Genomic DNA, 101807 nt, shown 5'->3' on the forward strand with positions numbered 1-101807 from the left:
TCAATGCCAGTATCTCAACCCCCAAGTTTGCCTTCCCTGTGCAGTTTGCAATACCGTTTTTTAAACAATTTTGCATAAAACCAGTAGATGGGTGCATTTTCTGTTGCTCTTTAGTTATATCTTTTTTTTTAATACCACTTAAATACACCACCGCCATCAGGGTCCAGGCCGGGTGCCACTCACAGCAGCAGGGCCGCGGGGGACCCTATGACTCGACACGTCTCAGCCGTGCCATTATAAGCCACCACGTCCGTCTTCCCCCTCGTCCCTCCCGCTGGGCTGCGGCTGAAGGCGAGCGAGCCGCCGCAGCGGGGGACAGCACCACCGCGGAGGCCATTTTGCAGCCGCTAAGGGGGGAAAGAGAAAGGCAGGCAGAGCGGGCGGCGGGCGCGGCCGGCAGGACCCGGCCTCCCGCGGCAGGTAAGCGCGGCACCACCTGGCGGGGGCGCGGGCTGCCCGCCGGGGCCGTGCGCTCGCCCCCCTGGCGGCAGCCGGTGCCGCGGGCCGCCGAGAGCCGGCGAAGCCGCCCGGCAGGCCCCGGTGCTCGCCGGGGAGCCGCAGCCCCTCGCCCCGCGGCGGGCCGGGAGGGCAGGGCTCGGTGTGGCGCGGCCGGCAGGGGGCGCTGTCCCGCCGGGCGCGCCGCGCGGGGCAGGGGATGCCGCAAAGGGTTAAGGAGCGGGCGGCGGAGCCTGGCTGCCGCTGCCGGGAGAGCGGGGAGAAGCGAGCGGTGCAGGGCATAGCAAATAACGCCGGGCGGGCAGCCGGGGCCGCGCAGCGCTCCCGCCTCTCACCCGCGGGGACGGCGCGGGACGCGGCGGCTGGGGCGCAGCGGCGGGACGACAATGCAGCAGGCGGAGAAAGCAGGAGGGGCAGCGCACGGCAACATGGAGGGAGGCGCGGAGCGGGCCAGCCCCTGATGCGGCTCTTTCTCCTCCTCCTCCGGGCAGCGGCTCCGGCGGCGATTCCCTCCCTGGCGGCGGCTGGCGGCGGCGGGTGGAAATGAGCAGGTCGGCGGCGCTTCTCCTCTGCCTGCTGGGCTGCAACGTGTGGAAGGCGGTGACCAAAACCTTAGGGGCGCCCGAGGCAGCTCAAGGTCGGTGCGGGAAGGGCGGCGGGACTGGCCCGCTTTGTGCGGCGGCCCCCGGGGCGGCGGGGAGCGGCATTGTGCGGGCGGCGGCAAACTTGGGGGGGGCTGCACCGGGGGTTTGGCGGGGGGCGAACGGCGATGCGAGATGTATCCGGCTCCCACCGGCCGCCGGCTGCGGGGCGCACCGGGGGCGCCGCCCGCTGCAGAGCCCCCCGGGCCCGGGGCGGTGGAGGCAGCCCCGGGCGGAGGCGGGTGCCGGCCCCGCGGCTGGAGAGCTTTTGTTAACGGAAGGGGCAGGGGCTGCTGCTGGCCTCATTGTGCTGCCCCCTCCCTCCCTCAGCGCCGCCGGAGCTGTTGCATTGCGTCCCTCTACCCCGGCTCCCTCCCTCCCACTGCAGGGCCCGACGCGGCGGTGAGAGGCGGGCTGAGGGGCACCGGCGGCTGCAGGCCCTGTCCCCGGCCGTGCGGGGACACCGGGCTGTGGGTTCGCCCCCCGGGCTGGTGGCGCGGCTCGGCCCGCCGCCCCGGGACGTTTCCGGGCCTCGGCCGGGCCTTTTGTTCGGCGCGGTGGGCTGCCCGTCGGGCGGGCGGGGGCCTGTCAAGGCGCCGGGCGGCCGCTGACCCCCTCGGTAGCCGGGGAGGGACGCTTCTCGGCTGGGCAGGGCCGGCCTCCGCCCGAGCCCAGGCGGGAGCAGAAGCCGCGGCGGAGCAGTGCCCGAGCCCCCCGGGAGCCCGCGGCGGTGGGGCTGCGCCTGGTCCTCCTCCTGGACCTATCGGGCGGGGATTCTGCCCTGCTCCTCATAGGTGCCGTGGTGTGGCGTCCCCTCGGCGGCGAGGTGCACCTGCCCTGCAGCCCTCTCCCCGTGTGGAAACTCGGCGGGGGGAGATGCTCCCTGTGCCTTCGGCCTTCCGTTTGGGGCAGGAGGGCACACCTCCTCCCGCCCCGCTCCGACAGGCATCCCGTGGCAGCATCACTCCTGCCGGGACCACGGCTATGCTGGGAAGCAGAAAACTTGAGTACCTAAGGGTATGAAACACACTAGGAGGAAATGCGCTCCCCCCCCTCCATGATCAGTGTTAGCCTGGTGGCATGTGTTGTCAAGTGGCGAAATGTGTCATCTAGGATGACGGATCGTATGCTGGCTTAGCCTTCGTGGTGATGGGTTGGCATCATTCCTCCTGCTATGGTGGGGTAGAAATACACCATGCAAAGGGTATGCTTATGTCCTGTTTCCTCTAAGCTTTGCTGTCTCACATGTTGGTAAGAATCAGTAAGCGATGCTTGCCACAAGAAGGAAAACATAAGAAATAACCTTTTTGAACTCCTTCTTTCATGGTTGTGTTTGCGGAATAGTAAAGTAAGGTTTGTGGTATAGTAAGATCTAGTTGGGCCTATGAATACTCACACAGAGTATTCGAAAGGTATTGGTATCTTGTTGCAAAACTTACCATGGTAGGCAGTCTGACATCAAATGTTATGTCGGATTCTGCCTTTTTTTAAGGACAAAACAGTAGCAGTTCTGGAATGAGAACTACTGAACTGTAACTCGAACGCCAGTAGACTGGAGACCTTACTGAGTGTATTGATAAAGGTGTCAGAAAAACAGAACTGTGTTTATCCCTTGAAGTTAGCACTTCAGATACCAGTGTAATAGTTAAACCTATTTTCTGTATCATATGGAAAATCTCTTCCATATACGTGATCAAAGTGGTCAGGTATTGGGCGAATTAGTGCCTTTCAACTGCCCTGTCGATCTCATCTTATATCGTCGAGTTCAGTTCATGGTATGTGGAAAGACTTTATCTCTTGCTACTACGTCCACATCAAGCCTGATAGCTGATTATTTGAGTAATAGCAGCTATATCTATGAATAGAGAACATTTCTGTCTGAATAGAATGGTCTAATTTTATCTTGAGTGTAGGAACATAGGAGTTTTCATAGATAGCATCACTTTCCAAAGTCTAATTATGAGTCAAATCTTTACTTTTTGACATACACATTGGAAAGTGGATGTGTAGAGCTAATCTTGAAGCGTATTCTGCTCGCTAGTTACCAGCTACTTACCTCGAGTCTTTAGAAAGTTTATGGCATGCCAGCTTGTAGCCTTGAATAAGTTCCTTCTCACCAGGTGTGAACATCATTTTCGGGGAAGAGTTTTAGTACTGGGCACATTTCTTATTTGGATACTGAGCACAGTAAATGCTAAATAGCTGTGAAACCTAAACCAGCTGTTTTTTCCCTCCTGCCCTTTTAGCACCCTGGTGATAGTTGCAGCTACAGGTGAAGGGCCATTGCCAAAGTTCAGGGATGTTTGCAGATGACTGACTTTCCCCTTGCGGCTGGGAAGACACTAGTGAAAAACGAAGGGATTGGAGTAAAGGTGGAAGGTGAGAAAACCAGAGAATGCCATCATGGAGTAATTGGTTCAGCTGCAGTATTCATTGCTGGACAAGTTAGAAGAGACTGAGTCAGAGAGCCCTCCTCAAAGCGGGACAGATCAGGCTGAGTTAAGACGTTCCATGGCTGTGTTAATAGACCAAGTAAATAGGTCTTGCGTTGGGAGCTTATTTGAAGGTGGGATTTGTAGTCGGTGTCCTGGTTAAGGAAGGGATAAGGAGCGGCACTTCGCATCAAGCGTTTCTCTCTTTCGCTGCTCTCAGCCGTATGTTCAGACAGTCCCAGCCTCAAGCTCTGCTCCGCCAGGCTGATTACGTAATTCCTGAATATGGAAAACACTGGTAATTAAGCTCTGCAGTTAGCACCCTATTTAGAAAATTGGATGACTTTGGCATGCTGTTACCTTATTTGACTCATTATGCAGATCTGTTGTGGCCTCTGAAGGTCGCAGAGGTATCTTCGAAGTTTCACTAAGTTACTGTCTTTAATATGGTAAAATCCACACAGGCGAGTTGTTCATTTTTGTCACTGTTGATGCTTGGTGCCCCAGCAGTGGGGTGGTTAAAAGTCCATGAAGGTACACTTTAGGATTGGTACAGCTTTACCTCTTTAACTTCTCAAACACATAAAACCTGACAAGTGTTTCAAGTGAGGACTAAATTACAGGTTTGAGAGGTCGGGTTTTCTTTTTTTTTGGTGGGGTTTGTTTGTTTGGTTTTTAATTGTTTTATCAGGTATTCCAGAACTTAAATTGGTTTCAATACAGAAATGAATGTGTAGAAATTTTAATTAAAACAAAAAGGCAAACCAACCCTTAAGCTGCATTCCTAGGCTGGTGACTTGTCTTGATGGGTACAGTCAAAAGACAATTGAGTTTTCTTCATATGAATGGATCTCTTTTAAACTTAGGGAGCTTTGGCAAATAGTAATGTAAGGGTTATGTGAAGAGGTAACACTAACCCAGGGAGAATGTAAGCAAAATGGCTGTCATGTGAGAAAGGGTTAAATTTGTTACCTGTAAACTTTGCTTCACAGTAGATGAGGACACCTCATTTGTAGATACTAGAGAATCTCTTTTAGGAAAAATCCTAGGATATTGTGGTATAGTTCAGAAGTCCAGTATGACTTTGGTATTGGTTTTAAATCATGTCTTGGTTGGTCTGCATATCTCAGTAGTTGTTCAAAGAAGTTAGGAATAATAAAATATAATTTGAGCAATAAGTAGCAGCCACTTCAAGGACTATACTACTAGTAGGTGAATATGCTCAGGGTATCCCAGCTTCGTAATCCCAGAATGAGATCAGGCAGGTACTTTTTTTTCCTAGTACAATGGTGGATAAAAGTTCAGCTGTTGCTGCTTAGTCAGAATCTGCAGTATCTTCTCCCTCTGTGCACATGGAGGACAGGAGGGTTGATGCTCGAGTGCTGCTGTTTGAATTGCCTGCCTGCCTGCAAACAGCCATTATATTACTTGGCATTGTAAAAGCTCATTTCACAACCATTTCAGCTGGATGTTTTGTGAAGGCTTCTTTCTGGACAGCACAGTAACAGCTGTGAGGAGATCCACAAGTTCTTGTGTTGAGTGGGGTTTTTGTTTTTTTCCCTAAGCCAGTTATCCTGAGTTGCAGTTTTAGCCATGATGATACAGTTTAGATGATGCAGAAATAACGTCTTTCTCTCTTTCATCTTGTGCTGCCATACTGTCTCATCTCAGTCAGCTGCAAAGTACTAATGGCCTCCAAATGCAAACTTTTATTTCATTGAGACCACAAATGGACTTAAAAGAGGAGAAGCTAGAGTGCTTTAAAACAGCACAAAAGATGATGTTTTATTTTAGTGTAGGAGCAAATTGATTTACTTAGTACTAGATACTATTGTAAAATCTCCATGAGGGTGGGGTATTCATTGGTTTTATTGGTTATAAGATGCAGGTAAGCATGAGATTTTTTTTTTTAATTATTTCTTTTTCATATTTACCTTGGACTAGTAATGCTTGCAAATGCCTAGTGACTGATTTCTCTCAGTCAGAGGAGTGAGTTAGCCTGGGTGAGCTGAGGGTTTTTAACTGAAGTCTTCTACTAAACATTTACGTTTGCTCTTTTGGCTTGTAATACTTCCCAGTAAATAATTCACCTTACCTTAAATAATGTGTGTATACACTTGTTAAATGACAGCAGATTCACATGCTGGCTTTCCCTGTGGTCATTTGTCTGCTTGTGTCTTAAGATGGTGTTAATTGCCATGTGTTACCTAACAGAAAGGTTAAAACAACCTTCTCGCTCTTCCCTCACTTTTGTCTGTTTTTTTTAAACCTCACATTGACACTTCTTACAGCATGAGGCTGGAACCTGGTTCATTAAAGTTTTAGGGACGGCTGCTTTCTGGGCCAGCTTCTGGCCAAGTGAATGGTTTCAAATAGCAGTCCCCTCCCTACAGGAGAGGTTTCTGGTAGCAACAAAGTGCAGTTTTACCATATGCTTATTAATTTAACAGAAGCACCTGGGTATATGTAGTTGTGTGCTGGGGAGGAAGAAGGATTGTGCTTTTAGATTTGTTGGAAAACTTAAGAAATCTCCAGTGTTTTTTGTGCATGGAGGAGCCGAGATGTCACTCTGCCTCCTGCGTGTACAAACTTCACCTTAGTTTTTCACTCTTGTCTTCTGTGGGCAGTGGCTAGCCACAGTCTTGGTGCATGAGGAAAACTGAGGGGAAAGTGCATGGCAAGGAAGCGCAGTGCATAGGTCGTGCCACTGTAGGTATGCTCAGAACCTGGCATCTTGGTGGTTCATCTTTAATGCCATTTCTTAACAACCCTGCTTGAAGTTTGGCTGTTGGATAGCAGTCTGGTTGGGAATGATCCTTCTTTTCCACATATCTCAGATTAGTACGTTTGATCAATACAATTGTGTTGTGTACCTTGAGCTGATAATTAGGAATAGAGTTATTTTTGCAGTCAGCCAAAGGTAAACTAAATAATCTCTCCAGAATACTTGAAACAAATCAAAGTGTGCACTTTCAGTATTTCTGTTACCTTATACACCGATTACCTTATGCAAGCTGCTTTTTTTTGTAGCGTTGATTTCCCTTTCCTCCAGTACATATAATTTCTGCTCTTACGTATGAAGAAAGGCAACTTCAGAGAGAACTGCAGTGTTGGTATTCTGCTGCTCCCACAGGTCTCAGTGGTTTTACCATTTACCTGTCAGGGAGCACAAATAAGGGAGGCAAGAAGCCTGTGTAAAGGGTTGTATTTACTAGAACAAATGAGTTTAATAATACTAAACATAATACACGTTAATAACATACACTATAATATTTTGGTTTGGGAAATACTAAAGAGAGCTGAGTGCTGCTTTTTTCTTTTCTTTTTCTTTTTTTTTTTTCCCTTCCTTCATAAATTCCAGAAACATTTTCCTGTAAGCTGGTTTACATTATGTTTTCAGTTAACGTAGTATCTGGTTTGTTGTGCATGGGTAATAAGTACTACACACATGCCTTTTACAAACACCGTCTTTAGTTTTTTGGGAAACTGGAAAGATACCTGTATAGTTGTTAAAACAGAGATGTAAGAATATGAACATACTGTAATTTCTTGTTGCTTTTAGTGTGTTGAATCTTTCACTTTAAAATATTAAGACAATCGTATTTGTTATAATGGTGAGTCTGTGGCCTTGAAAGCAGTATTTAAATATATTTCACATTAGAGCTACATTTTTACTTCATGTAAAATACTGGTGTTCTGGTTCATATACACTTTGGTAGCTTGAAGAGCAATGGATCTTGAGACAATCTGAAGGAAAAATTAATTTCCACACAGTATGGTCTGCAAATTTGTCTCCCTCACTAGCTACTTGGGAGATAGGGTGTATCTGTCAAACAGAACTGCTGTCAATATAAAGTACGTTTTGAGTAGAAGCAGTCTCTGCCGGCAGGGCACTGAAGTCCCTGGAAATCCAACACTAAAGCTATCTTTTAATTGTTCCGGCTCTTAGCTGTTGCAGTTCTGTGAGCTGTCACTGCCTGTGCCGTGCTGTGGAGGAATACTAGGGAATGAAATCCTGTCTTTATGGATTATCTGTACACCCCACGCACCAGGAGGTGAAGCCTCCCTGTCACTCTGAGTAGGAATCTACCATGAGAACTCCTCTATACTGCTGTAGTGGTGATTTTTCAGGTGGGGAGGCAAAAGCACATAGCAGGAGAGGGGACATCATGTCAGCCTGGCTGGACTAGTGATGACTTCCATAGAGGCCACCCTCAGCCTCTCTGCCCTGTGGGAACCAGGCTTCTTTGAGGACACACAGCTGCAACTGCAGTTAGCAGGGAGGAAATAGGAAATGGAGCGTGGGGGAAAGCCCAGGGGAAGGAAATAGCAGCATCCTTTTCGCTTGGGGACAACAAAGGAGCTGAATCCAGTAAGGTGCAAAATACTTTCAGTTTTCTTAAGTTCTGGCTGCAGGAGTGCTGAGAACCTACTGTGCAGTAGGTGTAATACAGTAGCAGTGTTTAACAGTAAAGGTGAGCTTACCTTGACAGTCAGTAAATGTTGAGAGGAGGTAGAGTAAGAGTCCTGCTTTGTTAAAGAAAACAAAAAGGCCTTTCTTCTTTGTGCAGTAATTAACAGAGGTGATAGCAGTGTTGGGAGCTCCCTCTTGTTTTATCTCACCTTTGTGAATGTGGTTGTCATTACTGGGAAAAAGGTCTCTTTCATCCTTTATAAGCAAGGGCATATACTAATGAAGCAACAAGTATTTCTCAAATGGTGATGTGAGACTTGCTTGGTAATAAAGCAAGAAGAAATTAAGGTAAACACTGTATTTGGACTGCTGCTGGGAGGAAATTAATGTATCAGCAGTTTTGTCCAGCCCTTCTACTCTCTAGCATACAGTGGACAGTTGTGTGAAGTGAAAGGTTAAGATCCAAGCTTCTCTCAGTGTGTACTTGGTATCTGAATGTAAGACTTGTCGTGTGAGGGGTATGCACTTGTCATCCAGGGTGGGAAGCGTGCCACCTAACTTGGATGTCTGCAGTCTTTGAGTGTCTATTACGTCTTAGCTAGTCATCCACAGCCCTGTTACAGACATGAAGATCTGATCTTTTCAGTTAATGGAGCCAAGTGTCCTTCCTGTCACCTGGAGTAAGCACGTTTGTTCAGGTGGATTGCGCTGTGTGGACCTTCATTGAGTAGCATGGCAGCCTAGACAAAGCTGTTTGTACTCCCATTTAGTCAGATGAATTCTCCCTCAGATACTTTAACTGGAAGTTTCATCAGCTTGGTGTTGCCCTCTGGCTCAGCCTCAGAGCTGCTGAATATGTAACATGTAATAAGCTGTGTGAAGGAACACACACACACTCTTGGATTACCTGGCTGGGTTATCTTGCATTTCTCAGGACTCAAACGAGTTTGAATTATTGTCTATTTACATTTCTAAACCATTTGTCTTTGTAACATTATGCTCATGAGCCAGCGTGTTTCACTCCCAAGAGTAAATAAACAAAAAGAAGAGTTTAGAAACAAGTCAGGAGGCTTGCAGAACTGTTTGGGCTTGTCTGTAGGTTTTTTTGCCTGCATGTTTTTTTTGCCATGTTTTTAATTAGCCTTGTATTCCCAAGAGTTGATTTATTCTGGATTAAGCTTCATTGTTACTCTCACCTTTGTCTGTTTTCTCTTACTGGCATTCATGTAAGCAGTGTGGTAAACCAGATCAAGGAAGTTACTCAGCTGAAAACTGTATGCATCAGTTTAGTCTTTGCCTGAATCACTTCCCCCTTTGAGTTCATTGGGAATTACACAAATGCTGTTGCTGGTGTGGAGGAAAGGGCTGAGAGGAGGTGACAGAGGAAAACAAGGACTTCAAGGCAGTAGTGCCAGTTGATGCAGGATTAAATTGTTTGTAGAACTGTAACATAAGATGTAGGACACAGCATGTAGTAAGTTGACTTTTAGAAGTTACTGCTCAAAGGAGATAGCTGTTGTCTGAAAATATGATACCACCCCATTGCTCAAAAAAAGGCATAAAGAATTTATTGAAAACCAGTTTGCCTACAGTAGATGAGAAGTCTGCATTAGAGCAGTGAATACTGGCAGACCCTGACATAGGTGCTGGCAGATGATTTAAGACTCTTTCAGCTCTGACTGTCTGTCTCCATCAGGACTGGGTTTTGTCCCTGCCTCAGGTACTCCAGTTTGTACCCTCCATCGTAGTTTAAACAAGAGCTTAATCCGCAGTGTCTGCTCAAGTGAAGTGTGAGATGTAGTGTTCATCAGTGTTTCTCCCAGTTGCAGGGTAACGGGTAGGTTAGTACTCAAGTCATCTTTTCTCTGCTCTCTGGGTGTCCCAAATAGCTTGAGAGGAAAAGATGCACTTCAGCCTATTTAAATGCCAAAGAAATGTGGAGGGCAGCACTGGGCACTTAACATAGCATTCTGGTAAAGTAACTTTTGTCAGACATGAATGCCCAGTTTGGCATAATTAGCGCATGATGCCTGATAGCGTCTGGTCACTCCTCCCTGACCTGTCTGTCAGCCAGAGCAGTTCCCACCTTCCTCCAGATAATTGCCTTGCTTTCCTTAGTTACTGCACTTCTGCATTGATGTCTGCTAGATTAGGGTGTCTGCTGAGAGATAACAAGTTTTCACTCCTTATCCTACGCTTCCTCCTTCTGTCCCTGTGTTGGCCCTCTCCTGTCTTGAAAGGCTTGGAGTGGTGTTGCTGCAGACAGGCAGGGAAGTCTGCTAGGAAGTGTTCATGGCCGTTTCATATTTCTGTTGGGCAAGCATTGCTAGGGCAATAAATGGTTCAGGAGCTCTGGAGACAGGGCTGATGGTCTGCAGGGGGTAAGGCAGGAGCACAGCACCGGGCAGCAGGGCGATAAGCTTGTCCAGGTGCCGCATTGTGTTTGCAGAATGTGTGGCATCGGCTCAAGATGGGAGCAGTAGTCGCTCCCTTTGCTTCCCTCTGAACTGTGCTCCTGGCAAGTTCTGAAACCTGCTGAGCAGCATGCTGACCTGGGCAAATATTACAGTAGTTTAAAAGGCTACTTGTGGTAATAATGTTGAAAGACACAGTGAAGCACAGCAATATACTTGCTCTTTTAGCTTTACTGCTAGCACCCAGAGTATTCTTGCAACTCGGCTTATTTCAGCATGTGGTGCTGTAGTCGAGGTCCTGGCAAATAACTTAAGTTTGAACTGGTCTCTAGGTTCATGATGTATGATTTACAGGAGCCAGAAACACAGATGTTTGAAATGGGAGCTGTATTTTCGTTGTTTTGCAGAGTGCCTGTGTGTGGGGACTGTGGGGACTTTTTTCCCTACTAGTAAAACTTTAATATGAAGACATTTGTTGTCTTCAGCAGTTAAAATTCCGTTTGTTCTTACAGGATAGTTATTCTTTCGTATGCTGCTAGTTAAAACTTCTTAGAGGGAGCTATGGCATTAAACTTACTCAATGTAAATATTGTTGTTAGCAGTCTACCTGAAAATTAAAAATATGCTTGCTTCCAGCAGCCTGAAGCAGTAGGTGCAAGAGCTTCTAATGGGATGAATTTCAAGTTTACTTACTGCTGCAAGCTATTGAGTTATAACTGCAGCAGGCTTTGGAATATTAAACTAGTAAAAATAATTCAGAAATCAGTTGTTGAAGAAAGACACCATGATGTATTAAATTCTTAATGAAAACTAATAGTTTCCCAGACATTAGATTAGATAAGGACTTCCTTCTTTAGATCAGATATGAGCAGCTATCTGCTCGGGGAAGCTTTACCTCAGCAAAAACTACTTGGCACTCTTCAGCTATGTTCAAAATCTTGCTGGAGATCTTGTTTTAATTAGTAATTTTACCTGTGAGTATGCAGTTAATCTTTCAGTAACATTCTCGCTCGCTCTCTGTTTTTAAAGCGTGCTTTACTGTTGCTGCCGAAAGAACTGAGTGAGCCCTCTCAGCAGATGTTCTCGTTAGAAAGGGGGTTGAAGCAGTGTCATATCACAAGCTAACTTTCTGCATGGAAAAATCCTTGGGTTTTAAGGGGTGAGGGGTTAGGTAGCAGAGAGTAGAGCAGTGTTTGTGGTGATGTCCTAGAAAGGTAATGGTTATTCCCACGTGCAAGTTAATGCAAGCTTTTAAGTGAGTACTCCATACTTTCATAAATTTGTGGTGAAGAAGAATCCAAAAAGATGTATATCAAACTCTCTTATAAATAAGTGATAGCCCTGTAGATTCCTCCAGAGCAGTAGAGAATTCTTGTTTACAAGGATGATTGGACACAAACAAAGATGGTTTTTAATATCCAGTGCATTCAAGTATTAAGGCTTGCGTCAGTTAGCCACTAAGAATTGATCAAATATCATCCTCCCTTACCCCTAGCCTAATTGCATGGTGGAGAATACTGAAGCTCAAATTTTTATGGCGAAACTCTCAGGTGTTATTTTATCTGCATGCCTGTGCCTTACAAAACAGTGGTGATTCTAGCATTTCCTAGAAGGTGTATATTGAATTGGAGGAAGAGCAGATGCATAGCAGTGTTTCCTGACCATGACACTGACATGCGGCAGAAATTTCGTTGCCTCACTGTTACTTTATGCCATTCTGTCTGCTGCTATACAGATTAACAGTAAGTAAGGATATGCTCTAAATAGTCCATCATGAAAGAGCTTTGGTACATCTGGGGGCTGGCTGTAAACAAATAGTATCTGACAGTATTGGGTTGCAGGGCTGATCAATGCTTACTTTCTGGTGTGTCTTTGTGGAGGTAGCAAAGCGCAGCCTTCATTAGTCCAAATCTTGTTAGAATTCAGAAGAGCTCTTAACAACCCAAAGGAGGTGATGCATGCATTTGCCAAGAGGAATGGCACTTTCTTTTGCTGAGTTGCATCTCTAAGTTATTCTTTATAGCATCTTGAGTATATACTAAAAGTTAACAGTAATAAAAGGATGTATCTTCCTTGAAAAGAAACACTTATTGCTTGCTCCCTAGTCACAGGATGATGAAGATATTTATGTTGTGCACAATATAAGGTCGAGAGTAAAGAGAGAGAGAGCAGTGACCAAGATGGCACACTGTCTAGGTCGGGGCTGGGAAGTAAACCAAGGCCACACAAGAAATGCTAGTTTTACTTTAATGATTAGGGGGATTTTAACAAATTTGCTGATACTCGGTCATGGTAGCTTCTTTGTGGACCCTTGTGAAATAATTTCTGGATTTAGTCACCCTTTTCTTGCCATCCCGTGCTCTTCTTTGTCACACTTGCGTGAGCGGGAAGGGTGAAGCCAGAAAGCTGCCTGGCAGTGGGCAGCGCGGTGGTATGTCAGCAGTCTGGCTGGCTTTTGGCCTCCTGGGAAGGCAGACGGCCCAGCCCCCTCCTGCTACACTGATGTTCAAATTTGAGGATTTTTTTTTTTTTTAATGAGTAGATACGCAGCCAATACATATATGGCAAGCTTGCTTTCTATCCCCCAAATGGCAAGCTTGGTTTCTGAAAGCATATATAATGTATAAAAATGTGTATGTAATGAAAGTAAGGGGGGGGGGGAGAGGAAGATAAGCATGAAGATGGTAGAATGGCATGTTAAAATTCCTACATAGGAAATGAAGTTTGAATGGGTTCCAGCTACAAGTACTAAGAAGCTTCTTCCTTTTCCTCTTCTCTTTCCCTCCCCTTCCCTTCCCTATGGAGTTGAGCTTAATTTTTAACTTCATTTCAGTCTGCCAGAAGACAGCCTACATTTTTGAAAGTAGTCATGTAAACAAATCTGTGTTTCAAACATACTCACAAGCTTGATGTTGCGAGTAACATCAGAATCTCATTTCATGTTCTTAAGCATCAGGAGGATGAAACGCTTCAAATACAAAGTGCTGTTAAAAAGAGTCGGTCCTTGTCTGTAGTTACAATGCAGAAAATACCATAAGAAGCAATTATCTTAATTCAAAGAGTAAGGCAACACAGATAAATGTTGACCAGAGAAGTTTGCTGATAACTAATTGAGCTTGTAAATGATGTTCTCTGTGCTCCTAGTGTAATATTTCCTTTAGCTTTTTCAAATTTCAAACCCAGACCCATGATTTTGAGGTAGCCACATATTGCATTCACAGGACTTCTTTGCCTGAGGGGGGGAATAAAAATATTGCATGTTTTATACCATGGTAAACAGAATCGGGGAGAAGAAAATAATGTAATGGTAAGTCCATCAATCCCTTTCCTTGTCATGAATTATTCAGCCACTAGTATGATCGGTTTCGTTAGGTTTTAGGGTTGCTTTTTTTAAGCCTTGTAAAGGTATTATGTAACTAGGTATTATATTGATGCTAGGTATTATTGTCACACCTTAATTTATCTCAGTTTGGCTTAATTACCAGGTTTCCAAGACAGTATGATTAGCTTTCTTGAATGACTCTGAAAAACTATGAATTCAGTGTTTACTGGAATCCTCCTGTCTTCTCTCTACTTCTACTAGAAAACTGGGATGGATACAATTGTGGGTTGGAGACCTTAGCATTCGTGCACACACGTGCAGAAGTGCACACATGCTTGTCTTGTAAGACCATATGGTATGAATCAAAGCTTACCTCAGTAGTAAAACTGTAATGCATTTTCCACCATTTTCAGTTATGTGTTCACGGCATGGTATTCTGTACTTTGAACAACTTAAAGTGACTGTCCTTTGTAAATGGTCATTATTTTATGAAATTAATGTGTTATCCAGGATACTTGGCTTCAATTTTGTCCTTGGATTGCTGTGGTTATTGAAATAACACCAGAAGTTGCATCTTCTTTTCTTCTCACTTTGTCCAAAGCAGCTTTGGCTTGCAGACATATACAGATGTGTTTGTTCATTCTTGTTCGTGGCAATAGATTTGAAATAGATCCTTGCTAGCACATAGAAGGCATGTGAATTAATTGAGTGTATGAGTATGTGTACTTCCTTGTTCAAGATTTTTAAGCAATCTGTTGAAACCTTTAATTAAGCATCACAGGCTTCTCGTCTTTTTCTTTTTTGCCTGTAGTTTTCATGGTATTTGCATACTATTACCAGGAGTTCTTACAAATTTCCAGTTTTCTCAGAAAAAGTTGATTTTTCAATATTTCTCTGCTTTAAGGGGGTTTGTGTTGCCCACATACAGGGGCTTGATGTAGTGATATGTGATGTTTGTATGATGGAATAGCCTTTCTCCATAGGTGCTGAAAAGAGAAGCTTTGGGGGAAAAGGGCATTGATTTGTAGAACTATAAACGCACGCATTTGTTTTTCTTACTCAATTGTGTAAAAGCTTGTGTCCTAGGTATTCAAGGTCAAGGTTGTGGGTTTGCCAGTGTGATGCCTCACTATAAAAAGGGCAGAAAGGAAGGACCATGGAAACTACAGGTCTGTCAGCCTGACCTCAGTGCTGGGAAAGGTCATGGAGCAGATGATCCTAAGTGAGATCACAAGCACGTGTGGGAAAACAGGGGCATCAGGCCCAGCCAGCATGGGGTCACGAGGGGCAGGTCCTGCTTGACCAGCCTCATCTCCATCTACAATAAGGTGACCCGCCTGGTTGATGGGGGAAAGGCTGTGGACACTGTCTATATGGACTTAAGTAAAGCCTTTGACACCATCTCTCACAGGGTTCTGGAGAAATTGGCTGCTTATGGCCTGGTTAGGTGGATTTTTTGCTGGGTTGGAAGCTGGCTGGCTGGCCGAGCCCAAAGAGTGGTGGTAAATGGTATCACATCTGGTTGGTAACCAGTCAGTAGTGGTGTCCTTCAGGGCTTGGTGTTTAAGGGCCAGTGTTGTTTGATATCTTCACTGATGATCTGGATGAGGGGAACAAGTGCACCCCCAGTAAATTTGTGGATGACACCAAGTTGGCTGGGAATGTTGATCTGCTAAAGGATAGGAAGGCTCTGCAGAGGGATCTGGACAGGCTGGATCCATGGGCTGTGGCCAGTGGTATGAAGTTCAATAAGGCAAATTGCCGGGTCCTGCATGTGGGCCGCAACAACCCCATGGAATGCTACAGGCTTGGTGAAGAGTGGCTGGAAAGCTGCTCGGCAGAAAAGGGCCTGGGGGTGCTGATTGACAGCCACTGAACATGAGCAGCTTGTGGCCAAGAGCATCCTGGCCTGTATCAGCAATAGTGTAGCCAGCAGGGCTTTCTACAGCTACCTGAAAAGAGGTTGTAGTGAGGTGGGGGTCAGTCTCTTCTCCCAAGTAACAAGCAGTAGGACGAGAGGTAACGGCCTCAAGCTGTGCCAGGGGACGTTTAGATTGGATATTAAGAAAGATTTCTTCACCAAGAGGGTGATCAGCCATTGGAACAGGCTGCCCAGGGCAGTGGTGGAGTCACCGTCCCTCGAAGTGTTCAAAAACCATTTAGATGAGGCCCTCAGTGATACGGCTTAGTGGTGGACTTGGCAGTGCTGAGGTAATGGTTGGACTTGATGATCTTAAAGATGTTTTCCAACCTAGTTGATTCTATGATTTTAGTCTCTTCAAAGACAGTCTCATTGCTGTGCAGCACTTGTCCTTCAGGTCTTGTAATACTGACTTTTAGATCTTTACATAAACCTATGTCACTCAGGAATTTTTTTACTCTTATTCTAGTAGCTCAAGACAATTCATCCTTTAGTCTGTGATAGCGCCTTTGATACTATTAAAAATTATCCTTTCTAATAAACACAAATATGCATAACATTAAGATTGAGAGCTTTTTATCTGTTAAGTAGGGTTCCAGAGGTAGTTAAGTTACCCTAAAAACTGACTGGATGTTGAATCAGATGTATTTACCCGGAACTGGTAAATTCTGTGTATTTCAATTTCTTTTTCCCAACTCAGTGGTGCTTTGTGCTGGAGCTGGTGTGATTCTGTATTGATCCTTGATGACCAAAGATAAAAAAATATACTTCCAAGATGATACTACCCTGTTATAAGTAGACTCGTCTCTTTGGTAGTGATAGTAGGTCCTTGGTTTCTAACTGTTCCTGTACTCTCAGTGATCTGTTTGGAACTCATATGCTGTCATTTTTCAAGGTTACGACCACCTTGACTTTCAGAGGAGGTGAAAATGTCTCCTCCTCAGCATGCTCCTGTGCTTTCCTTAGAGCAAGGAGCACACTCAGGCCAAAGTATTGAGGAGATGAATAGTTCATCAGGGAGTTGTGCTAAAGACTTAGGTGTTTCATGATTCTTGTTTCTGGAGGCTGTCCATTCTTGCGGCAGTTCTGAAGACATTTTGTGCTTTGTCAGATTCACTTGAACTTCTGACCAGTATTTCCAACTGTGTATTATAAAGGTCGTATTACCCGGTGTTTTACTCATGAGTTATTTGTCCCCAATCACTTGGCAATGTTTCAACCTGTCCTTCCAGGTGCTTGAAATACTGCTGCATTTTGGCTTCTGAAATACTGTTGTCCATGTGTCTTGTTCTCCCAAATTCTTAATCCCAGTTAGAAGTGATTGAGGAGGCTTTGGTTGCTCAGTGGTTCCTGCAGAGAGATGCTGTATGTGTAGGTGGAATAAGGCATTTCAATGGCCTTTACTACCACACTGGGATGTTCATAGATGGGGCTGTTGCTACAACAGTGTGTTTCTGTGGTTTTTTTCCTACTTGAGGGACACTTGGTTAGCTTGACAGCCATGGCAGTAGTATCTCATGGCTACTAAGTGCAGTGTTGGGCAGTCATTTGTGTTCTTTTTGACATGTTGCATCCAGACTCAGAAGAACCTGTCATGTTGGCTTTCTGCCCACTGAGAATCCTAAATTGCAGCTTCTTCAGTGTGGGCTGGCGTGGTGGAAGTTAGAGCAGTGAGCACGTTGTGCTCCTGTTCTTCACAATCATTCCAGCCCCACTGCAGCTGCTCTTTGAGTAACTGCATCCAGATCGCATGGATCTGTGCAATGATTAATGTAAAATGATTATTATGAACATTTTGTGAACTCATTGTGGGAAAAGAAAAAATAAAATCATCTTATTGGCTTCTGTTCAGAAGAATGGTGGCTGCTGTGCAGTTGTTTTTGCCTTGCTGTGTGAGCTTGGAACAAATGTCTCATTGTTTGTCTCTCGGTACTTGCTGGAGGCAGATGCTGGGCTTGCACTGCCTACCACCGCTGTAACTGCTTGCTTGGCTATTAGATATCTGTAAATAGCAGTAGTGCATGAGAGCCCCAACTTGTGGCTGAGGTTCTGCTGCGCTGTAATCTGTCAAGTTGTGCATTGTTTTTTTCCTTTTTCCATTGCCAGGGAGCTAAATAGCAGAAGTTCTGCTTTGTGACAACTTCTAATTCTGTAAGCTGTGCACTGGGGGAAAGCAAATCGGGTAGAAATGGAAGAAAAAAGTTCATATGAAAATGCAAGTAATTGGAAGAGGTAAACAAACTAGAAGAGGATACATGAAAGGTACCCACCAGTGTCTTACTGGCCTTGGCTGCTTGTTCTAAACTGGTAAGGGAAGAATGTGTCCACCCTCATTTGCCAAAGGCAGAGTCATGCAGTACTGTTTCAGAGCTACTGTCCTACAATACTGAGTAGCAGCCGGAGGGTAGTTTACTGTTCATTAGTTCCTGCTGACAGCTTAGAGTTGATGGAATTGGATACTTGTAGAGGAATTGGATGTAGTGCAAGGTTATGAAATGATGGGATAACAGTTATCTATCTTCAAATGTTAGCTTCTCTATCCACATTGCATTTCTCTCCTTTAAGGGGGTTTGTATTGCCCAGATATAGGGGCTTGATGAAGTGATACGTGATGTTCGTATGATGGAATAGCCTTTCTGCATCGGTGCTGAAAAGAGGAGCTTTTGGGGAAAAAGGGCATTGATTTGTAGAATTATAAACACAAACATGTATTTTTCTTATTCAGTTGTGCAAAAGCTTCTGTCCTAGGTATTCTCTTCAAAGACAGTCTCTGATTTCCGTGTGGCACTTGCCCTTTGCGTCTTGCAGGGCTGATCTTATCTCTGATCCGAGTTCACTGTGGCTGGATTTTAGTGCTGTATGTTAGTCTTTACTTTCTGAGCACCTTTAACAAGAAACTGATGTGTTGTGTTCTTGACTACTGCCTCAGACTGCTCCTCATTAATAACTCAAGGCTTTATGCTCTTATTTGTCCCTTTCACTGTAGAGTGCTATTTGACTCTGTTCTTGTCCCTCCTCTCTGCCTATCTTCTCCTTCTAAGAAATCACTGCTCTCTTCAGCCTTACCCGTCAGTTCTGTATAGGTCATGTCTGATTCTACATACTCTTTTAATTTTGATTTCTTTGTGTGTCTGGTCTCAGTCAGCTCCTGGCTACAGCATAATTTATTACAAGTGACAGATTTGGCGGAGGAGGAGGTCCATTGCTGTGTCGTATCTCTGACTATTGTACTGATGGCGGATGATAGTGCTGTGACATTCCTCTGCTTGGGTGTTTTAAAAAAGTTCCAGGGTGGAGGAACTGACATGCTCTGCAAATTATAAAACCCAAAGAAGTTTAAAGTAACAGCTGCCAAACAGCTTTAACTCTTTACTTACCATCTTGGTTTCTGTTATGAGTGAGGAATAAAGTTGGGTTTTTTTTTATCGAGGGAAAAAAAATTGGACTGCATTGTCAACTGATGAGAATCAGATGCTAACTTTTTATTGTGTGGTTCTTTAAAGAGTTAAAACATGATAGCAAGGGTGTTAATCTAGCAAATGTCTTCTGTTCATGTTTTAAACCCAGCATGAACAGACATGGATGTTTTTAATAAAAAGACAGATATTTAATTCCAAGAAATATACAGGTCTTATGCCAGAATAAATGCAACTTGTGATTTCTGGTTAATTTTTTATTATTATTATTTTAGAATTATTTCCTCGGGGGCCATTTGTAGTCTTTGGAGCACTTCGGTAATAGTCTCAATATTTTGTATATTACATAAACTGCAGATTTCCTTGTCAGTAATCTGTGTTTATTTGAATTTCTGAAAGCTGTTATAGGCACCAGCAATAGCCTGTACTTGATTTTTGGATTACTGATTTTTCTGTTTTTAACTTCCACACACATACATTTTTTTAGTCTAATATGTCTACCTTGTCTTCTTTGCCTTCAGCCTGGAGCAGGATGGTTGTTAACTGCAGAACATAAAAAGCAAATACTTGCTAGCTGAAAGTAAAGGGAGGCTGTCTCATTTCTCTTTTTTGGTGTGCAAAATGATTGCGTGTTTTCAGAGTGAGTAGCTTGGTCTGCAAGGTTGCAGTTAGTGCTTATATGCAGAACAGAAGTGGGAACTAGGTGAAATTCCTTAGTGTTAGATGTCATACCAAATGGCCCTTCTGCCATCCGATCTGCACATGTATTACTGCAGAAATTACAGGTGGTGTGCAAGATGCAACCACAATGCTCTTTGTAGATGGGGAGCAGAAATGAAGTGCAGCAATATGTTAACTCTTGTGTTTGACCTAAATATGTTTGGAACACAGTTTTGAATATGGATAGTGAGCCTGATGAAAGTGTAGGAGTATGGGACTGGAGCAGACTGGATTGTCATCTCTGTAGCAGGCGCCATGTGAGCTCTTCTTGAATCTGACTGACCTCATCTTAAACCTGAGTTCTGCTGGATTCCACCATTTGTGAATCAGAGAATGCTTCAAAGCATTTCACTGTTATTAGTAATATTGTGTTATCCAGTGCAAACTTTTCAATACTTTTTATCTGCAACAGCAACTGAAATAGTTAAGTCATAGCTTATGAGTGACTCAACAGCTTGATGCATCTGGTTGGGTTCAGTGAGAGTCATAGTTGTGCAAAATACCCTCATGTTTGGTGTAAGGTGAAAAAAAAAAAAAAGGAAAAGAATAAATTATAAACTAAAGATTGGGCACATGGGGTCACTGCCAACAGAGATGCTAGCCACAAGTGTTCAGAAAAGCAAGCAAGCAATTCCTGGCCAGTTGGTATTCAGGAGAACTTAAGTAACTGAAGTGGTAAAGTAATCTGAACCATGTAATCCCTCATGCTGTCCTTCCTCAGACTTAATCCAAATGAATGTACCTTGCACGTGGTCCCGTTTCTTAGAATGATAGTATTTTAGACTATCTTGTGAAACAGAAAACCAGCAGATGAGCTTGCAGGCATAAAGATTTTCTCCATGTCTCAGCCAAAGTTTGCTTTTCAACTTGTACATACCTCAGTACAATTGCACTGACTTGAATTTGGTTAATATTGAGACAAATTGAATGGGGGGAGGCAGGAAAGGATGGTTAGCATCCATCAAACTGTGGAAAGGAAGGCATTGAGATAGTAGGGGGCTAGGATTACAAAATCACAGAAGTTTTAAGGTTGGGAGGCACCTCTGGAGGTCATGTGGTCCAGCCCCTGCTCAAACAGGGCCACCGAGAGGCAGTGGCCCAAGTTGTGTCCAGTTGGCTTTTAAGTATCTCCACGGATGGAAACTCCACAACCTCCCTGGGCAACCTGTCCCAGTGCTCTCTCACCCTCACAGTGGAAAAAGATGTTCAGAGGGAACCTCCTGTGTTTCAGTTTCATTGCTTCTGGTCCTGTCACTGGCCACCACTGAGATGAGCCTAGTTCTGTAGTCTTTACACTAAAGTAGGAAGTGAGGAAAAACTGTGACTATATGGTATTGGCATAACTATGCCACATTCAAAGTTCTTTTTCCAAGTTGAATTTGGCTGGAAGGTGCTGCTACTGATAAGACCAGAAAGGGTGGAAAGACACTTGTGTCTGAAAAATTATTAAAATTTTACTAATTATTCATTCAGTAGAAGATATGTCTTGGAAATCAAGCTTTACATGCTTCCTCAATATTATTATATCCATACAGAGCCAAGAAGTTGCCAGTATGCCAGGTTATTTTGAGTGAAGTTGTATTGCGTTCATAGCATTTGTTGTTAAAACATGAACAGTAAAGATAAAAGGTGGACTGCTAGGAAATTCAGATGTTTAACAGTTGTCTGTGATCTAAAATATCTGAAGGAAAATATTTTCACACTACATCTGTCTATCCAGAGCTCTGGCTATGTAGAATTTAATATACAGTGAGTTGTAGTAGTACCCTGCTTGTATGGTTGGAGTTTTCTTTAGCCATAGGTGTTGGCATCTATATCTTATTTGATAAGCAATTTTATATCATACTCCTTACACTGCTTCCTCCTTGCAGTTAAGATAGAATCATATCTTTCCCGATCTAGCAGAATCACCTTGGGATGTTGCAGCAGGTAAAGTTTGCTATTTTAAAGGTTGGCTAACTGCAATTGATTTTCACCAGAAGCCTGTTGGCAATACTGGTGGATGGAGTCACTGCCTGCTTACAAAAGCTGATATAGGTGAGGTGTGCTCAGGTAATGCTCTGCAATCCTTCAGCTATCAGAGCAATAATATAGAGATGAGAGATGGTGCTAGGCTGCTTGGGTATGAGCATTCTCATCTGCTACTGATATTTGTGAATACACTGTTTCCTACGCCCTCGGTATCTGTGATGAGTAGCTGTTACAATAGCATTTGATCCCATTCAAAAAGCAATCTTTTGGCTAAGCAGAAGTGAATGCTATTTACCTATCCAGAAAAGGTTGCTGTTGCTCGCCTGAGCTCACAGCTTTGCAAAGCCATGTGGGATTTTGTTTATTCTCTTGTGTTAGTTTGTGCCACCTGGCACAGCTCCAATACATTCAATTTTTTCTCCTTTCCCAGAAAGGAGGAAACAGGCGCTTCAGGCCCTGAATAATCATATAAACATCAGTGTGTGATGATTGGAGATAATAAATGAATTCATTTCTTGTTTCTGTAATGTTCATTGCTATGTAGCTTTTGAACTGCAGATGAACTTGCTCAATCACACTTTTTTTTTCTCATGGTATAATTAACTTAGTTTTCCTCTAGTAGAGATTGCTCACAGAAATCATTTTATGCAATAGATTCCATCAGCATTTCAGAGTATATCGCCGTGTTCTCTTTTGACTTTCAGCTTTGTACTTTCAGTGACCTAACGGTGCATCCCTGAACTTGCAAAACTCTTAGCTGTCTATCCCCCATTTAAAAAACAGGGGGACACAGGGTGGAGAGGAGAAAAAAGATTTCTTAAGATTTCTTGGTGAGGCTGGTTGTCTCAAGGCCACGCTGTGCCATCCCCAGGTTAATCCATATGATCTGCTGCTTTTCTTTGAGAATTTTGGAGAGCATTTTGGATAATAGCATGTGTTTGAGCTTGTGAGGGTAGTAAGAATTACTGTCACTGCCTCTGCTCAAGAGTAGGTGTAGCTGGAAATTCACCATCTCGGGTGCTGAGCACGGAGCTGGGGACTTCTGCAGTCGGTGTCCTGTCTGCTGGAGTTTCTCTGAGGATTATGCCCTGCCTTTGTGGTTCTTGAGATTGGACCATCTTTTAAAAGCATTTTTATTCTTTTTGTAATCGGTTATAAATCCCTAAGACTTGTATTCATGGAAGCATCACAGTTCAACCTATTTACATCATTTACTATTGTAATGCTGTACTTTCAGTTGTTACAAAAAGGAAGCTAATTCTCAAGTAAACTTTTCTAAACCTTTATCCCGAGATCTTTGTATTCTTTTGCTTCCCTTACTGTCCTTTGTGTTCTGTGGTCTTAGTTATACAGTTCTGCTTTTCTTAGGGAGTTGAAGTGCTCTTTTCAAAGTTGGTTATGAGAAAAGTATTGTGCTTGCTTTGTGCTCTTGTTCAGTCAATGGCAGTCACCAAGCGAACCTCATATTAAATGACATAAATATATTCAGTCATATCACAGAATGGTTTGGGCTGGAAGGGACCTTAAAGATTATCTGGTTCCAAGACCCCTGCCATGGGCAGGGTCACCTTCCAGTAGACCAGGACATATCCAGCCTGACCTTGAACACTTCCAGGGAATGGGACACCTACCACCTCTCTGGGCAACCTGTTCCGCTGTCTCACCACCCTCATAATGAAGAATTTCTTTCTTATGTCTAATCTAAATCTCCCCTCTTTCAGTTTAAAGCCATTCCCCCGTGTCCTTGTAAAAAGTCCCTCTCCAGATTTCTTGTAGGGCCCCCTTTAAGTACTGAAGGCTGCTTTAAGGTCTCCCTGGAGCCTTCTCTTCTCCAGGCTGAAAAACCCCAGCGCTCTCATCCTATCTTCATAGGAGAGGTGCGCCTGCCCTCTGGTCATCTTTGTGGCCCTCCTCTGGACTCCCTATCCTCCACTTAGCATATACGTCAGTGGTCTTGAAGTAAATGGTTTCATGGTGCATGCAGTAATCCAATAACATGAGAAAGCATTTATCAGCTTTTTAGCAAAGTTTGAATCTTTAATTTTTACTTCTAGTCCTATATTTAACTTTTAACTTGATAACAGCTTCAACGTGTCTTGAGATTGCATTTGTATTTTGACTTTGAGAACTGATGCCTTGGGTTTTGGGGTTTGGGATTTTTCTTTGGTAGGGTTTTTTCAGGGGAAGGAGTTGGGTTTGAGGGTGCTTTGTGTGTGTGTATGTGTGTGTGTTTGGGGTTTTTTTTGGGTTTTTATTTTGGTTGGTTGGTTCTGGGTGCTTTAGGTTTTTGGTGGGGTTTTTTTATTTGGGTTTTGGGTTTGGGTTCTTTTTTGGTTGTTTTTGTTTGTTTTTGTAGGGAAATTGTCATTTTTATACTGCTTTTGCTCTTTTATTTCTAAGAGTTGAAAAATGGCTGTATGAACATTCATGTCTGTTTTCTTTTCTACAAAGCTGAAATTTTTATAGACTCTTGTAAAAGCTGTTTTGGATCTTTCTCTCTTAACATGTTAACATTGCACATAAGCTTCTGTTAATATTGAATGGGATAATAGTGCTGTTCCTCTTAAGCTTATGGAGCCCAAACTTTTCTGTACCTGAAGTAACAAAGCTGTTAGTGTTTAGTATGGATTTTGTTTTCCATCTGGCATCACAAAAGTATTCCTATGTGACCAAACACACTAGCCTACGAATAGGTACTGAATATTTTTACTAACTTTTTTGTATTCACACTTCTAGTGATAACATTTTTAAAGGTTTAATTTTATAACATTCTTTACAACATGAGGGAACTGTATTACAGTAAGGATTTGTGGCTTTGGGGACCAATAACAAGAATTTTTAAGTTGGAGGCTATCAGTTGTTAGTTACAGAAGAAGAAACAGATACAAGAGTATTGGTCAATCAGAGGGTGTTTTATGAGCCACTGAAGTGATTTTGCTATGGAAAAAACAGATGTGACTGCAAAATGTGTTGGGAGAGTTCTTCTCAGCAGCAAGAGTGATATTAATGCTGTTGTAAAGACATTGGCAGCACCTTCTCTGAAATTCTGGATTCCGATCTGTTTCTTACTTGGAAAAAATTAGTTCAGACCTTCGAAAATACCTTTCAAATTGGGAAAGCAAAAAAGGATGCATCTCAGTGGAGAACAAAAGGAAAAAAGGGACTTAAGAAAATAAAGAGTGAAATGTGATTGCTATCTGCAGATACGGAAAGGACCTGTTTAAGGGAAGAGTAACACTTGGCAGTTTGGCTGTGAGGAATGAGAGAAATGGGGTTCTGGCACAGCAGCCAGCTGCATAGGGGTGAAAGATGTGTAATTACCATTTTTTAAATGGAACTTGAAAAGCTTGTGCTTTTTTTTTTAATCACATATAGTTCTTGTGGACAGAGGCCTGGAAATGGCTACCCACATGATCCCTTTATGTCCTTTCTTCTAATTTAAAACATTCCTACTAAGAACAACTGAAAAGAATAGAAACACGGGAAGATGCAGTAGTGCAATGAAGATCCAGCTAAAATATTTTTCCTTTGTTTTTTGTTTTTGTTTTTTCAGTGGAATACCAAAAAAACATCATTTTTCTAAAAATGACCTGAGGTGACCCAGTATTTAAATAAAAAACTAAAGCCAACACAAGATGTTGAAAAAGTTACTCTGTAACTTCTTGGGATTTATACCTCCTTTTGTACATGTATTAAAGTTTATTAGGGATTGCATGTTAGTATTCTTGATAATTCCTGTACAGATTACTTTAAGTGTAAGTAATTTTCGTCCCTTCTTACTACAAGAAAACTTGTAGCTTTATTCAGTGCACACGGGAAGTCATTAATGTGCAGATAAGGGACTGAAAGAAAAGATACTGTAATTGCATTTCAGTGCCGATTTGAATGACTGAATATGGAAGAATTCACTTTCTTGTTTATGGTGGGTTTGGTGGTTGTTAATCACTAATGCAAATGACTGGATAGCAAGAGGAATATGAAAAACAATACAAACTTAAATGCAGCTCCTAATTTTGGGTAAAGGGAAATGGCTGTAGATGTCTATTCTGTGATAACACAAAGGTGTGACTACTGTGGATGTTGCCCTAATGAGTTGATGGAATGAAATTTACATAGTAGTGGCTGTGTTCTTCAGCAAACCTGCTTGCAGAACCTCAGTCTATGGGTTTCTTTGTGTGCTCACTTGTAGTGTAAAAGACTTGGGTGATAAAGTGGCAAAGGTTGAAGCTTTAAAAGACTATCCAAGTCTTTCAACTATTCTCAACGCTTGGATAAGAACGGAGAGCTACTCTAAGTTTAGAGAGCTAATTGATGCAGTGTTTGGTTTAATGTTATGACCAGCAACCGAGATCATTCAGTATTTTAGAAACATTGGATTCTTCTGATGTAAGACTACTTTAGACTGTGGAATACCCTTCTTTTTGGAGTGTCCTACACACAGCTAAGTCTGTCCAGGTTTACTGCAAGTAACTATTTAACTATTTTAAATAATGTTTTATGGTTTAACTATTTTTCAGTCAAAGAATATTCTGTTCTACATTTGGTTTGACTAAATTTAGTTATTGGTTGAAAACCGATCCCAAGCGAAATCGCAATAAAAGCACATATCAGGAACAAGTCCTTTTTCTGCTATGTGACCTTGCTTTTTTGCCTTGCTTACTGCTCCAGCGTGATACATACAATCCACTATGGCTTGCCTGCAAATTGATCTTTTCCTGGATGGTTCTCTCAAGGAGTTTCCTAGATTTGTCTTTTTTTGGGAGGGTGGGGGTGAGCTCTTCTCTCTTTTTCCGTTGCTTCAGAACTTTGTTAGGTCTTAAAAATGCCGTCCCATGGCCGCTGTGTTTATCTACAAGAAAGGTAGATTCTTTAACCTAGATCAGTGAACTGAGCAGTTCTTTGCCTGGGAAAGTTTTTCTCTTTAATCCTAGTAAAATGAATGTGGGAATTATTTCCTGATTATCCAAATAACTCCCTCATGGGGAGTTTCTTGATAACCGTGAAGCATCTTAAAGGATATATGTTGCGAACAACACTTATCATCTCCCAGAATGAAAAACTAAGTAAGAAAAATTGATATACTGATATTGCTGCATATGTGAAAGTCAGGGTACAACTCCACTGTCCTTGACCCCGGTCACTCATCTGTCTTCTCTACCACCTTTCAGCTGTACTGGTACCATCACTACCCACTACACTGGTGACCTGGGTTAAAAACAAATCCTGCACTTCTAAGTTTTTTACCTAGGGTTTGTTAACCAGCCCATGTTTGTGGGAAAGTGGAGAGAACTAAAGGCCTACAAGACTGAGTGCTGCTGTACCCTGGTAAATCCCTTCTGGAACAACATCTGAAGAAGGTCTCTTCTTTTACTAACTGGAATTTTGGTTCCCCCCCCCATCAGGTCTTTTAAAATTTCCTTTATTGACTAGAAGTACTTGGCAGACAGAGCCCCATCTGTCATGATACCATTATCTGTTTTGTTTCTAAGTTTGCTCTCACTTGTAGTGCTTGTGAGATTACTTTGGCATTGTTCTTAATTGTTCCTTGGACTGCTCACAGAGTTATAACCTTGAACAGTGAATTAACTCTTGGGAAACTGCGCATAATTTATTACGTGATTTTTTTATGTAAGACAATACACTTTCCCCTATTCTCTACTTTCTTATTTTCGTATATGTAAGTTGTGCAACTTTCTTTTTTTTTAATTAGGCTGACTCTGTCACTTTCTTGCCAATCTGCAGTATTGAGCCAATGACAAAGGCAAATACCATGTTAGAGACAATAGTGGTCTGATCTGCTGTGGCAGGTCTTTTTTCCATTCTTTAATGAATGGTTTGTTTGGTTGGTTGGTTTTAATACATCTGTTAGTGTAAAGTCTGATTTACCTAAATCCAAACCAGAGAGAAATATTGCAAATTACTTTGTAATAATTGTGTATTTTGAGGCTGAGTGTAGATGTAAGTTGTGTCTAAAAGCATAAATGAGTGAATGACTTTTGGGAGTGTCAATGTAATGGTTTAATCAGGTGAATTGATTTAATTATTTCAGTAATCACACTAGTAAATTGCAGAACCCAGCAGAAGATAACACAGTTTATAGGTCATTGGTTCAAGTTTAGCCCATCTACATAATACAGGAGTCCCTGATCTGTAAAGTAGTAGTTGCTGCTACCATTAAAAAACCCCACCCAAACTGCCCGAAGGCACATTTCAGTGATTCAGCCTCATTTCCCAGCTTTGATACTTGGTTTTTGCCAAAGCAGTGACTGAGTTCTGTCACAGAGGATCTGTCAGGTGGACTGTACCTGCCCTCTGGCTCTGGATAACCCTAAATTTGAATGGCTAAAACCCATCTCATACACAGGAACAGAAATCAATAGGTTAGTCAATTCTCTGCCTTGCTTTTCAGTTAAAGGACACTCTGCCCTGTGTTGTAGCAGGGGAATAATTGGCAAATGTTTGTTTTGTTGAGGACAATACAGTCCTGTTTTTCAAAATGTTCATTCAATAGTGGAGTTGGTTTACTTTTGATATTTTGCATAATCTTTGTTAATATCTTGACAAGTACGGAACGACTGGCTGCGTAAGAGGATATCTGCTTTGAAGTGGATAGTTAAGGAACTAAATAATTCATGCTCCACTGCAGATGTTGCTTTTGCTGTCAAGATATAACTTACCATGCTTGACAATGACATACATAGAACTTGACTCTGTATGCTTCTAGAACTGCCTGGGGCATAGCTTCGTTATTGGATAGCTTTGTTATCTTGAGAAAACATCCTTTTCAAACGTCTCGTGGCTCAAGAGGATACAGCATTCCTCTGGTTCAGTGGCTGCAACTGGGATGTCCAGTTGTCTCCTTATACCAGCCATGTGTTCATTTTGTGCTCTTTCTAACCTGCTGAAGTTATATGCACTGGCAAGATGATTAGGACTTGTGGAATATGGAAAAGTTGATGTTTAAAGTCACTAAAACAACTGTCATGACTCATGACAGGGACATGAATCTACAGAGTAGACATGTGAGGACTACTGACACCTTCTTATCTGTGTAGCTCAGCAAAGGTGTAGCCCATTGGATGCTTTCAGGCTCTTATCTGTCTGTTAACCAGTTACTGAAGTGAATTGTAATGACTGTTGATCTGCCTGTCTTTCCAAATGCTCAGCTCTTTTGTAGCTCTGGTGGATATGCTGTAGATACTGCAGTGGGACAGCCCCATCTTGTCTCTTGGTGGTATGTATGTGCCTGAAGTGCAGAAATCAAACTTTCTTTGTAGAATCAACACCAGGGGATGCAGCAAATTGAGTAAAACCTGCTCTTTGCAGCTCTCTGCTGCCTTTTAATGTAAATTTTATTGCTAAGTAGAAAAAAATACAGCTTATAATTGGACAAAAGAGCAGGGAAATAGATCTATCTGAAAAAAAATGAATTATCTTTAGACTAAGTCAGAATCTCATCTTGAACCTTATGAAGGTTGTCATGCATCAGTATTCATAGCAGGTTTCCTCTCCTTCTTTCACCCCCTACACACACTCTTAGTCACTCTTTTTAGTAACAAGTCAGGGCTTGGAAAAAGTAGTAAGTGGCATTTGTGAATCCAAGATGTAGAGCTGTCCTCATAGCGTTACTGTAAAGTTGGAGAATTACCTCATAGGATCATGAGGCTATTAAAAGGATAAATGTCTTTACTTAACATACCCATGAATATTTTCATTCTTAATGGAGTTTTTCCTTCTATCCAGACAGTATAGACATATTCAGACAGCATTGATAAAGTTACAGAGCAAGGCAGGTGGCTGAATGGACAGACCTGTAGATCCTCTAGGTCTTTCTAACCGAAGTTCCCTTAGAGAAAAGGACTGCCTTAATGGTTCATTTCCTTGACATTCATCCTTTCTGTGGTGTGTGTTGCCTGATCTGAAGTCCCAAATGAGATGGCATCTGTGTGCTGTTGCAGAAGGAACTAGGAATAGTTCTGATACAGCTGAATATGGGGTTCTGTCCATTACAAGTTAACTTGCTTAAAATGCCAATTTTGTTCGTACTTACCTGTCCTCAATATCTTGGAGGAAAAAATGTGACCAGTTTAAAATGGAAAAATAATAAAATTACACCTCAAAATCCTATATACTTTGCTTCCATGTGATGATTGCATCAATGCTGTTTTCCAGTGGTGCATGCCAAGAGGAGGTTTGTGTCGTTAGGAGAAGTAAACTGCACATTCTTTCCTTTTGTCCCTTTCCCCAACCCAACACGCGCAGGCAGATGAGGGTTGAGAGCTGCAGTGTTCTTGTATGTTGTATACCCAGGAAAAAACATCCCTTCAGACAAATGCTTATGCAGATCACTGAAGACGTTTTCTGAAGATTTAAATTTGCGCTTTCTCCTCTCATGTTTTTCCCTTCTTCCAATGGTAGGTTGTCTGAAGTCACGTGTACTATGTGGCTTATAAATGCAGGCTAATGTGGTTGTAAGCCTTTTCTACATTCAACAAAAAAGTCTAATTGAAGGCATCCATCCAATCACTTTCCTAAGTATTTACCAAAATGATGGAAGTTTTGGTAATCTACAGCCTTGGAAAAAAAATCTTTAAAAAGCCCATAAAAAACAAGGCAGTGATCTAAGTCAAATTAAGTCGACTAAATGTGAAAGACTATATGCAGTATTTAAAAGAAAATACAATTAAGCAGGGCAGGTTTCATTTATATTACTCTTGGCAGGTAAGTGGTGTTGCCTTTGCATCACCAAATTGCCTTTTCGCTTGCTTGTGCCACGTTGACTTGTGAGCAACCATATTAACTTCACTTGAAAGTGAACATTTCATTGCTCTCTAAGCCTTGTTTGTGCAAAATATGCTTTTAATGAACACGCGCATTTAGCTGTAACAGATTGAAAACAGAAGGACTCTCACAGTAGAAAATTTGTATTTTGAAAGCTTGCCCACTACTATCCTTTGTTTCTGACACTGTGGTAAACTAATGCACTGTTACAGCTCTGGCTTTGGCTTGTGGTTGGGCTTTTGGGGGGGGGGCGGGGAATGGCTGTAATTAAGGTGATATATCCATTATATTCACATACAGGAACTGTTAAGTGGGGTACTTTTATCTTCAACTAACATTTAATGTGTATGTTAACTCAAATGTCAAATGAAATTGAGGTGCAAACGCAGTCATTATTGAAAAGGTCTTGAGGAGGCATCAGACATGAAAGCACTCCAAGGAGAAATGGAATCCAATTGATTTTAAAAAGTGGCTTGATGCAGATAATGTTCTCTGTTAAGCATGGAGGAAAAACAGATTGCCTTTTAAACCAGTTTCCAGGCTGCTTTAGTGTTATGTCTTTTCCATACTGCTCTTTCACTGTATTTTTTCAAAGGACATATTTCAGCAAGATCACTCTTTCAAGATGGTTTAGAATAAGATAATTTATTGCAGCAAAATTTGACTGAGTGTTTCTTGCTCCATAAAACTGTACAGTATCCACTTTGCTTTCTCTTTTAAATACAGTGGACAGCAGGTAAAAAACATATGGTTGCAAGATATGGGACATCATATCAATACTATTCTTTTGTAGGTGTAACTGAAAGGAGAGGGGAGCATATCAAATGCAGGAGTCCTAATTTTGTAGGCAGGCTTGCTTGTTATTAGTGTGTTTGTGGGTTGACTTAATGAAGATACTAGGAAAGTTGGAATTGGACCATCTAAAAACTAGGCTATCACTTGATTTCATTGCCGCAGTGTATTCTCTTAATTAGGAGATGATTTTCCTAGAAAAATATGCAGTTTTAATGCACTGCTTTCCTGATACCTCATAGTGGTATCGGTATTGATAACAGGCTGATTAACTACATTTGTAATGACTTTGTAGTGGTCAGAAAGCTAAGGGAGATAATACCACTGAGGGTTAAAGATTGCTTTGTAAAATTGCTCTAAACTGGCAAATAATGGTTTGCTCTCTTTGACATCTGTTAAATAAATGAATACAGCTGAATTTAAGTCAACTAGAGGGAATGCTGCTCTGTTAATCAGTCTCCTTTTCCCTGTTGCTTACCAAGTACTTCTTGGAGAGACAGTTTGACTACAAGCTTTTTCCCCAATTGCCATGAGATTTTTCTGCATAAATCTTCATGTAGATACATGGAATCTTTTTCCATATCAATTTCAAGTTTGTATGGGCATTTAACTTGCTTGCAAATTGAAGTACCAAAACAAGTATACTGTATTCTTTGCATTGTCACTAGAGAAATGCTGGCCTTCCCTGGAGGTGTTGGATTTGAATGTTTCTGGCAGCCTAAAGCATATGATATAAAACTCCTTCATTATGTCTCCAGTCCAGGATTTTTACACTTTTAGAGCTTTATTGCATCACTTTTGATCTGCAAGGAAAAGAAGTCCGAATAAGATAAAAGACCTGAAAGGCAAGTCAAATGCCAGGGAGTAGCAGTCCTGCATTGAACAGTCATGTTGCTTGCTTCTGGTGATGAAACCTCCAGAGCCCTGAGGAGCTGTAGTCATGGGGAACCACCTCAGTAGACCTGTACACTGGAAGACCATTGTGGTACAACTGTCCTGCTCACAGCACTGTCTGTCAACCAGCGGTACGTGGTATCTGACAAGGTGGATCTTCTCAGAGTTCTGCTTCTGGCTCTGTTTTTGTATGATTTCACATTGAGGCCATTTTTTGTCAATGGGCATGCTGTCAGTGGATGGTGTGATTCAAGCAGCCGCGCCACATTGCTGGATCCATACTGAGGTGTGACATATTTCAATTCCGAAACATACTGTGTTCATATGATACAGAATAAGTATTCCGATACTGAGAACCTTCCAGTCTTCAAACTGTCAGGTACAGTAAGTTTTTGCTTGCCACTTACAGTTAAGTGACCACCAGCTTGAATGGTGCTGAACTGAAATTTTTTACAATTGTAATATGATTAAGGCCTTTCTGGTGGGTTTCTTGGCTCTGTATTAATGCCATATAATGAAGTGTTCTAGTCCTGAAACAAAGCCCACATGAGGTGGAAACTGGTTTCTTGATTTAGCTGCAGGAAAATTCGTCCTCACTCTTCTTTATGCATCTGAGCCAATACTTCTATTGAAGATGTAATGCATAATGAGTATAATGCATAAAACCCATAAAGTTTTTTTAGGAAAATAATCTCCTAATTGAAATTAAGGATATATTCCAGTGACATTAAGTGATATTCTAATTTTCAGGTGTTTCAATTCTACCTTGTCTTGGCTGAAGGAAATGATAAACTTTCCATTTAATTGTTTCCTTTTTAATAAATGACGCTTTAAACATTTCTTTCTTTCTCCTGCACGAAAACACAATATTAAGATAGGTGATATGGCAGTATCACTGATAGCTGTGAACTACATGAGGGTGTATACTGATAGGTTGAATTCCTGTGGTGGCCAAGGTTTACTCTGCCTTTGGCATAGAGTGTGACAAAAGCACTTGGTGCACAGCAGTGGGCTGCTGTGGTGAACCGTTGCATTCTCCTCCCTGTAACCACAGATGCAACAGCAACCTTCTGGAGGGAAACTGCTACTTTTAAAACGCCACCCACAGACTGAAATTTCCATGCTGCAGAATCTCAGCAACCTATTATCTGTTTCACTAGCTGTCAAGGTATTGACTGTGAAAGTTTATAATGCAAAATTAAAAACTCTGTATCCTTGTCAAAAAGCTCCAAATCTATTACAAGGGGAAAGAAACCAAAGCACAGTAAGATGTCTCAGTGATGTGCATGACCTACCCCAGTAGCAGCCGCCTTTGTTTTCCATTGAGGTGCTGTGTAAGTTTATAGGTCTTCCAGTCAGCCTGAGGCCCTGCTGAGAAAGCAGGGATCTCCTCAAAGGAGAAGAAAAGTCAGGAGTATTTTTCTTGACTCATATGGCTTTGGCTTCAGGGTGGCTGTTTCCTTTTGCCTGGTTCTGCAGTGTAACCTGGGGCTTCATGTGCTGCTGAGGCTGATCCACTAAGAAGATCTGCATGAAGAAATGTTTGTTTCTGTTTATGATAAACCCAGAATAACTCTTACTACTTTCTTGACATCTTTGTCCAATTAAATTTAAAAAGTGTCAGCAACTCATCCTTGCCTGCGAACCAGACAATAACCACTGGTCGAAATGAACCCCGTCTATAGCATTACTGTGTAGAACTCACCTTAGATTTTTTTCATGTTGGCTAGTGGGGGGCAGGGGTGTTTGTTTTAAGGCTGAGTAAGAAGACCCTGAAACTGTGCCTTTGGTTGTTTGAGTGGGGTGAGCCCACTTTGGGACTTGAGTGGGGTGAGCCCACAAGGTAGTAGAAGAGTGAGTTGTTCCTGGTTCCCCGTCTGCTGCTGGGTCTCTTGGTTTCAGTAATGAGAGGAAATCCGTTTTCAGCACTCCCACATGATGGTTCCTGTGTTGCTGTGGCAGCAAAGCAGGGTGAGAGTCGGCTGCCGAAACAGGCACATGAGGGGTTCTGCAGTGAAAAATGAAGGCAGTGATTAGTGCGTCACCAGATTCCTGCTTGTTCTCGCAAAGTGGCTGTCATCCTCAGCCCACTCACCCCACTGCGAGCCCTCTGGAGCTAGCTATGAATAAGAGGCATTGTGAGCATTCTTGCCGGGGAGGCAATCTCCCCTTCAGCACAATGAAGAAATACTTCAATGTGGTCACCACGCAGTTCACAAAACTTCAAGCCCTTATCAATTGCTTTTATTAAAAATTAAGGAGGGAAGGTTAATAAAAACATCTGTTTCCCTGCAGTCACCTGGTTTTCTGTTGGTCCTGTGGGTCATACTGTGGCATCTCTGTCACACTTCCCTGGAGGAACAATGTGGGAAAGCGCATATTGGCTAGACATGTCAGGCTCCTTGGCGTGAGGGGTGTCTAGAACTGAGAAACTTCTCCCATGTCTGTCTGTGGTCTGTTCCCTCTAGCCGCGGGAGGGCTTGTCATCCTTTCTTCCATGTAGAACTTCCAGTCACCTTCCTACCTGACTGGGCAGAACCCAGGCTGGGGACTGGAAGGGTCTGGTCACTTGGTGAAATTCACAGCTGGCTTTCCTACATTAAAACTACTGTTAAAGCGGTATTCTTGGAATTAAGCTTCATACACAACAGATTATTTAGATCTTTTTTAATTATTTTATAAACATCAAGTTCTTTGAAGAAGGGACTCTTTTTTTTTTTTTTTTTTTTTTTTTTTTTTGCTAGATGTGAACTGTAAATATGAATGTAGATTTTTTTCAGACCAGATGTAAGAATAACTTTAAACACCCTATTTTCTGTTGGGAGTTTTTAAGCTCTTTTAAGTCTCCCTTTTAAACTATGAATTTATTGTGTGCATTCTATTTAAAAGCACAGGTTGATTAAATCTTCAGACTGTAGTGCATAAGGCTTGAATTACATCTTGGTTTGTAATAAACTGTCCTAACTAACAGTGCTTTTGAATCTCTCAAAAATCCCATTATAGCAAAAGCCAAACCAGTGCAGATGCAGCCTAGGAGTCTGTAAAACGTATATATCGTAGGCAATGTTACTCATACTTCTAATACCATCGGCCTTGGTGGTGGTGTCCGTGTGCTTGCCACCTTAAAAGCTTGTTTTTTGAGTGCTCAGTTATGGTGATCTGGCAACTGGACGTGAGTAGAGTGTAGAACCAAAGAACTGCCTGGTAAACACTATATTCTGTATGGCCTCTGGCACTTCATAGTAAAATTGGATTAGTGTTAAGAACTAATTATTTTCTTTGTGTACTAACCTTTGAATAACTGAGAACTAGTTTGCTAGATAAATCCAGGCAGAGCATTCTAAAATAGGAGCCTAAACTTACACTCTGTATTGCTTGCCTTTTTCGCAGAGGTATGCTGGTGACATAGGAGCATGAATCCCTACAGCCTCTGGAATCCTGCAGGTCTATACAGACTACTCAGAAAGCTCCATTTTCTAGACTTACTAAAGCTTGCAGTTTCTGAGGTAGCTTAACCTGCAAGTGAGAGAGTCCTATGGTTGTGCTTTGCAGCACCAGTGAGCATTTCATGTAAAACTTCAGTGGAAAATTCCTGTGTAAAAGCTAGCAAATATTTTACTGGCAATGAGGAACATAATTAAACTACTTTAAAAAAAAAAAATCATTCTCTGTAATCATTTAACATCAAAAAAACCTACCAAGATTTTTGGAGTTAAGGCAGGATAGCAAAGCAGCTATAGACACACCATTTGCATTTAAGCATGCTGGTTTTACTAGTTTTCACTTCAGGTATTGCTTCATATCTGATTGCTGATGTGTTTCAAAAATGTATAGACGTCCTCCACCACCACTCATCGCTGCAAGTGACAAAATCTATTCTATTTGACCTCCTCCCCCCATAAAGCAACATTCATATCATCTTCTAGCACTTAGCTGCTTAACCTCTGGTTTACTCAGGTGTTTGTGAGAGCCATGCTAGCATTAGGTGCCTTTCTCATTGCAACTTGCTCTGATTTTACCTTGCAAAGTGCAAGTGTCCCAGATGCTGAGTGGGTCACACAAGCCAAGTCAAAGCTTCAGGGGGAGAGGGTTCCACCATGTGCCTTGCGGTTCTGGCCAGGGTGGGACACAGATGGATCGCAACTATTCCAAATTTCGTCTTGTGGAAAGCAAGCTGCAGAAGCTGGAGAGGATGGCATATTCCTAGATCTCCTCTCTGCACGGGGCTGGCACTGGGATCTGTTGAAGCAGTGCGTACAGAGCCAAAAGCCAAGAAATTTCCTTACATTCTATAATAGAACACTGCGCATGCTGTTCAGTGTACCTTCCCCTCACCACCGATACCCTGTCGCTGGTTTTGATGCTTGCATGATGTGAAGTCAGTGCTTGTATGAGTCACTCTGTGCCTCTGGGGAGAAAGAGGGAGAGAGGGAGAAGGAGGGGATGTAATTTTCCTGCAGTCCCTGAGCAGCACCAGAGCGCAATGTGTGGGTAGAGAAGTGTTTGTATCTCTCAGAGCCTGTCTTGACTGCTGCAAAGGGAAAAGGCAAGCCTTGCATTACTTTTTTTCTCCCCTCTCCACCTGGCTTCTTTACCAGCTAGCTGACAGCCCTGAGATGGTGTGGTGAGGGTAGTAGTGTCTGTGGGAGGCAAGAGGCCAAAGTGACCCAGTGGGCAGGAGTGTATGCCAGCTGCAGAGCGGAACTGCCCTGTTCTGCTGCCTGACTCCACCACAGCACGGCTGCCTACAGCCCTTGGCCCGCAGCACCTTGGGCTGCAGCAGTGATGTAGTCTTGTGCAAATCAAAGGGAGCAGCCTGAAATACTCAACTTCCTATTTTATGTCCCAACACTCCCACATCCAGGGGGACATGATACTTTGCATATACAAACCTCACATGCGTAGGAGGATCTTAAACTTGAACAGCCAGCTGCTGTCATAAATAAAACGTAGCAAATGATCCCAAAGAGAAAGGGGAAATGGGAGTCAAAAGGCCAAGGTGTTCTGGCCCAAAGCAGATGTTGGCAGTATCTGGGGTGGACGTGCTGGGAGAGGAGTGAATCTTGCATGATGTCAGTGAAGTGTGTGGGTCCAGCGATGGGGGATGGGGTAGCCCCCCCAGCAGAGCACTAAGGAAGCCCAGCTGCTCTTTGCTGTCTGTGGGAACGTAGCTCGTGCTGCCTCTGCTGCCTGTACACCTCCGTCCTGAAGAGCTTGGTGGGTGAGGACAGCGGAGAGGGGGATCTATCAGCGAGCAGGGCCCGTGGCACAGTTTAAGTATTAGTCCCTCACCACTGCACAAAGGAAAAATTTTTGCTGCATCTTGTGTCTCCCAATACTTTTGGATCCATTTTAAGGCCAGTACAAGCAAATTTCAGGAGTCAGCCTAGAGCTGATGGGAATTACTGGAATCTGATAAGGACTCATAAAGGAAGGAGAGCCCAACATTCAGGAGGGAAAACTGTTGGTATATTTAAAGACTCCAGCAAGACAGAGTGACAGCATCTGCAAACCTATGACTTACTTTGCCATAAGCATCTCTCCTTGTTCCCATTTCCCTGTTGCAGTGGATGGAGATTGTCCACCTCTTCCCATGTCTTCCTGTCAGCTTTGTTCCTACCCAAGCTGACAGACATGGCAGGTAGTGGGGTGGGCTCCCAGCTGTGTTAGCTGTCTCTGCCTGTGGTGCACATGCCTTTACTGCTTACCCCAAAGGCCTTTCCCTTCACAAAGCTACATTCACTCACCTGTTTTTATCTAATAGGAAGTGAAAGTCCCACTGAACATGAAGCCTTGTGTAGATTCTTCGCAAGCTTACAAATTACTAGAATAAATCTATTCATAGGCTTTAACTCATGAAAAAGCTAGATGCTGCTCTATCTTCATTACATTTTCACCTTCTGCTATTGCACTATTGTTCTTTCTCTGAGTTCAGAGCTCCTTTTCATACATAGAGTCTCTAAGTATCAGTTTCTTAAGAATTCCAAACCAAGAAGCCATCTTCATAGATTTCCTTCATTATTCAGCAGTAGTTTTTAGCCTTTTTGCTTTTATGGATCCTATTAAAAAATATGGAAACATCTAGTAACAGCAAAAATGCCAGTACAACACTGTCAAGGCTCATGGCTTGCTTTTTTGAGGCTTACTGTTTTTCAGGTGTCATTTGTGAATCTTTTTCTCCAATCTGTACAAGGGCCTTGTACAGAACTAGAAAAACACTGCCATGAAAAACAAAATAGACCAGTAGGTGATAGCTTCCCTTGAAAGGAGCAGGTCAAGTACCCATCTGCTGGCTGTTACAATTAAGTGATATGCAAGAGTAATTAGGGCTGCCCACACAAAATGAGAGGGAGATGCACTTTTGTTGGGAGTCTGCCAGACTCTGTGTTTTCTCACCCTAGATGTAGGAGCTCCAGGACTCTGGTGTACCAAGGGGCCTTCTTGCTGCTCTGACCTTCGTGATCATACCACGAAGACATTCAAAATACTGTGCAACGTGATTTTGTTGGCTTTTAACTTTGGATTTAATTTGGTAACTTCACAACTGAGCTGCTTCACTTGCTGAAATCAATGTGCCTGCTGTCACTGCAGTAAGGAAACTAAAACCGATGTGTATTTTCAAGGGGACTCTTAGGGAGCAAAGTAGCAAGTGTTGCAATGAAGCTGTTGAAAAATGAGCAGTCTTAATTTAAAAAGCAATTTAAAACTTTGATGCACTTCGTAGGATGAACTTCTGAAACCCATTTTTCTCTGCAGGTTGGTACAAAGTCACGTGAAACTTGGGACAAGTTGTCTCAAGCTTTTGCAGAGAGAGCCTAAAGTAAAATACATGTGGTGGGGTTTTGTTTTTTCTTTTAACTGTGGTGAGTCTGCTCTTTAAACGTGTTTGGTATAATTTGCTATCACTACTTAAATAAAATGAAGCTTAAACAAGACATATTGCTGTAGTGTAAATGCATTTATTTCAGGTTTTTATGCTTAATAACTTGATTGAGTTTATCTCTAGCAGAGCTTTTTCCTTTTCCTTTTTAAAAAACATGTATTAGTAAGTGATGGAGTCTTGGAGTGGGAGGACAGCAGGGCAAAGGTACCTGAATATGAAGCCAAGTGTTTGACAAACATCTCTGAAAATTCATAGCTGAAGTACAAAACACATATCTTGTCAAAGTTATTTCAGCAGAAGCTGATCAGGCCAAAGAGGTGGTTTTAAGCCAAACGCGACTTCAGCACGAGAGTGGAAAATAAGCCAGACCATGGTTCCTGGGTGAGGCCATCAGCCTTGAGCACCTTCTTACATTGATTGTGCCAGGAACCTGGGCCAGGAAAGGTGCTCTGCCTGCCAGAGAGGCTTGGAGTCCAGCTGCCTTTCACAGGCCCTTTCCCTATGCCCTCTGACGTGTCCTGGGCAGCAGAAACAAGAGAACTGTCAAGGCCAAAGCCACATCTTCAGAGTCCAGGCGTTGTTACAGCTGATTTCAGGCAGTCCCCAGGGCACTTTGCCAGGAAATCCCTCTAATTTGCAAAAAAGGATAGGCATGGTGCAAAACTAGCTTATGGCCCGCAAAGCCATCTGCTCTTACCACTCTCTGTGTTGACAGAAAGTTTAGCACTGCATCCCTAAGTGAATCATGAAATCTCACCCGTTATGCTTCACAGGTACCTATTTGATTTTCAGAAAGTCCTTTCTACCAGGGGAATTGGAACACTGGTTCTAGAAAATATGTTTGCTGAGATTCTTAGCTGAAAAGAGATTTTAAGAAATTCCACCTACCTCACTGCAGTTTGTTCAATGAATTTCAAAAGCAGCATCCAAAGTAGACAGCAATGTTTTATATGTAAGCATACCCATTTAAAAGGATACAAAATGTATTTTGCTTGGCTTTGGTACTGCAGGCAACATAAGAATCACCAATTTTTGAATAAGTATGTATACACTGTGAGTGTCTGTACTTAGCCGGGTGATTACCTTGCATTTTATGTGCTATTTATGCTACCAAGGATTTTGTGTTCCATGTGAATATAACCACAAAATAATTTCAGACTAAGTTGAATATGCATTTAATGGCTAGAAAGATGAAGTTAAAATACTGAAGGTTGTTTCATTCACATTAACTACTAATGGTTGTTACTTGTCACGCTTCTTCTTTATTTAACTACCCACTGAGATGGGAGTATCTGATGGAATGGCCCAAAGCCGAAGTTAAAATCATTCTTGCTCACACTGAACATCTTGGCATTGGTGTAACAGCCATTTTTGGGAGAAACTTGAAGTCTGCAGATATGCTATTTTATGTTGCCATTAAGGCAGTTTCATTTATGCTGCATTCACATGTATATGGGTAGAGGATGTTAATGTTGTAACTGTAGAATCAGAGCTGTCACTCTTTTGCTGCACTGCATTAGCTGATACTGTACTAGAGCAGTGGACCCAAAGTCCTTTTCTCTTTGTAAACATCTAAGGCAACTCAGCTGATTGTCAGAATCTTTGGGGTAGACAGCCAGTTCCTACTGGGTGAGTGCTGCTGGATTTCTTAACCTTTTTATGTTGTAAGCTCTTTAAAACTGTGCATATTGTGCTCTGCCAGCTGATGGCTGGAAGCCTCTGTCATGCTGGTACGTTAGCACAAGGCTGCTTGAGAATGCGGGCTGGCTTTGAGCAATAATAGGAATCTGCTGTCCTTTTACTCTTCCCTTAAGTAATTCTGTAACCTCAAGAGAACAAGTGGCCACTTGGGTTATTAGACCAGTTGTTGAAATAAATACATCAGCTTTCTTGTAAAACTGCTTGCTGTGGGATGTGCATGTACGTACATACACATCCATTGGGTTATGTGTTTAGGTTTTTTCCCAGGGCTTAATGTGAAGAGGGGAAAAAAGTGAAGAGCAATTTTGATTTAGAACATACGCTCAGCAAAGCAGGAAGTCTGCCTTATTTTTCTATTGTGGAGTGTTAGTTTCCCAAATCCCAGCACATGTAGAAATTACCTGAACTTTAAAATTAGGTGTATAGCACTTCAGAGAAGTGGGTGTCAAAATAACATGTAGCATGAAATGTTACTGAATATATTGGGAAAAACTGGTATTTATAGATTTCCTAAAGCTGTTAAATTTCAGAAGGAAAGATGAGGATTCTGTATCTTTATTTTACATATTTACGGGGTGGTTAGCACTCCTGTAGTACTCACTGGAATTGTATTTATGACTAAATATGGTAGAACAGGTTTTAAATTTATTCAGCTGGCTCCTTTAAAATACTGGCTAACTGTTGTATACTGTTATTTTTCTTAGCAGTTCCTTTCTAAGTGTGAGAACAGAATTAATTGCAAACAAACAAAAGATGATATATCCCTGCATGAAATACATACTTTCTTAACGTCAAGAAAGTACCCATAAACTTCTTTTTAGAATGGGTTTCAGGGCAGTGATATGGGCTGATAGTGCTGAGGAAACTTTGTAAGTAAATGCTGTAATTCTTAGTGGGATTAGCTGTACCTTGTATTTTCAGTTTTAGCACACATACATGTGTGCATGTAGGCATAACATCCATGAACCCTTCATCTGCTAACCTTATGTTCATCTTGGATAGATAGTAGAGCGTACTTTACCCTTTCGGAAGTCGATTATTCATTTTGTATATGTACGTCTTCATTTACTTCCCAGCAAATTCCCCCAGCACATCTTGTTAATGCAGCTTCTGTATATAAGTTTAGCATCTGTATGATTTGGTTGTTTAGAAATTCCTTCCTCCTGTTTCCCCTTCAAACATTGCTTGTATGCAGTAGTTTGCTTTCCAAACATACAGCTATTTGTTTAAACCAGTATAATACTTTAAAATGCTTGCTTAATGCATAGACTAAATGGCCTACAAAATATTCATGTTGCTGTCTGTGCCAAGGAAGCAGAGTACGCCACTGGAATGTTTTCAGTTCTACGTATCTGCTTGTTAATGGGAAAGTGGACGTATTTGTCAAACTAAGAATGCCAGCAGCCCGTCATGATAGTGTTACTTTTAAACAGATGTGTGTTTCGCAGCACAAGCATAGAAACAGAAGAGGTAAAATGGCAGAACTTGAGGGATTTTGTGCTGTGTGAGAGGGCTTGAGCAGAGTGATGTTTACAGCTGTAAATATCTCAAATGGGTTTATGGTAGAGTGTAAGCGATAACCCCTTTCTGTTTTCAAATGGATAAACTAGTAAATGATAGGGGTGTTTGTCAGAATCCTGTACTCTGGCTGGACTCGTTTAGATAGGCCACATGTGGAGGGTATAATGCTTAATATCAAATGTACTTATTTGAAGATATTTAATGTTACATGGGATTTTTGTTTTAGCACAGTGATACAAAATATACTGTAATCACGATACCAGTGTAATTTGCACTTAGCAAATAGGAAATACAGCAATGGCAATAACAGTTCAGTCACAATCACCAATGTGTGATACCTGTTGCTGGTCTCTGTAGTATGTTCATCATCACAATGCTGGACATCACCAGACATCAAGAAGAAATATGTGGGTTGAAACCAGCTCAAGCTCTTTGCTGTCTTCAGATTTACTTATATCTGTTGTTAGTTCTTCAGTTTTTATACCCTATGCCGGGCTGAGCCATGTAGACACCCCATCCCCATGCTGGTCTGGGAGACATTATCACTCTTAATGAGCTTGAGAGAAAGATTTGATCCACTCAGCTGTGGTGTAGTCAGTTGATCCAGAAGCTGTCAGAGGAACTAGCTGTTCATGTAAAACCGAGGCCAACCTCGAGTCCCATTAGTATTGAGATAAAGTCAGCTCTGTTTGCAGCAGCTGTGGTCAGTCACACCCTGCATTATTCCCAGAGCTTCAGGGCATGTCACCCTTGCCGGTCTCCTTTCAGCCTTTTTCCATTGTTTATTGGCCAGTCAGAGCATTTTACATTGAGATTTATCTCTAAAGAGAACAGATAATTTACCGGTTTGTTTGATCAGCCATTTCTGCTGTGGTTCATTGGTTTTCAGTGTTTTGATTTGTGAACCTCAAGAGTCCTTTAGCAGAGTGCCATCCCCTTCCGGCCCTGCTTAGGCAGGCAGTTTCACAGCCTAAACGAACATGCTTCACCAAGTCAAATTTCACATATGCCCAAAGCCTGGACCAGGGACCTGTACGTTGAAAACCTTTGTCTCCTAGCTACAGTGGTAGTCGTGGGACTGTAACAAGCACCAATGCGAATCAGAGCTGCCAGTAGACCAAGAAATACAAAGGTACGCTCTAGTGCTCTTCCAATGATGGAAAGCAATATAAGCTGGACGAGCAGTGTATCAAAACTCTGGTCATTGTTGCTTTGTGGTTTTTATATAAAATGAGTCTGCAAGAAAGATGCATGTTGCAAGTGTAACTGTACTTTCTTATCATGATTGTGAATTTGTGACAGAGCCAATAGCTTTGATTTACATAATTGACTTCCAGTGTAGGGGAATAGAAAGTAATATTTTAAAATTCACAATTTTAGTCTTATTAGAAATTTTTCTAATGAAATCCTTACAGCCCTAAAGTTAATCCTCTTACAGGAATTAAGATCACTATGCTGTTACAATAATTTAAGCTCAAGCAAGTTTTGGTTGCTGAGTCAGTTGTTATGCTCTGCATATATGTGCAGTCGTCACAGCTGAAATACAGAGACAGTACAGCAGCCTGGTTCAAAAATATTAATGGAAAAATTGACTTGGATGAGAAGACTTCTGTGTTACTGATATTAGACGAAGGACTAAACAGAGGGTAATGACAAATGGCCCTGTGTCAAGCTGGGGATGCTTCACAGGATGGAGGGAACTGTAGTGGGTCCTATTTTGTTTATTCATTTTCAAGAAGAAGGCTTAGATTACAGATTAATTTTTTTTATTAGTTATTTCAAATAAGGAAATGTAAACATTGTTTTGAGCAGAAAAATCTCAGAAACTTGAAAATACAGTAAATATTTTTGGAGGATAAGAAAATTTCAACATAGATAAGTTGGGGGGCTATTAATCGTAGGGCTGCAGTGAGGAGAAAACAGAAGCCACAGCAGCTGGCATGTTAATGAAAGCATGCTTTTTAGGGTCAGGAGGAACCAACAGTAACCTTCCTCTACCCAGACAGAAATATCACCTGTGGCTGCAGAGATTTTTGGGTGTTTAGGAGCAGCTATAAACCCTGTATAGTGCCTGTGTGAAAGTCCTTGCTACTCCAAATCAAACTCTTCCCTTTGTCATTGTCACAAGCATCCTATCCTTAAGGAGCCAGGTACCGTTTTGCAGTGGTAGGGGTACCACAGCCAGGAAGTTATTTGGGATTTGGGTTTAATGCAAAATAAAGGTCTACTGCAACTATACGTGTCAAATACTGACCTAAAGCTTGTCTTAAGCTGGGAGTGGCACAGGCAGCCTTCCAGAGTGACCATAGGGGTGCAGTTACTTGAAGAGGACTCTCGGGATGTGCTTCAGTGGTACAGCTGAGCAGACCTAATTGCCCGTGGACTGGCAGGGGTGGAACCATTCCTGCCTTTTCCTCTGCTAGTGTTGTGCTTGGCCAGAAGATTTCATGCCTCTCTGCCCCCATGCCTACCAGTTCTGCTGATGTTGTCACTTGGGGCTGCGTTGCTTCAGCAGCTCAACCTGATAACCTGGCAGCAAGTTTTTTGTTTTGTTAGGCTGGTGCTGTGCTGGGTTGGTAAATGGAACCGACATGGTGAGAGGTCCAAGGAGCAGCAGAGCAGCACAAGAGACAGAGCAGAAGTCCGCAGCCAGGCTATGGAGGCAAGAGGGGAAGGGATGCTCCTGGTTTTGGCCCGGAGTAGCTGAGCAGCAGTGCTGAGCTCATCATCACCTTGCAGAACTCCGCTCAGGCTGGCTGCTGGGAAGAATGAGGTTATTCCCATGCATAGCTTCACCTAGGCTTAATTTTCCTGTCTGCCAGTTGGGGATAACCTCTTCAAGGAGTGAAGTGAATATAAATTGGCTGTTTAGTTATTTGAAAAAAAAAAAAAAGAGGTCATGCAAGTGCCTGGATAAAATTTTAACGCAAGAATTTGCCCCTGTATTAGCTTTCGCCAGCAGAGTACTGAGATGAAAGTGGAAGTCTGCCCCGCAGACTGCTACGGGAATGTAGAAGAGTCACTTGAGTTGGGTTTGTTTGAATTGTTACAGTGGTTTGTTTATAAAATAAAAGACAAACAACTCGAGTAAAAATACACTCTTCCAAAGCGACATCTAGCTTTGCTTTCACAACAGGTTTTGGAAATAAGTAGAGATTAAACCTAACACTAAAGCTGATTGGAAATAAGCAAAAAGAATTGCTTGTCTCCTCCCTGCCCAATTGCACATACACTGGTTCACTTAGACATAGAATACAACTGCTTTAAATTGGTTTCATCAGATGCATACTGTTAATAATACAGTTAGGAAAAAATTGTTCCAAGAAAATGTAACGCATCCATCCATGGCTAAGCAAATCCAGGCTTTCCCTTTCTGCCCTCCCCCAGGCCAGACTGGTGATGCAGTAGGTATAAAGTTGGCTTAAAATCCCTGTGAGTGGTGCAGCAGCTGAGCTCATGTGGTGTTATCCTCAGAGCTGATGTTGCAAAATCAGCAGTGGTCTTGTTTGAGTCAGTGGAGAACTCTAATGCTCAGCAACTGAAAAATATCAGTGCATTAACTTTTCATTCCATATTGATCTCCAAACAGAGTTTCAAAGGACTCTATTAGGGAAAAAAAGAGAGTTTTAAGCAGGGATTACGTTTTCCTATCTTGCAAAGAATGCATTATGTGTGTGGCAAGCTAAAGCTTTGAAAGTCAACTTCCATCTGTGCTCCATGACAGTATTTTGTAGAATTCCATGTCTAAAAGACAAGGTTTGGAAATGAAATTAGTTTGCCTCATGCACAGTGCCTGTAGAGATCAAAGGCAGACCTGTTAATGCAACTATTGCTATTCATGAGTTTCATAGCCGTGTGAGTTTCAAGTTAATTATAAATGCTTGTTTAATCACATAACAATAGGGTATCAGAGTCTCATCTGGGCATTGTGCATATAGCTCTCACTTTTTTTAATTAAAGCAAATTCCTACCTCCCTCTCCCCCCCCCCCCCCCCCCGAAATTAATTTTGGTGGTAATGCTTTAGGCTCTCACAGGTCAGCATATGCGAATCCTCTTTTAAATGTTGGACAGTTGTGTGATGGACATCTTTATTTTATTATCCTTTCTCTACCTCTCCCTCCCTTTTGAGTACATGGTTGTTTAGTGGCCTGGTTGTCACTGGACATGGCATATATTGCTCTAGTTTTTATACTAGAGTTCCTTTTGTGACATTTTATTAAAATCTGTGTGCATTATCACTAGCAGATAACATATTTTGAGATAAACTAATGTATTTATCGTTTTAGTTTCTAAATGCTTTGTTTAATAGATTTTAAACCTGAAGAGGCAAGTAGGGCACCTGCCTGACCTTCATATCACAGACCACTGTGCTTTAATATTGCGGATTGAGTCTGATTATTTTAGTTAAGATAAACCATTTCTGTCCCCTGGAAATGAAATTCGTGCACACTAGAGGAACCAGCCACAGTGCCAGCAATGCCTGAGGCACTTGCAGTGGCAAGGAATGTTAGATGAGAAATGCAGATAAATCAACCTGTGCTTCAGAGGAGGGAAAAAAAGCTTCATGTGCCACTGAAGAGCATCACAGATGGGCTTCTCTGCACCAGCTCAGAGACTGGACTGTGCAGCTCCTGTTGCATGAGGTCTTACTGTTTCTGAGGAGAAGCAAGGGAGAGGAATAAAAGGAAAAACTCAGAAATCAGAGTCAGTTGTGCATTTGGGGAAAAATGTTCTTTCTTGACTTCTGAGGTGTGAGAGTTAATTATAGTCATCACACTACAAGTGCTCAGAGTGTGCAGACAGAGTGTGTCAGGACAGTACTGACAGTCTTCCTCGTGACCTGTAAAGCAGAAAAGTGCTTAGCAAATTCAGATTGCAGTGCTAAAAAATCAGAAGCACTGCAGACAACCATTTGGGCTGGCTTCATAAATGTTCTGGAATCAAACATTAATTCTCTTAACTCCAGAATTAAACATTAATTGTAAGCCTTAATTAAAAACTTAGAATTAAAATTAAAGCTATTAAAAAAAAATAATATCTTCCCACTATCTGTCATCGCAAATGAATCTGCTATCTAGCAAGCTGTTCTCTTGTTGCTAAGAAATGACGCCTGAATTTGCTTAAGTTCAGCATATAGTTTTTGGGTCACACTGTACCTCTGTCAGCAAGACTAAAGCTGACTTGGTTTTGGCAGTTTCCCTGTTTCACACAGTCATCCAGCCTTTTCTTACAATAGCTGAAGAGGTCAGGTTCTTCAGATGGGCAGTCCAAAGGCTGCTTCCCTGTACCCTGGATTTTTGTGTGGCTCTTCTCTGAACCCCTCCGCTTTCCAGATCTTTCAAGTGTGGGCCTGAGAACCAAGCCCTGTTGTGTGGTCCTTACTAGAGTTCTGCCCAGTGCTGTGGACAGAAGTAAGGATCTTTCTGCTTGATGCCAGGGACTGCAGCAGCCCTGGTATAATCTCGAGAATCACTGGACAGGCAGTGAGTAGAAGCAGGACTCCCGCATCACACCCTCTATGTGGCCAGGTTCCCTGGAAATCAGTGCCAGATACTCACCCAGTTGAAAGCTTGATGTTCTGTGGTGGAGGGGAAGGCTGCGTAGCACCACTGGTTTTCCTGTAGTGTGGACCAGAGCCTGTTCTGAGCAAGTGATGTCATTGTCTTTGCTGTGAGTCTTCTACAAGCACGCCTAGTTTGCTATTTGAGGTGGTACTAGTGAACTTGCTTTTCAGGTGTCCACATGAGTGAAGATCAGACTCTGTGCTTCTGGAAGGGTTTTATGTACATGTTTCCTTTTTCTTCATACAAAACTTACTCTGCTACTATTTCGAAGCGTGGCTGTCATTAGAGCCTTCTTGATGCAGTACATTATAAAGATACAATGATATGTAGATGCTTGAGTTGGCATCCGTGGCTAGGGGATGGGAAGTGCTCCTTTTTCTAGGAAAATGTTTTCCTTTAGATAAATGAAAATCCTATTGTTTGGCTGAGCAGCGGCCTTGCACTTGGGCAAAAGGTCAAGAGGCAGAAAGGCTTATCCATTTGGCACATAGGATTCAAAACCAGGCAAGTTGCCAGTAAGCTCAGTCAGAGCAGAGGATGCAATTTTAAATAAAGTTCATAATGGTATTTTTTAAATGAGGAGGAAGTTTTCTTTCTGTACTCAAAACCTAGGTAATTTAAATATCTTTGGTAATATCCTGACATTGTCCATGGATAGGGGACCCCCAGAGGAAAAGATAAGTGATAGAAGCTGCCTGTGTCAGCCCATTCCCAAAAGAGATCATCTGTCCAGCAGACGTCAGTGGGAGTCTGCCTGACAGAGGGGTGTGTGCACACCAAATTGCAGGATTGGCATCTAAAGAAGATTGTAATCTTTGACTTCCAATCTGTGTCATAACTTTTCTCTGTTTATTTCAGTATTTGAGATCTGACAGTTGTGCCATCACTCAGATCGCTCAGGAGTTTTCTTTCTGTGTAACATCACATAGAATGTTACAGAATTTTACATAGAATGGGGTTTCTGTGTGTGCTTTTGGTTATTTTTAAAAACCAAAACCAGTGCTTTTCACTTTTCAGGAGTTTGGTTATAGACAACAGCACTGATTATACCAGTTCTGAAGGAAGCCATTGCCAAACTGGGAGTTCACAGGAATATAAAGAGCAATTTTGAGTCTGAGGGGTTGCGACTGCAGAAATAGTTGTCTTAAGGTTACTTGCATTTCAGAGGAGGCAGTATGGTTCATAAAGCAGATGGCACTGGAAGGATTGCTCAGAGAAAGTTTAGATTTAGCAAAATCTCAAAAGTCAGATTAAGAAGACAGATGGGACTCTGGATTGGAATGCTAACATGTTAGGGCTTTTTTTGTCTTTTTCTATTTCACTTTCCCAAATTATAACCTTGGAGATGCTGGGGTTTTTTATATAGCTGACAATAAATTTAGTACTAGAAAACTGGGAGGGAGTTACACTTCAGCATCTGTTTTCGCTGTAACTAGTAGTTTTTGTTTGCACTCATTTGAACAACAAGCAAGATGCAATTGCTGAAAGAAGACAAAGGAGTATAACTATGAGAAAAGAAATTTAGGCTGGACTTGCATGAGCATATACAGACAGCAACCTTGTCCTCTCTGTGGAATGTAACCCTGTATTTACTGTTTTCCGACTAACCTTCTTCTCCCACTTTGCTTTGGGATTCTTGAAGTGGAGTTGCAGGGTTTCCCAGATGGCTTGCACTATTTAACTGTTTGTGTGGCCCGTTCCTGGCAGTGCTTTCAGACAGGGACACAGAGTCTTTTTGCCTATCCAGACAGGGTATCTTTGCTTGTAGTTTATCTCCTGGAAATGAACAGCTATCATTAAGTAGCTCTTGCTTCGGACAAGAAAAATTCCTGTAGGAATATGACAGGGCATGCGCTAGTGGTGCAAGCAAATTACTCTGGCTCTACCTGGGCCCTGCAAGCCAACAGGGAACCATGTGCCAGGTAGCCCAGGTCTGAAAGGATCACATTCACACCACACTGCTCAGGAGCCAGGTCTGTTACACAGGGCTACCAGCTCAGGCATAGCCTGGCCTGTCTGGGGGTGAGAGACATCACACTTGCCCTGGTTGAATTCATCAGCGTGGGGCCTGTCACCTCAACCATCTCTGCTTTGCCCAGCAGTGAGGAAACATCAGCACTGTGCACCCTTATGTCCCCTTCCTTCCTTCCTTCCTCCAGAACCTCACTAGCAGCACAGAGCAAAGCCCTTTCAGAACTTCGTAATTGAATATTCCTGCTGTAGTCAATAATAGAAAGCACAACAGTATCACACATCTGTGGAGGAATGAAGCATGCTTCATGTTAGCAGTTCATGTTTTCAGAGTTCATCTTCTGCAGTGCTTTCAGTTTCCTGCCTCCATCATGTTCCCCACTTACTGCAGATGTCCTTCCTTCTCAGAGTCCATGTGTCTTTAATTCTGTGTGAGCTGCTTGCTGTGGTAGGCTGTAAAACTCAAGAATAATGTATCTGCTTTATCCCCACTGTTTTACTGAAAGTACAGGCTAAAATGTTTGCCAAATATTTTAAAGACTCTATTCCTTAGCTAATAATGAGTCTTCTAGGCAGCTTTTTCTAATTAAATACTTCTTTTATTATACCTAATGCTTCGGTCTAAGACCTCCCTATTAATTTGAGGTCAGAGTGATCTTGGATCACTTGCTCTCTTTCTTCTGCTCTCTTCTTTCCTTTCTTCAGTCCTCCTGTTAAGAAGTCCCTGAATATCTCCTAACAATTCTCAAACTTACTGTATATCTTTAAGTTTTCATAGTAGTCTTTGTGGCTTGTTCTCGTCACACTCACTGTTTCAACAATTTCTCTGCAGTTTAAAGCTTGTAACCATTCTGTTGCTGTGGAAGTAACTGTGATAATGCAGGTTTGCTGTTCATGACTTCACTGCTGCATTAGATAAGAAGAAAAAGGAGCTGTTGCGTGGGAGAAAGCCCTGAATTAGGCAAGTTGTATACATTTCACACGTATGTCAGGGAAGATAATACATGAAAAGGAATTGGGGTTGTTCAGGCTGCTAGGATTTTCTCTATCTTCTGAGTCATAAAAAAACCCCCAACGAGTCTAAATATTAAACAGGAGGAGGAAAAAAACTAAAAAGCCCAGTGTCTGATCTAGGGACTGTGGATTAGAACAGCAGTTCCAGTCTGTTGCCTTTCAGGACATCAGTTTTCCATCTTGGGTGATGGCCTTTGTCACTTCTGTTTGGAAACAGGATTTTGGAAACCCTTATCCTTCTTCATCAGAAAGAGAGAAGGATGTAGACAGAGACACTTATATAGCTATAGAGTGAAGGATAAAGGAATCTCCTACTGGAGATACCGATGGCTAGCTCTCTTGTTTGGGAAGAAAGCTCTGGATTTGTGTACACAGGAACGTTTTTGTTTATCAGCCTTTGTCTCTTGATCAGTTTTAGTAGTAGTCTCTATTCTAGAATTTTGAATGTCTATAAGGAATTAAATAGATTTGATACTTCTGTTGTTTTCTTATCCTCTTCCTTGATTAGTATTTAATATTTCAAAGCTCCTTAGTGCCGCCTTATATGTGGTTGTTTAGAAAAGAGTAAACTTTCATGTTGTTGAAATTACTAACCACAATGTTCAGCTTGTCCTGTTCCCTTGCTTTTTCTTTAATGTATGATCCATTATTCTTAACCGCATCTGTTCTTCAGCATTCTTTGCTAGGCAATTCAAAGTGGGAAACATTAACAGCACAGCTATCTGGCTTTGGATCTAAGTGTATTATTCCTACACATTTTGAAAATATCTTATATTGCTTTTGCCCTCATGTTTGTAAATACATGTACAGTTTGTAAATACATAAATACATAGGCATTCCTCCTTTGATTAATGTGGCTGCCTTTCATATGCACAAGACTTCACAAGTTGCTTGGTGGTCAAGGCAAGATTTCTAAGGAGATGTTCCGAATGTGCACACCAGAGCGTGTGGACGCTGTTTTTCAGTATACGTTGTTTTCTTTGACTACTAAATGCAAAACTGGGAACAAATCCAGAATCTTTAATAGCTAGAACGTATTTCATGCTGATCCCTTCTAAATGGGCATCCTCCATTGCCAAGTTCTAAAGTGAGGGCTGCAATGATGATGGATTTCTCTAATGGGGTTTTTGTTCGGGGCTGCCTGATATTTATATTTTCTGTACTGTAGAATTAAGACAGAAGGTCTCTGCTTATAAAGGGCCCAATATCTTTCTGGTTGAAATGCCCTTAGGACAGATGTGCTGATATTTTTGTATTAGATCCTGATATCCTTTTAAATTTTTATATTGTTACAGTATGTTTCTCAGCATACTGAGTTGTGTCATATCACTATTGAAATTCACAACAGAGATTTTGTTAAGTTCTTTGTGGTTCTTGGTGTTATGTCTTGCTGGCTCAGGGCTTACACTGGAATAAGTTCTTAAAATCCTAATGCACAGTAGTAATAGAACTGTACCACCAACACTATTCTGTAGAAATCAATACATTGTTTTAAAATCTGTATGAAAAGGAGGTCATGCTCTCTTTTCTGGGCAGCACGTGAAGAAATGAGTTGCACGTGGAGTGTGAGCATCTTGCTTGTTAGTGGCTGAATTCCCCTGACACAAAAAGAGAGTTTGCAAAATATCGTCTGTTATCTTGGGGAATGGAGTAAGCTGAGGTGGGGGACTTCATGCAAGAACAACAGGATTTCCAAAAATGGGAATGAGAGAAAGGGCAGAGTGGGAGAGAAAAGAGGGAGGAAAGGAGGGAGGTACTCATGGAGGAGAACGAGGCAATTGTGAATGAAAAAATCCAAGGAGTGGCTTGGTGGAGGTATTGGACCGTTGCTGGGTCTTTTCAACACAGCATTGCATTTAAGTCATAGTTATTGAAGAAAGGCAACAGCTGCTTCTTTAGAGCATGAGGCAGAGGAACTATTGGAGGAGCAGAAAAATAATCATAGATATAGAGGAATGCCTTCCAGAGGGACTGTCTTGCACAAGCCACTCCACTTTATGTAACAAAAGTCTGGTGACACAGTGCATGGTTTAGTCATAGGAGTGCCCTGGAGTAGACAAATATTGTACATCTGGAAACATTTAAACAAGTAATTAGTTTCTGGAAAAATCGCAAATTACTCAAGAAAAATGTAGTCCATTGTGTTAGCTTCTGACTGCGTGTCTACGAGATGTGATTCTCCAGACTGCTTTAACCTTATCACTACTTTGCTTCTCATAGCCACCAGTTGTATGTGGGGACAGGTAATATGGTAGCATCAGGGCTGACAAGCAGGTATCACCAGGGCCTGTGACATGTTTGCCCCTTCGGAAAAAGGGCCACTGAACTGGGAGGTGGGGGGGGGAAGTGTACCTCTCTTCCTCACTGCTAGCATCCTACCTGTCCTGTGTTTTGAGGACAAGGACCTGATCCTGTGAGATTTCACTGTCTTGGTTAGACATTGCCAGGAAAGTCCTATGCTAGCTGGGGCAACCTGTCCTGCTGGTGTTCAAAATCTCTGACTGTAAGACAGCCCGCGTCATTGCCCTCTTTCTTCCCAGGCTTCCATCAGAGCATATGTCTTCTGTTCCTTCACTGCACAAAGAGAATGTTCTGGGGAAGGGGTGAGGGAGCACAGCAGACTTCCAGCCTTTCCCTCTCCCCACTGCTGGTGGAGAAGGCTCGCTGAGCAGAAGCACAGGAAGGCAGGGACCTGACAGAGTTGCGATGCTGTATTATTGCGATGCTGTATGATGTTTGATAGTGTGCATAATTAGAATTATGATGCTACTGTGAGATTGACATATTGCCCATTGAGGGGGATATTGCCTGCCCCTGGTGATGTGCTGCCTGGCTGCATGTGGGTCATAAGCGGAATATAGAAGCTTTTGGGACGATAATTGCTGTGGTTGTTTGTCATTACAGAAGTAACGCTGAAGGTCCATGTAAGCGATGCCAGCACACATCAGCCAGTAACTGAAGCCTTCATTGAGATTTTTACCAACCAGATCTCCATTGCATCTGGAACCTCAGGAGCAGATGGCACTGCCTTCCTCAAGTTTCAGTATAAGCTGGGCAATCAGCTGATAGTGACTGCTAGTAAACATGCGTATGTGCCAAATTCTGCACCATGGAAACCTGTAAGATTGCCTGGTAAGAGATCTTTATTTTTGTTCTGAGGTAAGATTTTGCATCTAAAGGAAGCTACACAGTTTTGTATGATGTGTTTTAATGCTTGCAATCCTGGGTGGGAGGAAGAACATCTGTGTTGTTCAAAAAGACTAAGGTTTCTTCCTCAGTTAAAGTGGGGCATCAGGACTGTGCAGAGACTAGGTCTCCTCCTGGCTGTCCTCGATACAGTGCTACATCAATTTTCAAACAACTGTTGGTGTTCTTAGAGCTCCACAGCAAATGCAAATATATTCCAGATCTTTTTCTTTATGGGAACTCTGTTTCCAAGTGCTTTTTTTTCAGCAGCTGTGATGTACTCATTCATTTCTCTCCCAAGGTGTAGCAACAACTGTTGCACCGTAGGCTGTAGTGTACAAAAGAAGTCCTGGCCTTTCAATTCTTGGCCGTGCCCATAGGACAGTTTTAATCTGCAGTTATCCAGATGTAAGGATTTTTTCTAACTTAATTAGTGTGATTTGTTTCTTCCACAGGCAAAAACTATAACAGTAATACTTGCATGTTAGTTTTTATCAGAATGCCGCAATTTTATGGGAAGCGGGAGACTTTGCATTAGTTGTACAGAATGGGAATCTGAGTCATGAAGACTTATTTATGTACTGCTAAATTGAACAGATTGGGGGGGGCTTTCGGACCTTGAGACATAACATGTAGGTGAAGGTCACATTCCCAGTTTTCATCTGCCTTTCCTCTAATCCTCAGCCACTATTAGAGTCCAGGTAGTTTGGGAATGGTCCCAGGCTTGTATTATATCCAAATCACACCTAAATATCACCTCAGATTTGATAATTAGCTCAGGCCAAAGCCATGCCAGGTTTTAAGTGTGCTAATATTTAAATAATATTAATGATCACAGGACAGTGTTCAATCCCATGCCTTGGCTCCATTTTATTTATTAATATCAAAGTAGCCAGAGGGACTGTGTGACTTGCCGCAAGGTGAAGCAGCAAATGTATTTTCAGATGGGGAAAGGAACTTGAATCTCTTCAAACCAAGAATTATGCTCTAGGCATTTCAGTATGCTGTTTACTTATCTGCATTTGCGTGCTTCAGATAAGATAGACTGACTTCTTCCACATTTCCTCTACTATATTCTGCCATGTTTTCCAGCTACTTAATGGAGCTATAACGAAAACTAAGCCAGGCTCTTAGGCGCATAGTGAAAGAATAAGAAGTAACTGAAATGTATTGCAGCAAGGAGAGCTTCAAATAAATAAAAGGGAACAATTCTTTACAGCAGCTGTAGTCAAAGATTGGAAAAGGTTGCCCAGAAAGGTTGTGAAAGCTCCATATTTAAAGATATTCAAAGCTCAACTGGACACCCCCCTGCTTGGTTGAAGTGGGTGACCTCCAGAGGTTCCTTCCAATCGTAATTGTTCTGTGACTCTGTTTAGAAAGTTCTTTGATGGTTTTTGTGTTTAAATAAGATGAAGTGCGGCTTCCTCAACGTACTTCATGTACTACATTAAGATACAATCATGTATGATTAAAGCATGCAACAGCCTTTTCTTGCCTGAACCTTTTCTTGCTTTGTGTCTCCTATCTTTCTGACTTGCACCCTAGATCTTTTGAATGCAACCTACTCCTCCATGGCCTGGAGTTTGTTTGGTTAGGTTTTTTGCTTGTTGCTTTTTCTCAAATACTGATTTTGAGGGAAGAGAATCAAACGTGGCATTGTTGTTTTTGGTGAGTCATTGAAGTTTAAAGAGCAGTAATTGTATACAGTTTCCACAAAACCTTTCTTTCCACGGCTGAAATGTGAGCTTACCTCAGAAAATAGATTCCTTTCACCTCTGATAATCCCCCATTGAAACGGGTAGATAGTTTGCCATTGATTTAATTGGGAGTAGAATCCTTTCTTTTGCTTTCTTTACCTTGAACTTAATCCTTTCCTTGATTAAAGAAACAACAAGTTACAACTTGATACACCCCATGTAGATTTAATAGAGTTGTTCTTTGAATTAGTCCTTCAAAGGGACATGACAAAAATGTTCAGGCCCAAGATACTTAGGCTGTTAATTTTCGTATTGACTAAGATGCCTAGTCTTTAAAAAACTTTCCAAGAACTGTTTGTATTTAAATGCCCTGTTATTTAAATGCCTCTTATACTTGTAACCAGCACAGTATAGAAATCTTGAAAACCATGGTATTTTTTGTTGTTATTTTTAGTCTGGGTTGGATGATGGGAAACAGGTAGTCACAATTCTTCCATCACAGTCAATATGCATTAGGTATAATCTTACAGTGCAGCCACTGTGCAGCCACTGAACTCATGATATTATTGTGATAGCTTTAAGGAGTAAGCATTGAGGGTTTTCTGTTCTCTTAATTCAGCAGAAATGAACTTTTCTTCTATTAACCAAAATAATTACTAGCTCTTTACCACTTAAGCTGGAGAATTATTTATTTACATAATGATAAATGGTAGGGAGGAGAAGATTAAAATCTTTTTTTCCATTGAAATATTTATCAGTAGAGCCATGACTCCACTTATTAACAGATCATTAATTTAACATCACTTGAGTTGTTGAAGTGTTCACGATGGAAGATGTGCTCATCTATCTGCTCCTAGCTGCACATAGATTTTCTTCTGTAAATAATTTGGAAGAAAAAAATTTGTGACTGGTAGTCCCTATTTATGAGGATGTTTTTGGAGCAGTGTGTGCAGTGAACAATGGGAAGTTGCTAAGGCAGTACAGTTCATACAAGCTGGTAGGGTCATGGTTGTGTTTAACCCCAGCCAGCAACTAAGTACCATGCAGCTGCTCGCTCACCTCCACCACCTGCTGACTGATACCAAGCCTGTCCGTGAGCAGTGATCCACTCCTGCTGGCCAACTCCCCCCCAGTTTCTATACTGGGCATGACGTGCTGTGGTATGGAATACCCCTTTGGCCAGTTTGGGTCAGGTGTCCTGTCTCTGCTCCCTCCAGCTTCTTGTGCCCCTCCTCAGTGGCAGAGCACGAGAGACTGAAAAGTCCTTGATCAGGGTAAGCACTACTTAGCAACGACTAAAACATGGGTGTATTATCAGCATTGTTGTCAGACTAAAGCTGAAACACAGCACTGCACCAGCTACTAGGAAAAACTCTATCCCAGCTGAAACAAGGACAGTCGGTCAAAGCAAGGCATGGTATTCACTGTGGTGAAATGTAGTCCTAGGAACAGAGATGCTTACGGTGTTCCTGAGAGAGGAGAGCTCATCTGGGAAGCAGTACCTCTGCAGATGACATGTGAGTCATGGTAGATGAGTGATTGAAAATAACCTCCCAATTCAGCACTGCAATAAAGCAGAATAATCTGATCCTTAGCTGTAAAATAAGGTAGATACTGAGAAAGCAGAGTACAGTGTTTCAGAACTTGTCCTTGGTGCGACCACTAAGGAAGAGGTGTGTCCAGTTCTGGATCTAGGCTTCAAGAATAGTGTTTAAATCTCTAGGGTTATATCAGGAGTGATTAAAAGATTGGAAGATATGGCTTCAGGGAAAGACTTGGAAGTGGTTAATTTGTTTTGTTCACCAGAGAGAAAGCTCATGGAGTAACTTGATCGTAATCAGCCAGTACCCACATAGAGAATAGGAAAAGGATAAGAGAGAATTCCTCTGTCTAGCAGGCTTGTATAAAAAGAAGATCAAATGGCTGTAAGTCTAACCTCAATAAATTTTTATGGGTAAAAAGGCACATAGTTCAACTGTGCTCATAATTATTTACTAGAGCCTTAATGTTGTGGTGTGTTCTTCACCACTGGACACCTTAAAAGAAAATTTGATCACTTTTCTACATGTTTTCTAGTTTAAGCTCAGCTATTGGAGCCGAAGCAGTAATTAATTCAGGGAAGGCTGTAGTTACACAGGAGTGAGACTAGATCATCACAGTCATCCTTCTGGCCTTAAAAACTATGACTTTCTGCCTTTGTCATGCTGGGAAAAGATTGTGCAGAAAAGCCTAAGGGAACTTTAGAGGTTGCATATGCATTCTAGTCTGGCATATATGGAAGAAGATGTTGGCATGTTTTATTGTATTGAGCTCCCCAGGGTGTCTGAATTATATTAGCTTTCTTCATACAAATTAAGTTATTGGAGTAAAGACAGACAAATTCTGTAATTGTGTGGTCTTAGTGCTACTTACGCTAGGCTTTCTTATTTATGTTGCCTGATGTGTAGATCTGTTTCACATCTAGAGCATTGGAAAGAAAATTCTCAGCTGTACTTGCAATAACATGATTTTTTGATTTCATTTTTTCAATGTTCAAATACGTTAAGACCATCTTCTAGATGGTGGTTCTTATCAGTGTGTTTCTCCAAGTTTCTTCTCCTTTCCTCTGTATTTCTCTCAAATACTAAAATTTCTAATCTTTAAAAAGAGAATATATTTCTTAAAACAGTCTCCATATTCATAGCTAACACCTATACAGTCGCTTGTATTAAATAATAAGTATTGGTTTAGAGGAAATTTATGAAGCTCCAGAAAATCAGAAGAGCTTGCAGTGTTCTGTTAATCAGTTCTGGAAATGTCTTCCTCAGCTTGTGGTCTCTTCAGAATGGGATGAGTGCTTTCCAGGTGCACATGTGGGATGCTGCCCAGTTATGAAAAATTACTAGTCTCTATTAATCTCCTTCTCTTCTTCTATCTTTGAAAGCCACGCATGGACTGCAGGCAGGTTTACTTCTTACTGTTTTCATGGGTGCAGGAGTCAGATGTGCTTGGTGGCTAATTCCATATGTACTTCTGGTCTTCTGGGTCTGAAGAACCTAGCATGAAATTATACCATGATCTTCACTCTCCAAAGATGTGTGTGCATATAGACACAGGCCCCTGTAAGGAATGTCAGTACCCAGTGGCAAAGGAGATCCTTGCAGGCAAATACCATTTATCTGTCCCCTTTTGCACCACTGGTAGAATGACAGTAATTCTGCTATATATAACACTGCTGTTGTGTAGGTGGTGACTCAGTAGGGATGTGCTGTATTTTAAAGCAAATTATTCAGACTTATTCATCGTACTTTGCCTTTTTGTATGACTTTTTATGTAATCTCAAAGTATTTAAAAGTTAAGTTTCATTAAAATCTTCCTGAGGTAAGAAGTATAGCTGTTTCGAAGCAAAATAATGCAGTCAGACTGAATTACTGTTCCAGTCCTCTTTATGTAATGACAAGTGTTTCTCTGGGGCTGTGAATTATGACCCGAAGCCCTGCTTTACCCTGCACTCTTCTGTGCTTTCAGCTACCATGCATGAATTGCAGGAGTCAAAGTGTAGAACATATTTAGGTCAATAATAATTACCCTGGCAGTTTAATTATTTGGTTTAGAAAATGCATGTATACAATATGATTTTAATAGTTTGGGTGGCCTGGTTTTGCAAAAATATAGAAGAAAGTAAGTGGTGGGTGGTGGTGGTGGTGTTGGGTTATAAGAACTCAGATATATCCCACTGAAACAACTTCTCTCCCACAGTGTTCTCCTCACTGAGTCTCGGCCTTCTTCCTGAACGCTCAGCTACTCTCATGGTCTATGACGATGTAGTCCAGATAGTCTCAGGATTTCAAGGTATGATGGGTTTTGGAAGTCGGAATTGAAATTTGAGGGACTCTAAACAAAAAGCCTGACAGTTTCAGAAAACTGAAACTGTCTGAACTCTATCCCGTGTGTGAGACTGGCATTTCATGGGGAATTCTTCTGAGGTCCCCAAGGAATCTCCTCTGTGGGATGGTTTTACCAAATTGATTAATAGCTAAATTCATTCCTAACTGGTGTGACTGGGGAATTTGAGTTACTTGCTAATAACAAGTTTGGACTTCAGTGTGCCATCTGAGAGCTAGAGATTAAATTTCTTTTGCTATCTCTTCGATGTTTTTTTCATCTAGCCTCATTTAGCTACCCTTGCAGAAAATGTTTTCTGATGTTCTTATTGTCTAAGAATTTTATCTGGTTTTGTTTATTGCTTCCTTCTATGAAGGCCTTAGAAATTTAGGGCATAGAAAAATTTCTCGTATCAGCCTTGTCGTATATAAACTTACTTTCTTAAGTACCTCCTGTGGACCTCTTATCAGACTGTCTGCAAACCCATATGCTACAGAATGAAACCCACTGTATTAGAAGAGTAAAGTTTGAATCACCTTTTCATAAGGCCAAACGTAGAAGTTGAAGCGACAGTAGCATCAGTAGGATGAACACTGTGTTTTTTGAATTGCACAGTAAAGAATAAAATGTTCATCTGACCTAGGGATCAGACCTAACTTAGCCCATTTGATGTGATAACTGAGTTAAGTCTGTTAACATAAGAACAGAAATTTTTAAGATACCTTTAATGGGCCAAAACAAGGGACATCCTTCCTGTGAGCACTCTTATTGTGCATAAACTTTGTCTTATTCGCATGTATTACGATTAGCATCACTCCACCAGGTAGTTAATAAACATAGGAATACTAATAATATTCTAAGAGAACCTTGTTTTATCTGAGAGAATATAATACAATTATGCCTTCCTGACATCTTTTTTTTTTTTTCCCATGGTTAGAAACCATCCAGACACAACAGGCTTTTCATTAATGATAGCAGTAAGATACAACTGGAGCTGAAAAAGCACTAAACAAATCACATAGCTGATGGGAGGCTCAGAAGGCGCTTGAGAACAGCACAGCTGCCATACATACATTCTAGCATACATACATACATACATACATACATACAGCAGTTTGAGAGCTGACTTTATCTAATGGGGTAGATTAGATGGACAGTGAACTGTGTTAAACCACAAGGGATTCCATTAGACAAGACATGACATGTCGTTTGCCAACAGTATTCTACTAGCACAGTGTATTAAATACTCTTATTCTTATGCAAAAGTGCTAATATTATGCAGTTAACTTTAAAAGAACAGTCTTTTCATATTTACAGCTTCCTTTCTTCAAATAGATGATGTTAAAAGGCTAGAGGGACAATTTAACAACAGGGACAATTTAACAACCAAGTGACATTCATAAATATTTCCCACATAATCATGCTCCCTTCAGTGAATTGATCCAGTGTCCCCTATATATATAAATTAGAATAATATTATTGGTTCTGCTGGTATAGCAGAGAAAGAGGATAAAGGAAGAAAGTGATACCCAAAGTACTCTAAGGGTTGGGATTTGAACCCTCAGTCTTGTCTAGTAAAAACTATTTTATGGGACCAGCCCACACTCCTTTTCTTGGGAATTCTATCTTATAATGAAACCTAAATAAAAGACAGCCTAGACATTGTACTAAAATTTGAATGGAGCCTCTCTAGTCTTGATCCAAGGTCCTTGTGACCTAGTTTTTCTCTGTTACTTGTCCAGTTTATTTCCCAGTAACTTCACACAGCTTCAAAAGAGCTGATCAAGAGTTACCTTAGTGCAAAAATGAGAGCAGAACAGAACTCATTATGCCCAGGAACAGAGTGGGAACACTGCTGTTGGAAGTATCAATCAAAGGGAAAGAAAGGCCTGTCTGGTACAATAAGTTACCAGTTCCTTTTGAATAATTAATCAAGCAAGTGACTTACCATGCAATTGAGAAGTTTGTCTGAGTCGATGCAGCCAGCTTCATTTTCATGATGGCATTACAATCTGCGGCTCTACTCTGTCAGTAATTGCAATGGATGGAGCTTGCCAGCCACTGGGTCATTTAAGTTATTTAATACCAGCCCAGTGATGAGCTGAACTTCAGCATTCAGTGAATGGGAGCTGTATGGGTACCCTCTATTTGCCTCTGACATGTGAGCAATCAGAGCATGAACTGATGATACTTCAATGTTATTTTGCATAGGCTGAAGCTCAAATGCCAGTGATGCCGTGTGTCACGTATTCACTGTGACAAGAGGCTCCCTAGAGGGACTCTTTGAGATGGTTACATCTTCAGGTGTGCACTAGCAAACTGGAGCTGACAGCCTTTGAATCATTGTGTGATTCAGTGCAGGGCCAGCATGTTGACAAGAGGATGTTTAAAGAAGATAAGATGAGTGCTCAGCAGTCCTTTACTTCATTGCACTCACCAAGTGGAGAGAGCTCACATGCCAATTTTATACTTGGATGTGTTTGGGCTTTGTTTGGGTTTTATAAGTCGAAACTAGATATCATGGAATACCAGGTTGGAAGGGACCTCAAGGATCTCTGGTCCAGCTTTTCTAGGCAAAGCATGACCTAGACTAAATGTCCCAGCATGCTGTCCAGATATCTTCAATAGAAGCAATAATAATCCACTCCCAGTGATAAGTGTTGACTTGTTGAAAAAAAGAGGGTCAGGTCAGTACAGGTCTTTCTCTCCATTTTACCACTTCCAATTCCCTCCGTAAGTCTATTCCTAAACATATGCCCCCGAATCCTGTATGACCTCTGCTAAAGGAATACACTGGATTATCTTCTAGCAAGATGGTGAGAGAAGGTGAAAGCCTTGGTAGCTGCTTCCCTCACAAGCCTTTCACTGGTAGGTCCCAGTATCCTGCCCCTTTGAAGGCTCTTGCCAGGTTTGAAGAGATCCAGCTGAGGCTAGGCTCAGGGTGAGTGGCAGGTTTCATGTGAGCATCAAGGAGTTTGTTAATGTAGAGTGTGAATTGACTACTCTGCACTGATTTATTGTATGTATAAGCCCTATCTACAGAGGAAGCTGTTTCTTCCACCTTAAAATTTCCATCCAAGTTTTCCTGCCAGGTTTGGGGCTCAGCCACAGCTTTGTGCTGCCTGAAGGATTCAAGAAATTAAGATTGGCTTTCTGAGTTCTCCCTATCTAGTTAAAATTTGGAAGCTCAGTGCTCTCCCAGTGCTACAAAACAGCTCTTTGTTAATAGAAGACTGTAGAGCCTCCACATAAACTACAGTGTTAGATACTCAGCAGCAGTTACTTTGGTTTTAATTCTTGATTAGTTCAGATCTTTGGAAATATAATATTGGTTTTTGGCAACTTTAATAATTCATCTTAACCAGACATTCAGACTGCAGAAAATCCTACAGTTTTGCATTGAACTGTTAGTGATAATCCTAATGCCAGTTTCTTTATTGTGTTTGGGTTTTTTTCTGTTTTGTTACTCTGAATGCTTATCCCTATAGGCTGTAGGAGCCTGCTCAGCAGTGCAGTCAGAGGTTCCCAAGTACTTGAGCAGATCTGTCCCCAAGGTATAGCAAACTACTACGATATTGCAGAGCACTCAGGAGAGAAATCTTCCCTGAGTTCATTGCAGTCAATTTATTTAGTCTTTTATGTTGTTTTCCTTTTAAGCCTAGAAATTGGGTAAGGGAGATTTCTTCCTATTTCACATGAGTGTTTTTTAATGCTTATCTTAAAGACTTGAGGATACTGCCAGTCCTGAGAGTCTGCTGTAAATACTTACATGTTCCAGAAATTAGAAAACTTGGTTTATAGCTTTTTCTTGCAGAATTACTGGAGACATGACAGCTAAACAATGATCAGCTCTTTGGAGGTACTTGCCTGCCTATGTAGCAATTATTGTTGGCCAATACAAAGTTTGTCCTGTGGAATTTTATGTTTTCTCATAGCTAGAGCTCCTACTCCAGTCTCCTGGTTAGTGATGTTGGCAGTTACAAAGCTTAGGAGTTGTGAGTCAAGCTCTTTAATCTTTCTTACAGTGAAGTTACATGTAACCTAAAAGTGCTGGCAGAGACTAATAGGGGAAAAGAAGCAAAATTGTTTTGAGTTGACATCTTTGAACTGCATAGTCAAATGCGAATTAAGAAAAAACCTGCTTGCCTCTTGATTTTGTGCTGTGTGGGGAGTGTTCTGTCAGTATTCAAAATGAGCTCTGGAGAATGCAATAGCTTTTGATTTAAAAATTAATTTGCATGTTGCACACACAGACTTGCAGATGGAGTCTTGCTGTGTGTTGCTGAACAGTGGTAATGGTGAGCATCCACTGAAAAAAGACTGTTAACTTTATAAACTGGGATTTAAATGAGACATGAAATGCCATAGTACATAAAACAGTCTGAAATCATGTTGCAGCAAAGACCCCTCAATTAACACCTAGTGATCTTGAAAAAAACACTCAAACTGTACAACACAGAGGAAAAGAGAGAAATCTTAGATGCCAACTAACCTGGTTCTGTTTAGATGTGTTCTTTATGTCGGAAAATGTGTAAACTCTTTTGTCAAGTAAATCGTTTTATCCAGTGGTTGAAATGAAAAGTGATTGTTATCTCAGTATTAGAGATAGTTAACGTGGCCAAAGCTTTGTAAAAATTAAATACAGAAATCACATAAGTTAATTTGGACTACAGGTAGAATTGTCTCTTAGAAAATCACTTTAAAGAGTATAAACTACATTTATCTTGCTATTTCAGGAGAAATAAAATATAAACAACAGGATACTTTTCTATGCTTTCACACGCCCTACCTCTGAACTCAGTTTTAGTTTCAGTTATATACATTAAAAGAAGCATGTAATGAAATTGGACGTGATCCAGGGAAAAAACATAGTCAGAAAAGCCTCTGACATTAGGTGCCTTCACAATTTTGCTCTGTAATACTTGTGGAAAAATAATCACAAGTGCAAAATAAATGTAAAAATACTGTTTTCCCTTCTCTTTCATAATAGCCCTCTGATGTCTCTATCCTTCACAAACTATTGCAGTTTATAATAGAAAAAGACTGTAAATGTGCTTCCATAAATAGGAAAACCTGCATATTCTGCCCACCTTGGATATAAAGTCACTTCTAATTTTTTTAGGTGCACGGACTCAGCCACAAGTTCACTTTCAGAGAAGATCTGTGAAATTACCAGAGAACACTAGCTACAGCGATTTGACAGCATATCTGACTGCAGCCAGTTCACCCTGGGAAGTGGACAGTTTTCCTTATTTGCAGGGATTAGATGGAAATGGAACAGGTAACCCACTATTTTGGTTTTGCTCTGATTTTGTATTGGTCCAGGGATCAACTTTTGAGCATATAATTTTTTCCATTCCCCATTCCAGCAAACATTCTTTAAAATTCAGGGGATGTGATAGGTTCAACTGCCCTACCAAGGTGCTGTTCCACTAAGCAAGAGAGCAAGGTCCACTGTCCCTTAAATGTGGCCACTGAATAGCAAAGATGAAGACTCTGGCCTTGGGAGATCAGAAGAGTTTGTTACACTTGTACTTTAGAGCTGAGTCTCCAAATGTGTCACACATGCACATACAATAATGGAAATTAGTGTGAAGGACAAAAGAGAATTTAACTTGAGGATGCCATAGAATTCTTGTTCATTTTTTTTCTAAAAATAAATAAAATGCCTATATATCAAGGATTCAATACTCTGTTGTTTCAGCTAAGAGTTGTTTCAATGGCTTTGTTAATATTTTTGAATATAGCTTCAGCCAAAAATGTGCAAATTCATCTAGCACCAAAGGGAATACAGTGAAAATTCATAGTAGAAACACAACCACTGTTCAGTTCAAAGCTGTAATACATTTTTATGACTGCAACTGCCTGCTAATCTTCCACTTCTCGTTTAGTGTTAATTGAAATAATTGGTGTTGTGTAGGCTAGAGAAAAATAGAAGAATTGGGAACAGAACTCTTTGAATTCATAAAACGCTGATGTGAGTAAAGTGAATAATGTTTTCTCTGTGTTCCTATTGATGTGGAAAGCAACAGTGGGCTTGCAGTGCAGCAAGAGATATTCAGACTACTCATGAGGAAAACCTTGCTATGGTGAGAATAGTTTAAGCTGTAGAATCAATTGCTTGAGGGCGTTGGACAGAGTTAGACAACCACCTGCGAGGATGGCATAGGCGTAGTAGAGCCTGCTTTGAAGCAGGCTGAATAACCCCTTGAGGTCCCCCCCTGCTGTTTCTCAGGATGTTTACTTGTGATGTGTTGATCTAGGTGACTTTGAATGCTAGGTCGTGTATATACTGAGCTTGCTATCTTTTCCCTGAAAATGAAAAGAAAAAAAAAGGGGGGGGGGAGAGGGGAGGGGGCAAAATAAACTTCCCTTTGTACAAATCTGAACATCTCCTTTTCTATTATGATTAGAAATGTGTGCTACCTTACTCCAATCCTTCTGTCTGTTCCAGGGAGTACATCTCATCCTGTCTCATTCTCCCTCTCTGTTATTTCCCTATTCTCATCTTCAACCGTCAGTTTTATCTGGCTCTTCATACTCAGACATGATCAAATATCTCATTATCTCTTTTTTAAAACGAAGGAATGCACTTGATCTCATTCGTCTGTCTCCTTCCTCATCTCCTTTCTTTTTATCTCTAAACCCACTGAAGAAACTGTTCGCAATGTGTGTGGGATTCCTCTTTCCCAAATCTTTCCTTAGTGCTCGGCAGCCCAACTTCCCACCCTTGCATTTATTTAGTGAAAACAGGTCTTGCCAAGATTTCGGATGATCACTCTCCTGAGAACTACATAGCCAGGACATCATCTTTCTCCTGCTTTGCCTCCTACAAAACAAGTGAACGCACCCTTGGTTTTTTTAGCAATGTGCTTGCTTGCATGACAGAACCTTTTCTACTTGAGCATGGGGGCCCTGGATTTGACTGTTACTAGCCTTCAAGTAAAAGTATGTCACAAAAGACCAAAATGACTGGCAGATGGGGTTTAAGAGACTGTGAAGAGCCATGTTTTCTGAATGCTGTAGTATTAGTATTCAGTATGGTATAATACAGACTACAAATACAATATATTTGTATATGGACTGTAGTGTAGGTGAAACGTTCTCCATTTTTATTAGACGTTTCTCCTCCTGTGGAAACATGGAACTTTAAAATCCTAAACTTGGGTTGACTTTCTTTCCTTCATCTCCAAGTGACTTGGTGAAGATTTCACCTGAAAAGCTTTTGAAGGAATAAAAAATGAAATCACTACTTGCTGAGGTGATTTTAGTCTGTTCTCAAAAGAAAAATATGTAAAACCTTTAGAATTCTAAAAAAACTTCGCATTTACGTACATGGGAAGTTTTGGAGTGTTCCTGAACACTACCCCTTCTCCCCTCTCTCTCACCTCTCTTCCCCCCCAATTACTCCTCCGTTCTTTCACAGTCTGTTTACATGTCTGTAGAGTTTTGGAGAGGTCCTCCCATTTGTTTCAGTCAACTCAGTTCTCTGGCTAGTATTCATCCAGAGTGACTTTACAGTTGTTTTAACTAAAACCTATTATCTATGAGTTCAACAGTTTCCACTAAATCCCAAATGGGTGTTGAATATGGAGCAGTGAAAATTCATTGCGTGAATCAGCATGTTCCAAACATAAAAATTCCAAGAATTCAGCTGCAAGTAGTGACAAGCCTGTATAGTATTAGCTTATTGTTTGTATTAATCACCGGTTGGACAGATTGGTTTCACAATATCTTGTCCTTTTAACCAAACTAAACAAAACTTTCCATCAGCTGCAGTAATGGACAAAGCTGGCTAATAACCATTACTCCCAAACCGCTACAGTTTGTAGGCTTTTCTATAAAGAGTCGAGTCTAAATCACAGTGGATTTTCCTCTGATTATTTTTAGAGCTCTTTACAGGTCACCAGAAGTCAAAAATTACAAGAAAGAAATGAAAGCTGACATTTATTGAAGTCCATTCCCATTTAATCTGTGCATGTGCTTATCATTTTTATAGCATGTGAGGATTTCATAAGCATTGATTTTAATTTACTTTCACAACAGAAAAGAGAAAAAAATTATCTTTTTAATGAGCATTTACATACTGTGCAAGGTGGAAAACTGAAGGATTATTTCTTCTTGCCAGAGGTCAGTGGATTTCAGAAATTTCTTCCATCTTCTAATATAACTTGTTCAACCCAGCACTGAGCAAAGCATCAGTACATCTTAAGTAAAAAAGATGCAAAGTGTTTCACCATCAGAATGTTTTTTCTGGGGATGAAAACTCATATTTACAGATATTAGGCAGATAAGCTTTATCAAGACAGTAATGAAAGAGAAATTCAAGACATTCAATGTCTAAAAATAAGTAAAATATGTAATTTAATCTTAGGTATTAATCTAAATGTTTCTAAGATCTGAAGTTATACCTTTTATCATTAGGAATTTGTATATGCCAGAACATGGTCAGGTTATGATACTTAGCAACAGAAATTTATTTCTCTGATATCAGCCTGAGAAACTTAGCGGCTCAAGTCCAGTGACCTGGGGACAAGCATCCATCTGACGTAAGTTATAGGTGCATGGCAGAAGCAGTGGATTGAAAATCGGGAATAAAGCAACAACTTTTTCCCCACCAGTTACTTCCTCTATTTATGTTTTATATTCTAAGGCTGTAAGGGGATGATACTGTGCACCATTGGAGCCTATAATATACAAATGCTAGGGTAGGCTGGCAGCCTTCCCCTACGCTTTCCAAACCTGAAATTGAATTTCCAAACCTTATTTTTTCTATTTTTTCTCTCTTAGCTCTGTGGCTTTCTTATATGCCCATCCTCAGAGTGCCTGTTTTCTCAGCACTGCAGTCCCTCTGGAAGATATGCTTCTGCCCTGCCGCTCACAGTAGATCAAAGCAGCATGTATGCCGCTTGCGTGTCAGCTCTGCAGCAGTGACACTCGCCCTGAAATTTGGGGAAAATGTGCGTCAGAGTAGATGCTATAGTAAATAAGCCACATGCTGGTTGTGTGGCTTATGCATGTCTTCAGTTTGGCAACTCTTGCAAAATCCAAAGAATTCAAAAATTCTGAGGAGTTTGGCTCTTTTTCCCTTCGCTTTGCCACTTTCCCTCCCCTTTCCTGGTGATGTCTTAACTTTGGTGCGCTGTTACTCAGAGACATCAACTTTAAAAGCCATTCCCTGAGACTTACTCACGGTTAGGAGAAATCATAAAGGTCTTGATGCTTTCCCTGCATTCCCTCGAATGTACTCATCCTAGTGAACAGTCACTGAGATAGATAGTGCATGTTCCTGAGGACACTGTGTCTCAGTGTTGCAGGTAGTGTACCACTGCTTGGTGTGAATGTGCTTTTACAAGCAGTTTATACTGATGTAAGGCACCAGGATTGCAGGAAGGACAGTACCCTGTGCTCTGCCAACCAGGCACCCCTGCTCCTTCTCTCAGATTAGCCCCACAGCAGGACAAGCAGCTGCACAACCCTGGATTAGCGCAAAGAAGGTTGCAGGACTGCTGCTCTTGGCAGCACTAGGGACCCATAAAACTAGAAGCTCCATCTCTTCCAATTTAAACTATTAGCGCTATTGCTTTGAGCTTCAGATCTCCTTGGTTTTAAACTTCAAGCTTTTTTCCCCTGAATACCTATGTGTATATACCTTGAATATATGTGGTATTTTCCCTGTCATTGATTCATTTGGTTAAATGGCTGACATAACGCTTTTTTTTAAATCGTGTTGTCATAAAGTAACACCCATTGGCATGCAGTTTAAACATAAAGAGTAATTATTACCTTTCACAGATAAGAAGCTAACACTGTGTATCCTAATAATCCCTTTAGCTTGGTTTATTTCAGTGAAAGGCCAAAGGAAACCCATCCTGGCATTCTCAAACATATGACTGATCATCCTTGTAGTGTCACTGCATGGTTGGGTGTCTGTTAGTTATAATATGGGCATGTGAGGCTATAGTAAAGGCTTATGAGATTAATTTTTTTTGCCATGATTATGGGTGTGATACTCATATATATTTATTTAAGATTAATTAAAATATATGCAGGAGATTTTTTTCATTGTAGTTTTCTTCACAGTTTTCCAAAATTAAGTGAAAAATACAGAAGCATGTATGTCTGTCTGGTGAATTTTGTAAGGCAGGGAGGATTACTGCTGCCACCTCTTGCGAAATATGCTGGTGCAGTACTGTGGTGTTGGACTCCATGGGTGTAAATTCTGGGGAATTCTGTGGTCACAGTGTTCATTCATTCTCTTGGTAGGAAACAGCACTAGGTATGACCTCACCCCTGTCACTGCAGTCAGCGTTCACCTCCTCAACAGCGATGGGACTCCAATCCCTGTGAATGGCCCCATCTATGTAACAGTGCCTCTGCCAACAAACAGCAACCTGAAGCACAATGCACACGTTCCAGCGTGGAGGTTTGACCAAAAATTTGGTAGGTAACATCTCATTGGGATTTCCTGGATGGCTTTATTTGGCTGAAACAAATGTCTTGCTGCATTTATTGTGTTAATATAGTGTGGTCATAAAGCATACAGAAATCTGTTTTCTGTCTAAAAGAAGAGACGACTGAGTTTTATTCAGCAAGTAATACATAGTATATATACAAATATACTTGAATTGCATTGTGTGCCTAGACAAAATTTTTTGTAAATGTGCCATTTTTGCAATTATTAAATATTTCATGTAAAAACTATCTTGAAAGAACTTGATTTCACCCACAGTCTGAGAAGTAGAAAGACATACTCACTACAGCATTGAATTGGAAGCCTTGAGAAATGGAAACTAGCCTTATCTTTGCCAGCAGCCAGCTATTTGACCTTTGGTCTGTCTCTTGTCTGTAGCTCAGTTTCCTGCCTGTCAGATAGGAAACATAGTACCAACTTCTTTTGTAAATCACTTTTAAGATTGACTAATACATTAAAGAAGGAAAGTACGTGTAAATGATTTAAAATTAAAAAAAACAAGGCAAGCAAAATTCATAAAATATTTTGAAAGGACCGAGTGACTAGTACAAGCTGTAAAATGCACTCAGTGTTTTACACTTTAGGATAATGTTTCCTATTGTGAAAAGGACATTTTCCAAAAATATGTGGTTTAGGCTCTCTATGTTTTTGTTTGTTTGTTTTTTCATTGCTAGCTGGTATACCATGCTGGCCATCTTTACACCTTCCAAGTGTAAAGGATTAAAGGGTGCATAAGTCTTTTCTGGTGATTCCCCTTCAGTTAATTGCACTGTGTCTTCTGAAATATGCACCAGATGGTTGTTAAGAAAAAGAAGTGAAAAAAAGAAGAATGGAAGGTGAGAAAGATAGATGCTGTGAGGAAGAGAAGAAGAAAAAGAAGCCAGAAATGTGGATCTGTACAGTTGGTGGGGTTTTGTCCCTGCAAGGCAAATGTTTTGAGCCAGCGTATGATCATATCCAGAAGTAGAGCAACAAGCATGAAACCAGCTTGTTGGTGGAAGGGAGGGGAGGGAGGATGAGCGAGGTGAAGGGGGAAACATTTTTTGCTTCCTTCCTGTCTCTGTTCACTGAAAAAGGTGGTGTATTTTCAAACAGCATGCTATAAATCTTTAGCCAGAAGTTGGCTGTATTTAGAGAGTAAAGCGGTGGGATTTAATGAAGAATAAATTTGAATATTATATAAAATTGAATAGTAGAAAAAAGAGTGCAATGAATGGATTCAGGGTTTCCCTTAACTGTGGAACTGGCTCTTCTCTTGTGGTGCTCTCACACTAAGTTTCACTGCATTCTTCCTGAAACTGATTTTAATTTGTGAATCTATAAACTATTTTGTTTTCCCTTGTTCAAAAAAAGACAAGGAAGACTGACTCACGTTTATTTTCTTCACAAAAAGCAGTCCATCCCCAATCCTTGCTGTCAGCTGTGTTATAGCTGCAGCCTGGTTCGTTGCTAGTTACTCACTTCTAGTAAAATGATTCTGATTTTGATTATGGAGCTTTCTCCTTCATGGCCAAATTTCCATGCCCCTGTGGTGGGGCCACAAAAGCTCTCTTTCTTAGTATGGAAAATGGTTTTTACTCTTGTATATAAAGAGCTAGTTACCCTTTTGTGTGCAGTATATATTAGTAAAGAGCAATATGGGTTAATTAACTAGTGTTGCAGGCTTGAGGCTCCCAATCTTGAGACAAGTCCAGCCTTGTTCGATTCATGACGAACTGGTGGAGCACTTGTGTTATTGGAAGGGGAAGGCTTGAGGACCACTAAACATAATGTGTCTTTGTTAGGCCACTTAGCTTCACAAAGCCATGGAGAGGAAGGTGTTGAAGATGTTATGCTTAGGGTCCAGCTCACACTTCAGCCGGAGCAAGCACCTTTCCATGCAACCAAAGATGTTGAACAAAGATGCATTTAAGCCCTGACTGCAGCATGCCAGTTCTAGTAGAATTTTGGCCACGTCCCAACCAATTTAAAATAAAGTAGCCTAATTTAATAAGTAGAGCAGCCATTCTATCTGTGCAGGCTGCATGAGCACTCTAAGGGCTGTCAAACTAGTTATATGTAGAGTAAACACAGTATTACCCTGTCATTCCCCATTCCTATTGTGGAATGCGAAGGAAGGAGGATGGATGATGAGTGGGATGGCTCCATGCTGGAGAAATCCTTAACTGGCAAATAAGTTACTGTAAGACGTTTGCACTGCCAGGTCTGTGCCCTGTCAGGAGAGGCCCTCTAACATCATTATTCTGATTGTCTTTCATTTCAGGAGCTGGTTTTTTCAGTGCTAGTTCTGTTGCAATCCCTCCTTAATAGATTTTTCAGTGGATTAAATTTTCACACTCGTATCTGAAAATTGAGTAAATGCCAGAGATGGAAAACTATGACTGTATTACCAGGCAATAGTGCAGTGCTTCTCCCTTGCATATTAGAGTACAGTGGGTGCTTGTTCGTGCAAGCCATTGTTTTTGTTTAGAATCCATGTGGTTGTCATCATTACTGCATGAAGTATAATTTCTGCTCTAAAAAGCAGAGTTACTTTTCACTTTTAGAGGAGAAAGTGGAGAAGGGACAGAAATACTACAAATATGTTTTAATCATTAGACTCATACATTTTGCTGATCTCATGATGTACTAATATAAACCCAGTGGCATCTGATTGGAAGTGCAGAGATTTTTATAGTTTCTACAGAAATTAGGCATATTTGCATATTATGGCAGCCAAAAATAATTAATGGCTTTTTAGGATGTTTACTGTAAACAATCTGTATTTTCGTGACTACAGTTTCTGTCCTTGAGAGAAGGGGGAGAAGCAGCATAGCCTACTTACGGCTGAGGGTGGTTCCATTGACACTGATGAAACATACAGCCAGAAAAAGCAGGCTGACATCAAAATAAGACAATCTGCTGCATCTATTTTATACTGTTCCAAATGAGATTTTCCATTACAAAACAAACCTATTGCCCTGCATGCACAGCAAGCAAATTAAAGCAGTAATACCTTTTTGAATAATTAATAAAATGAAGAGCAGCTGTCTATGCCTGGGAGAAGTTTTAGGGCAAACAATTATGTCTAACCTTGTTCTTATGATGGAGTTGCAGTCCACCACTTTTCTCTGCAGCATTTCTTAGTGTTGGTAATAATAAGCATAGATGCATTGATGTTCTGGAGGTGCATACTCTAAAACGTATCTTAATCATTCCCTGCTGTTGACATATCTGTATCTCTTGTGTTTCACACTACTGCGGGAGAGTGGTTTTATTTCATAGTGCACACTTAAAGGTTTGAGCATGAAGAGATACGGATTCTGATTTTTATAATCAGGATTGCTCAGTGGGGTTTTCTGGGTTATTGGCTTTCTTTTCTTGCCCAAGTGCTGTCTTGTTTTTCTCAAAATCTGAAGGGATGGAAAACTTTTTTCTTCTTTATCCATAAACAGATGGTTGCGATCATGACTTCCTCCCTCTATATTTGCCTTGATGTCAGCAGGATTTACAGCAATGAAATTAATCTCTCTATTCTTGGACACCAAATTTCTGTCCAAGACTCATTTCTAGCCTTGTCCTGTTCAGTCAGAAATGAATGCTACAGATCCCAGTAGAAATGAAACTTTGTACCTCCTGTATCATTTCCAGTTCTCACCAGCTGGACTGAATAACACAGCACTTGCTTAGCTGTATTCTCCTCAGTCCCCATTTAAATGCCTTATGCTTTATGTTAAGGTGTCTGGTTTTCATTGGATTCAGTGAGCAAAACTATAAGACCAGCATTCTCCGTTTTTAAGTCCCCAGTTTCATCCCACGTGATACAGAGGCATTATGTTGCACCTAGATCTCTAGATCCGCATCTAGAGCTGTATGAAGGACTTCAAAATGTTACAAAATATTCCAGAATGCATAATATAGAAATGGGATTTATTCTTCAGTTGCAATATCAATGCATCTACTAGTTTATTAATTCCACCAAATAACAGGAAAATATTTTCAACGCTATTTTTACCTTGTGTGGCAAAGGACTCTGGAGTGAAGGGGTTAAACCTCCACTCTTTTGCTCCTCCTCCTTAAAATGTGCTATTTCTTGTGCACTACGGGTAAATGAAGTTCAGAGTACCGTTTCTCTGCTCTTCCTCCTCTCCGAACACTTGGTGCACATCTTTGACGTGACCTTGTTGTCTTTAAATTACCAGCTGCTTCGCAGAGCAGAATGTTTCCCCAGTGCCTGAAATCTCAACCATGTATTAATGTAAAGTGATGGCAGAATACAGAGAAGAGTATCTTGGGGAACTCTTTTTATAGCTTTATAAAGCACCATAGTTTATATACTCTGCTGTGCTTGGTCAGTGCTTTCTGACTGCATTTAATGCCATAATAGATTTCTAAATACATTTCAGAGTCTGGTACTTGCTTCTTCAGGGTGATGTCCTGCCTTCAGCGGTAAAATTTCCATTGATTTTTGTAGAGTCAGAGTTTCGTGATGCTCTTTCCTCAGCAAAATGAAGATAATGTTTTCTGTGTTCAAAAGAAGCCATGAGGGTATACTTAATGCACAAACAGTATCAGTGCCTACTTAAACTTGACTGCAGTATGGTTTTGCTATATTTCATGGAGGTGAAATGGTGCTTGGTTTTTGTTCATAGAGGGAGAGCGACAGCTAATGTCAGGCAGAAAATGTAAGCGGGTCACTTTTCATCTACCTGTCTAGTTCACTGCACATTTTTTGTAAATAACATGGTTTGTAAAAATCTCATTTAAGATCCCCATGTGGTAGCAAGGATAATCCACCCAAAGACAAGACTGACTTACATTTTCATAGTTTAAAAATAAAAATTATTCCCTTTGCTATGAATTCTGTTAATTTCTGATTGCTGCCACACACGCTGCGTGACAGAAAATAACCATTTAACAAAAGCTTCTGCTGTCTATTGCTTGATCTGATGCTGGGCACAAGTATGTGCCTCTCAACTTGGATAGATGGCCTACATTTGGACTACACCCAGCTGCGCACATGACCTGGGACTTCAGGCACTTCTCTGTAGGTTTTATTGGGTTTTCTACGCATAAGAAATGGTCGTGTTCAGGAAAACACATTCCCTGCCCCAAAAAGTTTGAATTTAACATAGTCCGATCCAGAATATTTGGTTCTAGCTCAGATTCATTGGTAATATGGAGATCCATTTGCAAATTGCAAGGAGAAATCCAAATTTTCACAAAGTTCATAGTTACACTATTTCTGGACTTTACAAATTCCTTGACAATTTGATTTTGACTTCCTTTTCTATCTCAGCTGTGCAGGTTAAATTATTCTTAAAGACTAAATACACTGAGGAATACAGATTTTTAACTAACTGCTCTCAATTCCGTATTTTGTGTGTTGCCATAGAAATGGCAGCTACCAAACCCAGCTTTTTACCATGTACGATGTCTACATAATAGGTGCAGATATAATTGCAGAGTAGTAGACAGACCTCAGCATTGAAAGGAAAAGAAGCTCTTCCTCCGACGCTTCACAGTGTAGCTCACTGAGGTATGTTCTCATTATCATGATTCCTGTGGAGAGGTGCAGTGGATCACAGGATGCAATTGTGCTTGTTTATCAATATGTATGTTGGTTTTAAAATGGATGTTGTGACTTACACATGTGAAAGTGATGTGAACGGATTGTTTGATCCTCTGCCCACCTCATACACCATCTGAGTTGTATTTATTTGTGGTAAAGCAGGTATGGTATGGCATGCTGGTGGAGCTTAAGAGGATGTTCAAGGAATCAGGTTGGTGCCAAAGTGTAGTGATAAATGCAAATACTTTACTATTATGTCACCGAGGAAAGAAATAGTATGGCTTCTGGGAACAGGTTTTAATAACAGACTATATGTTGTATCATGTAGATGGCCCTGTAGCTCCACCTACAGAAGGCATGCAGTAGCAGGTGGGAAGAGGTGGACATCAAAATTTCAAAAGTGGAGAAAAGGCTGCTGTGCTTGTGCAGCTGCTTGGGCTGGAGCGGACTTGGAGGTCGGTGGAAATAGAGGCAACAGTGCATAGAGCAGGGGTGTGATGTGTCTGGGTGGGGCTGGAAGAGGCTGAGGAGGACCTGGGACAACCTTCCTCTGTGGCCTTGGGATGCCAGATAAATTCCAGCGTGCGTCTGCTTCTACTTCCAGCTTGAAAAATAGAAACTGAATGTGAGCGTGATGTGAGGCTGACTGAAGGAAAAGGCATGCGGTGTTTTGAACTGCCTTGTGCTTTTATTTGTTACTTGTTCTAATAATTTTGTCAATAGTTGACTGAATGTGATTAATAATGTGATAAAGTGAATATTAAAGGTAGTATCTTTCACGTACACCAGTAACTAGGGATGGTGGTCCATCAAGCATAGCTAAGCTTTCCCTTTTGAAATAGAATTATTAACCAGCAATTATGTATGGAAGTAATTTCCTTTACTAAATCTCTCTGTTCTGGCATTCTGGAAGGAAATGCTGAGGGGACCAGAGCAATGCAAGCAGTTCTGTGGACAATGTGCTCTGCCTTCTGCCCTGACATAATTAAAATTATGAAATAATGAAACCGTTGTGTTCTTTTGTTCTTTACTTGACAGGTGATTTAAGGGGAAAAATTAGTAGAGATGTCAAAAACTACAGAGCTTCTCGAACACTAGTAATAAATTGAACAGTTAGACTTCCTTGCAAAAATCTTTAAGGTATGATGTTAAAAACATTTCCATTACAGCGCACCAAATAATGACGATGCTGCTCGAACAGTAGCAGGATTCAGCCCTGGAAGGCTTGTGTAACAAATTCTGTGAGAGTGGAAGAATAATGAAGGTATGAGCTCAAGCAGGGACGTTTATTTTTTTTGATGTTGCCTAGCAACTCCAAAACCAAAATTGTAATATTAACTTAAATACTATGAATTTTTAAACCCCTGTGTATTGGGGGAGGGCAGAAGGAGAGTAATCTCTACCAATATTCAAGAAGGAATTTTTCAACTTCCAATTTCAGTGGCTTTTTGCTTTCTAGAAAATAAACAAAAGTAAAACCAAAAAACCCCCCTGTCCTTCTGTAGTAAAACTTCCTGTGCTGTTGCAGATTAGAGGTGATTTTCGGTTGGAAGAAGAAATCTGATAAGCAGCTTTCAGCTGGTAGGATGAAAAGCTGCATTTTATGTATGTCAGAACATGCTTTAGGAAGTTATTTTCACAAACTTGCCCTTGATTAACCTCTATAACAACATTGCTATTTGAAGTGTCTAAATCAATTACTTCTGGAAACACTGTGAGTATGTTTTGAATATCCTTTGCTGTCCCACACCCTGTCTAACAACCTGCCTCATTCCTTTTGACACATTTATCTCCATTTAACTGTTAATCTCTGCCCAAGAAAGGGGCAAGGGCAATCTTACAGGACATCGTAAACAGCGTAGAAGAGATCATGCTGAAAGAACAGCACTTCTCATTATATTTATTTAGAACATCTATGCTATTTAATTGTACAGATAAAAGTATCCTTCTTTTCTTTCCAAAACTCCTTTGTCCAGGGAAGATAATCTTGTGAATAAAAATAAATTCATATAATGGGATTATGCTTAATTTGCTCTCTGGCTAATTAAATCCTCTTATTTGTCAAACCTATTGGATGGAAATAATTCATGCTGTAAATAGCACAATTTTGGTTCCTGTTTGAGTGGGATTGGATGATCCTATTGGCAGTTAAAAGAAAATAAAAAGCAACCAGTATCTGATCAGTGGAAGAGTTTCTTACCGAAACCTCACATGTAAAAGTAATCCATGGAAAAAAACCACCACAGCTACCATATATTTAAACACTAGCAATATTTAGATTTTATGACTGTCCTTAGAGGAAGCTGCTGGCTACAGCACTCTCCTCTGACAGTCATTTACCAGAAAAGGTTTTGCTCAGTGATAGGAAGAAGTCACAGTCAAAGTCAGCAGAAGTCACTGCAGCAGTAATGATCTGGGAGGCTCTGAAATGGTCAGCTTGGAAAGTTCAACCTGAAGTAAGCACCATTATACATCCTCCCAGAGAGTCGCGCTGTGTGCTGTGGCGCCAGCGTGCAAACTTCCCTTAAAACCAGCACACACAAGGGGAGCTGATCTCCTTTCTTCTTAACTTCAGTAGGAGTCACAAGCGTGTCTCTAGGGCAGCTGGCCTGGTGTGGCAATCCTGCCTGAATGAAGCGTGGTCCTGCCTCATGCAGGCCAGTCACAAGTTTGCCATTTGCTTGAGCACAGGATTGTCAGCACGCACAGTTACACACATGGAAGCCAGAAAGGGGTACGATTCCCTGGATTTCACCACAGATTCATTTAAAATAATAAGGTCTAGCTTTAAAATATAGAAACAGTGTCTTATTCAGAGGCATCGTGCTACAAAAGCAGATCCATTCATGCTGCCTGGATCCAGCAAGCTGTCACATTGAATAGTTAGTGTCTTTGAAGACAACAGGACGTTTCTTTTTCTGGGTAGACTGGCCGTATGTATAGTGCAGGGAAATAGTTTAGAATAGCTGTTCTGTAATAGCTTCTCTGCAGTAGCTGCCCACCTGGACACTCTCCTTGCTGAAAGTGCGATTTTTCAATCTGATTTAAAAGTAAACTAGATCAAATTACAAAAAGACATTTTTAGTGCAGAATGTGTGTTGAAACAAAGATTTAATGTGCAAACCTTTTGTTGTTAAATTTACTTCTGATAACCCCCTCTTGCCCCCACTGGCAAGTCCTAAAAGCTGCCTGAGATAAATAAGCATGTTCGTCAGAATCAAAGTCACTGCAAAGCATTAAGATGCTTCTCAGTAGCAGAATTTATTTCTCCTGCTCTGCTGAAATCTTCAACTTGTCTCTGATATTTGGGTATTTTTTCAGCCAGATGTAGCTCAGCTTTCTTTATCTGATTGTTTTTTGATTTGTATTTCTTTTAAAGTACTCTCATTTTTATATCCTTTGTAGTGTTAATGATGGTAGTTCTCTTACCTTGCTTTTAAGTTCCATATACAAAGGAGTGCTGGGTAGGTGTTTCATAAGCTTTTTTAAAAGTTTGTTAAATGACACCATTTATTTGAAAAGGTCAGTAACACTAAATACAATTTTGGTGAGGAAGGAGTTAAGAAACTTTTTGGTTCTCCCCCTGCCATTAGTCTGAGCCAGGAGACAGCTCCCCTGACTTGAATCCTGGATCAGCATGTTGGCTCCACTGAGCAGTAATAGAGGAAAAAGAGGAAGAGAAATGTAAAAATGATCTATAAGCAAGAACGTCTCTATATATAGAAGTTTTCCATGGAGCACCAGACACTTCTTAGGAATTAGTGGCAAAGTGGCCCAAATCATATAGTGCTTACAAACTGTACTGAACTTGCTGTTTCTGCTCCAGATGCATTGACAAGTTTTCTTTGGAAGTACGTAATCAATCTTGAATAAAAATTACCAGTTCTATTACATCAATTATCTGTACTGCTTTTTATTTATAATCCTATCTTGCTTGTTACTTAACAATTATTGCACATTATGTATAAAACTTTACAAGCAATGAAGCCAGTTGATTTTGCTGCCTTGGGCAGGGGGAGGAAGTAGATGTTATGGGATATTTGGAGAATAATGAATTAAATTATCATAGCACAGCCGTGCAGGGAAGTAAGACCTCTCTTCCTTCCTAAATCCTTCTGCTTAGTTCTCCAGCAATTGTAATTCTGCCTACACAGAAGAAAATGAATGCTGTTTGCCCTTACTCCATTTGCAGGCTAGTGGATAGGAATGGACAAAAAAATGGAAGTCCTTTACTCACTGCTCCTCAGTCTCCTCCCTTGCTACAAGAACAAGTATGTGAGGACACAGAGAGTAAATAGCTGTGTTTTCTAGGACAGGAAAACATCTTGTTTCACCCTGCGAGGAAGAATCTGGGATGGGATAGGGAATTAATTCTTGAGGCTGCACAGCAGTGAACTCTTGCTTGCTCAAGGCAGCTTGAAACGCTAGGAGCAATGGCCAGTAAGTACAATGCGATTGGGTTCTGCTTGGTAGAAGGTCCAGCATTAGTTATTAAAGCAAGGCATTGTATGTAGGGAGCTACAAGAACACTGCTTGGTGTTTAATGATAGTTGAAAAGCAACCAGGATATTAGAACCTATAAAGGATGAAATATGAGAGAGACTTGGAAATGCCGTGGTGGATTTGGAGAACACCAAAGGCATATCAGTTCCCTCCAGTAATACTATGTTGGCTTTCGGCTGTTTGGTCACACAAGAAACAATACAGGACTTTGCATTTCAACTGGTTTCACTCCAACCTGTTTTGCTGCTGCTGTTCTGAAGGATGGAGTTCTTTATTCTCATTATCCCATCATGTGGGAGAATGCTCTGTTTTATTAGTGGTAAGCGATGGTGTAAGTATAAGAGGAGAGTTTATCACCAAAGTGTTGGGCCAAGAAGGTATTAAAAAAGGCAGTTGATGAGACTGTGTACCCATGGTTCCCGGGAACCCGCACTTGGTGGTGTCCTGATGAAGGAACTTGGGAGAGTGGCATTTAAAAAGTAGTTCTTTTCTAGCTGTCATCACATACTGATGTATAGGGTATGGTCAACAAAAGTTTCATTACTCTTGTTTAAAGATGACCAATATCGGATATATCTGTTAGTCTTTTGAAATTCTTCACTGTCCATAAGAGAAGGAGGGAATTACATTTTTCCCTAGTGTTATACAGACCCATACATTTTCTTGCGTATATCCAGTGGTTGGCAAAAAAGGGTCACCTAAATGAGCAGAAGACAAGCATGAAATCTGACTGACCATGTGCAGTAGATGCTGTTGTTTGCTTCTGTTGCAAATACAGGGATTCCTTTCATTGCTAAAATATGAGCAATCAGAGCTGCTGCTTGTTTGGCAGGATGGCAGCTGAGGTCTGCTCACAGCAATAGGAGTTCAGCCCCCGTTAGCATCTTGATCACTGCATTATGCAAGCAGAGTATTACTGAGCAAAAGACTTTTAAAGAGCCATTAGGAGGATTGCATTCATTAGAGTGCAATGCAATGTGAATAAAGCAAGCTGGACACAAGTTCCCCCTAGTGAGGCAATCAGTAATAGTTTCTGCTCAAGCAGGTAGCTATATAGACTACAAAGGTAATGAACTTTGCTACATTACGTATGTGTTCTGCTTGTGTGTAAATTTGAAGGGCTTAGAGGTGGTAAGAAAAGTATGGGAAGCATGATGAATTCATCATGGTTCATCAAGGACTCAGGTCCTTCCATTCTTTTATTTTTAATCAGCACTTTTATATCTCTTTTAGTCTTCAGAGTTTTGTTTCACATTGTTGCGTATTTGAATAGCTGGTGCATAATCTCATTGTCCAGAACTTGCAGAAAAAGATTATGAAGTTTAAGCTTACAGGAGTTTTCTTACAAATGACATTTTAGAAGCAGGTTTTGACCCTATGGGCTATTTCTCACCTTGTGGTTCAGGGCTATTAGTATGACATCTCCCCGAAAGTGCATAGGTAGAAAATTTGAAGGGATAGTGGCCATCTTAGTGGAGAAAATTAATCTACTTTTCCTGGTTTTTCCAGAAACTTCGCACATAACTGTGGAGAATTCAGTTCTATTCTGTGTGTTCTGATGTGACAGCTATGGATGCCATATGTGCAAATCTGTACAGATTTTGGTCCTTTTGGTACTGTGAATCAAAATCACTTGTCTTGTGTAACTGTCTTTATGAAATAGCAGATTATAGCTATTCTGTACAGACTGGAAACGATACTTGGAAAACTGAAAATTAAATCAGTAATTCCTTTCCCCTGTTGCCCACAAGTTCAGTTTGGTTGCAAATACAGAGTCACTATCTGGCAATAATAGTCACCTAGATCTAGAAATCCTCTCAGACCTGTGTTTTTCTAAACCTTTCACTATATCATAGCATCATAGAATCAACTAAGTCGGAAAAGACCTTCAAGATCATCAAGTCCAACTGTTACCCCAAGTCCTGGACTGCCAAGTCCACCACTAAACCATGTCACTGAGGGCCTCATCTATGCGGTTTTGAACACTTCAGGGACGGTGATTCCACCACTGCAGTGGACAGCCTGTTCCAATGCCTGATCACCCTCTCGGTGAAGAAGGGTGTACTTGCATAGGACAAATCAGTAGTAGAGAGGAAATAAATACTCAGGAAAGCCATTCTGATATGTACAGAGTTTGCACAGATGGATAATCTAAGGAATACAGAGTAAATCATAAGGATCTCAGAGGTATTAAAAAACCCCAAAACAACAACAGCATCTCTACTGCATGTTACACATTCACTGCTAAGTGTTGAGATGACTGTCATCCACAAATGCTCGCTCTTAGTCCTGAGTGACATCTGATGAAAAGCACTGTTTCAGGAATTACATGCCAGGGATTATTTGAAGGAAAGGGAGTCACAAGTACAAGATGCAGCTTGCCTTTACAGTGAGCAGTTGAAGTTGAGTAACAGAAATGCACAAAAATAGAGAGCTGTGCTATGGAAGTGCAGAAGTGCTACAGAGGGATTTATCCCTTCTCTGTACGCAGGTCAGCCATATGGGCAACAGCCACCAAAGTGTGCGAAGAACCTCCTTAGAGAGTTAATGCCCTGTGTTACGGCACCCACTGGAGATGCCAAGCCAGGACTGCAGCTTCAGAAACACTGCTTGGTGCCAGGGGTGGCTTCCCAGCGACAGCTCTCAGTGTCCAGGCCATTAATTCTGTTTCTTTCAAAGAGAGTATATATGGAAGCAGTCTACAAGCCAAACTAGACACTTAATATGTGAGAAACCAAGGTGATTTTTATCTCCTACAGCCCCAGAATCAGGAGTCTTAATGAATTACAAAAAGGCATACATCCGATTCAGTTGTAAAGATTTTTCGTAGCCCAATTCTTGCAACAACATTTATCTTCTGAAAGTAGAACAACTCTCAACTGGTGTAGATTGTCAATCTGTACTACTTAAGAATTATATAAACTTTAACACATTGTTTTACAATTGTCTTATTTATTTCAGGATGATCATTTGATAACTCTACAAAATCTTTTAAATTTCCTTTGAGAAACATGTTTTAAAAAACTCATCATCCATTACCAAAGAGTATTCCTGGATGAATACACATTCTGAATGGCTAACATTGCTGAATCAAAGTGATGGTACCACTTAATTCTACATTTATTGGCAGTAACATTCATAAGCTTGTTTTCTGTATAGGAAAACTAACATTTTGAGGAAGTATTTTCTTCAGTCTTCTAGAAGCTGGCAGCCAGAGCTCATAGAAGGGTGGTGTGTAGAATTCACATGTGGTCTGGGAGAGGTGATGTCTCTTGAAATACAGTTTTTAAGTGGGCTGTCTACAATATTATCAGCTTCAGGAATATCCTTATTTGAAAAATGGAACCTAATATTGCAATAATAATTTTCTTTTCATCCTTTTTGAAGATTTTTTTTTAGTTTTATTTAATCTTCAATGTTCTTGTGTCCAAAGCTGCTGAGAAGGCCACGGGGATGACTGCTTGCGGGAGCTCTCAAATGCCACTGACAAAAAGGCACAATCTTCCACTTAACAGCAGTGCGCCCAACCCCTACAGCACATTGATAGGGTTTGCTACGGCTTACGTTTCCACTTGTTTGCAGAGGAAGGTATGACTATACTTGTAACACTGTCCTACAAACTTTACATTTACAGGGACATGGCTGAAGAGTAGTTTGGGCCTTGTACAACAAGAAGGAAATCAGTTGACTTGGACTTATATTGCACCTCAGCTGGGCTACTGGGTTGCAGCTATGTCGCCTACTATCCCAGGTAAGATGGAATTGAATTTTGTTGATGTTCACAGCACTGAGTAATTATGTATTCATCTATAATGTTTATATTTTTCAGAATGACCCCATCTGAGATGCCGCAGCTTGATCAATAATGGATTATTAGAAAAAAGAAATCTGAAAGTAAAGGGCTAAAATCTTTTGGGGATTGTGGGGGGCAACCCTTGTGCTCAAAATCTCTGAGCCATTTCCATGGGAAACTTTTTGAAGTGTTCCTGCTTTGATGCATTTATGTCACCACTGCCTGGTAGAGCCATTGCTAGAAAATAAGGGGAGTTATAACATCAATGTATTGGTGTTCCAGCAGGTAGAAAAATACATGCTGTGAAGTTTCTGTACAGAAACTCCCAAAGAAATGGATTCACCTAAGACCAACATCATTCTGGGTTAGATGTTTACTAATGGTCTGATTGATTGATTGTAACTTGTTTTTCTTTTACGCTGAAGAGGCCCATTTTGCCCTGACTTGCGCTTTGCATCATCTTGGGGACTGATTAATTCACGCCGCGAATAACTTGGCGTAGAAGTTCTGGAAAGTGTATATGAAAGAGTGGCACTAGTAGACGAGCTGACTGGTTGCTGTCTGCAAGCCTCGTGGCATAACTGTAGAAAATCACTTTGAATTAGGCATTATATGTACTTCTGTGCCTGTGGAGATCATTAATGCTGCAGCTTGCTCTTCCTTTTTTTCTGTCTGTGGCTGCCTCAGATTTCGTAGTATTAGTTCTTCAGCCACCAATAACCAGAGATTCCACTATGTATAAAAGAGCCAATAAATCAAACAAAAAACTCCTCCTCTTCCAGATTTTCTTTATTAGGTTTTCTGGGTGAAAACCAAATACAGTAGAAATGAAAACATTCTTGCCTTGGCTGTGCAAGCTAAATAAACTTTATCTAACCAACAAAACAAACTCTAGCATGAGGACTATTTTTAAAGTCTGTTTGTATATGCCATGAAGTTGTTCCTTGATATGTAAGCTTTTTATTTGAGCTTATATTAAATGAAACTGGTGGAATATTCAGCTCATTCATTGGTGAGCAGAGTTTAGAGGCAGGTGCAGATCTGGATAAGCTATCATACTGAACTTAATGGAACTTTACAGAAGAATCATACTTTAAGAAAAAGCAACTGCTCTGAACCAGACATTTTTTTGCAGACTGCAAGAAGTTACACTAGTCATGAAATTGTGCCTGTAACTCTAAGGCTAGAAGGCCTGTAACACTAACAGGAGAAGGCTTATTTGTCCTTGCAGTTTAACTTGTATGGCAGAATTTCTACTTGTATTTTACTTTTCCTTCTTTCTCAGGGCTAGATCTGGGTTCCTAAACCTTTGTCACAATGGGAACAATATCTTCATGAAAAAATTCAAGTGGTTCATCTCTTCTTTTTGCTTAATGTCCTGAAGCAACAGTATCAATCAATTATGTAAAGGTAGTGGTGGGCCAGAATGTATAAATATTTATATTTCCCAAATGCCATATAATTGATGTTATTTTTAATGAGGTTAATGTCTTTTTGCTTATTTTATCTCCTCATTGAATCTATTTGATTTCTTATCTCAAAAAATGGGCAAAAAATGAGCTTTATATTCCTAGCAGTGCCTCTGCTGACCACTCAAGATCCACAGATGAGGTTTTACAGACCTCATGATCTAGAACCTTAATGTAGGCCAAGTTTGCTGTCCTTCACAATATGTGCATGTTACTCTGTCAGCTGGTGCTGTACCTCCTCGCCTGCAGATGAACATTTGGGCCTTTATTTCAAAATCACGATAAGGCTTTTACAAACCAACAGGGTTACACATGCATAATTGTGAACAGATGCTGTCCACATGCGTGCATTCCTTCATATGTTCGAACATTTACTAAGCATTATTGAAACCTGGAGTTACAACACTGTTTCACTAGCAGCCTGTTTTTTAAAGCTACTGAAGATCTGCTTGGCTTGGCTTGATCTAGACTTCAGAGCACCAACACATCTTCCAGTGAATCCTGTACTGCACTGTATGTACTGTTTAGTGCAAAACACCACAAATGTTGTTAAAGAGAAGTTGGTTGCCACAGGGCTGCTACATGCATTACAGTGCTGGAAGATGCTGTGATGGTTTTTCTCCAGTGATGAGAGCTTTGGCGCACCGTGTTGGCATCAGGAACTGGAAGGCAGCATTCACTGGCGCATGCTCCCATTGAAACTAAGTGCTTTTCCACAGAACGATATATTTGAACTCGCAGTCATGAAAACCAGCACATGCTTTCTCCACAACTTGCTCCCTGATCCAGAGATGGTCTGCTCAGTAGGCACCAGGGCTATGAGCGGCAGTGTTGCTCACTTTGCACCCTGATAACAGGGGAGGGGATGTCCCTCTCTTTAAGTGTTGTTCCTCTTCCTGTTTGCAGGTTGTTACAGGTCTAAATTCTCTTTTCTGGCCCTCCAGGTCCCGTTGTAACTCACGACATTACCAGCTATCACACAATGTTTCTTTTGGCAATTTTAGGAGGGATGGCTCTCATACTTCTAGTCTTGCTGTGTCTGCTTTTGTATTATTGCAGGTAAGATTCACAGTCCTGGTTACTTAGTTCTTGTTGGAAATAGAAGCTTTTTTGTGCTTGTCAAATTACAAGCTTTTCTATTGAAACTTTTTTACTTTGGGAATTTGAGAAGTGGGGAAGGCAAGCAAAGGCTTGAAGAAGAAACAGTGAAATCAGATTTCATACATTCCTGGTTACATGCAGCATGTATAATCTTTGCCTTTGGTAGGATGGGAGTTGAGTGAAGCACACACACCTGTACTTGTGATTTTCTTGTAAGATGTTCTAAAACCTCCTATCGAACATGGGCACAGGTACAAGATGTCTGTCATTGTACCTGTTACACATTTCATAGAATCATAGAATGGTTAGGGTTGGAAAGGACCTTAAGATCATCTACTTCCAACCCCTCTGCCATGGGCAGGGGCGCCTCACACATTTGCAAGTGATTTTTCTGTTGGTCTTACATTAAAATGAATGTTAAACTTTTATCAGCAAGTGTATATTAATGAGTGATTTTGTATTTGCCTCCTCCAGACATTTGCTCCAATTTGTAATTGGTGCTTGAGATATTTCCCAATTGACATTAGTTATTCTTTAATTTTATCTTTGCTGCTGGAATAACCTTTTAATTGTTAGGTTATGTAATAAAAGCTCAATTCCCCTAATACTAATCACTGCTTAAAAATCTCCCATTAAGACACACTTGCTGCTCTTGTTTCCGTGTACAACAGTCATAAATGCATAACTTCTTTTGTTACTGGCTTTTATAGAAGAAAATGTTTAAGACCACGTCAGCATCATAAGAAACTGCAGCTTTCGACAGCACTGGACACTTCTAAGAAGGATCAAGCAACTTCAATGTCCCATATAAATTTAATATTTTCACGTCGCGAGTCAGAATTTCCCGGCGGATTGTCCGTTGCTAGCAATGGACACACTGAAAACTCAGGTGCAAAGGAATTAATCAGTGCTGTCCACATGGAGATGGTATCACCTAGTGGAGAAGCAGATATGCATACACCTATGCTCAAACACTCATTCAGCACTTCCCAGGAGTTTAGCTCCCGAGAGGAACTGCTCTCTGAGAAGGAGAAAGACAAGAGCAGAATTTCCTTGGATGACCTGACTCCCAGTGGGTCTCTAAGGAAAGACTACCACAAGTCAGCAGATAGTTTTCCTTTAAAGACAAGAAAATCTACAGAAACAGCTGAAGGCTATGAGTCCCCTATCAAAGATGAGTATAGGAGGAGTTACAATGCTATGCTGTCTCAGCCTTTATTTGAAAAGCAAGAGAGAGAAATTCAAGTATCTATGAATCATATTGCTACTGGAAGTAAATACAATATTCAGGAACAAATATACCCCACACCTTCAGCCCCTGAAAAAGAGCTGCTGGACTGCAGACCTACTGATTGTATGATGTCTCGTTCAGTTGATCACCTTGAAAGACCTACATCTTTCCCTCGACCAGGTCAGTTAATCTGCTGCAATTCCGTTGACCAAGTCAATGACAGTGTTTACAGAAAAGTCTTGCCTGCACTGGTCATCCCAGGTCATTACATGAAATTGCCAGGAGAACATCCTTTTGTTAGCCAGCCACTGGTTGTCCCAGCTGACCAACAGATTGATATAGAAAGACTTCAGGCTGAGCTTCCAAACCCTCATGCACGGCTTTTCCCACACCCCCCACAACAGCTGCAACCCCAGCAGTTAGCGTCCCAAGCAATATCTCAGCAACATTTGCAAGATGCAGGTGCAGCTGAGTGGAGTCAACAAAATGCTTCCATGTCTGAATCTATTTCCATTCCTGCCTCACTCAACGATGCATCTCTGGCTCAAATGAATAGCGAAGTGCAGCTTCTTACAGAAAAGGCTTTGATGGAATTAGGAGGTGGAAAGCCATTGCCTCATCCTCGAGCATGGTTTGTTTCTCTAGATGGACGTTCAAATGCTCATGTTAGACATTCATACATCGATCTCCAAAGAGCTGGTAGGAATGGGAGTAATGATGCCAGTTTGGACTCTGGCGTTGACATGAATGAACCAAAATCTGCCCGAAAGGGAAGAGGAGATCATCTGTCTGCACCACAGAGTCACCCACCAGTGCAAGAGCACCAGCAGAGAGAGCGGAAGGTTTCAGATAGCACAGCTTACACACAGCTTGTGTACTTGGATGATATGGACCAAAGTGGCAGTGAGTGTGGAACAGCGGTTTGTAGCCCTGAGGACAATGCTCTACGATGCCTACTAGAAGGCACGAGTAAGAGAAGTGGTGTGCAGCTGCCCAGCCTGCAGGAGGAAACGAGAACTGTGGATACCAAACCAGAGCCATTAACTAGTCCTGAACACGGAACATCGGTTCAAGATGAGGAGGAGGATGAGGAGGATGAGGAAGATGACCAAGGTGAAGATAAGAAGAGTCCTTGGCAGAAGCGAGAGGAACGACCACTAATGACTTTCAATCTAAAGTGAGCTATTGTGAAAATCCACCATTCAGTGGAGTATAAAATTGCCAAATATTCTTTCTGTGGAAGTGCTTGATTTTTTTTTTTTCGTTTCTTTTTTCTTTTTTTTTTTTGTTGTGGAGAGAAAAGAGAAAAACAAACTGTGGTGAGCAACATTTGAAAGAACTTAAATGCATTACTGTGTAAATGTTAGAAAAAAATTAAAATCATTCCTCTGATTTAACAGCTGCCTCCAGTGAGATAGCTGAACAAAGAGTGTGATTGTTATTCCATATACTTGATATTGGTCATCCAGGATGTTGAAAATATTGACAAGTTGTTTTGGTTGGTTTATGACCTCAATCTCCTTATGAATGGGAGCTGGTAAAGCTTTTGTTTTGTAGGCCAATTTTGTGTTGATAATGCTACTGAAAGTATCTTAAAAACAAGAGTTTGACACATGGTGTCTGAAATTGTGCATTATCTCAATGAAAGGCTATGCATTGCTGCTTTTAGTAATATTTTGCTTATACTATGCTTTTCTTAATTTTACAAGTTGGTTGTAAACATTTTATGTCCTTTATTATAAACTACTCAGCAATTTATTTTCATGTAAAACTGCAGGAAACTTGAGTAGCATCCCTTAGCATTGAAGCCTTTTTATGAAACCAAACTGAACTTTGTGTCGACTAAGATTCCTCCAATTCTGGTCCCATTTACTCAAAGTGCCTTTTTTACAGTAACAATGAACAGTCCCTTCTTTTGCTAACTCCTTTTAATTGACCCCATTTGAGATTTTATAAACTTCTGAACTTCTACCTTTTATTTTAAGCTGCATGCCAAGAGTCCCATTTTGTGCTGAGCATTTCTCATTTCAATACAGTGTATTCTGTAGCTATCATGTATATTGTGGATTCTGTTTAGCCAGGATAGACTTAGAAGACATTTTAAAGGGCCCAGAGTAGCCAAGAAGATAGTTTCATTGACTGTATATATTGTTAGTTTCCTCTGGAATCATATGAGCTAATCATGCTCATATAAAATGGACTATAGACCGAGCAAGTGGACTGAATGTGTCTAGAAAAATTTTGGGAAAGAAAAAACAAATAATAATGTACTATCCAAAAGTGCCAGAATGACTCTTCTGTGCTTTCTCCATACAGAGCTGCTTGGTTATCCAAAAACTATAATTGAAAATAAACTGCAAAAAATATCTTTGTGGATTTTTTTCCTCTGTTGATGGTCATCACATTATTCTACGTTATTTAATGAGAAAAATACTTTGGTTTCACTTTGCTGTGCATATCTATGCTTGTGTGACTTACACACTTTCTTATGCAGTTCTCATGAACTTCAGTCAATACTGAAATTAAGACCCCTTTTCCGAAAAGCATCCTCCCTGTCTTGATAAATACATAACTATTTGCTTAAGTATCATTGAAGACCTTGGAAATGAAATCCTGGTATCACTAAAATTTGCTGTGGAGTCACGCTTCCTGTGGGACCAGTTTTCTTCCTGAGGTTTCTGTGGGTGCTCACCACACACTTCTCACTTCTTGAATCGGGCTCAAAGAAGGGAAAGTATGTGACGTTCACTGATGTGGAGTCCTTCATATACATTCAGTTTATCATGTTTCATTTAATTATTTTTATGCAGCATTAGCAGCAGTCATGCTTAATAAAGTTAATTATTACATTGTCTCCAAAGTGATTAGAGAAAGTATTCTATAGTTCCTATTTAATTTTTAATAATAAGGCCTGAATTGGATTCAGTGCTCTTTTTTTTTTTTTCCCCCAGTAGATTTCAAGGTTTTCTTAGGAGGCCAGTGTTGTAATTTCTGTTTTACCGAATGTCTTAACTGGGAATCTGGGCTTGAGCCAGCAACTGAATCCGGATTTCCTAGTTGCCAGGCTAGTGCTCCTCTCCGTTCACAAAGCCTTTTCACCTCTGTTTTGCTTTGATTCCTGTTTGGAAGTGGTGTATGTCGTAAAAGAAATCTAAAATAATATTTGTGGAGTGCACTGAATATTGAAGTCACCATATTGGCATTAAGTTATGGTTTATTCATCATGTGTTCCAGGTCCTTTCCTCTTCTGTTTAGGAATTTTGCTCCTGACTGCATGTGAACTGGCTGTAGGGTCTGGGTTACTTACTGTCAGTCTGCAAGGTCACTGAACAGAAAAATATTGCTTTAAAGGAATAGTATTTATCAGATATCAGTAAGCGATGGTAATAGTGTCACTTATCAGAATGCTGCATCAAGTAAACATTCTGGTTAGAATTTCCACGTACTAGAATTATTGTGCTATTTAATTTTCAACTTTCTGTTGTCTTAAAACTGTCATTTTAAATAGCATTCTTTTCCAGATTCCTTCGCATTTTCCATCATTATTATCTTGTAAAGTGAGATTGTTGCTATTAAATTGCAGTGGTTTGTTTCTTTAAATGTGTTGGTTTTATGTTCAAAACATGTATTTTGATGGTCTGATAATTTGTGGTCCTAATACAGCAAATATATTTGAACAAACACAATGTGGGTATTTTGCAAATCTTTAAAATAGCATTTTTTAAAGTGCTGTAATATCATGAGCCATATAGTAGTTGGGTTGTGCAGAATATATAGTTTATGAAACTTAACTCTCAGTATATCCAACAGATCTGAGCCACATGTTAAATGAAATTGGAACAGAGTAATACAGATCAGATAATCAGCTGAGATTAGAGTGTGTCCATTGTACACACTTTGTGTAATCTTACAGTCCAGTGACAAGTTCTGTGTTTCAATTTTCGAAAACATACTGAGGAAGATAGTTCTGTAGAATATAAAGAAATTTTGTTTCATCTATTTTGCAGTTTCACAGTGAAGCAAGTACCAATAAGATGTATAAAACAGAGAGAGCAAAGTGTAACTTGAATAGGTCTTGGCTTAAGCAGCTCCAAGTGATCTTAGCCCGTGTAGAAGATAACCTAGAAAAGCAGTTGTTTTCTTACTTTTTGATGGCAAGTATTAGGGAAAAAATGCAAAATATTGTAATGACAAGGATTACAGAAGTAATGAAAATAATATGTTGGACTTAAACTAAGAACAGGTCTTCAATTGATCTGTCAGTAATCAGGATTTTCAAATGGATAATGAGTAAAAGAGTAAAGTCAAATCTTAGGTTATATTATCCAAAGTACGTTTCATATCATAGGGCCTCTGAAACGTTAGGACTGGTGGGAGTTAATACACGTATTAAGAGTCCATTTACTTCATGGTTGTCTCCCAGCTCCCACTTTGTTCCCACTAAATACTAGCTTCTCAAAGCTTATTAAACTGTCTGTAAAGCACCTTGACTTATTGTGATAATGACCTTCTGTTACTTGATTAAGTGCTTTGTCAGTACCAGCATGCTAAACCTTCTACAAGTACAGGAAAAAAATGGTTCCTGCTTTGCAGCATTTGCAATAACATATTACACAAATACACAGAATTGTGGTACTGAGCTTAAATGAACATCTTACAAAGAAATCCCACCATGTGGAAATTGCTTATGATGCTTTTCTCTCTTACAGGAAGGATTAAATAGCTTTAGTGCAGTAAATTAAGCACTCTTGAAATGCCTTGGCAGTATTTTCATTTTCTGCCTTTTGTTTTATCCATGAATGCTCTGGTGGACGAATTTCATTACCCTAAACCAACATGGTTGAACTGGTAAGAAATTACTTGTCCCATGTAGGGTTTAGCCTACAGAATAGTACAGGTGTAAATGAGCAAGTGTTGGATTAGATATTTACTCTCTCTAGGAAGGTCCCTAATGGACCAAAAAGGCATTATTTTTTTCTTAACCAACAAGAATTTATCTGAGGATTAAAACTTAACACAGTACCTCTTAAACTGTCAATAGGCTGTAACCTGGGGCACGGGGCATGGTAGCATCCGTCCCACACATCCTTGGACTTGGTTAAACTAGAAGAAGGAGGTCAGTTTGCTTTTCTAAGATGTGTGGGTGACAGGTAGGGTTTTTTTTGAATCAGTGCTGCCCTTTGGGTCTGTTTAGCGTTTGAAAGTCTTGAAGCTGGAATATCTGCCACCTGGTGGTGAACAGTTTCTCCATACATACCGTCTGTAAAACACAATTCATAATTTCAATAGCACAGTTTGTAACTTCACTAACACTGATAGGCAGCTGGCAGAAGATCATCAGTTGTTCCGTGGGCCTGCTGCCAGTCTGAATGCTTCAAAAGTTGAGAAAAATAAAAGCTACTCAATTATTATTCTTTTCCTGTTCCCCTGCTTACAGACAAATGTAAGCTGTCAGGTTCACTGCTAACCTTACTCTTATTATATATATATATTATACAAATAACATAATGGTATATCCTATACCATGATAGATACGTGCACATGGTATTTTCATTGTAAAATGATATTTTCATGATATATGTCTGATATTGTAATTTCCAGGCTGCAAACCATTTGGAATTGGAGCCTCAGGTAGACCAGTAGGCAGCAGCCAAGTGCCTTTTTCAGCATAGATGACCATTTTTTTTATGTTACTGGTATAATTCCAACTGATAAACTGGCACCAGGTCCTGTCTTCTATGTAGCAGTGAGGACAGAAAAGGTATCTAGTTCTTTTTAGCAGTAATCCTCTGGTAGCCACAGATTACTAGCTTGCAAAATGTGGCGCCTGGTCTGTTATCACTTAACTGAAGTACTTGTTGTTTTATTGATGTGCTTTTCTTCTAGGAATAAACAGTGCCAGTTAAGATGTTTGATCATTCATTAAATATCTCTTCTGCCTGGGAATCTTACAGGGAAGGAAAATGTGATGGAAACAGGGAGGTACAAATGACTTTTTTTTTATGGTCTATTTTATGGTAATTCTGGAGAGAAGCACTTTGTGTTCACATGACTGGAGATAGGATTCCTGAATAAACCCACCTGAGGAATGGTCCTGCCAGTTTTGTATTATAAAGGTAGGAAATGGTTCTTGAAATGGGAAATACCACTTTCAAAGGAATGGCTGATCCTGCTGCAAAAGAGATTTGGGTATCAAAGCTGGAAGAAATTATCTGAAAGGGGTCCTGTTACAAGCATTGGTTTTTAAAGGGTTTTGGTGGTTTAGTGGTTGTAGGGATTTTAAAAACTCCTCAGGACTTTCTTCTTGCCAACCCTCGCCAGATTTTCACAAGCACACTTGCAGCAATGTTGGCCCCTCAGCTTCTCCCTAGGTAGAAATCCATTGTTGTCCTACTCTCATGCTGGAGCTTACAGATCTGGCTGTGGCATGTGCACCACAGCCAGAGCTGTGCCAGCTACTCAAGGGAGATTCTCTTCCCTACACAGTTCTTCTGGGAGTTTTCCCATCAATAAGAGGCTAGAACCACATCTCAAACTCAGGAAAATCTGCATGAAAAGAAAGTAACACAGCAGATTTGCCCACATACTACCCTTACCTACATGTTTAGGGCAGTGCCTTTTTCCCAGTGTCTCCAGCCCCTGGAGATGAGAGGCCATGGGGCTTGCCTTCCCTCTCTCTGTTTTCAGGGAATACTCCTTCTATAAACCCAAACCCCAATTCCACCTTCAATTTTGTGCCATGCTGTGAGGCCAACATGGATGGGACATACAATGTGACGCTCAAATTACATTTCAGCAATGCTACTTGTAGGTGTTGGTGAGGGTGAGCTTTCTCAAGCTATGTCTCTTTGTGTCTATCTCTTTGTGTCTACCTCTACCTTGAATTTAACAGCTTATAATCCTATATTAAATAGCACAGTAACAATGAGAGTAGCAGCATGTGGTAACTGTCTTCCCCCATATGAGGAAAATTTTTCTTTTGAGAGATGGATTGGTCCTTTATTCCTTGAAATCAGCGAAGCATACGTACGTAAATGTATGTGTATTTGCATGTGTAGATACATGTGCATTTAATATAAAAGCTGGCTTAAATGCTACTTTCAGCATTTTGGCATCAAGCAATGCCAAAGTAAAGGTCGCTCACCCAGGCTGACTGGAAGAACCAGCGTAAGAGCTCATAAAGGCTTGTATTAATTAACTTAATTGTCCTTGTGGTCTGACATTGCAGGGTCAAAGCCATGCTTGATGCTGAGTTTCTGCTGTGGCTATGCCCCCAACTTCCATGAGATTTATTCACACTTCCCTACTGGCCTAGACCCAATGTCTAAATTTTATGATTAAAGCTTGTCTAATGACAATATTCTAAGTAATTTACTCTGCAATTGTTGCAACATTTGACAGAGGCATTTCTTTTGCAGAAAGTTGTAAAATAGTGAAGGGTAAAATCTTACCGCAAAATTCCCCCAAATTTTGCATAGAAATGAAGGAGTTATAATAAAGTCTGATTCCCATTTTCTTCATAGGGAAGACACCATGTCCATGAGACACTTCTTAATCCAATGTAATTCTCCATGCAGTAGGTAGGTGTGTGTCCTGAACAACACTGTTAATCTGCTTCTAACTGCCCAGAAGGTATGCAGAACCTTTATTGGCATTATCCATTTATCTGATTTGTAAGTTAATGGGATACTTCTAGTTGGAGCAACCTACAGAACATTGGAAGATATTTTCTGTTGGCTATTACAGAAATGTGAGAAATGCAGCATCTACCCAGAAGTAACAACATGCCGTCCCTAAGCAGGTTGTTGCCACAAGGAGCATTCTGTTCATCCTAAAATACTGTTCTCATCCAAGGCCTGCTTATCTCCCAAGACTGGAAGAGCACTTTGCGAGTAAAAGTGATTTATGCTAATGGGAATAGTATTTAATAAACATACCATTTGGGGATAGTCAAGACTTTCAGGTTTCTTTCTCTGGACCTCCATTTGCAGAACTATCCTACTCAATATTCTCAAGGTTTCCAGACTCTATTCTCCATTTGAGAATGTCTAGCAGTATTAAGTACCCTAGGGCAAACAGAACATGTAGGAGCACCCTAATAGTTCTAGTCTGTTACAAATGCTCTGAGAGTTGTAGTCAGGCTGTAGCCTCTTCAATCCAGCAGGAAAAAAATGGAAAAAGTCCCTTTTTGTTTTGGGATAAAAACTATCAGAAACAGACAAAAAGAAAACTCTGAAAACTTTTGTCTTGGAAAAATACTGAAATAGTCACAAGATGAAGAATAATTCATGTATCTATTGCTCCCTCCATCCAGAATCTGGAAAAGAAAGCATCTTGACTGTACCTGCAGCCTCTCTGAAAGAGGAGGAAACAGCAGGCATAATGATACAGGGGAACTGTAAAAGGCTGATGGGAGAACTGATTTAGGAGCAGACAGGAGTAAATTGGATTGATTTGGAGACTGGATGTGCAGAAGTAATTGCTGAGTATTGCTCAGAGCTCCTGCAGCAGGAGTGTCAACATCATCTTTGTAAAAAACTGTCACCACTAATTCTCATTCACATACATAGTTTGAGAAAAACCTGAAAGAGTCAGAAAAAAGACATAGAAATGCAAAATATGTATATATTCGTAATCATCATTATTTCAGAGTCAGTTCTGATTATTAAATATCATAGAATTATAGAATGGTTTGGGTTGGAAAGGACCTTAAGATCGTCTAGTTCCAACCCCCCTGCCATGGGCAGGGACACCTCATCCTAGACCATGTTGCCCAAGGCTCTGTCCAACCTGGCCTTGAACACTGCCAGGGATGGAGCATTTACCACTTCTCTGGGCAACCTGTTCCAGTGCCTCACCACCTTCACAGTAAAGAACTTCTTCCTTATATCCAATCTAAACTTCCCCTGCTTAAATTTAAACCCATTACCCCTTGTTCTATCACTGCAGTATAAAGCATGATTTATTTATGTTTTACCTTTTAGGGATAGAGACCCTAGGAACAGAGGAATTGCAATGCTGGAACCAGTTTGAACCTGTGTTTGATCTAAGTCTTGTATCGTGCTTCAAACAATCATCAAAACCAGCTGGATCAGAAAACTGCAGAAGAAATCTCTACTAGTGATAATAACCCCACAGGATAAAAGTCTTCCTGTCTTTATCACGTATACCCTTAAGCATCAGGCTTTTTATGTATCATATACTTTTTTTTAATGCTACAATATGTTCTCACTATGCATGTAAATGTCTAACCCTTTTTTAATGCTATATAGCCCACAGCCCTTGCCGATGCAGGCATCAGCATGGAGAAGTAGATGCTTTAGTGCGAAAGGTTAAGATATAAAATAGAAGAGGTATGGTATGAACTGCATTTTAAAACAAAATTCAACAAAAAGAGTTGAATGTCAGAGCGCAGCAGAAAGAGTGGGCTGTTTTGAGAGTGCTTGTCCCCCAGTATGAATGCTGCAGCCATCATGGACCAGCAGCAAGTGGGCTGTGGGAGACAGGCAAGGCTGCAGCTCACCATGCGTGGTATGCAGAGGGAGGCTAAAGAGATGTAAAGTGGGTAAGACAAACCATAAAGATCAGAAACATGATCTCACATGGATACAAATGTGCAACACATGGGATCACAAGATCATTTCATTCCTTAACCATTTCTACCTATCCTGTTTTTACCTATCTCTGTTTTATAGATGTGTTTTGTTCAGTGTATTTTGAACCTGTATTCTCTTATCCTTGCATTTCATTCAGGGTGGAAGAAGGCAGTATTTAAGTTCTCAGTATAAAGAGCAGCCAATAAAAAAGAAATTGTTGCAAGATAGTACTAGTAGACACTTGTATGAAGCAAAGTCTAAACATATTTGTTCCATAACTCTTTTTTTTAATATTTATTAGGAAAATAGAGAAAACACTAAACTACTAGCTAATTTTCAAATTGAATCAGTTTTGCTTCCAATTTACAAGATTACAAAAAGTTCATACCACGTTTTTTATTATATTATTACTTACAATAGCAAATCCATTTTAAATTATAAATGCCATGAATATTTCAACATGGTATGTGAAGGCAGGAGCAGTTGTAAGACTGCACGAAAATTTCAGGTGCTTTTCTTCTGCTGTGTTTAACACTCAGAACACACAGACTAATCAGATGATGCCAATAGTCTGAATGCTGTATTGTATATCACTAGCCCCCTGGGATGTAATTAATATGTATCACTAGGCAGGTAAACAAGTCTGGATTATGCCTGGCTGCTTGAGGGAAACTGAATCTGTGACTGGCTGGCTTTATTCAGCCGCAGAAAAGCAAAGAGAAGGCGGCTATGACCCTAACCAGGTACTACACAGCTTCACTTGGTGGTTCATCCAACAGACAAGATCTGACAAAGCCCATACAGCCCGGAGAGTTAAGGCTTCCCAATCCTCAGTATTTCTTACCCCCAAGCTTAGATGGCTCGTCCTTCGGTAGCCTGGGATTCTTTTGAACTCATGCTGGCCACTTGTCCTGGGTTCAGCTATAGCAGTCATTTTTCTCCTTCTTAGTAGCTGGTGCAGTGCTGTGTTTATTACACTCCCACCGACCCGCCAAGGCAAGCGCTATGTGCTTACCACGGTGGAAGCAACCACCGGCTGGCTGGAAACATACGCTGTGCCCCACGCCACTGCCCGGAACACTATCCTGGGCCTTGAGAAACAAGTCTTGTGGCGACACGGCACCCCAGAGAGAATTGAGTCAGACAATGGGACTCATTTCCGGAACAACCTCATAGACACTTGGGCCAAAGGGCATGGCATTGAGTGGGTATATCACATCCCCTACCATGCACCAGCCTCTGGGAAAATCGAACGGTACAATGGGCTGTTAAAAAACACTGAGAGCAATGGGTGGTGGGACTTTCAAACACTGGGATACACATTTACCAAAAGCCACCTGGTTGGTCAACAGTAGGGGATCTGCCAACAGGGCTGGCCCAGCCCAATCAGAACTTTTACGTACTGTAGAGGGGGATAAAGTTCCTGTGGTGCACATAAAGAATTTGTTGGGGAAGACAGTCTGGGTTATTCCTGCTTCAGGTAAAGGCAAACCCACTCGTGGGGTTGCTTTTGCTCAGGGACCTGGATATACTTGGTGGGTAACGCGGGAAGATGGGGAAGTCCGATGTGTACCTCAAGGGGATTTAATTTTGGGGGAAAACAGCCAATGAACTCAATTGTATGCTGTTGCCTGCTCTATAACACTTTTATAGCCCACCAGCTAGATATCTTCAGGTCGCCAGCAACTGACCCTGACTTCCCTCCGATCATCACCTCAACAAAGAATGAATTTTGAGGAAACCAGACGAGCTCAGCAGTGACCAGACAAGTTTGGCAGTGTCATCAGCAGGCAACAACCCAACACTACACACTGTCCCTCCTGCCCTGAAAGACTATTACAAGAGATGGAGCCTGACATCATGGACTGGATGAATTCAGCAATTTTATAGGGATTGGTCCATGGACTAGGGAATGATATCTTTCTCTTTGTGTGTGGGTGTATATATATGTGTATATATGGGACGGGGGTGATGGTGTGTTGAGAGATGTGGGATCTGAGCATGACGTGAATGGTATGGAATAAGGGGTGGATACTGTCCTGGGTTCAGCTATAGCAGTCATTTTTCTCCTTCTTAGTAGCTGGTGCAGTGCTGTGTTTTTTAACTTTCAGCCTGGGAACAACGCTGATAACACCGATGTTTTTAGTTGTTGCTAAGTAATGTTTACTCCGACCAAGGACTTTCTCAGTCTCATGCTTTGCCAGGGAGGAGGGGAAGCCGGGAGGAAGCAGAGACAGGACACCTGACCCAAACTGGCCAAAGGGGTATTCCATACCACAGCACGTCATGCCCAGTATATAAACTGGGGGGATTTACCCGGAAGGCCAGATCCCTGCTTGGGTCGGGCTGGGTATCGGTCGGCGGGTGGTGAGCAATTGTATCCTCTCCCCTTGTTATTTCCCTTATCATTATTATCATTGGTGGTAGCAGTAGTGGTTTTGTGTTATACCTGAGTTGCTGGACTGTTCTTATCTCAACCCGTGGGAGTTACATTCTTCCGATTCTCCTCCCCATCCCTCCGGGAGTGGGAGGTGGAAGAAGGGAGGGGAGTGAGCGAGCGGCTGCGTGGTTCCGAGTTACCGGCTGGGCTCAAACCACGTCACCACTGAAATGCCCAAAGTATTTCAGTGTTTGTAGGGCTTCGTTTTGAGTCCTAGATTTTGCTGTGGGAGTCAACTAGGAAAATGTTAAACATGGCAACACCAGAATCTGGTGCCTACACTCACATAGTTACATTCAAGGTGGCTCAAGCCTCTCAGAACTTTAGGCAAAGGTTAATTTTGTGAGCCATGACAGACCCATAACCATGATTGCATCTATTATGGAAAGCAGAGGAGAGAGCGAGCCTGGAAAAAGTAGGATTGGGAAAGATCCAGAAAGCTGTGATTTATGATAGTGTAGAGGGTCCCCTATAGTGGTCTGTACCTCAGTGGCTGACCATGGTGGGAGTAGCTATGTAGAGCTACATCTAGTGTTTTATTGACCTTTCTCTATTCCTTTCTTCCAATTTGTTGCCATAAACAACTGGATATTTTGGCCACATCTAGAAGCAAACCTACAGTTGCTACTAAAGCTCTAAGGAGACCTATGAAAATAACCAACCAGCCAAGGAATAGTTCATCAAATGCTGAAATTACTTTAATCGATTTCATGATACGTTGTTTAGTATTAAGTGAAGTGTATCTTCTGATTAGGAAGTCTATTTTCCTTTGTTATTAATTTTTTACCTTTTTTGTAAAATGACTGGGCTTTCTTCTTTTTAATCTTCATAAAATAAAAGGCTTTTATCTTCCCCATCCACCTAGGAAGAGGTCTTTGTAATCAGTCCAAAATGGTAAATTGACACATAGCAGTTTGGGGAGTTCCCAGACATCACACCTGTAACAACAGAGGTCTTGGGAGTACAGATGTCCACAGACAGCCTGTTCGGGCACATCAGGTGCCATCCATGCTGCTTACTGTCCTGATGGTACATACCCCATTACCTCACTGTAACATGGTCCTGAAATTCAGGGGTACATTTTTTCACCTTGCTGCTCTATTTTGGGAAGACACCTATACAAGGTGACGATAGCCAACATTTATGAAGTAGTGCAAGTGCTGAGCAGTGTCTGTAAAGGGAATTTAAACACTCTGGGAATCCATCTGGTAACTTCAGAAATGCACCAGTGCCGGACAGATGCCTACCTCTTGCTTCTGGTCAACTTCTCAACTTGGGGTATAAGCAAAAGTTGCATATTCATAAACGCAAAGCACAATTCAGTATTATTCATTTGGCCTTTTAACAGTTGTATCTGGAGTATAAGCTCAGTTGTGCCTCTCAGGAGATAAACTGTAATATCCATAAGGATATTCTTCACACATGCTATGAAGTCTAGAATAGCAGCCATTCTGCAGCTATTCTCCTAACCCCCCTCCAAGGGCGACAGCAGGTAGCAGGCGACAGCAAATCGTAGCTTGCTGGGAGATGTCCATACTCCCTCTTTTATCATCACTGTCAACGGCAAGAAGAATCAGGATCCAGGTTTCCTATACTCCATTCACCTCAGTGAAGTGAGGAAAATTGTAGCAAAGGACAGAGGATGGTTAAACCCACAGTTTCTCCAAGTGATTCAATGTAGCTGTTTAGTCATTGACATACTGTTCTTCACTTTCTCCTACACATTATTATGAGGGGAAAAAAACCCACATTAGTAATAACTGGATTAACTTCTCTCCAGGCTATCGTGCAGCTGTTCACAATTGGGTTTTTGTTGTTGAAAACTATTGGGTATTGTGCCTTTGTTTTGAGATTTCCTTTCTTTCCTATACACTACAGCTGAATGAAGGTTTACTTCTAAAGATCATTTCCAACTGTGGTAACATGACAGGTATATTTCCTTTCTGAACTACTGAGACAGCTTGACATTGGGAGGTCATACATGGCCAAGTGTTAATTTCAGACTCCACAAGTTTTGCAATAGTTGTGGGTAGGCCACCTGTCTAGAATTTTTTTCACCCCCTTTACTGATTT

The 101807-nt window shown here is 41.1% G+C and overlaps 1 protein-coding gene across 2 annotated transcripts; it reads left to right on the forward strand.

Annotated features, from left to right (window-relative positions):
• The first annotated feature begins 684 nt into the window (after positions 1 to 684).
• On the forward strand, positions 685 to 90066 carry FAM171A1 (family with sequence similarity 171 member A1). 2 transcript variants are annotated; one of them, XM_030498885.1, is made up of 8 exons: positions 685 to 1093; positions 53734 to 53961; positions 59451 to 59543; positions 64699 to 64857; positions 69843 to 70019; positions 83739 to 83855; positions 86311 to 86425; positions 87178 to 90066. In XM_030498885.1, exons 1-8 carry the CDS (start codon positions 1000 to 1002, stop codon positions 88877 to 88879), a joined length of 2685 nt encoding a protein of 894 aa, XP_030354745.1. In that variant the 5' UTR covers positions 685 to 999; the 3' UTR covers positions 88880 to 90066. The 2 variants fall into 2 exon arrangements, with proteins under 2 accessions (XP_030354745.1, XP_030354753.1); XM_030498893.1 differs by lacking the exon at positions 685 to 1093 and having other exon boundaries at positions 53737 to 53988.
• Positions 90067 to 101807: the final 11741 nt, after the last annotated feature.

The sequence above is a fragment of the Strigops habroptila genome, chromosome 1 (assembly GCF_004027225.2).
Source record: "Strigops habroptila isolate Jane chromosome 1, bStrHab1.2.pri, whole genome shotgun sequence".
NCBI classification, from domain to species: Eukaryota; Metazoa; Chordata; class Aves; order Psittaciformes; family Psittacidae; genus Strigops; species Strigops habroptila.

Bases quoted from the DNA above. Each gene is read 5' to 3' on its own strand.
- FAM171A1 (XM_030498885.1), top strand. From the start codon at position 1,000: ATGAGCAGGTCGGCGGCGCTTCTCCTCTGCCTGCTGGGCTGCAACGTG. The intron at 64,858-69,842 runs GTAACCCACTAT...TTCTCTTGGTAG, and splicing joins ATTAGATGGAAATGGAACAG to GAAACAGCACTAGGTATGAC. The intron at 86,426-87,177 runs GTAAGATTCACA...TGGCTTTTATAG, and splicing joins CTGCTTTTGTATTATTGCAG to AAGAAAATGTTTAAGACCAC.